This window comes from Ostrinia furnacalis, unplaced genomic scaffold (genome assembly GCF_004193835.3).
Source record: "Ostrinia furnacalis isolate ACB-3 unplaced genomic scaffold, ASM419383v2 OfSCF1533, whole genome shotgun sequence".
Taxonomy (NCBI): domain Eukaryota; kingdom Metazoa; phylum Arthropoda; class Insecta; order Lepidoptera; family Crambidae; genus Ostrinia; species Ostrinia furnacalis.
The window spans coordinates 9086-153264 of record NW_021131772.1 but is presented as its reverse complement, the minus strand read 5'-3'; the positions used below and the strand labels follow the sequence as shown (position 1 = coordinate 153264).

The following is a 144179-nucleotide window of genomic DNA, read 5'->3' as shown; positions in this document are numbered from 1 at the left end:
CAGCTTGAGCGACGGTGACAGAAGGATACGTAACTACGTAAACCGCGTTTCGGAGTAGACCGCTTGGACCCGCTCCTCGTCAGATTCTCTAAGGGGGCGCGAAATAAAGAGAAGGGACGCTGGGAGGGGGCGCCACAATACCAATTTGGAATTTTCGCCCTAGTTACAAAAAAATCGTAAATTCGTGACTGCTCACTGATGCCGAAGTGCTCACACGCACACTAGGCCGCGATCACAGGCTGCCCTTGTGGCATGGAGGATGAGTGGCCTTCTTTTTGACGCTGAGAGGGGGCGCTATAAAACAATTTTGGAATTTTTTTCCTAGAAAAACGTCGTGGATGCTCACTGATGCCGAAGTGCTCGTTCCACATGGCATGCAGCGCAATACTGCTGGTCTGGTAGAGCTGCAGCAGGCTCACACGCACACTAGAACCCTAGACACTAGGGCGCACACTTACTAATGCCGAAGTGCTCGTTCCACATAGCATGCAGCGCAATACTGCTGGTCTGGTAGAGCTGCAGCAGGCTCATACGCACACTAGAACCCTAGACACTAGGGCGCACACTTACTGATGCCGAAGTGCTCGTTCCACATGGCATGCAGCGCAATACTGCTGGTCTGGTAGAGCTGCAGCAGGCTCATACGCACACTAGAACCCTAGACACTAGGGCGCACACTTACTGATGCCGAAGTGCTCGTTCCACATGGCGTGCAGCGCAATACTGCTGGTCTGGTAGAACACGCACACTAGGCCGCGAACACACGCTGCCCTAGTGGCAGGGAGTATTTGAGCCGCCACTCACTGATAGGCACGGACCTAAGGGGGGGCGCCAAATGAAAAGAATGGACGCTGGGAGGAGGCACCACGATACTTTTTTGGATTTTTTGTCTTGGTTACGCCTTGGTTATATCCTGGGATCGCTCAAACCCGGAATGGTGTCACTTACTGATGCCGAAGTGCTCGTTCCACATGGCATGCAGCGCAATACTGCTGGTCTGGTAGAGCTGCAGCAGGCGCGCGTAGGGCGCGTTGATGACGAACTGCACGTTGTCCTCGAGCGCGAGGTGCTTGGCGAGGTCCTTCAGGTTCTGAGGGGTTACTCCGAAAACCGTGATCCGCAATTTCGAAAGCTGCCATCCCTCTCTCAAAGCGAGATGCCAGCGTGAGCGAAGGTGACAGAAGGATACGCAACTACGTAAACCGCGTTTCGGAGTAGACCGCCTGGACCCGCTCCTCGTCAGATTCTCTAAGGGGGCGCGAAATAAAGAGAAGGGACGCTGGGAGGGGGCGCCACAATACCAATTTGGAATTTTCGCCCTAGTTACAAAAAAAAAGTAAATTCGTGACTGCTCACTGATGCCGAAGTGCTCACACGCACACTAGGCCGCGATCACACGCTGCCCTAGTGGCAGGGAGTTTGAGTGGCCTTCTTTTTGACGCTGAGAGGGGGCGCTATAAAACAATTTTGGAATTTTTGTCCTAAAAAAACGTCGTGGATGCTCACTGATGCCGAAGTGCTCGTTCCACATGGCATGCAGCGCAATACTGCTGGTCTGGTAGAGCTGCAGCAGGCGCGCGTAGGGCGCGTTGACGACGAACTGTACGTTGTCCTCGAGCGCGAGGTGCTTGGCGAGGTCCTTCAGGTTCTGCACGCGCTCCTCGTCTTCCGCGTTCCTGCAGCCGCCTACGAGGACCAGTTTGATCTGGAATTGGGCGGATAAATCCGGTTATTGGAAGTTTCTTGGGTATAATAGCAATAATTTGAATTAGGCGGTTATCACACTGCGCCGCGCTCCGCCGCGGAGCGCGTGATTTTCATATAAAAAATCACGCGCGCGGACGCGTTGTCAGTGTGAAGTGCCGCGCGTGTTTTCTATACAAACTGAGGTACTTGCATACAATGATTAAATCTGTCGCCCCGCGCTCCGCGGCGGAGCGCGGCGCAGTGTGATAATCGCCTTAGGCCTGTTTTCACCATCAATCCCTAATTTTTAAGTGACCCCTGTGGTAACAGATAACAGGAATTTTGTTTTCATAAGGGTCACTTAAAAATTAGGGATTGATGGCGAAAACGGGCATTGGTCTGTCATTTAACTTATCAAAAAACTACCCGATATGTTTTTTGCTGTAAGAAATCAAAGAAAACTGACAGACATAAAACGCGCCAAGCTCAAAAGTAGGGTCTTGAACGTCATTACGTTACAAAAAATGTAGCACGGCGTGACGTCACGCGGAACATCAACGCACCATAATTTCATAATTACTTTTTTTTTCAACAAATAAAAATATGTATGTTCAATTTTTTTTTACAATATCTTTGACAGACAATAGGGATGATGACTGGGTAATGAAATCGAAATTCTATTTAGTCCGTCAGACAGATAGGTAATTAGAAAATATTAGACTCATATTTTTTTTTAAAAATTCCATAATCGAATAATTACAGTATTATATCGAGTTGAAATGTCGCGTGATGTAACTTTTGAGTAAAAATTCTACTCAAGCGTGACGTATCGCGCAATTTCAACTCGATGTAGCACTGTTATTATTTAATTATGAAAGAAAATAAAAAATATGAGTCTAATATTTTCTAATTATCTGTCTGACGGACAAATAATTGAAATTTTGTCATCTAGCCTATTTGAAACTATAGATCTAGCACTTAACTCAATCAGTGCCTGAGATATGGGAGTAGTCCGGGAGGGTGTTTTTGGGACGTCAAACAAACGTCAGAGAGACTTCAAATGTGCTTCAGATTTGTATGCTTTGTCACGTAATAATATGTCAATGTTACCCCTCCCGTGCCGCTCCCATACATCAGGCACTGACTGAGTTAGCGCTAGAGCAATAGGTTGCTTGAGTGAATTTTAAACAGGTTTTAACGCGATACGCGGATAGGTAACATTGAAATAATACCTGTATTTGCCTGACGTTTCGACCGAGTTGCACCGGCCGTGGTCACAGGCTGACTCACGTTAAAACCTGTTTAAATTAATTCAATCAGGCAACGCGAAAGTTTCAAATTATTTATAGGTTGCCTGAGGCTTAAAACGAACCACGAAAATAGGAAACAAAATAAATTTAAAAAACCAAAAGGGCTTTGTTTTGTTTGTTTGTTTTGTTAAAAAAAAATTATTAGTAATTGTTATTACACAAAAAACTAATATTCCCGTTAGCCCCTCGTACTAAGCTAAATATGCTTGTATCACGAGTGAGCTCACCACGATAGTCGAGCGGCGGCCTCTAGTAAAGCCTGGTCCGTGAGCACGTAGAATTTTGTCCAATGACCCCAAGCTACCCATCCTTATCGCTCGCGCGTAATTATGTTGCTGTTGCGCTCGCACACTCACTGCGGGCGCCCGTCGCACAGTCGCGACAGCAATATAATTACGCGCGAGCGATAAGGATGGGTAGCTTGGGGTCATTGGACAAAATTCTACGTGCTCCCGGACCAGACTATACCTCCAGCAAGTAAGTACCTTATTCCACAGCATCTCGTTCTTGACCAGCAGATTCCGTAGCTCATACATGGCCTGCAGCATCAGCGGGTGGTCTTTCTCCGGCCGGAACTGGCCCACGGACAGGATTCGGATCGGATCCGAGTCTTTGACGAGCGATCGGAGCTGCTTCAGCTCTGTCACCTGGAGGCAGGATGTATAGGGATGTGAAATAATCGTTCGTTCGTTTCAGCCAAATGACGTCCACTACTAGACAAAGGCATCCCCCAAGGTGCGGGGCACATAGCTCGTAGAGACGATGGCCGTTGGGGCAGAAAAGTTCTCGAGTGGCAACCACGGGCTGGAAGTCGTAGCGTGAGCAGGCATCCTACTAGGTGGACCTACGATCTGGTAAAGGTCGCGTTAGGAACCTGGATGCGGGCAGAGCAACCGTTCATTGTGGAAATAATCGATCGAATCGGATATAATCGATCTTTTCTTCTTAACGTGGAGCGCCTTAGAACCAGGAGGGTCGAAAGGAAATAGGAACAGGTAGAACATAAAATGATACTGCATCTCATCCGATGATTTCGGAGCGTGACGTAAATCAATTAGTGACCTCTCACACTAGTGTCTTTTAAACGTCGTTGNCCACGCCTGGCCGCCATCCGACGCAACGCCATGATCAGCGAGTCCGACGTGAGGGAGGAAACCAGTTCAATATGGACTGCGCGCACCGTGAGGCAGGTAAATAGGACACCATAGCGCTTTTCCCGTCGCCGGCCAATGGAAACCTCCATCGGCCCAAACAGGTCCAGCCCACAGTGTGAAAAAGGTCGCTGGTGATGTGCAACTCGGGCTTCGGGTAACTCACCCATCCGTGGCGCCTGCGGCCTGCTCTTGCGAATCCTGCACAGCATGCACCTGGATACTACGGCCTTGACGGTAGGTCTCAGCCGCAACAGCCAGTAACGCTGTCTTAACTCGTTCACAACAGTCTCCTGATTACCATGAGCCGCCCTCGTGTGGTAGTGACGTACGATAAGTCTGGCTACGGGATGTCGACCATCTAGAATTACCGGTCTCTTCACCTCCATGCTCACGTTCGCCGCGGCGTCGATGCGACCGCCGACTCTGAGCACGCCATGTTCGTCTAGATAGGGAGACAAGGAAAGTAACCTGCTGCTGCGGTGCAATGACCTCTCATTCGTGATCGCAGCCAAGTCATCCGGAAAGCTATCGCTTTGCGATTGTTTTATCAACAACCGCTCAGCACACTCCATTAGGTCCCGGTCGATCTGCCCGGACCGTCCTCTGCAGATATTTATAAATTTTAACACGGTAGCCGTAGTCCGTAACAAACGAAGCCAGGAAGAAAATCGTTCCGGGTCTGGTACGGGCAGATCAACCGAGACGTGTTTCAAGACTGCAACGCACTCTGACGTCACNAAAAGCAGCATCGATCGCTTCAACTCCGTGTCGGCGCCCCTCAGGTTAGTACCGTTATCAGAGTAGAGATGAAGAGGCCAGCCACGCCTGGCCGCCATCCGACGCAACGCCATGATCAGCGAGTCCGACGTGAGGGAGGAAACCAGTTCAATATGGACTGCGCGCACCGTGAGGCAGGTAAATAGGACACCATAGCGCTTTTCCCGTCGCCGGCCAATGGAAACCTCCATCGGCCCAAACAGGTCCAGCCCACAGTGTGAAAAAGGTCGCTGGTGATGTGCAACTCGGGCTTCNGTGTATTATTGGGCATTCTGTCAAACCAGAGTGAGCGCAGCGAACGGTCGGAAGCGAAGCGGACGACTGGGGGACAGAATGCCCAATAATACACTACTAGTACAAAACAATTTCCTTAAACAATTTCAAGGAAATTGTTTTTCTTTTGCCATAACTATCATTCATTGAGGTATTAGATTCCACTATTTTAATAAAAAACCGGCCAAGTGCGAGTCGGGCTCGCACACCGAGGGTTCCGCCGTACAAACGTAGCGGTTTACAATTTATGACGTATTAAATCAAATTACTTACTTGATTCCGTTGCGAGTAGTGGCGAATTTCAAAATATGCGGTATGTTTATTTTTTATTTATTTATTTTTCCTATATTTGCATTATAGGTACCTACCTCAGCGTTTTGAATTTTTGCGTTGATTTAGAATTTCTCACAGTTTAGAGGCAGTTAGATTTAAGAAGTGTTTGATATGAATTTCAACTTTAATATCTCTACGCGTTCATGTGAAAAAGGGTAGGTAGTAAGTTTATATTTTTTTATAATTTTTTATAATTTTCCTATACAATGTATTTTGTTTTTGGAATAAATAAATTGGAATTGGAATTGGAATTATTAAAAAAATATTTTATGTCATGTAAGCAAACATAATATTTTAAATTTTATATAACTTCAAATTTATCATTTTCGCAATTTTTCCTTTATCTGCACTATATAACGTTGCTTCGTCCCGAATTTCAAGATTCTGAGTTCACAGGAAGCACCTTGTAGGTTTTGATTCCCTAGCGTGTGACGGAAATTCGTCTTAGGTGTCGGTATAAACTGCTGTATCTTTTGATCGCGTTAACTTAGAAGTTTGATTTTTTTACTTCTTAAAGGGACAATAGGTCTAGGATCGTTACATTCCCTCTAATATGGTCGAGTGAAGCGATGGCTGGTTCACTCGTCATGTCTGTGAACAGGCGCTGCTTTCGGGGACTGGTCAATCCAAGTTATTCAAATTTATGTATGCGAGTAATTTCTACTAGTACCTTAATATGTTAGTCTAGATATTAGCACGTCACTACCTTGTTTAATAAACCACGCAATCTTGTATACCTACCCATTCTTATGAAACACCATACAAGAATGCATGGTAAATTCAGTGAACTGCTCCTGAATCGAATGTACCTACTACTACTATTTCTATTTATTTATATTAACCGGCAGACAGTGGTGACTGAGTTTGTTGCGGCGCTTCTTCTCAGCACTTGCCAAATGTTGGTCTCGAAGCGCTGGTAGGGTAAAAAGATTATGAGACATGTAGAGGCTCCTTAAGAGCAGAGTTCTCGTACTTTCCTATGACAGGTAAGTTGGAAGACGTACCGAGAAGAAAATGGTTGGGGGTAAGCGACTCAACGTCCCCTGGTTCGACAGACACGTGCATCAGGGGGCGGCTGTTGACAATATTTTCCACCTCAGCCATCAGAGTGCTCAACACTTCCTCCCGTGGTGCACGCTCAGATAATATGACTTTCAGCGATGTCTTCACGCTACGTACGAGCCTCTCCCACGCCCCACCCCAATGGGGACTGGCGGGAGGGATAAAAGTCCACTCCATCCCGTTGTTAATGCCCTCGTTACTTAACTTTTCAGTGTCCAAAAGCAGCATCGATCGCTTCAACTCCGTGTCGGCGCCCCTCAGGTTAGTACCGTTATCAGAGTAGAGATGAAGAGGCCAGCCACGCCTGGCCGCCATCAGACGCAACGCCATGATCAGCGAGTCCGACGTGAGGGAGGAAACCAGTTCAATATGGACTGCGCGCACCGTGAGGCAGGTAAATAGGACACCATAGCGCTTTTCCCGTCGCCGGCCAATGGAAACCTCCATCGGCCCAAACAGGTCCAGCCCACAGTGTGAAAAGGGTCGCTGGTGATGTGCAACTATTGTGGACCGCCGCTCGACTATTGTGGTGAGCTCACTCGTGACACAAGCATATTTAGCTTAGTACGAGGGGCTAACGGGAGTATTAGTAATTTGTGTAATAACAAATTACTAATAATCTTTTAAAAAAAAAAAAAACTCGGGCTTCGGGTAACTCACCCATCCGTGGCGCCTGCGGCCTGCTCTTGCGAATCCTGCACAGCATGCACCTGGATACTACGGCCTTGACGGTAGGTCTCAGGCTCTNCCGCCCCCCCTCGCACGTGGCGCCGCAGGGCGGCGGGTAGCGGAACCAAACGAATTTAAATCTTAGGCGCGAATTAGTTTAAATTTTAGGCGCGTCGCTAACAGTCGTTGTATCGCCACCTTAGACTGCCAAACAAGTAACGCAAAAGCGGAGTGTGGGGATTGCATTACTTTTCCGAAAATAACGTTACGTTGCCGCGCCACAATGCTCGAAAGACGCTATTGTGTGGGGTCCCTATAACAAATTCTTTTTAACGCCATTCGCGCGTCTAAGGCGGCAACGTTTCTTCCTATTTATGCTTTTATCATGTAAAAAGAGAAAACGACGAATTATTTCATAGAACAATAATCGTTCTTTTTTACAAAAAAAAATCGATTATTTGTCGATAAATCTGTTGTACCAAATCGATTATTATTCGGCGGGAAAATCGATATTTGTCGATAAATCTATTTTACACATAGAGATATAGAGAGATGCCAACTAATGAGCTGATTTCGAAACTCAGTGTCGCATTAGAAATTCACACTCACAAAGTAATAAAAATATGTGCTCATTATCCACTGCGGTATCAGTACTCAACGTTCGAATAATATTTAGTACTACACAAGCAATGTAAACTGTTTACATTATGACGTCGCTGCTGTCACGAGCAATGTGTTCTGTTTTTGGGCATATTGCTACAGAATAATAATAATAAGTACTACGTACAGAAGTTTTACTTCGCGAAGTTATTTAAAATAATGTATGCTCAATTTCATTAACAATATTATGGTGTAATTTAGCCTGTCTCAAGAGTCAAGCACCATTTTGTTGACAAACGTCAGTGATCGGCACTGCGCCGAAGCTATAGGGCTGACTTCGGTAAAATGATGTGACGTGAGGTGCCAAACTGCGGAAAATGGCGGAGGAAATACATGATTTAGCATGAATTATCATGAATAATATTAACTACTTATTTTACCTCTCAGTGTCTTGAGGCAACTTAAAAAAGTACATTCTGTGTTTTTATTATTATTTAGGCAGTTAAATACTGCACAGTATTTAGTACACCATTTTCTTTATTTTCTTCCGTCATACACAAGAATACGCGTGCGTGAGTCAATGTTCGCTCGTATGTGAGGCCTTGTCGAATAGTATCCTGTAGGTGGGCCATCGTGCGTGTTTTGTTTTCGATGTTAACTCGCGGAGATGAACAGGCCTGATATTGCTGCGACACCGGCCCCGCCCCTTTTTCACCCTTTAGTTTCTGTGAGCGGACTCACCTCGCACGGCGGATACACCCTGTAGGTGCTGAAGGGAATGTTCCAGAGGTCGTTGACGTGGTCCTCCGTCCACGTGCCGTTGACCATAACCACGTCCGCGCAGCGCCCCATCCAGCCGTATAGCTAAAACAAACACATCATCAGAAATATTTTTATTTTCCCACTAATATTATAAATGCGAAAGTTTGCGTGGATGTATGGATGTTTGTTACTCTTTCACGCAAAAACTACTGAATGAATTTTGTTTGTTGTTCAAACTAAATTTCAATAAATAAATAATACGTGGGTAAAAAGCGCCATCTATCGTCATTGGTTAAAATCTACAGCCAAAAAATTTTGACGTTCGTAAATATTCATGCGGGGGAAACCGTTAAACGCCATCTGTCAACAACATTAGTAATTAAACGAGGTCCACGTATGAAATATACGCGGAAAGGAGCCTTCTTCAGCCTGTCACAAAATGATAAAATCCTATCCCATCATAAGCCACGTCCTGTAACTGCGACAAACAAATGAACTAACGCCCGTATTCACAAACGATGCTTGCTCAAGTGAAGCAGCAAATCGAACGCACAGCGTTGAATAGAGCTCTGTGATTGGTTCGTGTGTGACCCTGTGCGTCCACGCGCAATGTGAGACCTCATAATAACGTTTGTGAATACGGGTGTAAGAGATACAGCCTGTTAGTACTGTGCATCTCTTTTAACTACTTTTAGAAGTACCTATCTATCAGTAAGTGAAGTACCACTATTAATTAATCCATTGCCAAAAGATAGCTTTAAATAAACTTTTTTATGCCTGTTTATAGTATTTTCGTTTTTCTGTATAATTAGATTTTTGGTAGCTTTTAAATTAATACCTAGTTAATTTAATTCACATCAGTGAGTGTAACAGCCCACGGGGCATTGGGCGGGGAATAAGAACTAATAAAGAAGAACAACCGCACTTACCCACTCGAAGACCTTATAATACAGCACCTTCAGCCAAGTAAAAACGGGGTTCCGAGCGATCACGGACGAGTTATTATGCGCCACGATGCGGTGTTTGACACGGCGCGTCTTTGCCGCCGTGTTCGCGGGGTAGTGGGTGTAACAGCCCACGGGGCATTGGGCGGGGAATAAGAACTAATAAAGAAGAACAACCGCACTTACCCACCCGAACAGCTTGTAGTAAAGCACCTTCAGCCAAGTGAACACGGGGTTCCGTGCGATCACGGACGAGTTATTATGCGCCACGATGCGGTGTTTGACACGGCGCGTCATGGCCGCCGTGATGGTGGGGTAGTGTGTGTAACAGCCCACGGGGAATTGGGCGGGGAATAAGAACTAATAAAGAAGAACAACCGCACTTACCCACCCGAACAGCTTGTAGTAAAGCACCTTCAGCCAAGTAAACACGGGGTTCCGAGCGATCACGGACGAGTTTTTGTGCGCCACGATGCGGGGCTCCGTCATGGCCGCCGTGATGGTGGGGTAGTAAGTGTAACAGTCCACGGGGCATTGAGCGGGGAATAAGAACTGATAAAGAACAACCGCACTTACCCACCCGAAGACCTTATAATACAGGACTTTCAGCCAAGTGAACACGGGGTTCCGTGCGATCACGGACGAGTTATTATGCGCCACGATGCGGTGTTTGACACGGCGCGTCATGGCCGCCGTGATGGTGGGGTAGTGAGTGTAACAGCCCACGGGGCATTGGACGGGGAATAAGAACTAATAAAGAACAACCGCACTTACCCACCCGAAGACCTTATAATAAAGCACCTTCAGCCAAGTAAACACGGGGTTCCGAGCGATCACGGACGAGTTATTATGCGCCACGATGCGGTGTTTGACACGGCGCGTCATGGCCGCCGTGATGGTGGGGTAGTGAGTGTAACAACCCACGGGGCATTGGGCGGGGAATACGAACTAATAAAGAAGAACAACCGCACTTACCCACCCGAACAGCTTGTAGTAAAGCACCTTCAGCCAAGTGAACACGGGGTTCCGAGCGATCACGGACGAGTTATTATGCGCCACGATGCGGTGTTTGACACGGCGCGTCATTGCCGCCGTGATGGTGGGGTAGTGGGTGTAACAGCCCACGGGGCATTGCGCCAGGTACCGGAATATGGGGTACGTGAACGCGAAACCGGTGGTGTCTATGTACACGTCTGGAATGAGGAGGAATATGTTTTATCTAAGAGTAAACTTTATATGACGACACTTAAGGGGCTAATGGCCGTTTTCACCATCAATATCTATGTTATAAGTGACCCCATGGTAACACATAACAGGAATATTGTTTTCATAGGGGTCACTTAAAAATTAGGGATTGATGGTGAAAATGAGTATGAGCGTTTTCGGTGTTAAATGAGCGGATAGAAAACAAGGTAAACCAACAGTAAAAAAGTATCGACGTTACGAGTTTGTCGTTAAATCGAGTGATGTTATAAAGCGTTTACACTTTGAAAGTCATTAAAGTAATTTTATGTAATCGATTTATGTATAAAAAGTCGTAAAAGTCAATACAGTCACTTATTTTTTTGGAATTAGGCTTTTTACACGTCCGTCCCATTTATAGCTGAGAATTAGCAGCGAAAGAAAATCAAGTCACTATTGTTTCAGACCCCTTTTCAGAGGTTTACAAAAGTATTTACATTGTGATAGAATTTAAAATCAACCAAAATAACCTAACTTTGGCCAGGTACGAAGCGAGTGGAAAACATACCTAATTACATACATACATACATATATAATTAATTTTACCTTTTGTAGCATAAGATTAGCCTAGAGGTTAAACTGTCAAATAAGTTATACAATAAATAATTTATTATTATTATTATTTATTATTATACCCCATTTCTCTTTTTTTTTCAGCTTTCTCTCTATAGTTAACTACAAATCTTTTACTGGACATTAGTACATAATTCCCCTTATTAATAAAAAGTTACACCTGGATTATCAAAATGACATTTCCATACCAAATGACAACTTAAGCAAGAGTTCAACTAGGGTGTAACTTTCATTAATAAGACCCAATGGGTGTATTTACCTGGATTCAGCTTCATAAATGCTTCCATCCCCAGTATCATTGAGCCCAGGCTCTGCAAGATAAGCGTGAAGTACGGGTAGGACTTCGCTTCGATGACTTTCTTCATGGACAACCGGATGAATGTGATCTTTTCTGGCTCAACTTTCACGTTGAACTGGTTCTGGGCTTTGTCCAATATCGTCTGGGGCTCTGCTGTCTCCACTGTGTATATGAAGATGTTGGTGTCTGGATATCTGGAAGCAGAAGTGTATACAGGGTGTTAGGTAAATGGGTATATGAGCCGACACTAGCCCATGTTGACATGGTCATATAAATGGTATGGTGAAGTCAGAAAATTGATATTTTCATTTTAATTATTTTAATTTTCATACAAATCGGATTTTATAAAATTTATTTTGTATGAAAAAAATGATTATATACCTATAAATCATCATATACTCATATACCCATTTACCTAACACCCTGTATACAGTTTTTAACCAAATCTCATCACTTATAAATCGTTTCATTCACGAAGACGCGCCCCACCACTTTTTGGTCGAGGGAAGCGCGGGATACGGGGAGTTTGATCCGAGCATCATTATTGTAGTGTGTGTGTGATAACAGCGTTGCAATTGGATAATTCGATGAGTGCACACGGATGCTCGGATCAAACGTCCCGCACTCCGCGCTGACCTCGACCAAAAGTGGTGGGGCGCGTATTCTTGATCTATATAAAATATGTTTATCTGCTGTTATTGAATGTAAAATACAAATTGATAACTTATAAGAATATAATTATGTTAAAACTTAGCTACTAACTTACCATAGAAGAAAATTTTGTATTTAAACAACTGTTTAAACAAGTGTGAGTATTGATTTGATAACAATACAATGAAGTTTAGTATACTGTATTGTTACTATAGTGTAATACTGTAGTATTCTAGTTTACAGTATTTATCATGTAGTTATTTAATGTTGAGTCAGAATTATAAGAAATGCTAACCGAATTTAAATATGAATAAAGTATGTATCAATATTAAACATCAATAAAAATATTAATTGCATGAGATAAGTAATCTTTTTTTTATAATGGACTGAGAAATATAATTGGAATTATTACTGATAACACTAACTGCAGTTAAAACCTATCTGTAAGAACTATACTATAACATAATATCAATTGTTTTCATCTACAATATCGGGAATGGGAATAACAGACAGAAAATTGTGGAAATCTCTATAGCAACTAACTTTTTCTATCTTTTTAAGATTTTAAGGATTTCAACTAGGGGATTGGATGGATTTTCTAGATTTTAAGTATAATATTGTTACTAACACAACTCTGTATGGATCATAATGGTCTGAAAATAAACGTATTATTGTTATTATTATTAAGTAATTAACCTATTTGACTGATAAATAACAGTAAAATAATAGTCCAACTGTCCAACTGATAATACCTCCATCACCTAAACTTGATTAAAGTAAATAATGAAACATAACACACATTTAAATAAACCACGATAGCCGAACGGTAAGAGGTCGTACTGGCCGACTCGTGATTCGGGGAAAGGGGAACCGGATTCTGTCCCCGCCGATGCTCGACTATTATGATGAGCTCACTCGTTATACAAGCATATTTATCTTAATACGAGGGGCTAACGGTACTAAGTAATTTGTTACTAAAGCCCGGTCCGTGAGCACGATAGCAATATAATTACGTGCGAGCGATAAGGATGGGTAGCTAGGGGTCATTGGACAAAATTCTACGTGCTCACGGACCAGACTATACACAAATTACTAAAAATATTTTTTCAAAACGTATTTATTTATAACACACCTGGCTAGTAACGCCTTGATGGCCACCCACAGAACTCTCTCTCCGCCTCCGCCAGCGTTAGCGTACGGATGGAAGAAGGCCACATTCGTTCCATCTCGCTTTCTCCGTTGCAGTTTACGCTCCTTGATACGCATGTACCATGATGCAAATATGAATGCACACGGCACGATCACAAAAGCACCGAACAGAATAATCCCTATGAAAAATAGGGGCAGCACGATCATTAACCTGTAAAGAAATTGTTTTATACTAACTTAGTATCTAATATACTACATTTTTTTAATATTATGCCGAATATGTTGGTTTGTTGCTTGAGCAAATACTATTTCATATTAAGATCTTTTTTTTTTATTTTGGCAATGAATGTTGACAATAATCCTAAAATTTGCAACAATGTACCTACTTAAAATCTGTATTATTTCACGCCGTCTTAGTAGGTCTTGGCTTTCTAATAGGTAGGTACACAAGAAAATCTAGACTACATTGGAAATAAAGCAGTGTTTACATGGGCATTTAAACTATTTTCACAATCATAATTACGTTAAATATATATAGAAGTAGGGTGAAATGAACTGCAAATAATGATCGTAGGGAAACAAATATCATAAAAACAGTATTTTAGAAGAAAACACAAGTTATTACAACTTACATGAAACATAGAAAAAACATTATGACTAGGAATAGGATCTACTTTTACTGGTTCACAATACATACACAAACTTAGTTTTGCCTAAATATGCACTTTACAGGCATTTATGAAATTAATTTAAATTTTATTTTAATAAAAATAACCTTTCCAGTCATCTGATGTGTACATCAAGACGGAAAGATTATTTTAACGTTTATCTCAAATGTCATTGAAGTTAAAATGTAATGCAACGACTAAATAATACAATGGAGGCGCTTTGATTGATTTTTAAAAACCGACCAAGTGCGAGTCGGACTCGCACACTGAGGGTTCCGTACAAAACTTTGATTTTGTTACAGCTTACAGGTACTATAAAAACGACGCTGAAAAAGTATAAAACAAGATTTTCAGAATACTGAACTGAACAAACTTGCTAATGTAGTTGCATAGTAATTTTCATGTTTGGAAAGGCGTAGTCACACGTTGTCAAAGTGCTACGGTAGGTAGGTATATGTAACGTGTGACTACGCCTTTCCAAACATGAAAATTACCTACTATGCAACTACATTAGCAAGTTTGTTCAGTTCAGTATTCTGAAAATCTTGTTTTATACTTTTTCAGCGTCGTTTTTTGTCGTAGTTGGGTTTTAGTTTTTTTACTTTCTATTTATTATTTGTACTATTTTGGTGTTAAAGTGTATTTGTGGCGCATAATATTAACAAAAATTAAATTGATGAACTAATAAGTAGTAAAGAAGCTATGAACGAAAAGATGTGAATTATATGCAATCAGCCCTTGAATACAGGTAAAGTCACAAGCAAATGCTAGTAAAATATATATATTCAAAATGTACAAGTAAAGCGCTTTCAAATGATACCAAACACGGCATATTTATCTTAACTTTATTTTTTAACTCTGTATGTTTTGTCCGCTAGAGGGCGCCACATTAGATTTTGTGAAACCCCATCCATATCCATATAGCCTATAACCAGCGGACAATTAAGACGCTTCTAATGATATGTCATTTGTCGAATTCTGGTAGTTTAGAAGTTACGAGGGAACACATGAACATCAGAACATACATACATACATACATAGCCTGTCAAAATCATAACCCTCCTTTGGCTTTGCCGTAGTCGGGTAAAAAATAGACAGACTTGAGTATTTGATATGAATTTCAATTTAATACTTTTACTCGTTCATGAGGAACATGATGGTATTTTTGATATTTTTTCCATCGATATAAATACGTCTAGTTTCACCTACTTTCATTTATGTGCACTTTATCAAGCAAGAGCAAGACTCACTCACGTTCACGTCTCAGTCACACTGCTCACACTGGTCTTTATAATGCGTGCATGTATCAAGCACGTTTATTTTAAAGGTATACCCAGTCCATAGTATACACGTCAATGGCGAGTGAATGAATTTTTGTCCTGTCACTTTCATTCATTTTTTTTTCATTGATTGATTGCATAGAGAAAAGTAATACGATTGATTGAAGTTGAAGAGGCGTCGGTGTTTGTCTGTTTTGTTTTTGTCAAAAATATTTTTTGTGGTGCTTTAACCAGCTTGTCTTGTTGAAATTTTTCTTCAGTACTTAGGTACTATATTTCCACGTTTGATTCTATCCGTTTTATGGATTGATTGATGATTGTCTATCATCATAACCTTACTTTCTCAAAATGTAATTTTGCAAGTGGGCTCTTTTAGTGAAGCATGGTTGGTCTCATATTAATCGTTTTATTAATCTAAGTATTAATTTAAGATCTCATAATGTTCAATTCTGTCTTCCAGCCAGATTGGCTTGGCGATTCTTGATCGACTAGGATTAATTTTATAAATTCTAGATATCGTATGTTGAGCTAACAATTATCTAAGTTGCAAGGTATGTAACATACTTTTCAGGAGTAACTCAAATTTTTGAATATTCTTCACATGTTTTTCTCCGTCTTGGAACAACAAAATCTGTGGTAGTGATACATGAGTGGTTGTAATGTCTCAATGCTCAGAAGTAGCTGCTACTGAATTTATGCCAAGATATTCCTTGTTCTATCACAACATGACCCAGATTCGAATTTAAAAGCATGAAGCTGTTGAATTTTCTGTAATGGAACATTTGTGTTCATCTTGGCTACAAGTAATGCATGGTTACAGCACCAACCATGCATTACTTGTAGCCAAGTCAACCACATGAGTGAACAATCTTTGAGTCCATTTAACTGTTCAACTTATCCCTTTCGCACCTGAGATTTTCGTTCCTTTGTTTTGCAATGAAAACTATATTATTTTGGCAAAGAAGTGGTAATATTAATGTAAAAAATAGTAAAAAAAATCCAGCGTACAACAGGACTTTGGAAAGTCGATATCACGATAGTGAGCTCTGGAGTTGACTTCTACCAACTCACGATCGTGCATTTATAAGTTTTAACGAGATTTTTATGCAATGATAATGTCCGCTTACCAGAAAAATATTTAAAATGAAATAAAATGCATCTGGTTATTAGAAAAGACTTATTTTATAATTGCTAACATTATAGCTTAGGTACAACATTACAGTATTTTGTTTTCATTGGAATGTAAATGTTCTTTCAACATACAAATTATAAATTAAACGAAATTCACATAATTTTATATGAGATCATTTTCATGTTCATTTGCGAGATAAACTCATGTTTCTTAGGAAACAAAAATTTTACACAAAAACAAAGAAATTAACTAAAAGGCCTTTCTGGCTGTGCAACTTTACTATGTGGTTTGCCGTGCCCCCAGTACTGTCCTTGCGTTACAGGTGCGTTGCCGGCCTTTAAGGTAAAGATACGCTCTCTTCTTGAAAGCTTGCATGTCGTATCCGTCCGGAAACACCGCAGACGACAGTCCATTCCACAGTTTGGTTGTACGGGGCAGGAAGTTTCTAGAGAAACGTACTGTTGTGGACTGCCAACCATCTAAGTGGATGGAAGTGCTGTCGGGTAGATCGGTGGCAAAAGTGGCGGCAGGAATAAGTCCGGACAATTCTTCGAAGCACTCCCCGTGATACATGCGATAGAAGATGCACAGTGAGGATACATATCTCTACGCAGCGCCAAGGGGTCAAGCAAATCCAAAATGTCTTGGCAGGTAGGCTTGTCTATTGAACAAGGTGTTAGCTTTGACTTTTTAGAACAAGATGGGTCTGCTTTTCTACCATCCATATTATCAGACGTAGACTTCCTCTTAGATATTCAATTGCCCAGCAGCCACAGATGGGTGAGGCGGAGAGGATAGGATCAACTTCACCTTTTTCATCATTTTTCGGCTGTGGAGGGAAAATCTCTTGGTCGTTATCGACAAAGTCCAACTCGGAACAGTCACCCTCGTCGAGGAAGCCCAAAACGAGGTCGTTGTTCAATGGCAAATATCGAAAAATAACTTAAAAATTAATAAATTCACGATCATGCGTTGGTACAATTGCAACCCAGATATCACGATAGTGAGCTGGTATTTTTTTCATAAATTTAATCGGTAATTGCTTAGAATATAGAAGAAATTTATAGTTATTCAGATGCATCATACACTCAATGATGTAATACAATCAAAATATCAATGAATTCCTACGAAAATTGCAATAAAATAAATATTACTTACGACGTCCAGTGACGGGGTCAAGAAACGCAGCCATTTTTCCGGTGCGCTCTCCTGCCGCACAATTTATAAACGCAGTAAGTACCACTTACTGCATTTATGATTGTTTTGAATATTCTGAATCCTGACATCGCGATCTATAAGAATCAAAGACCCGTTTTTTTCTATCTATCTTAGAACGGAAGATACATATTATCATAAACGCAGTAAAGAGCAGATTGTAGGTTTCTTCACATACTATGTTAGCAGTAAGAGCACATAATAACTTAATATTACGTGAATACTCGCGCTTACTTAATTTGCTACACAGTAATAGTGCAGTATGTGCCAATTACATCATTCTTATTATGTTTCTACAATTTTACTGGTAAAACGTTTTAGGAAGAAATTACTGTAAAAAATGTGAAAAATGTTTACAATGATCCAATGTCGGAAATCACGAAATAAACACTTACGCGTGGAATCTTATGTCACTTCCAGGACAGCACGTACTACCGCAACCACGCACTACAAAATTTTGCACCAATTCTTGTGATAAAACAATGATTATTTCCTGTAAACAATCTCAAACGAAATTAACTGCTTAATAAACAAAATAGTAAACAACCGCCATGATGGGCCGGATTGGGCCGATGTTGCCACATGGTACCGATTACCCAGGAATTGGGATTGTAATTCCCTGATTCGCCAACACATTAAGCCTAAATGGCCGACAATTTTGTGATTTTTTATTTAACTAGGTAATCTTAGTTTCAAATATTAATTATTTATTTGTTTAACTTTTGATTTGGTTAGTGTATTGGCTATTTCGAAGAATTTACAAGGAGATTTAAATCAGAAGATAGCAATACTACAGTTCACACTAAAAAGAGAGGTAGGGCCGCAGAGAGCGAGATAGATATAAGTAGGTATTTGACTCAAGTTTTGTTCCAAACTCTGCCCTCCATTTTTATCTGTAGCTTCATGGAGGTGGCTCACTTCACTAGACCTGTCAAAAATTGCAAGTGTCAAACCACAGAGTATGTAAATGTAATCCTATTCACAGCAATGGAAAATAGTTTTAGCCGTTGTGAAATAAAGAAAATATTTAATCGTACCGAAAGGAAATCATATTAAACTGGTGGTCCAGGGTCTATGGAAACTTTCCAGGTAATTTTCAACTCTACTCGTATTTTATTATTTATTATTAGTTACAATAATTTGTTTAGGTATTTTTTTTATTATTCCTCCTTCGGGTACGTTGTACGGCAGATTGTGGGGCTTGATCCCACTTAAAACTTATTCCCACCACAGAAATATGGTTCCCACTGTTGTTAAATAGTTGCCTAAAAAACAATGCATTTGGTAAATAACAAGAAACAAAATAGGTATAGCCTGACCAGGAACATAAAAACCCTGGCATAGAGGCGCGTCAATTGCATTTGATAGTGCAACACTGAGTACAGTCGCACCTGTGTTAAATTAATAGGAATGTTTCTTGAAACAAATAGTTTTGATATTTACAGTTTATTTACAAATTGTCTATAATATACAATACTGAAAGCTATTACATTACATTTGTTCATAAAAATGATATGTAGCATGCAAAAGATCCCTTTATATTGCAATTAAAGTGCATTCACTCCAAAATCCTAATTGATACTAATATAAGCCCAGAGAGACTAAAAATATAAGCCGAAAATAAATTGAATTAGAAGAATTTAATGCTGTCCTTTTTTATACAAGTCTCAATATTTAGTTTACACAACCGCATCACCAATAGTTATACAGATTCTAGACTACATATCTACTAAAACGGGACTATTCAGTCAATACATTATAAGCGTAGTAAATTTTGCTCCAAAATATCACTTGTTACACTTACATAAAGGTATAATTGAAATTGATGTCATCTGAACAACGCCATCTACCGGTACATTTACTATAAGGCCGTATACAGAAAGAAAGCTACAGCGCTGGTAATCCGCGCAGGAAAGTATATGAACGCGCGCCGATAAGCATTGATCGGCGCCGACAAGTTTCAACACGCGCTGGTCAGCACTGGACGCTGCCATATAAAATGCCATTTAACTTGCTTCCTTTGGGAACATAAGCGCTTATAAGTTTCCAGCTTTCTTTCTGTATACGGTCTTAGGCTGGTTGACCCCAACGCCAACGTCCCTAGTCCAACCCGTTTCTCTATAAAGTTACAGTTAAAAGTCACGATAGCTCATAAAGATAATATTCCTTCAGAATAAAGCAACAACCACGAGCTGACCATTTTTTTTATGACAATGGATGTCATTTGTGTGTCACAGTGTCAGGATTATTTCACTGTTTTGTACAATAAATCAATTATTGAACCAGTCACCACGTAAAATCTGAAAATATATCAGAGTTCATATTTTCAGCATGAAAATAAGTGCTAACGAGCTGTCAAATAGTTGCAAAAACGTTTGTTTGACGTGACGGCGACGGCATCACGCATCTTTTTTTTTACACAGTGCTAGTGTCATCTCGCTCGCTCAGTTCTTTGTTGCTCTATTCCGCTAAAGCCCGGTCTGTGAGCACGTAGAATTTTGTCCAATGACCCCAAGCTACCCATCCTTATCGCTCGCGCGTAATTATATCGCTGTCGCGACTGTGCGACGGTCGCCCGCAGTGAGTGTGCGAGCGCGTCAGCAATATAATTACGCGCGAGCGATAAGGATGGGTAGCTTAGGGTCATTGGACATAACTTTATGGATCTAACGCTGGGGTCAATGCCTGGAACTAGTCTAACCATTATAATCTCCGTTTCACTTGATATGTATCTGGACGTATGTAGACGCCGCGTCGGCTCTTCTCCATTGCAACCACGCTGCCGTTTGTGGGTCGGATCTGTCACCTCGAGCCTCAAGCTGTTGGTAATACGCCTCCCGTATGATTCTGAACGCGTCCACGCTTCTGTACGGCAGTTTGGTGATCGGGTCTATGTAGCGGGCTGGCCTCCTGTAATGAGTAAATTAAAATAATTGAGTACTTAATTAAATAAATACAATAAAGGTATTTATTTAACAAAGTACGCATTTAGTGTTAAAAATTCTTTCTTGTTACAATACTTTACAAAAACTGAAGTAACATCACTGGTGCCATACCCACGTAATGCCGCCATAGGCGTCTAATGCCCGTTTTCACCATCAAGCCGTAATTTTTAAGTGACCCCTATGAAAAATAAATTCCTGTTAAGTGTTAGCATACGTCACTTAAAAATTAAGGATTCATGGTGAAAACTTGCATAACACACATAAATCTGATTAAAATTACATTCACATGTAACTTGTGTGTGCCATCTGGAAATTGACCTAGGACCTCTGGATCAAGAGTCCAAAATACAAATCATAAAATCGAAATACTAAAGGCGAAAAAGATAATAGATATTATGTTAATAGATAGACAGCAGCATAGGTATCCATGCAGCAGTTATAGTAAGTTATCTGTTTATTTACTTTTTCTCTTTGATCTGTGGTTGACTGGTAGAGAATGCCTGCTGGCCATTAGTACATTTTCTTCCAAGGAATAAAGACAAAACAAATATAGATAATAATTTAATACATACTTAGTGACAGCGCACAGCAGTTCCCGCCTCCTCTTGACCGGCCTCTTGGGGAAGCAAGAGCGGAAGGCTCTGTCTTTGATGTCGTTTTCGAAAGATAGCAACGTTCGCTCGTAGTGTTTCACTTGATTGCTCTTAGGTTTGTCCGGCTTTTCTGCTTTACTGAAATATCAGTGATAAATTATTAGCTTTTTAGATCCAAAAACACTTTAGATAGAATAAAAACTACAATTTCGGCATCACATACAAATTGCACTCATTACACAAACAGCAAGCTGAAGTGGCAATGAGCAGGGCACGTAGTACGCAGAACTGACGGCCGATGGGGCAGCAAGATTCTGGACTGGAGGTCACGTACGGAAAAGCGCAACATAAGACGTCCGATCACAAGGTGGACCGACGAACTCAAAAAGGTTACCTAACCTAACCAACCGATCATTATCATGGAAATCATTGGGATCATTGATGAAAAACCTACAAATCGTCAAATACTTAATCAAATCAAATCAAATCATTTATTTAAATAAAAAGTAACTTAACATCTTTTAGACGTTATCAATGTAAAGAATCGTTAATGTATTTAATTACTTACGGCAAAGATTCAACATCCAAGTCATCATCCGGGCCGATAACTTCCACATCAATTTTGGTATCAGTCTTAGCGAATTCGTCTGTCTCAGTTTTCAGATCTGTCATTGACACGTCTGCATTTTCATCTGGCAGAAAGCCTATGAAATAAATAAATATTATTCATTATAGAAAATGTCGGAGTCCGTATTTGCGCCTTCTAGTTGGCGCCGAATAAGGTCTATCAGTTGGCGCCAACTTACGCCACTTTAGAGTAAGGTAATGTCACGTGTTCGTGGCTAAGAAAATCATAACTGTACCTCTAGCATGAACAACTTTCGTCTTCAAATCGTTTGCGTATTCGACAAAACTCGATACTCAACCTTCGAATTAAACGATAACGTGACAATTTTGATGGTCAAAATAAGTTTCGTGCAACCATTTCTCATACCAAGTTCACCTTATGACACTTTCACAAGGGCGCTGTTTTAGTTTTCGTACTAAATCTTTTGATGGCGATTCGAATACGCAAACGATTCGAAGTCGAAAGTTTTTCGTGCTAGAGATACTGGTGATCGCTAAAGCGGTAGGGAGGACTATCGCATTTGCTTGCTCTCGCCAGGATGGCGCTACTGTAGAGTAAGTCACTTGCTATAAAAACGATAGCCTTCATTGGCGCCTTTAGTTTAGTCGCCAGTAGTTTAAATTGCCAATAATGAATGTCTTCAAAGGATATTAAACTTTATAAATTCAATGTAAGTATCAAAATACACTTACCTTCTTCACTTTTGATGATGTCACTTAGCGTGAGATCTGCTATCGGCGTTAAACTTGTCTTTTCATCGTCTGGATTTGAAATCGGTACAGAAAACGAATGATATCTGAAAGATACACACTTATTTTAAGATCACAGACAAAATCAACCAAGTTATAATGTTCATAATCATGGACATTTTATGGAATTATAATTAAGTATGCCTCCTGAAATAAATTCAATCTTCAGTAACTTAAATAAAAAATTAATCTTAAAACAAATTATTCTCACCTTATAACAGGACCAGTAATCGTTTTCTTTGTAGGACGTATCTTCTTTCTCTCCAATTCAATTTGTTCAAACCTCTCTGAAACATAAGGAAACAAGCTGTAGGTAAGTGTTTTTTTATTTTAGACTATTCTTCTGTTATGACTGCTACTTTGAGCTAAGATTTTCACATTAAAACACCCCAAGAAGGTTTAACAACCACAGCTAAAACAGTTGTAGCTCAATGAAGATAAATTTGTTCCCCAGTCGACGAAGCACATGATGTCATGCCCTGCGTGCCCAAACAACTGCAGGAAGATTTAATGAAGGCTACTGACAACGCCACTCTTGTGGCGGAATTTTGGGCTGACACTGTGTAGGTTTGTTGTCGACACAACAAGAAGAAAAATAGAATAATGAGAAAAATAATGCCTCAATGATGTACAAATCTATTTAACTATTTTTTACATTACCTAAGCTCTTCAAATTCTCTTTTTCTGTAACAAGGGCTTCTTCTAGCAATTCTTCTTGTGTGGGCATCTTTTCCTCGATTTTCTTTGGTTTCTTCTTTTTCAGTTCGGACCGGATTTTGATTCTCTGCAGTGTTTCTGCTGACTTTACCGCTGTACTCTGCCTGATTGATTTGCGCCCTGAAATCATAGTGAATACATTTTAATGATAACCAAAGGGAAGATGCACACCTACGTAATGTAATTTTTAGTCATATTGCATGTGTACCTACTGTATTACGCACTGTACAAAGGCAAAAGTCATTTAACAAGTAACTAAACCACTTCTGCATAGATATCAATGAACAATAACCAATTGACCTTATTTATACCTACTGCATTCAAAATCGATTTCTTAATGCTATTTTACTGTTCTACACTTTACTGCACTAGCAAGCTAACTTTGAATTGGTTGGAAAATAATACAAAATCTTACCAAAAGAAATATCAGCATATTTTTCTGATTTATCAGCCTTTTCTTCTTTTGGCTTCAGTTCCTTTGGTTTCTTTACAATGACTTTTTTTGGTTTGTCTACTGCTGCTGATGCTCCTGCTACTTTCTTCTTCCTGTTGGGATCCTACAAGAACAATATTATCCAGTAGATACACAAATCCTTCACTGTCTTAAAGTATTTGTTGTAATTTTTGCTGTTTTTCCTAGATTTACCTTAAAAATGTAACAAAGCCGTTTTTAATGGCATTAAATACTAACGGATCATTAACAATCTTAATTACTAATAGTTAATGATTGCAATAAGAATATGACAATGTCATTCATTGAATAGCTAGTATGAATCGCATAAATACCACAGAAAGTCTGTGGTATTTTACCACAGAAATTTTGTGGTATTTTAGTGATGTATATTTCAGAGCATTAGTTCACTCAAATCCACAATTCTTTAGCATTTTAATATAAATTACCTTATATGCCTTAGTGCCAACTTTTCTTTTCTGCTTTTCATCGGTTTCCTGATCAGACACCGGTTCGTCATTTTCATCAATATCAAAATCGGAGTCCACCACATCCTCCGTTTCTTTTTCTTGACTGAAATGTTAAATATTCAAAATAATAACAATCATTTCTTTATTTAATATAGGTTAATTCTTTCATAGTGTCTGAATTTGTATGATTTTTTCACAAACAGGCAAGTATATTTTACAATATTCCTCTGGGGTCAGAGGGTACAGTTGAAATGTACCTACTACTGTGTGAGCATCATTTTCTATTTCATTTTATAGTCCAAAACAAGCCTAATGAACGAAACCTAATGAGATTTCATACAAAAATACTCCAAAATTTTGAATGAACTTACACATAATCGTTATCCTCAGCTACTTCCTGAAAGCCACCGTACGTGGTTTTGTAGAAATCATCTTCCTCCTCTTCGTCCAACAGCTTTGCCATGCGATTCCCAGCATTGGAGCGACGTTCCCTCTGAGCCATTCTGATCTACAGATCCCACAAGATCACAACAAGGTAAAGGTTATACTTGATATTATTTGCTATGTATATTCTTTTAACTGAATAAACAAGTCAAAAACAATAATTATCGTTCCGAAATAATTTAAAATGCCGTGAAAATAAATAAATTACACTCAAACAATCACCTTCATACAACAAACAACGATGTGACAAATGACGACAATGACGTCACAAAGTCACACTTGACAATAGTGATGCGAAAATATTTCCGATCTTAATCGATGTAAAGAAAGATACCACTTATCCGAATAAACATTTTAATGTACTATCGGCAAAGTTAATTACCCATTGCCTCGTCTCGTTCTATCGCAAAGAATCACCATTTGATGAGAGCCAGAGCAAAAACGGAAATGGATAGTTAACAGTGTGACTTATTCATAAGGAACGAATATCCAAATCAAGATGTTTCCAGTACAATCTAGCTATTAGAATTTCTATTATTGTTGGTATTATGTATTATATTATCTGTGGTATTATGTTATATTTTTAACCGAGAGAAAAAAGGAGGAGTCTATTTATGTTCGGCTGTATGTATTTATTTTCTATGTATGTTCACCGATTAGGTGTACTCCGTCAATTGTGGACCGATTTTCAAAATTATTTTTTTGTTCGATAGGGTACACTTCTAATGTGGTCCCATTGCCACCAAGTCAGGATCTGATGATGGGTCCTAGGGAAATCAAGGGCAAACCTCAAATTTTATTGGCATATAATAATATTAGGTTTTTCATAATATTATGTACATAATTATTATGTTATTCTAAAGTAATTCAAGTATTACAGTCCAGTCATTTGGTACAAAATAATGGCTTTAGCTGGAACGTTTTCCGCGAGTACTGAAAATTGGTATTTCTATAGATTTTGATGTGCTCTTTACAAATTTTATTTCAACTTTGCGACCTCGTATGGTTGCCGCTCGTGCCGCCATATTGGAAAAATGCTGCCTAGTAGCAGGTTTTCTTAAATGTTTCCTTTCGGATTAATTTTATGCCAAAACATGATCAGAGAAACTAAAACTAGAGAAAATTTCCTATTTTTGATGTCTACATAACCTTCTTATGAAATAATTACATTATTTATTTCATCATCATCATCATCATTTCAGCCATAGCCAGACGTCCACTGCTGAACATGTCCTCCCGAAATGCTTTCCAAGTTGATCGATTGGTAGCGGCCTGCGTCCATCGCTTCCCTGCTACCTTTACGATGTCATCAGTGCACCTTGTTGGTGGACGTCTCACGCTGCGTTTTCCGGTACGCGACCTCCATTCCAGAACCTTGCTGCCCCATCGGCCGTCAGTTCTGAGTACTATGTGCCCTGCCCATTGCCACTTCAGCTTGCTAATGATGTCCATGATTGATATTTTTGGAGTCGGTGCTTATAAATTTAGAACACTTCTTGTCGGTGCCAAGCAGGCTGGCGCTGACTCCGAGAATAATTCAATCATGGTATACATTTGTCCTAATAAATAAATCATGTTATTATTTTCTTCTTTTTAGTGCAGGTTTTTGGAGTCGGTTTGAATTTTTTTGTTAAAATTAATTTTATTAAATAAGATACGTAGCATCACTTTTCAAGTTGAGGAAACTTATCTATTCATTGTGTAAAATAATAATTCAATGATAATATAAAAACTAATTAAAATGTGCTTGAGTTTTTAAGTGGTTTTACAAAATGTATGGATATGGAATTTTAGATAGATCTAGTTTATTATGTAACATAATATTGATACTATTTGAAAGAGCTCGTGAAGCACTTTCAGGGTCCAGTTTTTCGATATCTTGTATAGTTTAGAAATAATCGATTGAGATCACACCTATCGTTTCCATCCTGTAATCAATCAATTAATATTATTAAATCGATACATATGAAAATCGGTTATGTAGCTACTTCACTAGACCTGTCAAAAATTGCAAGTGTCAAACCACAGAGTATGTATGATCCTATTCACAGCAATGGAAAATAGTTTTTAGCCATTGTGAAATAAAGACAACATTATCCCACCAAAAACATTCTGTAAAAAACTAGCCAAGTCTCGATGGAGCTGCTTGTTTATCTCTAAAAAGTAATGAAATCTAGACAAAGTCGTGCCAAGTCTATGGTTCCTTACTGCGATTTCTTTATTATTATAGTTAATGTTGTGTGACTTGGCCGTTGAATTTTTTACGATATTAAACACAAATAAACTCAACGACCTTTAAAATGGACAACGAATCAGATTGTTTTTAATTATAACATAACCTAAGCGAACCTTACAGTATAATAAACGAAATCAACGAAATGCAAATTACACAACATTCAACTTAATCGACGACTTTCTCTAGAAAGGAAAAAAATCTGGACACCGCTTGCTAGTGCTAGCGCCATCTAGCGGTGAGCGATACAGGCGAACACCACGGGGCCGGAGTAGTATTGATTATGAATGTGGTTACTCCAGATCTTCGATTTTCCTAGTTTTTATAGTTTTCCCTTTATGTGGCCATTAAACCCTAACTCTGTACCAAATTTCAGCCCTCTGAGTTAATGGGAAGTACTAGTTCTATTTTGATGATCATCAGTGAGTGAGTGTCGTAAATGCGAAACTTTGCTTTCGCTTAACTTGTGAACTAAATGACCTACAGACTTGAAATTTTGGATTTAAAGTATGTGATTATAGCTTACTAGATGACGAAAATTTCTGCGTTCTGGTCTTATCCAGAGGTTCTCAAATAGGGGCCTGAAAATGCGGCGAAATGGTTCCAGTAAAGGATGGTACGGCAGTGTTTGCTTCGCGCTCGACTTGGCGGGGGCACTGATCGTACCGAAAGGAAATTATATTAAACTGGTGGTCCAGGGTCTATGGAAACTTTCCAGGTAGTTTTCAACTCTACTGGTATTTTATTATTAGTTACAATAATTTGTTTAGGTATTTTTTTTATTAATTCTCTTTCGGGTAGGTACGGCATATTGTGTTGTGACCCACTGTTGTTTAATAGTTGCCTCCAAAAATGTTGTGGGATCTTGTGAACGAAATATGAACACTTGATTTTGGAAAATATCGTCTTTTATTGGAAAAACCACACGCTCGTCTTTGGCTTTGCAGTAAAAATCAGAGTCTCGCCATCTTAGATTAAAAACAATGCAAGAAACAAAATAGGTAGGTACAAGCAAAATTCAGACTAACCGGAACTGTACGTTGTTGGATGAAGCGTTTTTGAGACTACATAGTAGACTGCAATAAGTGTAGATGGTTGGGCTTATGGCCAAACTCTAATACATTTCTCTATATCTTAAACTTCCTTTCCTACATTGACTCCAAATATTTCTTTGATTAGCTGGCTGCATAAATTGGTTTCCCGCCGATCTGTTTATCGGCAAGTACTTAACTGGCCAATGTGCGTCACTCCACGCGATAAACTTTAGTAAAAAAATATGCGAAAAAACCGCTGGCCGCTCTCGTTTGTTTGAACGACATGGATTTGTGAATGTGACGGATCGACCCTCGAGCTTGGTCTCCGTTTCCAGATCTGCAGGTTGGTGGTTTCCATTTTCTGCAGCTATTTGTAGTCACCATTCACACCATCACCACACCAGCCCCCCGCATTTTTAGACTCCCGCTTCCTTGGCGACTCTACCCACTACACCGTATCATGCGATGACCGTGCTAGGAACGTGTGAGGCACAAAAAGCAACACGATACGCTCTACTATGCCCACTGAACGGATCGACGGCGTTCTGTGCAACATTAATTTGTTGACGCTCCGTGCATGGCACGCGACGGTTTTGGTCGGTGACGAAACGGTCTACTGGGAACAGTGTCATACTTTTCAATACAAATAACATTTATTTGCCTGACACGTTCCTAGCACGGTCATGGTATGATACGGTGTAGTGGGTAGAGACCTTTATAGGTATGTATCAGTGGTGAATTTAATCAGTAGGCTAAGTAGGTTGGATTTTAAATAACTTTGGAAAACTAAGGTAGGACTAGGAATCGAACCCACGACCTTTTGCTTGCTGGCTCTAAAGGTTGGGCCAAACCAACGCGTGCAGCCTGCGTGCGCGATGGCGATCAGTAGAAATCGGTAGCACAGTAGCATCGCCATCGCTCACGCGGGCTGCACGCGTTGGTTTGGTCGAACCTTAAACCATCTGAGTTACAGTTAGACATTGGGTGAACCCGTCGAAATTAAGTTATTTTTTTTTAAACGCAAGATAATTTTAATAACTAACTAAGAGGTTAATAACTAACTGGAGCATATGGCGGCAGTATCCATAATGTCTGTTCGGACTTCGGAGCATGGCAAGCAAGGTCAAGGAATTCCAAATAGTTTTAATATTATTTTTTTATCAGCTTAACGTCCGAACCATTCTGAGTCTGACCTAGATGTTGTTAGGTGTAAGAATAAATAAATAAAAGACGTTTTTATTATTTTGTGCGATTTATTCAATTTTAACAGTTTTAATAAGATTTTACTTTCAGTCATCTTAGTTGTTTTTTCAATCTAATAATGCTGTCGTTTTTTGTGTTAATTAAGATACGTTCACAATAATTTTGATGTGTCTAATATTGTGCTACATTCAAATATAAGTGTGTGAGTATCCCAACACCTTCCCATTCAAATGTAGAGCAAATAATATAATTTAGATTAAAATTAGTAGGTAGATAGAGTTTTAACTATGGTTTATTATTCGTTTGACTTCATGTGATTTTACATTTAAACTTTTTAATTACATTACAATATTTTCTACCGAATTTTTATTAAATTCACTATGGTTGCATTATTATGAAATAGTTTGAACATAAAACCACAAGAACTAAATCGCACCAGACATCAAAATTTAAACAATAAAACTTAAGTACAATAATAATACAAACAACGAATGGCTTAAATAATAAAAAATATTAACGAAATCACATTATTTGGAACTAATGACTTTACACGTACTGAAAATAATATAACTGAATGAAAACAATTCATAATAATCTAAAAATTTATATAAATAAACAAAAATACTTACAATGGAATGTTACCGATCAGACATTAATGATGTTCATAACATTAAAATTCTCAATTTAATAATAATAAAATTAGTATTATCCTAGTATATAGACTCTCACAAACATCCGTTCCTTATAGGAGCAGCACTAACGTAATTGAAAATTTAAATAATTTTACCTAACTCACATCCACATAATTATACTATTTTTATTTTATTAAGTTTTACTGAGCCATCAGCCCAAAAGAAAGATAATGAAATTGAAATTAAGTATAATAACACAACATAAGTAGGTATGAATTGTTAAACTCAACAAATGAATGTTACACTTAACAAATTGAATTTTACACTTAACAAATTAAGACTTCTTAAACTAAAAGAAATTCAATGGCGATTGGTGATGCCAGTGGTAGTGGCATTTATTTGTTATTCTCGTACCGAAATACGTATAGTCGTATACTTCGCCATAAGTCAGTTTAAATTAAGTATAAAACTCATAAAATAAAGTAATAATTTTAGTAAATCATCAGCACAACGCCAAAATTATCTTTTTAACTTAAAGTAACTAAATATACTTTATTTCCATAAATAAGTATAAAACTGAGAATTAAATTCTCTACTAAATTAAGAGTTATAAGGCAAAAAACATCTCACAATCCGGAATGAATATCGCAATAGAATTTAATAAATAGCAACAAAATTGTATACAATAATATTGCAGGAAAATAATGTGACGTCTTAAATATTTAAAAAGTGACAACATCAATAAAATATTTTCAAAAAAACTTTACTTATCAAATAAATATAGTACAAAGTGCTACTCGTACTCCCCAATATTCACATCGTAACTTTACTACTATTAAATTCAATATGGTTATTTTAATTTGGCTACTCCTCTCAATCTTAGATACTTAAGATAATATTTTTATCTTAATTGTATTAAAAGTAGGTAATGTCATAAGGAATTCTGATTCTGAGTCTGACCTTTGCATGGTGTTCTTTAGCGTCAGAAAGTAATATTCCTTTAAAGTGTATAATGTCAGTCCGAGATATGCTAGCAGATCTCAATGCATAGCAAGAAGTCTTGGCTTTGTCGACCGAGTTAACACATTTATAAATATTTAGCGATTTTTCGAATGTTTATTGCTCTTCAGTCTCTTGCGAGTCGACATAAAGCAGTTAGAATTTGGAGCTGTCCAAAGTAAGAGGACCTTTGGCAGCTCAACATTTTCTAGCAAAAAAATACACTCGTGTAGAGTTGGAGCTGTCAAAGTAAGAGGACCTTTGGCAGCTCAACATTTTCTGGCCAAAAAATACACTCGTGTAGAGTGTTGTTATCGGGATGAATCCCATTTTTCAATACAGGTAGGTAGGTACTCACCACAGCGCCTTACTTAAAATAGACTTAACTTATGGCTGTTATGGCGTTGCTAGCGTCAGCTTAGACTCCCGTATTGATGTGAGAACACTCCAGCATGGGAGTGAAGCTTGGGCCAGTTCCATCGACCCTAACTAGTAATGCCACAACCTTACAACGAGTCCGAAAAGACACATAGTGAAACTATTTATACAAATATGTACAAAAGCCACGATGAGACGGCAATGTTTGAAGATGCTAAACTGGCAATCTCCAAGCATACTAGTAGATGTTTGTATATGGTTTCTGATTTTCATGGCTCATCGTGTGCAGTAGGAAGTAGGTATCACCAGACCCATTTGCCGCTTCCAAGTCAAAGTTGACAAATGTAGTCAACTTAGCCATGCGATAGCGTGCTAATGTCGCCTCCGATTAACTGACTTAGCTAAATTATGTGTTTGATGAAACCCGGGTCTAACCTAGTGCACTCAACGAAATTAAAATCGCAAACAAGTGACAATCACCATTCCATCTCATCGAAGCTGTGACCTTCTCTTTATTGGGGCGAAGTCGTTCCTCCACTCCAGACCACTCCGGCCCATTCACTTCGCAACAAGGGGTTATTCCACTTAATTCACTGGGGTGTAGTACCAATGGGGAAAGTGGACTAACCCGCAACTAGCAGGTACTTGTTTATGTTACGAGAGACCGTGACATTACAGGTTTACTCTACTTAAAAGTGTAAATTGGACGATGGCAGCAGGCGAAGGTGCCGCTTCGTTCGAAAGTAATTTCAAACAAATGGCATGGAAACTAGTAGTTGCCAGCGGTCAAAGTAGTAGTCATCGTCTGCATTGTACTGCCACTTCCAACTCACACTTATAAGTATTTAATAAAAAATAATATAAATAGAATGCCAGAATTAGATCCAACCACAATACAATAGCAGTTTAAAGAGGTGTTGAAAATATGGTAATAAGTTTGAAGCTGACTACACGCAGCAGCAGCAGGCGACATGTTGCCGCAACATTAACCCTGTTACTAATAAACATTAAACACTCGTTGAACAGTGTTTTAAAGTGGCGTTAAGTGGTTGGGAATGTCACTTTAAAACAGTGTTCAAGAAGTGTGTAACTTTTTATTAATTACACGCTTGTTGTATGGTGTTTTAAAGTGACGATGTGAGATGTCACTTTAAAACAGTGTTCAACAAGTGTGTAAGAGGGTAAAGGTTTCTATGTATTTATATGAAATAGCATCCGTTGTTTATATTCATAGAAATACAGGAAACGGTTGATAGCGGCGAGTCGTTGCCTGCTGCTGCTGCATCCAGTCAGCATTTTAGCTTGTACCTACTTAATTGTCTGTTTTTGTCATCTGCCGTTTCCAAGTCACATTTTTAATAAAAAAAATCTAATAAAACCAGCCAAATGGAAGATTTGTGAGGTATTAATTTGAACAATTTTAAGGTTTGATTGCCCAATGGTTGATAAACATGAAAAAAACTTTCAACACGTCCAAGGAGTTATCCAAATAAATAAAAATATGTATAGAATTATCAATGTTGTGTCAGTGTCTCAAAAACACAAAATGATTGTTTATAATAAAATATAAGATATAAAAAATTAAAAACAAACTTCCTGAAAAATCAATGTTGTGTCTCGAGCGAGCGTTTCAAAACACTAATTGATTATTCAAAACTAATAAATAAATATTTTCAATAGGCATTAAGGTATTTACCCGGATGTAATAATGATAAACATAAATTCCATCAAATAGCTACTCTTTTTACATTCCACACTGTATTTTTCCAACACATACAGGTCAGAATAAAAAAGTCATAATTACAAAATTTATACAAAAAAAGTAATAAAAAATACTCGATTAAACTGAAAACTTGTAATTTAATGGATCATCCTGATGGAAGTGCATCGAATAATCTTTCTGTGCCTTAAAACCATCACAAAATAAGACACAGAAAAGTTCTTGATGGACATTATCCACAAACAAAAGTAAAACTTACGGATTAAAATTACTGTGCTATTAAATCTCCCAACCGATATTTCCATAGCTAAGTACCTACTACAACATCCGAACTCACTGACCGTGAACAAGCATAGGCAAATTACACCACCCTCCCACCAAAAACGTACGTGTGCCTATTCACGGTATGCGATTTAGTTAATGTAGTTCGTACTTACCAATATCTACACTGGCTACGGGAATTAATAGCAAATTAATTTTAAAATCATGGTTTTCTGCAGAACTCCTGATACCATAGTGGAGCTAATGAAAACAACAATTGTTACGTAAATAAAAACGTTTCCCCCTTTATAACAAAAAGTTGAACTCTAGTTTAATATGACATTCAATCAATATGTCATTTTAAACCAGTGTTCATACGTGGTTTAACTTTTTTTTTAATAAGGTCCTTTTGATTTGAACACACTGACAATCCAAATCAAAAAATATGCGTCACCTTTTTTATTATTATCTACTTGTCAACATTGATCTTGCCTTTAGGATCAATGGAAACATGTAACGAACATAAGTCAGTTTAACAAAACAATAGGAAATAAATATAATTTAAAAGTTTCGTAAATTCCCGCGTAATTATTATGAAACAGCAAAAAAATTAAACAAAGAAAAAAACATTTTTCGTTTGAACCATCTGTTGCATCTGAACGAAGAAGTGGACAGACACAGTGATAATTTAAACCAAAAAAGATATTTACTAAAACCAATGAAAATAATAAGTAAGCCTTACCAAACTAGTCCTTTCGTATTATTTACTTGTACAATACTGAGCCCAATCGAACAAGTAACTAATATAAATGTCGTAGTTACAAAAATTAAGGAAATAAATATAATTTCAATGTTTAAAATAACAAATCAGCAAAAGAACAATAATGTAACCAAGTAAAAGTTTTTGTTTTGATTCGGTTATTTGCTGTATCTGCACGGGGAGGAACAGTCACAACAATAATCCAAATCAAAAAAGCTATTTACAGGCGATGAATCATGAAAATTATTATAAGTAAGCAAATCAAATAAAAATATATAACTTGCCTTACCAAACTAGTGCTTTCATATTCCATACTAACATTGAGATGAGCCCCAACGCCCCCAACACAATGCAGCGCCGAATATAAATGTCATAGTTAATTAGCAAAACAGTCAATATTTTCTTGAAAAAGTGCGGGAAAACCAACGTAATATTGATTAATAAAAATAACTTACAGCTCACCACTAGCTTATTAATGAAAACTAAAATTACTCTGCTATTAATTATCGCAAACCAATGTTAGTAGAAGTAAGTACCAACTGCACCAACTCAGCTCGATGTCTATGATTAGGCATATGACACCACCCACCCTCCCAAAATGCCAATGCCTTTTCACAGCGTTACGAGTTCGGATAGTGTATTTGGTACTTACAAACACAGACTTTGATAGAGAAAACTAGAGAAAGTAATTTTAGTTTTCATAAGTCATGGATTTATGCAGAATACCTGACTCTATTGATGAATACAACGCATGATAAAAACACCTGACTGCTATCTTGTTTTGCTTATTGAATATCTGTAATGCCACAGCAACACACAAATAATTCAAATTATGCAATAAAAGACAACCATAAGGTGTTTTATCCGGGTAAATTTAAGATGTATTAAATCGTGTGAACGGCAGGACCGTTCAAAGAAATTGACTCCAGACCTTTCTGTGTATTCGCTTCCTGTTCATGTTTATATACCTGGCTACGTTCCTTAAAACATACAGATATTTAAACATGTTAAATGACAAGCACCAGAAAGGCATTTAGTCAAAGTAGGTAATGAACATGAGTCCGAACTCTTAACTAACATTCATTACTCACAAAATGTGTGAAGACAATAAATAAAACGATATAATTAGAAAAATAATGTTGACGTTAAAAATGAATATGTGAATGGTCGTGCAAAGATGACTAATCCAGACTTTTCTGTGTTTATACCCTGTTTATGTTTAACTACCTGCATGCGAGCTACTACAAACAGGTATTTAAACACGTTAGTGCCGGTTTAGACATCGACAACCGCGAGGTTATAAGTTCTTGTAGATTTTACCTCTAAACGTTACCACACGGTTACCGCCCCAGTGCATCGTCAATGAGAACCACCCAGAAACCGCGGTTATCACGCGTGTCTGAACCAGGCCTTAATGTGTTATTTAACCATCTATGATATCTCGACATTATTATAGATCATCAAAAAAGACATTAAGGGATGATGGTAAAAGGAATTCTTAACTCCACTGGGTAAATGCCATTTCATATTAAATACCTGCGTACGAGCTGAGCTCAATGTGTAACAGGTATTTAATTTAACCCTGTCAAAAATATAAGTTTAATAAATATAAACGTTAGAAAAACAATATAATGTTTACCAGAACGGTCGTGCAAAGGTGGTAGGTACTCTGAGCTTTTTCTGTGAATTAACATCTTAAAAAATCACAAAAAAGGCAAAGAGATTCGCATTTAATTTATCAGACCATTGAAAATAATTACAAATAATATGAAAATGAACACAAAAATTAAAATAAATCTTCTGTTAGTTCCTGCATTTCACGTAAGTGTCAACTAAAACAGTCCGTAGTAGGGGATACTTACAAAGGCTGGTGATTACAGGAATTAACAGAAAACTAGTCAACAAAATGTTAATATTTTTGATGGTCGTGCAAAGATGGTACCCTAAGCTTTTTCTGTGAATTAACATCTTAAAAAATCACAAAAAAAGCAAAGAGGCTTGCATTTGATTCGTATCAGACCATTGAAAATAATTACAAATAATATGAAAATTAACACAAAATTAAAATAAATTTTCTGTTAGTTCCTGCATTTCACATAAGTGTCAACTAAAACAGTCCGTAGTAGGTGATACTTACAAAGGCTGATGATTGCAGGAATTAACAGAAAATTAGTCAACAAAATGTTAATATTTTGGATGGTCGTGCAAAGATCATACCCCAAGCTTTTTCTGTGAATTAACATCTTAAAAAATCACAAAAAAGCAAAGAGGTTTGCATTTGACTTTTATCAGACCATTGTAAATAAAATTATACTTACTTAAATAATATGAATATTAATAAAAAAAAATAAACTATTTTGCTGATAACTCCTGCATTATTTTCACAGTAAGTGCCAATTACTATAGCCCGTAGTAGTTGGCACTCGTGAATGCAGTATTGCAGGGATTAATGAGAAAATAGTTAAAAATGTGCAAAATCTTTTCTGATTAAACTATCAGGTCTACGGAGCTCAGATCTGATAATCCTAATCATAAAATATGTTTTCAGCAGGCATTTAACAAGGAATAAAGAATGCCTTTCTGACTGTGGGTAAACACTTATAATGTTAAAACTTTTTCCATTAATTTTGTTTTGCCACAAAAGATGAGTAAGTAACAAAACGGAATTTAATCATCAATTTTGTTATACTCACTAAGTGAAAATTATTTGTATATTATTACGGGCAATCGTGTGTTCGTATCGGTATCGGCACCAATTTAATTGTGAAAACTTTTTTTCTTGTATCATCGATTTTATGTCCCGCGGCGGTTGACATAAAATTGACCTACGCCATTTATGATGGTTGGATCTTACATTCTTGGAAATGCTGAAGTAACAAAACGGAATTCAAACTATGAAACCTAAAGATATAACTGCTAAACGTATAATACGAAAAATAATATTCAGAAATAGACGGGAAACCAAAAACCATAATTTAGATCGGGACTTAATGTCACGGAGCTCGTTCGCAACATCGGGCCAATCTTAAATATCTTAAAGCTAGATTCTGAAAAATAAGGTTTAATTACTATGTGGGGAAGTATTAAAACCCTATTTTTGTGAAAATTAGGAACTTAATTACAGGTTTTTCCAAGATATAAGTAGTAGTTCGTCGTCATTTTGGTTGGCCAAATAATGAAAGATAATATTAAATTATAATAGCCTCAGACCATACATTGCGCTGCACATCGTCTCAATCTGTAATCCATCGTGAAAAAAAAGCTTTAATGTTTTAAATAAAAAATTAAACCCGGAATATATTCCGGTCAGTAATGTGACACTTAGAGGACAATATCACATTACTTGCTAGAACTAAGGTCCGAGTGTGAACGCAAGAGAAACAATCAGTAACAAAAATTCAAAGTCAAATCTAACAAAACGGACACCTCAAATTATAGAAAATTAATTAATTTAATATGGGAAGTCATTGAAGTCGGCAACACCAAAGGTCTTCCAAAACTAAATGTTGCCGGCTCAAAAAACTACCGATTTAAAATAAAAGAATCAAATTAAATAATTTGATGCAAAATCAGATGAATGCAAATTGAGAAGCAATAAACCCAATGTACATTCACATGATCCGCGATTAAATACGCCGTAAAGACTGAGATCAGTGCAGAGCATGCAAGTCCTAATACTTTTTTAAATAAAACAAATGATGGCCAAAATCACCCACGATGTGAGCGTGAAAATCCAAGAACCCACATTTCTCGAACTTTCTTGGCTGTACATCGTAAAAGTAAAATCGAGAAGGTGTACGATGTTAATGAAGTAAATCACTAACATCATACTGACTGCGTTTAGCTCCAAAATGAGCGGCGTATTGATAGTAGTTACTAACATTCTATAAAAACGTCATCAGGGGTCGCACCAGTCGTCTATTAATTTACTTCACAAGTCGGGAGCTGTGCTACATTGAGCATGAATCTGAAACAAATGCTTGAAGGTTTCAAGACAAAATTCCAAAAGAGCATAAATGGCCGCGCGCTCTATTAAAATTTTGTCGAAACGTATCAGCAAATTCTATCAAATTCTTGCTCAAATTAGCTGCTTAAAATTTGCGCAGGAATGAGCCCTCGAACCTCCGCGAATTACCCAACATCGATGATAGACTGTGTGTAATATTAATAGAAGCTGAATAACAGCCCTAGGCGTTGGATAGAAATGTTTTGCTAACTAAACTCGATACTCTCCGCGGATTCCGGCCAAACAGCAGTCTGTCAAGTCCGGGGTTGCTCAGTAAACCCAAGAAACGGGCACCCATTGCGGGTTCGAGCGGAGTCTAGCCAGGGCAGATTCTAGTTGTCCGAGGGTGTCGTCGATGTCGTTGTTCACGATGTTCAGGTCGAAGTAATGGCCGTAAGTCCGCCGGAGTTGCTCCGACTCACGAACCAGCACTTCGAGCGAGCCGTCGTACTGGAAACGAAGATGTTTGTGAGAAAATGAACACATAAATAACAAACAGCGGTCAAATACCTGCCTTGTCATGCAAAAAAAGAGTTCAAAGTAGAGTACTTGAAAAAATGTTTCAAATAAATCTGCATTCAAAACACGCGTGAACTGTACTACATTAGTTTACCCTGTACTAGTTTAGATAGAGGTTTATATTAGGCTAGCACTGTGTCTACTCACGGACATTGCCCGCGGGCGGCGTGACCGGAGGGAGCGGCGAGCGTTCGGCGAACGAACGAGCAATGTTCGGTTCGCGAGCGAACATCGAAGAAGACGATCCTGACGCACTCTCTTCAACGACTTTGCACTAAACGGTCTCAATATCATTGTTAATTTATACCGAATAGACAATTAATTGTATACAGTCCACTCTTTCATTTAATTAACTTCCACTACACTCACTATCGAAGTAACACACTGCTAGCCTGATCTAGAATTAATTATTTTTACTTTTACAAAGATTTTATTCTGACAGAATTATAGGAATCTACTCCAGATCCAGATACGATTCGAACCCACGCCTTGGGGTTTGGTGGGCGACAGCCTTGTACTGAGTTTATAAGTATACCAAGACAGTCAATACCCGGGACTGGACCTCCTTCGCTGGTTTTTAATTGGCTGCCAACCGGTAGATACTAGGACTCCTGTTGTTTTCACGGGTGTTAGGAACTTACCAATAGAAATCTGTTAAAAAATACTCATATCGGCGTCGTTGTTCAACGGTGGTGCAGCGATGAACACGACGTATGGCGCGAACTCGGCTGTGCGCAGGATCTTCTCCCCATCTAAGATGGTGTCTTCATGGAACAATGTGTTATCTGTCTCAGAACTATTTTCTATTTACAATACTCACATCGGCGACGTTGTTCAACGGTGGTGCAGCGATGAATATGACGTATGGCGTGAATTCGGCTTTGCGCAGGAACTTCTCCCAACCTAAGATGGCGTCTTCATGGAACAATTGGTCATCTGTCTCAGAACTATTTTCTATTTACAATACTCACATCGGCGACGTTGTTCAACGGTGGTGCAACGATGAATATGACGTATGGCGCGAATTCGGCTGTGCGCAGGATCTTCAACGCCTGCGCACATCCAAGATGGCGACTCTACGATATGCCTAGCGTCTGCCTCAGTGGTTCGATCTATTTTGTATTGACTATACTAACATCGAAGATCAAATCAGAAATTAGGAGATCCGTGGGAGAACCAGAGTGACTGACATAGCCCGCAGAATCGCTAAAATCAAGTGGCAGTGGGCAGGGCACATAGCTCGAAGAGCTGATGGCCGCTGGGGCAGGAAAGTTCTTGAGTGGCGACCGCGAGCCGGAAGACGTAGCGTGGACAGGCCTTCCACTAGGTGGACCGACGATCTGGTGAAGGTCGCGGGAGGTGCCTGGATGCGAGCGGCGCAGGACCGGTCTTTGTGGAAATCCTTGGAGGAGGCCTGTCCAGCAGTGGACGTCTTTCGGCTGAAACGAATGAACGAACGAACGATACTCACATCGGCGACGTTGTTCAACGGTGGTGCAGCGATGAACACGACGTATGGCGCGAACTCGGCCGTGCGCAGGATCTTCAGTGCTTGGGCTCGACATCCAAGATGGCGACTCTACAGTACCATAGGCCGTCTGCCTCAGTAGATCGATGTGATTTCTATAATACTTACGACTCTGGACACGTAAAGACATGAATCCTAGTGTTTATCAAGTGAATAGCATGTAGTTTATTCGATGTGTTCCTATACTCACATCGGCGACGTTGTTCAACGGTGGTGCAGCGATGAACACGACGTATGGCGCGAACTCTGCTGTGCGCAGGATCTTCTCCCCATCTAAGATGGTGTCTTCATGGAACAATGTGTCATCTGTCTCAGAACTATTTTCTATTTACAATACTCACATCGGCGACGTTGTTCAACGGTGGTGCAGCGATGAACACGATGTATGGCGCGAACTCGGCCGTGCGCAGGATCTTCAGTGCTTGCGGCTCGACATCCAAGATGGCGACTCTACGATATACCTAGCGTCAGCCTCAGTAGATCGATGTGATTCCTATAATACTTACGACTCTGGACACGTAAAGACATGAATCCTAGTGTTTATCAAGTGAATAGCATGTAGTATATTCGATGTGTTCCTATACTCACATCGGCGACGTTGTTCAACGATAAACACGACGTATGGCGCGAACTCGGCTGTGCGCAGGATCTTCTCCCCATCTAAGATGGTGTCTTCATGGAACAATGTGTCATCTGTCTCAGAACTATTTTCTATTTACAATACTCACATCGGCGACGTTGTTCAACGGTGGTGCAGCGATGAACACGACATATGGCGCGAACTCGGCGGTGCGCAGGATCTTCAACGCTTGCGGCTCGACATCCAAGATGGCGATGCGTCGCTCCGAGTGGATACGCCGGATGGTCTCCAGTTTCGTGCCGTACATCGCGTCCTCGTGCGTTCCTGGATAAATCATCAGAATATTTTAGTCTCCACTACAGAAGCATCAATTTCATAACCATTAACATGAAGCCATTTATTATTATGCTATAGGAACAGACCCTCTCATTACCAGGTCATAACGATTACAGTACGATCTTCTTTGATTTCATCATCATCAGGTAATCTAGTCTCCATTGCAGGAGACGGGCGATCCTCTTTAATTTAATCATCATCATCAAGCCTTTTAGTCTCCATCGAAGGAGCACGACCCAATTTAATTTTAGCATTATAATAGCATTATAATATAAACCTTGGGGGAGGCCTTTGTCCAGCAGTGGACGTCATTTGGCTGAGACGAACGAACCAACGAATAGGGATGTTGCCTGGGTAAAAAAGCAAGAGTTTTAATTAGTCCCTCAGATAGCTTATCAAAAACTACTCAACACGTATTTTTCACTATTTAACACTAATGAAAATGTAAAGAGATAAAGCGTGCCAAAGTTCTAAAGAAAAGGCCCGTGACGTCAGTAAGTGCGTAAAAGTGCAGCACTTTGTGACGTCGCGCGGAACTTCAACGCACAATAACTTTGTAATTATTTGTTTGATTGACAATTAAAAATATACGTGTCCAATACTTTTTTATATTAAAAGTGACGGACTAAAAAAAATTTTTTAGGAAACTAGCCTGATCCACTGCAGAATGGTCCTCTCTAATTTTAATCATCATCATCATCAGGTCATAAGGAGCAAGACTCACTTTAGTTTTATCATCATCAGTTTCCAATACAGAAGCACGACTTTTCTACTTACATCAACATGGTTATCAAGTCCTTTGGTCTCCACTCCAGCAATGAGAAGGGGCATGGCCTAGCTAACACTGGCTTCAGTCATCATCTTCATCATTTCAGCCACAAGACGACCATTGCTGAACATAGGCCTCCCCCAATGATTTCCATAATGACAGGTTGGTAGCGGCCGTTATGGGTTGTGGATGGGACGCCCTGCTTTCCAGCTGGCTGAAGTTTTGTTTTAAAATCTTACCATATTCCAAGTATTCGTTTGCAGCAATATCGGTCATCATTTCGTCGTGGGTCACGAAGTAGTAGTGTCTCCCGTTCTCCTCGTCAGGCCTGGGTGGTCTCGTCGTATCTAAAACCATTAATACATAGATTTATAGTATACAATCGTTAATAAATCGCCATTCCTCCTGAGCAAACAATGTAAAGTCAGACATCAGCCGATACCCAGAGAGTCTGGTCGTATTTTTAGGTCCCGGAATCCGATAGAATTAGTATTATACACCACAATGCTTTTAAGACAGTAATACAATCGTATTCGTTCGTTCTTTCATTCGTTCGTATTATGTCAATTGAATCTCACTTAATTTTACACTTATCTTTGCTTAATCACTTATTTATAGTCCGTCCGAATTTACATACGTTAATATAACTACTACATTGCTTTTTATATTATATTATTTTCATTTTGTATTTCAAATGTAATATTTCGCAAAACAAGTAAGTGTGTCCCTCTCTATCCAAACACTTATCTAGTATTGCCACTACGTACTTTGATTACAAAATAATGCTACATTTAAATGGACATTCTATAAAGTTATTTATGTTTGTCTTTGTTTATATTTATAATAGACAATACATTAAACACCCTCCTCAATATATTATTGTAATTCACCGGTTCCGAGCCTTGGCTGTGATATCATCATTCTTAACAATTATGTGAAGCAGCAGCTAAAGAATGTGGTAATCTTGCAAACCATTAAGTTATAGACCAAACATTATGTGGCCGATTGATTAAAGTTAGTTAATTTTCATATTATTAAGATCAATAAAGCGGTGACATTTATCTGTTACTAGCTTTCCGCCCGCGGCTTCGCCCGCGTGGAATTTTGTCTGTCACAGAAAAACAATATCGCGCGCGTATTTGCTCACCGTTTAGAGATAGGTACTTGCCCCACTATACATCTTAATTAGATGGGATTGAGTCCAGCAAATAATATGTCATCTAAATTAATTGAAATAAAAAACAGTTTAGAATTTTAGGTTTGGCAATGAGCTTATTACACAGGCAATATTTCCCAAGTCGTTTTGGACTCTAGGAATCAAACTTTGAGTTTAATAACCTGATGAAGTAGGTAAGCGAGATATAAAATATTTCCTATTTACAAGATTACTAAATTCTTTAGGCACCAGCTCTTAACATTTGCATTCATTGTAAAGTTAAATTTAATTTTGAACTTAATAAACAATGAATATCATACTCTATCGGTAAAAAATACCATAAAGAAGAAGTGGTATAATGTATAATCTGGTCCGTGAGCACGTAGAATTTTGTCCAATGACCCCAAGCTATATTGCTGTCGCGACTGTGCGACGGGCGCGGCGCCCGCAGTGAGTGTGCGAGCGCGACAGCAACATAATTACGCGCAGCGCGCGAGCGATAAGGCTGGGTAGCTTGGGGTCATTGGATAAAATTCACGTGTTCTCGGACCGGGCTTTACTTACGTGGTATAGGATACGCGTACTGGTCCGGGTGACGCGCAATGAGTGTGTTCTTGATGTGACGCCGGCCGACGCCGTGAGCGCCGAGGAGCACTATTGTCTTGCGTTGGAAAGCTGAAACGTAACACAAATTGTCATTAATTTTAATTTTTACAGTCACTTTTAAGGTCTTAGACAGTTTTTACAATTAGGCTAATGATATTCTGGCTTCTACCATGTTTGTTTGTTTTAGCCAAATGACGTCTACTGCTTGAAAAATGCCTTCTCCAAGGATTTCCAAAACAACCGATCCTGCAGGTGCTTCCCGACCTTACATTAATTGCATGTATCTATTTCATGAAATATAGTTATAACATGTATTTTACAGGATTTCATGACTGAATCGAACCCATGAAATGTATTCTGTTGTGTTCCAGTTCCAGCAATATGTATATTGACAAAAATACTTAAAATATCTCCTTTTTTCCCCCAACTACTACGGTACGGAACTATTTCCACCTCCCGTTCCCACCGCTGCAACTGCTGTGTACCTGTGTAGCCAGGATCTATAGCTTGACCGTCAATAAAAATCCAACCAGTGAAGGCCAAGTTTGAATTAGTGAATTGTCCCAGGCAAAAGAAAATAAAATACCCCTTATTATTATGTACAGTCGCGGAATGAACAGGTTCGTCACCTTAGTGTCGGTTTTCGCTTGCACTAGGTACTGTAAGAATCAAACCTGCCAACATAACCATGCAAGAAACAGTGCTGCTAACATTGAAATAAATATTATGACGTTTGCTAACGAATAAGGTTTTGCTTGTTTATTTTTCTATTCCATCAGTGCAATAATGTTACAAAATGTAGTTTTTTTTTATTTAATAGAAATAATAATGGCAGGTTGAACCAACAAGAAAGTTTTAGTTTATCAATCATAATAATCTTCTTGACAAGATAAATCGTCAAACAACTTTGATCTGAATAATTTTGAACTTCACTGACGAACAGTTAAAGATCATTTTCTCTAACTCGAGATTATTCTGTAACATAGTTTCAAAAGGTAATATGTGCTCGCGATTCGTTGAAGGAATCAATTTGAAAACTGACGAACCTTTTCATTCCGTGACTGTACATAAGATACTTACATGGTAGCTTGACAACTTCTTCGTAAGTGACGACGTCCAGTTGGTCGAAGACCGCATTGTGCTTGGCCAAATACTTGTCCTTGGGCTGCTTCTTCTTGCGCCCGAATATGGAACAGTTGACTGGAACAAATTATACTCCAGTTAATAGGTTTCTGATAAGCTTTTGATTTTATTTGATTACACTACAACTTGTTTTTTTTTTGTTTTTGGAAATGTAAAAGTTTTTTCTAAATGTTAAAATGGCGTAAACCATTTGGTTGAAAGAAAAGATTTTTTTTATTTCAATACCTTTGCTTTAGAAAAATCATGGCTTTCAACGTAAATTCAGCTTTGATAATAAGTCAAAAAGAAATTACTGAAATATAATTAGTCTGAAAGAGGTTAGTAAAATCATATCATCACCTGCTTGAGGCAATGGCGGCATAGTAGTCACTTGTTTTCCATTCTGTCCAGTTCTTGATTTGAGCCACTAACATTTGACATTCCCCATTACCAGAGTACTGGGTACCTAATCCTGTTTTTCCAATTGGTAGGTACCCATTGCGTTTAAGAGTTCACCATTTGGCTTTACTATCACAGTAACGCTAGTGGCGCTAACTTTAGAGCTCAAATACGATAGCTTCCATCTGTTTTATTTTATTTGGCTGGTTCAAATCAAAAGCATGACTATAATGAGCTAAACGTTAGTATTTTGGTGTTTTACCTGTGTTTTCACATCCGTCGGTATGGGAGACGCATCCTTCGGCTCCTAGCGGCACAACATTACAACACGATCATGCAAACGCAATGGTATGGTATGGTCACTACTTCAGTGGGGGCACACGCAAAACGGGAGAGGTTTTGGCAAATTTCACAAGTGTGTAACAAGAATTTGAGCGTTTTGAGTTCTTTGGACATAAAGAGTACGGTCCATTTTTAAACGGGATTCACCAACAATCGAAAATTTACGTTTTTCATAAGTAACTTAATCATGTACGTATTATCTTAACAACCATGTATTATTATGGCGGTAACTTTTTAACGGTAATAATCTTGGACCCAATAGAGTACCCTGCGAGACTCCCAAATTTTAGTTCAGAATATCGTTTATAGATTCAAAATTATACAGAACTTTTGACAAAACCTCTCCAAAAATTCCAACATTACTTTATCTGGGGTTACACAAACTCCCTTTCAATACAACTATCGGGTAAATGTTATTCTAATTACTCAACAATTCACTACCGAGAAGAGATAATGGTAGTGTAATTTGGGTAAAGTGCCTACACAGAGGTTTTAGGAGAATACAAGAACTGATCCTTTACATACTTTGGTTTAAGACCATGCAAAGATTACATGTCAAGGGAGACATTATACGAAATACGGGAGCTTGTATTACTCGATGTACATAGAGAAGCATGTTACATACCAACTGCAGGTTCATCCAATGATTATGTTTGAAAGCAAAATTAGGATATTATATTAATGTCAATGATACATTGTTATTATTAAATAATTTAATTGCAACATTAGAGAGATTTGAATAACAAGAACTTAAGACACATCTAGACAGACAAGTGAGAATCAAATCAAAATGAAACAAAATCAAGAAATAAAAGACTAACATCGATCTAGGCACAACAAAAACCACCAAAGACACAGACAGATTCAACTTAAAAAAATAAAAGAAATCGACACAATCCGCCTCAGGACCAATAGAAAACAAGCGTTTACAATATTTCAAAGTGTTTGCATATCCCTTACAACTTTAATAAAATTAAGTAATCCTTGTCTTTTTTTTAAGAATTTGTGCGAAAAAAATATTTATGATTTGAAAGAAAACATGCAAGTTTCCAATGCTGTTGGTTCTGAGGTAAACTATTGTGTAAGACCAAAAAAACTTTTACCAAAAGATTGAGAGAAGTCTAAATAATAGATGAAAACAATCGTAGCGACACACTCAATAAACTAGCGGTGAATAGTATGAAGAAGAAGGAAATAACAACCCTAAGGCTGATAGTCATATACGCAAGCATTCAGGATTGAAAACGACTGAACTTGTTGATACCAAAAGACACAAGACCGAAGTATGTACCGAAACACAAACATACTCAAAACATTTAGAAATTCCCCACAACTTTAAAAACAGACTTGTCTAAATTACGATTGATAAAGATCTAGAAAAATTTCCCAAAAATTCTAAGCGTCATTTTTCCCAAATTTCCTTTCACCTCTAAGTATTTTGTTACTAATATCATTGCGTATCTGACTATCATCAATAACCACCCTCTATCTAATGTTGCACACAGAAAGCTCTTGAGAGCTAAATCCTCACCTTGATCGGTGGTAGATCTTTCGGCGGCAGCGCAAGCCGCGCGCCATTCCTGTAGTTCCGGGCTGGGGATGAGGCCCGCGGAGCCGCCCGATGCGTCTTTCCTCGCTTGCCACCAGTGAGAGTCATCTTTGCTTATGATCTGGAAATTTGAGAAAAAATCCTCTATGAATCTGCTTCCACAAATCTAGCATAATGAACAAATAATGAAGAAATTGATAAATTCAAAGCACACACAAGAATTAAAGAGCTAGTTTTAGAATAGGCAATACAAACCTGGAGGATGTCGCCGGTGTTAAAGGCGATACCAGCTTGGGCACACGGTATCAGCTCATCTTCCAGAGGATCATAATCAAACTGCGCTCTCACAAAGATCTGCAAGGATAAATTTAGATTGAAGTACATGATGATGCAAGAGACAATGCTATCAGCCAGGTCGCATTTGAATTCAAAAGTTCAAGGGAAAAGGTAATGAAGACACAAGAGATACCTTAATTCATTGTGTTCATAGTATTTCGAAGACTTGTAGGGAAGCAAATGCGACACGACTGAATAAAAACAAGCTGGAATGAAGTGGAGTGTAGCGATGTGTTGTGTTGATAAATGAGTATGTGAATGATAATACAAAAATGAATTCGATAACACAAAAATGTAAATGAAGGGGTAATGAAGCGATGGTAAAGAACAACAAGCGCACAGAAACGGAGGAGATCGTGGACCGCAGCCATGCCCGGGTGGACAACAAAACACAACATAAAATGGGTATACAACATATTACGACAGTAGCAACGGGTCTGCTCTCGCTACTTACTAGCACGGGCGAAGGCTTAATCCGGAAAAGCTAGTTAGAACAAAAACAAAATTTTATTTTCACTTTTTTATCACCACCAATCAGTTTATGCTTTATGGACAAGCATTTATGTGCGCTTGTCGACTTTCATTTTATTGTTTTATTTTTATTATTAAGAAGCAAGCGTTTGTTTTTTCTATGTAAGTTAACCACTGTTAGTAAACTAGGGTAAATCTCAAAAATGCTTCACTATTCTAGCAATCTTTTAGTAACAATCTAATCTATTATCTACTGAAAGTCAAAACCACACCACAAACTACAAGGTTTTGGAATGTCTCAAAGAGTTTCTACAGATCAAAGCGTTGTCAAAATGTAATTATTTACCTCACACGGTGGTGGAGCAGACCGGTAGGACGGGACGATCTTGAACGTCACCGAACCTCGAGCCTCACGCTGAAAATTACAGAAAAAAAAAGATTATAATAAGTTACAATAATAAATAAATAAAATAGTTTACTTGGATGACATCATAATTTATTCAGAAGAACCTAAGTACCAGAATACCATTAAAATTATTTAAAAAATGCGTTGTGATTCAAATATAAAACAATGTTCCAAGATGGCGGATGTCGAATGCCAAATTAAAACTCCTAACAATTTCTAATAGAAGCTTCGGCTTCTAAGATGTCTATCTCGATGATTTAATCGGCATTTTTGAATACCAAATAGGCATTAAATTACTTGTTAATATGTCTAAAGCGCAACAAACTTGAATTTATTTGAAAATGGCGGACAAAGCAACAAGTTCCAAAGTGTGCACCTAAAATGGCGGACCTAGAGGCCTCTAACACAGGCTTCTAACCCCCACCTCCCAACATTTCCCACCATTGCGCATGTCCTAGTATCCAGCAAAGGCTTCTAACAGAGGCTTCTAACCCCCACCTCCCAACCGCGCCCAGAATCGCGCATGTGCATTACCTACTGCTTTTAAAATGGCGGCATGTTTACAAACTCATGCTACTAAAATGTCTAGACTTCACATCCACACAACAACGCGCATGTGCAGAAAGTTCCAGATGCAAGAGCTTTCAAAATGGCGGACGAGACGCCATTCCCGCCACAACACAGCGCAACAAGTTGGCGCATGCGTGTTTTGCCTATCTCTAGTCTAGGAATCTAGATGAGGGCTAGTCTTCATCTCTACTGCGCATGTCTTTTGCAAAATGGCGGACGACACATCATTCCCGCCACAACACAGCGCAACAAGTTGGCGCATGCGTGTTTTGCCTATCTCTAGTCTAGGATTCTAGACAAAGGCTAGTCTTCATCTCTAGTGCGCATGTCTTTTGCGATATGGCGGTTAGCTACTTCCGGCACCAACACAGCGCAACAAGTTCGCGCACTTTCACAACAACGCGCATGTGCGATTCACATAGTTTCAGAACCCGGATTCATGTGCTTTTAAAATGGCGGCATCGATGGAATTCACATTTTCAAAATGTTTGAGCTCACTGCTTCAAAAGAGGCGTAACATTGCACTCAACTTTTCACAAAACACTTTTGCTTTTCCCAAAATATTAATGACTGAAAAGAATTTGAATAATTTAAACTAAGGCTTTATTTTAAGGCTAGCCTTATTCTAGACTAAGGAGTACCTAGGACAAATGTTAGAATTAATTCCTTGAGTGCAATACCTATTTCAATATGGCAGTCAACTACATCCGGCAACACCATAGCGCAACAAGTTCGCGCATCTAGCAAAGGCTAAGACCCGGCATCCGGATGCAAGTGCTTTCAAAATGGCTACCCGGCAAAGGCTTTTAACAGAGGCTTCTAACCCCCATCTCCTTACCTCTCCCACAATCGCGCATGTTCATTGCAGAAATGTCTAGATGAAAATGCTTTTAAAATGGCGGAATTGATGCGCAATACTCTATGAACGTGTGAAACTGAAATTATTACGACTTCAGTGCCCTAAGTGGCGAATCACACACTGAAAACACGTTACGTTTCATAAGATACCCAATTCATATACAAAGCTATCACCGTTCCCAGCTAAAAATAACTTTGGATGGTATTGATCGGCAAGCTTTTACGGTAACCTAGACTTCCATCTTCAATACGCATATTGAAAATGGTGGTATCATTACCGATGATAAACAAACTCTTTCTACGAAAATGTCTGACTTTACAGCATCAACTTTCAACTTCCCACAAAATTATTTGCATGTCACACTTTTGTCTTTCACAAATGACTGATAATAATTTAATTTAAACAAACCTTTAAAGTCTTTTTCTAGCCTAAGTTCTAGTCTAGACTTCATTCCTATCTTTTTAATATGGCGGTCTACTACTGCCGACATCAACACAGCGCAACAAGTTCGCGCACTCTCACAACAACGCGCATGTGCAATACAGATGCAAGTTGTGCTTTCAAAATGGCTACCCAAAGGCTTCTAACAGAGGCTTCTAACCCCCACCTCCCTACCCCTCCCACAATTGCGCATGTACAATTATGACCCGGCATCCGGATGCAAGTGTTTCCAAAATGGCGACCCAGCAGAGGCTTCTAACTCCCACCTCCTCGCGCATGTGCAATACAAAAAGTTCTAGATGAATATGCTTTTAAAATGGCGGCGTCAATGCGCAACAGATATTTACAAACTCACGCTACTAATATGACTGACTTTACAGCATGAAAATAGGCGCGACAGTAATCTATAAACCTAACTTCCCATTAAAAAGTAAAATCGCGCATATGCATGAAAGTTCTAGATGAAAATGCTTCCAATATGGCGGCAATATGAAATGCGCAACAGATGATTTAAACATGTGCAAATGAAAATATCTACTTCGAGTTAGGACTAGACTAAGGCGCCCTAAAGACAGATAACGCTCTGAAACATTCGAGAAAATTCCAATTACTACGCCCAATTCCCATACAAAGTTCTCAGTCTCACTGTTCCCAGCTAAAAATAACTTGGAAGGTATTGATCGGCAACCTTCAGGTAACCTAACCTTCACTTGAGTGGAATATCCCACGATCCTAGCTTATTGCGCATGTCTAGAGATAATAAGGGATATATTCGAAGTGGAATGTTGTTCAAAGCAAGAAGAACCATAATTGAAATGATCATGATTCATATGAGATGGTATATATCCACGATAGATGCTTCAGTGAAAAGCATGAGTCAGTGGTAAATTCAGTTGTGCAACAGGCATTTCCAAAATGGCGGCTAGCATGACGCTTCCCCGGTACCGCGCCTCACCCCCTCCCCTCGCCACCTACCTCTCTAAAACTGCGCGTCCAATTTTAATGCATAGATCGCACAAAGAAAAGTTATTAAAATCGCAGAAAAGGCACTAAAAGACATTAGCTCTGTTCAATTCGAGGTGAAATTGGCAAAAATCAATCACGGTAATATTGAAATTATTACAAAATATAAATATTCGATAGGCTTCTATTGCGTAACAGAAATTCACAAAATGGCGGACGGCCACACCCTGCCCCGCACCCCCCACACTCTACCCCTTTAAAAGTACGCGTCCGAAATGATTGATCGATCGCACAAAGACGAGCAAAAAATACAGAAAATAGAGAGAACAAGTAACAAGTAAAAATAAAAAGAAAAACGAAACAAAGAAATTAGCAAAAATAACACAAACTATATAATTTTAACAAAAAAAAAATAAAAGAAAGGAAAAAAAAACGAAAATTTAAAAATAAATACTCACCAGCATACGCTGCAACTGTGCGACCGACTGGTTGGCGACTGGTGTCCCGTTGATCTCCCTGATCTCGTCACCGACGTGGAGCGTGGCTTGCCGGTGTATCATGCCCCCATGCATGATTCGGGCCACGATGCACCGGCCGTCGTCGGCGAGCTTGAGGGTGATGCCCTGTGAAAGACAAAGGAATTAGTCAAATTCTCAAAAAGAAAAAAAGATAAAAGACAAAATTTAAAAGTTCGAAAATGGCGGAAGTTTCAATTGAACTTACATTTCGGCCTGCAGTGTACCCCATTGTCTACGTCTGGACTCGGCAGCACACAAAACCGAGTTCGACGCAACTCCAGGGCTGAGGCAAGATGGTGAACCTCATTGGGAAAGGCTGAAAGCCTGAGAGCAAGGTGATAGTGCTCGAAAAGTGACGGTGTGTTAGCGGCGGCTAGGTGTTACAGCCAAAAGGAATCAGGGATCCAAACTAGGCCGGAGTGTCGGAGACACGTCTGGATCGGACCGTGAGCGCTAACACACTGCGCCCGGAGCCTCCGATATCTAGGGTCCCTAGACAGCTGAAATCAATAAATCACACTGCAATTCGCAGACGCAAGATGCTTCGCTGCGATTCGTTGCATTCTCGACCGACGCATCTGGCTAGGCCAGTCACAGGCCGGGAAATCTAGCTAGATTTAAACTGATATATGGTTTGGGGTGAGGGCTGTATTGAATTTTCCCCGGGCGAGACCTCGAACGTTCTCGATAACTGCGCAATTGAATACATAATTACAGATAGATGTTTATGATGGCGATCTTTGTTTACGATGTTTTTTATGGAAATTAGCCAAAAACTACTTGAAATAAGTACGAGAATGAGCTAATAGTGCTAATATGCAATAGGTATTGCTAAGAAACTTGAAGATTAAGTAGTGCCATTTTCGACAATCCTTTGTTCTCTAAAATCTTTAAAAGTGCAAATATTCATACACCTAAACTTATCTTTACTATTAAACTGGCCATATTAATGATCCTAAGCACATTTAAGTACATAAAAACTACTTACTCATTTCTTACTGTGCTGTACCTACCTACTTATGTACTTTTTATAACAAACCAAAGTAATAATTAAGTTAGGAGGACTTAAATGGACCTTCAAGACAAAGTCTTGTGGTTTTACTGATCTTACTTGGCAGTGGTGATCGCATAGCAACAGGTTACCCATAAGCCGGCTAACCCTGACTTACATAAAAAGGTAGTGTTTAGTTCAAGAGGGGAACTCTACATTACCATATCTTACCCTCATTATTCATATTATTAGGCATAAACCTTTATTGTATACTAAAATTATTATAATAAATACGATTTAACTGTGTGTTAATTTATTGGATAGGATACTTAATACCTATTCGTGTTTTTAAACGCGAGTCGCGTTGGGCGTTAGACTTTCCGTGACAAAAGTAACAGCTGTGGTAAAAGCTAATTTATTCATATTGTAACTAATAGATACACATGTTTTGTATGTAATATGTACAGAATATTTTATTTAAATATTTGTTCCCTTTAGCGTATTATATTTTAACCACTGTCTGCTCTCCAGATTGTCTGGAAAAGTTCGCTTTCTGATAAAATAAAATAGTACTATCGAAATTCTTGTTTCATGTGTTCACACGGATAATAATTTTCCAAACCCTCCTGTAATTAATAATTATTTTTATTTAAATGGACTCTACGTAATAAATATTGAAAAAGGCGCCACCGTACGAAAACAAAGGAACCAACACTACAGCTAAGCAGCGCCATCTACTACTAATTTTGAAAATTACGGCAACGACTCATAGAAGCTCTACCCTACATAGAGGGCGTATTGGGCTCTTGATTCGAAGTTGTATCAAAGCCACACAGATGGCGCTATTTTGGCAAAAATATAATAGCATCTTGCAAGAAAAAAAATGAAAATTATAAGAATTCTTTTAGTTACATACTGTATTTTATAAGAAAATTAGATTTTTATTTTACAATAATAGGCAAAATTCAGCTCAATTAATTGCTTGACGGTGTTCTTAAGAACAACGCCATCTATTGCCAGTTTCATAAACTAACATAGGACGTGCTGGCATTTTAATTCAAAGTTTTATTCATACCACACAGGTGGCGCTTTTTCCTGAGATCGCTAGTTAGTGATATAACGCCAAGTTTTGCAGCTGAGAAACTAGTTAATTTTAATTGAAAGTTTACACTGTTTACATACAGGATCTAAGGAGGAGCGTCAATGTTCCCGCAAAGGAGGTTTATCAGAAGAATATAGAAAAAGACAAAATCGCTTTCTCTTTGATTTTACTTCCAAAGGTATTTTTTAAATTAAATTTTTCCTGTGGTATAAAACATGGCACATGTAAAGCTCGACCTAATTTGACTTCGACGACACTCCGCTCACATCCAGCGCCAAATTGACAATTTTACTCAATTACTGATTTTACTCAATTACCGATTCTGTTTGCTCTCAGCTCAGGAGAAACATGTAGGTAAGATGTATGTAATTTACAACATTATTTATTCATGGTGATCTGTGTGAAAGGTAAACCACTTTTGCCTTAAGATTTGAAATCTTATTAAGTTTTCAAGAGCCATCTTGCGATGTTTATAGACTCAATCAGTTAGGCCCTGTTCTTTGACTCCAATCAATCAGCTTATTATAAGTTTTGAAGTTAACCGTACCTATATGAAATTAGTGAATATGTTGTGTAATTGGAACGGATGTCTGCTATCGAAGCATCCCTTTTTAAACTTTCCAGACACCTAATAATGGAAGCTTTTACCCCAATAAGTTAATGAGAACATTCATAATTAAAATAATAGTCTGAGAATCTTTAAAATGTAGGCTCTTCTCTAAACCTACGTTAAAGGGCAGGGAAAACGCTTCCAACGACAGGAATTACATAGGGGACAGATAGATCAAGGACTTACCATCATCACTGTCCTGGGATTGCAGGTGGCGAAGGAAGAGAACCATCGATCATGGAATGAACCACTCAGGAACAAAAGCTATAAGCTCTTCAGTCATTTTTTGGAACTGTACGAGGCGGAGAAAGAATTCAATCAAAGAGGGGCTAGATAAGGACTTATCACCGGCTCTTCAGTTTCTGCATGAGACGTATTCAGGTCACGATCTCGATCACAGGCTCGGTGTCGTCATAATTTTCTGGATGAGGAGGCTGTGGTGCGTTCGTTGACGGACAGGGGTGACGCTCGCAGCGATGGAAATCAAAGAGGGGATAGATTTAAGACTTACCATTGGACAGTCAGTGTTCTTCTGGCATCCAACGGGGTGAAGAAAGAAACACATTGACTGTGGAATCAAGGACTTACCATCGGTTCGTCAGTGTTCTTCTGGAACTGCACGAGGCGCACCCTGGTCACGTTCTCGAACTCGGGCTCGGTGTCGTCATCATCTTCGGGAGGGGGGGCGGTGGTGCGTCCGTTGACTAGTGGGGGGATGCTCGCAGAAACAAACTCGGGAATTAGAGAGGGGACAGATCCAGGACTTACCATTGGCCATTCAGTGTTCTTCTGGCATCGAACAGGGCGGAGAAAAAAAAACATTGACTGTGGAATCAAGGACTTACCATCGGCTCATCGGTGTTCTTCTGGAACTGCACGAGGCGCACCCTGGTCACGTTCTCGAACTCGGGCTCGGTGTCGTCATCATCTTCGGGAGGGGGGGCGGTGGTGCGTCCGTTGACGGGCGGGGGGGACGCTCGCAGCGACTCCTCGCCGTACACCTCGCGGGCGACCACATCGTGCGCCTGTAGTAGGGCCTGTAACAAAACAATTAGGTTAGGATTTCGTAGAAAGAAAATCAGTGAAGTTTTGGTCAGTTGGGTTTGGGTTTTAGCCCGATACCGATTACACACAGCAGCTTTGTCGCTCGCTGTTTATAGTTTACCCATGCGCGTATTTTTATTGCAAAATGAAATTCATAACATTACAATGGGGAAAGATGGAGGAGCATAAATTTAAGACGGATTAACTTAGAAGTTTGAATTTTTTACTTCTTAAAGGGACAATATCTAGGTATTTGGTATAAATTTCAATTTGATACCTTTATTCGTTCGTGAGAAATAAGGTAGTAAGTTTCATTTTATTAAAATATTTTTATTATATTATATAACTAAAAAAATGAAATTTTTTGCAATTTTTCCTATATTTGCATTAGATGACAATGCTTTATGCCAAATTTCAAGATTCTGAGTTTACGGGAAGTATCCTGTAGGTTTTGATTCCTTTGCGAGTGTCGAAAATTTGTTGAAAATATCGACATAATCGGCTGTATCTTTTGATTGGCTTGGCTTAGAAGTTTGATATTTTCACAGCTTAAAGGAACAATAGACCTGAGTATTTCATGTGAATTTCAGCTTGATACGTTCACGCGTTCTTGAGATAAAGGGTCTTGACAGACGGACGGACGGACAACAAAGTGATCCTATAAGGGTTCCGTTTTTTCCTTTTGAGGTACGGAACCCTAAAAATGAAATTAGCGAGTCAGGTGGCTTTATTTAATTATTTTTATTTCACAGTTCGTACACAGATTTCTTTCAGCAGATATCGCTATAATAGAGACATATTCCAATAACCTCTCAAGGCAATAAAAACAGTATATATTTACTGAGGACTGACTCAAAATCCAATTTGAACTTTGTTTATTATTAGTCCATAACTGCATGCGATTGAAAATCTGGAAGGTCCAGAACGGTCACGGATTATTGGCCGAATATCGAGGTTGCACCGAAGCCAGCCGGCCGAAAAATGAAAGAGGCTCCCGATTAGGGTTGCCAGATCGTCGGGTTTTTTTTGTATGTGCTCACGATTCCCGGGAGCTCTCCATATTAGCGTCTCATGCCGCATTTGGCGTATGCAAGGGCTTTGCGGGATCCAGTAATGCAGGTTCCCGCAAAACTGGACTGTCGTGTGAACCACTTGTGTTTGTAATTCGAATTACAAATTCGAACTGATCGGATTTTTGCAGGACACTACGAACGGGAACTTTATGTAAACATTACTACTAAAACACGTATACTTACTAATCATTTAAACAACAGTTCCTGCCAAAAATAGGATGTCTCCGTGGAAACAAACCCTTACAATAATGGTGATCAAACCAACCAAAGTCCCAAAATCCCGAAAACATACTTTTTTCTCCCGATAATCGGAATCGGAACATTTTATCTGGAAACCCTACTCCCGATACTCCCAAATCAGTGAAGCAAAACATTCACAATGCCTAGACTGAAGTGAATAAATGGAGTTTTCATAGATCTAGGTTGTGATATTACGTATTTTAATGCTGCATCGTACAGTTTGATATTACAGTTGCGGAAATGTTTGATCGTTTAAAATTTAATGGAATCTGTAAACACTAAAGTTTAAGCTTTTTACTGCATTTCAATTTTAGTACGCCCATAAAATACATACTTATGAGCTTATGACTACTTCTTTGTTGCTGTCCCCACACACGGGACACTATCTCCCTATGACTGAACCCATCGCTTCAAAAGGTTGAAGGAATAAATGATGATGGTCGTTAGCAATGACCGAGGCAGTGTCATAATGCGGATGGTCTTTGCCAATATGGAAGTCAACGATAATGTAGCTACTTACAGACCAGTTTTTATCGATAAAATTATCACTTCACGGGATTTATTGCAACAATATCTATTTTAACGGTAAATAATATTTAGTTCAGCAACCGAGCCGAAACGTCGGGAGGGTAAATATTATTTACCGTTAAAATAGATATTGTTGCAATAAATCCCGTGAAGTGATAATTTTATAGTAAAAAAATGCAACATAATAGTTTAAAATATTATACAGTTTTTATCGAGTTAGGCAGTAGTTAAATACATACGCCCGTATTCACAAGCGATGCTTGCTTATGTGAAGCAGCAAATTGAACGTAGGAACAGCGTTGAATAGAGCTCTGTGATTGGTTCGTGTGTCACCCTGTGCGTCCACGCGCACTGTGAGACCTCATAGTAATGTTTGTGAATACGGGCGATAGATATTAGAAACCGCTATTTAAGCTTTAAAATAAGACATCTTTACCAACACCTAAGCGCTGGTAGTGCCTAAACGAGAGTCAAACTTTAGTCAAAATTATCTTTAATTTCATTTAGTTATCAAGTCACGCCCGCCCTTGGCTTTCATAGTACCTAAATCTACATTAGTTTCGTCAAATACTAGCATTAAAAGAACACACTTTTTAAAACGAATTTAGAAGCTGCTAGTCATTTTAATGTTTTATGAAACATAGCAACAGCACAAACAAAAGCGGCGAATTTTATCAGGACCCTTTAATGGACGTCTACTAATAAAACCCGACCTTAAACAATTTCACAGGTCGGGGAGCGAGTCCTTCCATCACATTCCATATCCTCGATTACACATTCAATCCAATGTAAAACGCAGTAAAATTCTTATTAACGAAACAACATTACCGTTAATCGGATTCCGAAAGTCGTAAACATTTTAGGGTAAAAGGGAAAAATAAACGAAACAAACTTCCCCAATTTCGGGGAATCAACATCTAATAGGCGTAATTGGTAGCACTAGCGCTATACCCCGTGCTAAACACGTGGAGGTGCTGGGAGCGAGATAAAACTAGGAAGTACAGTCAGGTTCATAAACAAGGATCAATCGTGCGGAAATCTCACACAAATTAGGTACTTAAGTATAGCGAAATTTTAAGGAAATTTAAGTAGATTTTTTGCTTTCTGATAACATAACCGCCACCAACCGGCTATTGAGGAAATCATTGGGGGAGGCCTATATTCAGCAGTGCACGTCTTATAGTTGAAATGATGATGATGGTGAAGTGACATAATTCGCCAGTTCAAAGAAACACAATTGGTTTAAAATATTTTAAGGGCAGTTTCAGTAACTGTATCCCTTCAAGATGTCTGTATTGCAACTTAAAATCTTTTACCGGCATTGCCTGCATTACAGCTTACGTCTTGTTATCCTCAAATACAATCTCTCCTTGGCAGAGATTTAACAAGAACAAGCGAATTTGTCCCCTAGTTGAACCCCATAAGGCACAAAATAGTCTGTATTATAGCTTTTCTGAAGCGGAAATTATAAACATCTCTTATTCTCGTGGATGAGCGCTGATCTTTCTTGCATGGGTAGAAGATGTTTGTATGAAGTTTGCGTCATAAATTAAGCAAAATCTCCTTAAGGGGCTCCTTTAGATTAGCGGTTTTCGGATAAGCTTGTTTTTGCAAGCGCTCATTTTCAGAAGCATCATACGAGTGTAGGCCGTCTATGCTTTAGATGTGCTGTAGACTCTTTAGTGAAGAAACATTAATAATGTACCTACATACATTGTATTTATTATAACGCGCTGAAAAAAAACTAATTAGGAGCCTTTAGCTAGTTTAAGATTTCACGCTTCGGGCTGTAAATATGTAATCTGAAATACCTGTATTCAGTTAATCTAAAAATAGCCTCATAATATCTAAAGACTAAATATTCCCAAATGTTTTTCTTAATCGACTGTACTGCCCCAGGGCCGGATCCTAGCAAATAAAGCTTAAATAACATCGCTTATTTCTTCCCGGCGCACGTCTGTTTCTAGAAACATGAATTGGAAACCAATTCTGAAGCGAGAAATAGAGTAATGTTTATTTATTTGTTTTACTCAAATGGAATTGTGAGGCAGGAAGGAAGTACAAGACCTAAAACATGGCACAATTTTTCAGAGCCTTCTTCGGTCTTCATTATAAGAAAAACTCTATGCTACAATAATAATCCCAACTAATATTATAAATGCGAAAGTAACTCTGTCTGTCTGTCTGTTACGCTTTCCCGCTTAAACCTCGCAACAGATTTTGATGAAATTTGGCATAGAGATAGTTTGAGTCCCGGGAAAGAACATAGGATAGTTTTTATCCCGGTTTTTGAAACAGGGACGCGCGCGATAAAGTTTTTCTGTGACAGACAAAATTCCACGCGGGCGAAGCCGCGGGCGGAAAGCTAGTTTACATATAATTTACTTACACTTGTACGACCTTTCATCTCAATCAAATTCTAGGGTAGGATTACCTAAAACCTTCTGTCACAAGACAGTGGGATACAACATTTAAAAGAGAGCTGTATAAGAAATGCATATCACCGTACTACATCACTTAATAAACTAGGTAGGTGTCTCTTTATAAACAAAGGTACGGTGACTCATCAATGTGATCCATCGGAGGACAATCTATCATTGTCCTAGAACGTTATCCAATATTGTCAGAAAGAAACAATACCTACCGTCCATTATGTAGCTGAAAGAGTTGTTCCACTTGTATTTGGTACTATAAGTACTAAACAAGTGAAAATAGAATTATTGATGTCTAAATAAGCCTTTCTGTTACCCATCAATCAGTCAGACTTTGCATTGTCATCTTTGAACTTCAGTTGAACCTTTGAATTGGGCTAATTCAATTTGTACTTTTGATTATATCTACAGAGACGTACCTAATAAAAGAGGGTCCAAATAAAATAAGGTAGAAAAAGAAGAAGAGAGATCTTATATGACTTCTTCGCTACTAATGAGTACTATGCAAAGAGTAAATGGGAGATAAATTGTCATAAAACTAACGAAATATGAACAATTTTGCTAACATAAAACATTTTAATCTGTCCACAAGCTTGTAAAATGCAATTCTCTTTAAAGGAAGCGGGTAAAATTAAACGTACTTTTATTTCGCTTAAACCTAAACATACAGCGCTGACCAATTTTAAAGCATTTATTCGCGTGTCTTCAAATGAAAGCATTCCACACGTACAGAGCTTTTCATATGGTAATATTAAAATGAGCACAGCAACATTGCAGCTCGTTAAATAGGTTTTTGGCGTTAATTTACGTCCTATATAAAAAATAAAATCAGGAAATGACTACATTTTTAGGTGTATAACAGCAGGATAAAATACAATTTTGTAAGCAATGATTGATTTTCGATTATGCCTAGTTTCAGGCAGTGCGAGTTGTGATAATTTTTCTACTTGTACAAAGTATAGAGCCTAATATTACTACAGATAATAGACAGTATGTTACTCATGCCGTGTAAAAACATCATACAAATTGATACGAGTACGTGACGTATTTTGCATATAGGCTATGCTAATACTCGTTCGTATAAACCATTGAGTTATAATGTACTACGTAGTAATATTACTTCAATGGTATAAACAGGAATTTTACGACGATGGATGGAGGATGTACTTAGGGTACTCCTTTAATGAAAAACACTGATCAGATTATTAAATTATGAAATCCTCGGATTTAAAGCTGTATTAACTCATTGAATGCCGTTTAATTGACTGTCTCATGGAGTGGAAATCACCTGTTCCATCCATAATGCGATTACGGCAATTATGAAACCGCCAACTGAATGTGATGGAAGAATGAGTATCAATTTTATGGCGATTCCGCTTCTTTTGTTGAAAGGTACAACCTCAGGAATTGAATAATATTTACTCATTGAACGGCTATTGTCAAAATAAGCCGTGAGTAGTATACAACATAGTTGGTGGGCCTCATAAGGTCATCTACACCACTATACTCGTACATAATATAATTTGTTGTTGATATTTATGAGTGGTGCAAGAAACTCATAGTCAAACTGAGGTGGCTTTCCTAAACACGGTCATTGGTTCTTGTCTCTCAAGGGACAAAATTAAAATGTTCTGTAATTACGAGTTGCCCAAATCGTGTTCACAAATCAAGGTTCTTGTTTCAAGGTTCACGTGGAGTAATAAAGAAAAATTAGACAGCCATACAGTACTTATTCTGTGGCCATACTCTATCTTTAGAACAGTTAAGTTAAACAATGACGAAAATACTTATATTTCTCAAAAAATCCTTGTTATTTTCTCTTCTCTCATTAATTATTAACTGTGAGTACTTTTAATACTATCGTTCAGGGTTGATTGGTTTAATTTTTAGTCAAAGTAAAAAAAGGTATCTAACTAAAAAGCTAAATAAATCTTCTAGCATTTACATCAGATAGAAAACGTTCCACCTTCAGTTCTAAGTTGTGTATTCTTCAGGAATAACAATAAAACTGCAGTTTAGTGCACAAAGTGAATAGTTCAAGCGCGGCTGAGAACACTCAACTGAGTTACGAATTTAGTTGTCTGGCCTTTGAAAGTTAAGTCAATGTAGCTCTTCAAGAATAAGAAGTTTAACATTTAGACGATTTCGGCAGTTATCAACAAATATGTACATTATGAACGGAAAAGACGCATTAAGTTAAACGCTGCAGCGTCTTATCAAGTTATGACAGGTGCTTTTTTGTTTAAAAAAATGTACCTACTTAGTCTTAGGGTTGTATCATCATCAGGTCATATTTTAGTGTCCACTGTAAGGAGCACGACCCTCTAACTTCTCAGAGGCAAATGGAGGAGCTCAGTTTTATAGGCAGACACATATTATCTTGCTACACGGGAGGTGTAAGGGTAGGAACAAAAGGTGAAGTTCCTTTTAGACCACAACTAAGAGGTTTTTGTCCAGCAGTGGACGTCATTCGGCTGAAACGGACGAAGCAGTAACTAACGGATTCGGCGGATTCCTAAACAAAAGATGCATCGGAGGATTGGTCCCATTTAGGGTCCCTTTGCCTAATTTGATGGAAGATTTTAGGGTTAAATACCTCCCAATACGCTAAGAAACAATATCCCGAAACCCGTTAACTTGATCCGCAAACTTTGTACAAAACTTCTAGTCGTTTACCGAGTTCTTGATTTACAGCCTCGATTTGTTCATAAATTGCAAAGCGTTCGTAAGTTCGTAGCTTTCAGTTGTTTCGTAATAATGAAATGTATTAGCATACTCGTACACTTGAGAGTCCTTGTTTTTACCTTTGATGGCAAAACTTCATAATGCTGCAGCTGTTACAACTTCATTCATTCATCGTCAGTAGGCATATGGATGGAATGTTATTCAACACACAAGTCATTTAGGTGCAGTCAGTGTCTAATAGTAGTTCGTGATACGCAAAGTAGCCAAAAAGTTCTACCTAATTTAAATACTATGCAATCACCTCATTTTAATTCACCATGCACTCCACGCCGTTTATAGGTAGATACTCCACCACCATCGGTGTATTCTATTAAGAATAAGAATACTTTATTCAGCATAGAAAAATAAAATAAAAATACAGTACATATAACATTAAACTACAAGCTATGCTGAAGAGGCGTCCGCTCAGCTATATTTGCGACATAACAAGCGCCATGTCGAGAAGCTGGTTTTCAGCGGGAACCAACACGATGAAGATTGCGGATTGCGCACCCTCTTGACCGGGACCATATTGAGGCTACCAGTCAAGAAGGCGCGCAACAGGGGGCGTTATGGACGGTGATCACAAAAAAGAGAGAGAAAAAAAAACAAAACAAAAAAAGAAAACAATATTAACACAAAACTAAACAGAATCAAAAACTAAATTAACTAAAAACTAATGTATTAAGAAATGCCACACCCGAGACACTAACAGGGGGACGCCACCGTCAATACCGAATCGCATGTTCCGCTATTCGCCACGTTAAAACTATTTACTTGAACGACGGTGGCGCCCCCCCGCCGTTCCGCCCATTTTACGACTGGTTTGCGATTACAAATTGCGCCTAGCAAATCAAGTTCCAGTTCAAGTTGTAATTAAAGTAAAAATATTATATTTTTACTTTAATCACAACAATAGACCGGGAAGGTTCACAGCTGTTCCAAAAGACAAAACAAAGTAATGAAGAGAGGTAAGCTTTTATGAATGGTTGAACCTTTAGAAACAAACAACAAAATAATATAACGGTAAAAACAATAAAATAACGATACAAGATACATGTCTGTAGCAGTTTGCAGCCGAGTGCGGAGCGAACGGAAGGAAGAAAAAAAAAAAAATAGTCAATTGTCATTTTATTTTCCTTCCGCTCTCCGTTCACCCTCAACCATAATGTTAAATTTTACACGTTTTGCCACGTTAGAAAAGGTGGTGGTGATGTGGCGTAGTGGTAGTAGTCACCCCTACAACAAAGTTGGCCATGAATGCAGCAAGACCCTTGCATAGTTGCGTGTATCATCGAGCTCACATCTCGAGGGGCCGCTGCCACGACAATACAAGGCGGCATGCTGTGAGAGCAATACTGACGAGCACGATGTACATGACGCGCATAAACCCCTGGTGACTGTTGGCAATTGTGCAATTTAAAGTGTATCGATATTATGATTAAATCTATCACCAAGGACCAACTAAGGTTAACGCTGTGTTTGGTTTCAATCATAGGGCGCGCCCAGACGTCGGCCGAAGCGGGGAACATGTTAAAGCGGCCCCAGTATTCAATCAGCGCTCAGTTCGTATGCGATGGGATCGACCCGCCAACCCGATGAGAGCGTCGATGACATTCAGGTAAATGCTATACTGTTGGAAAACTATTAATTTCAACTATTAATGTCTGTTAGCCTTCTGTGACGTGATTAAGTGTTTTTTTAAGTTTTTTCTAAAAGTATCTTTTGTTGGCAGATTGCGCAAAGGGGGTGGCAGGTCGTTCCAGCACCGAGTAGCAGCGAATCTGAAAGAGCCGCGAAACGCCATGGAGCGGTGCCTTGGAGTGGCAAAAATGTGTGTGCAAGCCCTTCTGGTGCGTCCTTCCCTATTCCTAGCCCAGTCTAGCTTTTCATATAGGTACTTAGGCCTCTGCGTAGTAATGATACCAAACATCATTGTTGCGAGATGTAGTCTCCTACGAGCCGCCATTTTCATCATGTTTGCAGCGTTGAGAAATGGGGTGACATGTGCTCGGGGTGGCACCGTAAAGCAGAAACGGGCACAAGCATTCTGCGCCCTCTGCACCAGCTTGTCTGACCTAGCCATGAGACAGGGCCCGTATACAGTGTCACAATAGTTGAGCCTACTGAGGACAAGGGACTCACACAGTGCTATTCGCAGGCCCTCACTTCGGAACATGTTATTAGCGATTAATATTATGGTAACTGAACAACTGAGGTAGAATTGTGTAAAGCAATCGTAATCATTTGACAGTTAAAATCCGTACGTACGATAAAATCCGTTAAACAAAGCGTTTGACAGAATAATCGTATGTTATGAACTGTCAAATGATAACGATTACTTTACACAATTCCACCTCTGATCATGATTAAGGTATTGTCTCAAGATCTCAACAAATCTTTGGAAGTATAGAATAAAAATTACTTTTGTGAAGCCTCAATGTAACCTTGCTGGTGTTCAAATAAATAAATAAAAGTAAGTCTGAAAACGCTTTAATGTTCGTTACGTTTATGATGCTGAATTCTACTTAGCATAAAACACACCCACTTCTATTCTTATCCACCCAAGTGATCTATCCGAGTCATGCATAATACCCGACTACAAAGGCACACAATATTTTCCGCAAAATTACAATCCCAAAAACACTCCAGCGCAAGAGTAATGGTGAACCACGCCGTACATTTCAAAGTTAATCCCGGAAACCGGCGCAATTGCACACAAATTCTTATCAGTTGTTCCTGAAATGCATCCCGAGCGCCTATCCGGGATACGGCATAGGTATGACGTGGATTAGCCAAAATTCCGGATTGGAAATGACTGTGATGGAGCTAATGTGAAATGAAAATGCCTAACGTTCGACAAATGACAATCGAGCCGTTTCATGCCTGAGTGGGTTGAATCTGTTTGAATTTCAGCTTTGTTACAGGAGGTAATAGGCAAAAGTGGCAGCGATAGTTGTAAAAAATGTTTTGAAACTTAGTTTTATTAATATTTCTTAGGTTTTTTAATTTATAAAAACTTATCTTCAAACACATTTACCTACTTTTGTAAGAGCTGTCGCTCGGCTAGGAAAAGGTCCTGAGGTGGAACATGTTTCCACGTGAAAAATCAAGTTTTTACTAACTTCTTTACTATCCGACTAATTTATTTGACCGCTAACATTGTTCTTTTTACCCATGTTTCTATTATAAAACTCCGAGACCCGAGCTAATAGAAAATGTACGCACGGCTAGAACGACGACCGCTGGGTTTTTATTTTCAGTGCCTACGTAGTCCGAAGAAGATTTTCCTACAACTAAAAGGAAAAAATAAATAGAAACGGTCCATTTAAATTCGGATTGAAAGGCAATTGATCGGGACCTGAAAAGAATAAGCCATTATACAATTTGTAAGGGAAATTGTTCCAGTTTAAAGAATGTTTTGAATAGGCAACGAGGCCAAAGAAACGTAATGAATGGAAAATTGTGCCTAAATAGTAAAAGGTTTGTGTTTAAATATTGTTTAGGAAGGCCAATAAATAGAAAGATATCTTTTTTGTTACACACAAACTGACAGTCACATTATACTAAAAGAATGATAGGTAAATGAAAAAGCTGTACTTTTCCAAATAAGGAAAAAAAATTGTGACGGCTCTCCAAGATGCAATTTTAAAAGAAGAAAGGTAAGCGGGATTCCTTGGAGGGTAGTTGAACGGGAAGCATGGTCGATCTGTTTTAATGGTTTCAATTTATTATTTAATGGATATTAGTGTACAAATTTGGTGTTATTTTGTGTTCTAAAGTGCAGTGAAGTGATAAATTATAAAAAACATTGAAATACTTCGAATTGATTGAGCGCGCATCGAGTGTCGAGTGGGTTGTCGTATGAACAACCCGCTTTGGACCCGGTGGCGTCTTGAAACCTGCTTACGGGCATACTTAACTCCACTGAATCCATGAAAAATCAATAGAACTGAAACACCCACGTTCTATTGATAACTATGACAATTTTCACTCGACATTGGCAGAAATAAACTTCCCAGAGAGGTTTAGTTGCCATAAAAAAAAAAGAAAAAGAAAGGTAAGCAAACAAGAAGTACTGAAAATATTAATAATATGAAGCATAATAATATGAGAATTTGTATCATTAAAGGCATTTTTATACAAAAGAAATAGACAAAAAAGGTTTTTTAAGCGCATGTTTCAAGTGTGTTCTGTCTAGAAAATAAAAATGTATTCCAGTCGCGGAACTCCATTATTTATTACCATCTATTGGATTCCGTCCGCGTCTCGTCACTTTATAACGATATCGATGCAAAATCATAAATCGATTACATTCAACCATTCTGTTTTATTCCGATGCTTGCTTCCGAATCGAATGATTTATCATTAAGCGTTACAGAAATACGGAATTGAATTTAAAATATGGAGGAATCAACGATTTGATGCTATAAATAAGATAGGAGTTGCCCATTTATTGGGAATTTTTGCATTGATATTGAGACTTTTATTTATTTTTCAACCGGCAGACGGCTCTGTCAGAGTTTATTGTGATAAACTTTTAAACACTTGCCAAACGTTCTTTTCAAAGCATTGGTAGGGCGAAAATAAGTAACGATCCCATACCTAATTTACACAACAGGAACTAATAATTGTTCCAAATATATAGCGAAAATAGCATAATCCTTTTTATCTCAATAATAGCTACGTACTACATCAAGAATCATAGGCTTGTCATACGAGTAAGTAAAAGGTCAGTTAATCAGTTAATTCAGTTTTGTGTACGGATAAATCTAACTTGCTTACAGCTTCCTTGTGGGTCAAACGAATTAGCCAATTATTGCGGAAGTTGGGCAACATTCGTTTCCAGAAATGATACTTATGTATGTAATTCCCAATAAGTCTTCCGCGAAAACCGTATACGGTCCTAAACTCACGTCATAAAAAATAAAGTCTTCCCAAAATGCCCATCTCTGTATCGCCCATGGAATTCTAATAGAACGTTTACAAGTGCCGTTTTGTAGTTTAGTCACGATGCGATGTAGGAATCGATCGGTATTAACCCACCTTTTATTGGTAGCGATGGAGCTCCGAAATAGGATGGATGCTTTTAATTTGACACGTACTATGGGACTGTAAATTGTGAAGTGGATGAAAATTTAATTATTTTTTGTGGTTTCAAATGTTAATGTTCAAATGCTATATCGTTATAGAGAAATAGAGTCAGTAAAGCTCACTTCAACATTTCAGTCACAAGATGTCCACATGACCTGAACATAGGCCTTCCCCAATGATTATTATCAGATAGGCCGGTTAACCGTTACAAATAGCCCGTATCCAGGGCCTTCCGACCATGAAGTCCTACGCTACATGATTTCCATTCCAGAACCTCGCTGGTCCATTGGCATATTAACATTCCTTAAAGCTCACCAAAGCTCAGTTAGTTTATTGAATTACAAATTAATTTTTTGCATAATATCCTAGTGTTGTTCCTAGCTGTACAATTAGGCACCCCTTCATCATGTGAAAAGCTTTTATAGCCTCTGGTTTAGGTACGAGTATTTTATCTCTGCATTTCTATCCCGGATAGTTCAACGTCAATTCCCGTCCAGTGTAAACCCGGCTTTTAGCAATAAAGGCTTGGGAACTGCGTCAGATCATGCCTCGGCCGAACTACGCCGGTCTGTTTGGCTTATTGCAGTTTGCACAGCGGTCGGCAGGGCAATATTAAAGTTGATGGGCAACCGGCGGGAATAGTCATCGAGAGTGAAATGTACGGATACTCGTAACACCGTTTATTAAGTACTCATGGCTGAATATTTTGCAATTTGGAGTTCGTGATCGTATATCGTAATCCAGAAAAAGGATTTAGTTCCAACGGGACACAATTTCAACGGGACACATTTTCAATCAGACACATTCCCACGTGGACACAGTTGCAAACTGACACAATACAGTCAGTCGAATAAATGAAAGTGAAATGAAAAATATGAACATTAAAATAACTATATTTTATTACAATTAAAACTAAATTGAACAGAAATAAGCATCTTCGCGTACTTTCCTTAAATCAATAAAATAACCTAAATATAACATATCGTACCTAACATGCATTTTTAAGGCATTCAAGAGAACTTTATTTAATCTAAATAAATACAAAAGACGTCTAACTTAGATTCTATTCACAGGGAACTTTAAATGTAAAAAAAAAATACAGAGGATAATATTTATCAAGGTTGAATTACAACATTCATTGATTCTTCATAGCACCAAAAGCACCACACACAGTCGTAGCGTACATTTCTTTCTGGATAAGGGAATGTGTTCTGAAATATTTAATAGATTGGAATAAATTTGGCTGCACCTCGACAGATTTACAAAGGCTTTGCATATCGTACAAACGTAAAAAACACTGACGGATTTATTTGCGAGGATCGGGCTTACGTGAGATGTAAATCTGACTTTAAAAAATTCGCCAAATACACGTCCCAGTCCTAAATCCTATGAAATTATTTGTTTCACACGTAGCACACATCAATATCTGTCAGCGAACATCATAGAGATTAAAATAGAAAATAACATCGTTCATTGCTCAATATTAAATTTAAGCCAGCCCGTAATTACATACTCAAGGTCAAGTACCAATTAAGTCGAATCCCGAAATAGACCCTAATAAATATTCAAAATATTAAAGAACTGTTAGTAATTTGCAAAAGTTTTCTTAAAAAACTTTAACATAAAAGCTTTTCCAATATAATGTCAGACTACAAAAAAATTACCGCTGCTGAAAAGCACGAGGCAAAACTTAAATATGAGGTGACTAAAATTTTATGGAGAAGCTTAAGCTTTTTAACGTCAACGAAGTTACAAATAAAGCCAGACTTTTCAACAATCCAGCTCTCGACAGCTTGACGTGGGGGATTCAGAACAATACTGAGTGAAGTAACACAGTTCAACTAAATCAAACGCCAAAAATAAAAGTATCCCGTTCTAAACCTTACCATCTTGCCTCAAGAGATTATTTGAACGTAGGTTTTATCAATAAAAATGTATGAGCTCCAAATGAATGTGAACTGGAATTGACACAAGAAAGTGATATTTTATCTCAAGGGTTACAATTGAATACGGTGAGTTTATGGGTTGGTTTATGGGTCTACTGAGTTAGTATACTGCTAGTACCTAATATTACAGTAATTTGTGATATTTACTTAGAGATGACAAAATATTAAAGAGCATAAAGCTTTGAATTCGAATGAACTTATCAGATAAAACGATTTGTGGAATAGAGATTATTCCGAGAAATGGTTAGACTCATAATAAATGCTTTTTGAGATTGGTATCTTACAAAAAATATTGGCTTTTTCCAGGACCTTTTTTAACTGACAGCTTTCTCTATTGGGTATACCTAATCAAAATGTAGGCTATCCTGAATGCCACAGATTTCCATTTCAAGTTTATGTTAATGTAATGTGCCCGCAGATAAGCAGAGGCCTTTTTCGATCTGTCACTACAGACAGTTTGGACGGTTCCATACACACATTAGCAGTAAATATCCTCAAACGACCAGAGGTTTTTGGCGATCGTCCCTTTAAAGGGAATGTTTTTGCAGTCAGAACGAGGTTAGTAGATACTCGTTTAACCATCAATCTATCTTATTGATATGAGTATGTGCTCTTGAATGCAAAAGGGGAGGATAAAGTAATGGATACTTTGTAACCTAATAGTGATTTGTGATTAAATTATAATAAGCACAAAGAGACCAATTTTGTTCTTGAATGGCAAAATTGTTATTCATATCAAATAAACAGGGAGTTAGCAATATTGTGGGCAACATCAAAAATTCTTTTGTAAAACAATTGGGAGTCGAATGTTAATAAACGTTGGGAAACCTCTCAGATAGAAGAATTAAAACAAAACAACTCTAGATACCGAGTCGGAAAGGGAACCGACGGAATGTTCCGACTGGTATACTTAAATTGGTTTTCTTATGTCTTTCACAGTAAAGCTCGAATTGCTGAACAGGAAACCGAGAAGCGAAAGATTAAGCTGAAGCTAGAAAAATAGCTGGAATACTATGGCCAAAAGATATAGGTGCCAGAAGACGTTGCTTTAGATTTCACGATATACAGTTGAATTATTTATTTGACAGTATTGATAGCAGAGAAAGAAAAGGGTTGCAAGGACATACCCGAGCTTCAAGTAAGATAAAATTCCGAAGCACATTGAAGAATAGTCTCCTAGAATTCAAAGAAAATACATTTAGAAATGTCTCGTCTTAATTTGTTTTCTGAGGGGTCTTGAGTCTCAGAACTCTGAAGAGTTGATCTATTACTTTAAACTTTTAGTTTCGAATTCAAAGAAATAGCTACCATTTTAAGGTGACAGAAAATGTTGAACAATAAATGCTTGTCTAAAAGTTACAATAGTCTCAAATCAACTTAAATATCAATTGTAGATAACGACACAATTGTGTCCATTGTGCAAAGTTTCAGAGCTAATGACACTTCTTAAAACTCCTTTTAAAATTTTTAATGAATCGTAATTAGGGGACGGTAATAAATTGGACGTTATGGCGAATTTAAGTAAAATGTTAGGAGTTCAGGTGGAACTAAAAGAAGGAATTGCAGAATAAATTTTCCGTGAGGTTGGATTCACGAGTTCAGAGCGACTATCAAATCAAGTCTTCTATTGAAAATTATATTTTTTTTTTAGCAATGGGAGTGGTGTTTTTTATTGACATAATTATTAAGTTTATTCAAACAAAATTGCATAACAAAATGATACCTAGTTAAACTTGACTTCATGTTGATAATGATGATTAAGTTATGAGATAAAAATAATAAAATTTAATAAATATCTTATAAAATCTACTTCCATAATTAAGTTATTGCCAAAACTACATCCGTAGCGATAATATTATGTAACAAGGTTCCGTAAAATACGAATAGTTCACATCATTATGACAAAGCTTATTTTCCCAAAACAACAACACTAAACGATGAAGACAGTACTTTCATAGATGGGAACACAGATAAAAATGAAGATAAACATCTAACTGAGCCTAAAGCATTCGTAAACTGTAATACAAACTTAGCGGGACATACGTTCCTATCACTACCTACAATAATAACAACTAAACATCACGTACGAATAATAAATGAAGTTGTTTTGAACACCGGCTAGGGACGTGACCAATTACTTCATTCGATTACTGAATCGATTTATAAGAACTGGTTACTGAATAGATTCATCATCTGTAGCGGGAATTTTTTCAATAATGTAATGTAATGAACAATAGCTAAAGGTCAAGGTTCACTAATAAATAATTGTTAAATTTTTCTCTGAATTTAAAGGAAGCAATTTTGAAAGTGTTAATTTTATTACAGTTTACTTCTCAAAAAAAGTATTAACTGAATTTGGACTTTTCGATATTGCTCTTTATAATTTCATAAGTCTCTCTTAGGAAGTCTAAGTTAGTCACTTAATGTATGTAACTATGATTTTTCTGTTATTTGAACTAGAGTTCAGTTCAGAACTATGGTTTAACAGAACTATTGTTGTCTAAACTTATAAAAAACCCCCTATCGAGTAGTAATGCCATAAAGCGGTTTCAGCACATCACTATCAGGGTGAGAGACAAAGGGAATGGGTATAAACATCAATGATCCGACTCATTGAACATGTAAACTTGACTATAAAGGACATTGTCAGAAACCGCCTAAAAAACCGCCCAAAAACATTAACCCATCATAATTATTTTCTATTTTTTTTAATACATTAAGCACCCTTTCATTCTAATGGACACTTAAGCATTGAAAAATTAAATAAATAANCATTCTGCACCCTCTGCACCAGCTTGGCTGACCTAGCCATGAGACAGGGCCCGTATACAGTGTCACAATAGTTGAGCCTACTGAGGACAAGGGACTCACACAGTGCTATTCGCAGGCCCTCACTCAGGTATGACCTTAGCTTGTACAGGACTTTGAGGCGGTAAAAGCAGCTTCTTGCGCATTCGGTGACATGGGTTTCAAATCGCAACTGGTTTTCGAAAACAAGTCCCAGATTTCTGACTCTGTCCACTCTTTCAATCTGTATATTTAGAGACCGATCCCCGAGTTTTCCGATGTTCTGAGGGGTTCCCGTGAGTATGAGCTGGGATTTCTTAGGGTTAAGGCTGAGACCATTTGAAATGCACCAAGCAGATATTCTCTTTAGGTCATCATTTACGCTGATCACAGCTCTATCACACTTATCAGGCTCGAATGGAAGGTACATCTGTAGATCGTCCGCATACAAGTGATAGTAACAGTGTCTGATGCCGTGTATGATGTCAGCACTGTATAAGATGTATAGTATTGGCCCTAGAATGGAGCCCTGGGGGACCCCACAAGTCACCAGTTGTGGTTGTGATCGCAGGGAAATGCCATCCCCCCGCTTCAGTTCCACATACTGCTTTCTTCCAGACAAATAACTATGAAACCAATTTACAGAGCTGTTGTCGAGACCATAATAGTGCAATTTGGACAACAAGAGCGAGATGTTGATAGAATCAAAGGCACGTGAAAAGTCGAGCAATAATACAATTGTGACCATGCCCCGATCCTGAGCAGCCAGCAAGTTGTCGACTACATCGGCGAGAGCAGTTGCCGTACCATGCCCTTTACGGAATCCGGACTGGTAGTGTGGAAGAATGTCCCGTTCCTCAAGGTACTGCGTGAGTTGATCACACACTATTCTTTCCAGGATCTTTGACAGGCATGGCAGAATACTGATAGGCCGGAGTTCGTTTACTGTAGATGGCTGACTAGTTTTTGGTAGAGGTCTGACTAAGGCCACCTTCCAGCTCTCAGGAAAGGTGCTCTCAAGAATTGATTTGTTTACCATATTCGTAATCGCTTCCAAAGATTGAGGCAAAGTGAGCATTATCATGTCGAGCGATAGGCCATCGTCCCCGCGCGCGTTTGATTTAAGACCCTTGATAGTCTTTAACACCAGGTCCTCACTAACAGTCTGCAAGGAAAAGGTTGAGGCGTTAGCATGGCTATGACATTCATAATAACTCAGCTGAGATATATCCACCTTGCCCCCACCGGGCATGCTCAAAAAGTGTTTATTAATTACATCAGGGTTATTAAACGATGGTGGGAGTTCGACTGATTTCTTTTTATCTGGCAAGACAGTACTTTTGAGGTTCTTCCAAAGTTTCTTCGAGTTGTGAAGGTTATTGTTGATATTTTTGGTAAAAAAGCATGTCTTTTCACGCTCAATAGCCTCCAAAACCAAGTGTTTCATCGCCTTGTAGGCCGCCCTGTGTTCTGAGGAACCCGATTTTTTGTATTTCTTGTGGTAATCGTCTCTGATTCGGATCATATCCCTTATGGTATCAGTTATCCACGGGTGCGGAGGTCGTTTAAAATTCCGTGTTCTTATAGGGGCATGCAGGTCCATCAGACCCATGACAGAACCCGTGAACGCCACGGCATATTCGCTGACATCTTTGACGTGATTGAGACTCTTCCAGTCAATGGCGTTAAGGTCCTGATTGAATTGGTCTAGGAGTATGTCTTTAAAAGGTCTGTAAGTTACCCGCTGCGGCCTGATTTTTTCCTTCTTGATCTTGAATTCCCCCAGTAGCATGGCATGTCCACCCAGATCAGGGGAGTGCTTCACCACTACTTCAAGAGCTTTCACATCGGCGCAAATAACGTCGATGAGAGTGTCACTATGGTCAGTGTGGTGGGTAGGCTCGGTCACTAACTGGGTGAGATTGAGACTATGAATGCACTGAAGAAACTCTCTGCATCTGCTATTGCCAACGTCTAGGAGGTTTATGTTGAAATCGCCCAACAGTATCAATCCATCTGCGTTGGTGAAGGATGTGATTGTCTCTGTTAAGGCGTCAAGAAATGTCCCTACGTCAAGCCATGGAGGTCTGTAGGCTGTACCAATGATGATGTTCTGGTTAAGGAGGCGTGTAGAGATCCACATCTGTTCCACTGATGAATCCTTGTTGGGGTGAGGACACAACCTCACATTCAAGCCTCTGCGGATGTAAAAACCCACTCCCCCCCCACGTCCCCTCCTGACATGATCCGGCCTAGGAACATGTCTGAGCCGATACCCAACAAGAGTTGGGGCCCTGTCTTCTTCCCCATCTCTCAGCCAAGTCTCATTAATGGCCATTATGTCTGGGTCTAGGTCCTCCATTGCTGCTATGAACTCCTCATGTTTGGTACAAAGAGACCCTGCATTGAAAAGTCCCACTAACAAGTTCCTGTTCAACCCCAGGCCCGTGCTATAATGGGATAATAAAAACTCAGATACATGTTTATATAAATAGTGTTATTGTAAGTAATTATAGTGTGATTATTGTTGTATGTAGCGTTATTAGAGTATGAAAAATCTGTATATGATATTAATATAATTATTTGGAACAACTGAGAAAAGTCTAAATTTGTTTTTAATTTGAGGTTACCCAACACACAGAGATAAAAATTATAAATGCAGTCTATAAGCTGGCATTGCAATGTTGACAAAAATTTCAAATAGGTAAGCAGTCCGGCATTAATTAAAATTATGAATAATAAGTGATTAAAATTAACAAATATAGAAATAAGCTCAAATAAGTATTCGTTTTTACAGGATCCAAAGAGTCATGGCCTTGATTGGCCGAACACTCTTGAGAGGTCGTCGAGTGATCTCAGCGAGAAGGCTTGGGACCCATCACTCCTGCGGACGAATATACGTCCACGTCTCGTCCAGGAGTACCTCCACTGCTGCCTGCGACACTCCTCACGCGCCCGATAAAACAGCTGGCGATTGAAGCGAGTCAGGCGCTCGCTGATGTACACCCGGCCGCCACCCTCGCCCGTAGCGCCGCGACGCACGCGCGCGGCCCGCAGCAGGTCGTCGCGCAGCTGGCGGCGCGCCAGGCGCACCACCACGCGGCGCGGGCGGGCCCCGCCGGTCTCGGCCGGGGGCGCACCCACGCGCTCCGCGAACACGACGTCCCGCTCCTCCAGGGTCACCCCGAGGCGGCCGGCGAGCACGGCGACGCTGTGAAAGACGCTCTCGCCCTTCTCGTCCGGGAGGCCCCCGATCTCCAGGTCCGCGAGGAGCGCGTCCTGGTCGCGGTCGTTGAGCTCCAGCTTCAGCTCGGCGACGGTCCGCTCCAGCGCCGCGACGACTCCCGACCCGGCGCCGGTGCCCGCCTCTGTCTGCACGCGCCCCACCGCCTCCAGCCTCTTTTCGACCTCGTCCAGGCGCTCCGCGTTCGCGTGCCCGACGCCCGTGAGGCAGACCTCGATGGTGTCCATCCGCTTGTCCAGAGCGCTCGTGCGGCTCTCGCAGCGGTCTAATCTGCCGGACAGCGCCGACACCTCATCTTTAAGCGCGCCCATCTGCTCCCTCAACGCCTGGAGCTCGGAAGTGAAGACCTCTCGGAAGTGCCTGATCTCCAGTGTGAGCGCCTGGATGTCCGACACCTCGACGGTCATATTTAGCGCGGTGTCATTTTGGTCGTCGTGCCCCTGCTCCGGCAAGGTGGTGTCCAGCTGCATGGGGCTGAGATCAGAGGCGCCGCGTCGCTGCGTGATGTACTCGGGCGAAGCTCGGACCGGCGTGTTAGTATTGTCGGTCTTGGGCTGCTTGCTCTTGCACGAGACGCACCTCCAGTTAGCCCGGTGGTCCCCGGTCAGCGTATTATAGAAGCGCTGCTCCGAAACTCCAGCGCATACCAGGTCATAAGAGTCCCGGCATAGGCTGCACACTAGGAACCTCCGGTCCTCAATTTTCTTTAGACAGCCACTGCAATTCTTAATGTTCTTCTTTCCCTTGGGCGACATTTTGTACGGAAAGACNCAGCGGTCCAATCTGCCGGAGAGTGCAGACACCTCATCCTTCAGCGCGCCCATCTGCTCCCTCAACGCCTGAAGCTCGGAAGTGAAAACCTCCCTGAAGTGTCTGATCTCGAAAGCGAGCGCCTGGATATCGGACACCTCGATAGTTACATTTAGCGCGGTGTCATTGAGGCCGCCGCGCCCCTGCTCCGGCAGGGTGGTGTCGAGCTGCATGGGGCTGAGCTCAGAGGCGCCGCGCCGCTGCGTGACATGCTCAGGCGAAGCTCGGACCGGCGTGTTTGTGTTGTCCGTCTTTGGCTGACGACTCTTACATGAGACGCACTTCCAACCGGCCCGGTGGTCCCCGGTCAGCGTGTTGTAGAAGCGCTGCTCGGAAACTCCAGCGCATTCTAAATCGTAGGAGTCCCGGCACAAACTGCACACCAGGAACCTGCGGTCCTCAATCTTTTTAAAGCAGCCACTGCAGTTCTTATTGTTTTTCTTCCCTTTCGGCGACATTTTGTTGAATTAAATAGTTGTAGATAAAAACAGGACAAAAATAAAAACAAAAAAAAAAAATCCAAAAAAAAATCTTGAGTGTTGAGATTTGAACCCACAGTTCCCGCGTCAGTCAGTGCTAGCTAATCCCACGATTACCTAACCGCGCCACTGTGTCACTTACGTAGCGAGCGAAATTTGACAACTGTGTATACAGTGGCACGGACGGTCGTTGAACCGATCAGCTGTGAGTTCAATGTACCCGCCACAACACTTATGTATGATAAATGTTTGCACCGATCACTATGTATCCATTCAATGTCTCACAGTCGCAATTTCCCTGCACTTCAAGTGTTGATCCTATGCGTGACACGACCACGACACCTCGGGGAATGCACTGACACACAAACTGGGCGATAATTTGCGCTTGTTTATTTTTAAAAAGCAAAATGCAGCGGAGCTAACGTCAATGCGGCCGTCACGGATACCGCCCCCCGCGCACCCCGCGCATTTCAGGTGCCTTCGACAATGCTTGGTGGCCGATCCTGCTCTTAAAACTGAAAGTTCGTGGATGCTATAGTAATATATATTCACTACTGCACTCGTACTTTTGTAACGGTACAACTAAATTAAAACTCGGCCATCATGCTGAATCAAAGGTGCTCACGCGCGGCTGTCCCCAAGGATCGGTCCTAGGGCCCTACCTTTGGAATTTGGGTTTCGATGATTTTCTAGCATTACCATTACCCGAAGGCTGCTCGTTAACCGGGTACGCTGATGACGGTCTCCTTTTAATAGAGGCTGACACTAGATCAAAGCTTGAAAATCTAGCGGATACATGCTTGAATTTAATATCTCAATGGGGAGACAGAAATCGTTTGCAGTTTGCCCCTCACAAAACTTATCAGCTTCTATTAAAGGGTAATCTTAAAGTTTTGCCTCGCATTAAATTCAATGAAATAACTGTTAAAAAACGGGAATCTGTTTGCTATCTCGGACTAATTTTAGAGAAAAACTTTAGTTTTGTCGAGCACATTAAACAGATCGGTGAAAAAGCTAAAAAGAACTTTTATGCCTTAAGTCACATTTCAACCTCGACGTGGGGTCTAACGTTTAAAATCCTCCGAGTAATATATTCGGCCACTTATTTAAGCTCCATTTGCTATGGTGCACCAGTTTGGGCTGACAGAGCTACTATAGGAGCCGCTCGACGGAAACTACTCCAAAGTCAACGCCTTGCATTGATTTTTCTTTGCAAAGCTTACAGAACTGTGAGCACGGAGGCTCTGCCAGTCCTGGCTGGTGTACTGCCGGTCGACTTAGAGGTACAAAAGCGTGCGGCTATGTACTTCGGCTGACGACTCTTACATGAGACGCACTTCCAACTGGCCCGGTGGTCCCCGGTCAGCGTGTTGTAGAAGCGCTGCTCGGAAACTCCAGCGCATTCTAAATCGTAGGAGTCCCGGCACAAACTGCACACCAGGAACCTGCGGTCCTCAATCTTTTTAAAGCAGCCACTGCAGTTCTTATTGTTTTTCTTCCCTTTCGGCGACATTTTGTTGAATTAAATAGTGGTAGATAAAAACAGGACAAAAATAAAAACAAAAAAAAAATCCAAAAAAATCTTGAGTGTTGAGATTTGAACCCACAGTTCCTGCGTCAGTCAGTGCTAGCTAATCCCACGACCACCTAACCGCGCCGCTGTGTCACTTACGTAGCGAGCGAAATTTGACAACTGTGTATACAGTGGCACGGACGGTCGTTGAACCGATCAGCTGTGAGTTCAATGTACCCGCCACAACACTTATGATAAATGTTTGCACCGATCACTATGTATCCATTCAATGTCTCACAGTCGCAATTTCCCTGCACTTCAAGTGTTGATCCTATGCGTGACACCACCACGACACCTCGGGGAATGCATGACACACAAACTGGGCGATAATTTGCGCTTGTTTATTTTTAAAAAGCAAAATGCAGCGGAGCTAACGTCAATGCGGCCGTCACGGATACCGCCCCCCGCGCAAGTCCTCGATATCGATATCGAGTCACAACAAGTACTTTTTTGTATTGTATGCTCTAAAATGTTCGATGCCTAGTACAATGAGAAGTGGACTACCTGGTAAATATGAAAATCTCTTCGGATGCAGCGACTCGTATAATTACGGTCAAACTTCACTTAAGGTAAGTTTGTTTAACCATAAATTATAGTTTGTTGATATTTAACGAGATTTAATTGAAGAACTGAATGATCCAGATTGTACAGGGTTGCTATGTAATGTTAATTAATACTTTTAGGTTATTGATATATGATATTTAACGAGATTAAATTCAAGAACTGAATGATCTAGATTATACAGGGTTGTTATGTAATGTTAATTAATACTTATGTATTATCGACTTGTTTTTAATATTGATGAATTTACTTTAACGAGAACTGACTAGACAATTACTATGTACTTTGTATCTATCTATTAGAAACCTAACTTAGGTATAAAGTTAAGCTACGAGTAATTAACGTTACTGGCCTTGTTCAGCTGGTTCTGGATTTGGCCGCGCCTCTTCTTTCTCCCCGGCCGCCTCCTGGTCTGGTCCTCGGCTCGGGTCGGCTCCTCTCCAGGGCCGGTCTCGCGCCAGTCCAGGTCTTGTGGGTGGTCGATGGTGTCGACCTCGAGGATTTCGGTCCAGTCTGTGGCCCGGTTTGATGATCTGGGTAGTGGTCTACTCGGGTTTGTAGACACTACGTTCGCTTTCCAGGGTTTGCGTGCGTTGTTAGCTTGACAGGTTTTGCAGTTCTTGACGTACGTTGACGCATCTCTGTACATACCGGGCCAATAATATCTCTGTGATATTTTGTTTAGTGTTTTTGCTGTTCCTAGGTGGCCTGCGGTTGGTGTATCGTGGTTTTCTTTCAGAATCTGGTTTTTTTCATTGTTATTTATGCATAATTTCCAGTCTGATGATGTTTCTCTTCTTGGTCCGTATGCGTGATTTATTATTTTCCTGTATAATTTGCTGTTTGACATTTTATAGTCCTTGTTTCCGGTTTTTTGTATTTCTTGAATTTTCTTTTGGATCCAGTCTTCCTTTGTTTCTTGTTTTAAGCGTGTTACTTGTTTATTTATTACTTCTTGACTTTTAGGGTTCCGTGAATAGTCTTTTTTCTTGATTGGTTTTTCGTGTGTGAGTTTAATCTTGTGTTTTTTCTTACTTGTCGGTGTTTCGGCCATTTCGTATGTAGGTACGATGTTGACTTCTGTAGTTTTTCTTGACGTTGTTCCCACTTGTTCCTCTTGCTTGGTGCTATCTTTGGGCCATTCTATTTTGGCTCCTATTCTATTTAATATGTCCATGCCGATCAGTATACTCTTGATTTGTGGATGATATAACACTTGGTGGTTAATTGTTTTTCCTTTTATATTAATTTGCAAGTCTAGTGCTTCTTTAATTCGAGTTGTGTGCCCATCTGTCATGCTAGCTGTTATGCTTACTGTTTTCGGTTTCAGGTTTCTTTTCACGAATTTACTGTACACTTGGTCGTTGATGTATGATCTTGTGGCGCCGGTGTCTACGAGTGCTTGATGTTTTTCGCCTAGTATCAATACATCTACGAAGGNGGAATAGTCCCGTTCTAAATGTTTTTGAGTTATAATAACCCGACTTTGTTTTGTGCACATTATTTACAGAAAAGATAGAGTAAGAAGAAGATGTACATAAGAAATTAGATGGAAAATTAGGTACAATCAGCGTCGTGGCATTAGGATCATGATATTATTATCATCATTTCAGCCACAGGACGTCCAATGCTGGACATAGGCTTCCCCCAATATTTCTACATCGCCCGGTTGGTAGCGGCCTGCATCCAGCGCCTTCCTGCTACCTTTATAAGGTGGATAGTTACACTTGGAGACCTTTATAAGTCTCACTTTGTAGTATTTCACACTTTGTAGTATATTAAAATAAATTAGAATGAACTTCAATCTATATTTATCTCAGGAAATTGAATGAAATCAGAAACCTTATTTTGCAAAGCCCGCGGCATTCCGGACCTCGCGTTTCACTCTATTAAGAGGTGAAGGTTGAAAACTATACAATCATTGATAGGTACTTCTTGATATTCCTTTAAATAGAGAGGTACTTTGATATCTTCATGTAATTCGTTTTGGTTTTTATTTCACATTAAACGTCTTATATTAACTTTATGTAAGTGCATTCGCCTTATTTAATACTAGCGACTGCGTACGAATTTTGCAAAATCCCGTCTTAGTGAACACCTACGTTCTAAATGGAATCATGCAAAATTTGGGACTCCTCCTAGCACTTGTAGTTTCTGAGATTTCGTGATGAGTGAGTCAGTCAATCAGTGACCTTTCACTTTTGTAGATAAAGATAGATGCTTCGCCTCATTTCTGCTTGACCAGTGTTTAACTGCTAGAGAAGGCCTGCTGGCATTCTTTAGATACAAACTCTCTCTCATTTACTAATAAAAATAAAAAAGCATTTGTTGCCACACATTCATTTTAAATTTCGACCGGTCCGACCGAGGTGGACCGACGACATCGTAAAGGTAGCAGGGAAGCGCTGGATGCAGGCCGCTACCAATCGATCAACGTGGAAAGCATTAGGGGAGGCCTATGTTCAGCAGTGGACGTCCTATGGCTGAAATGATGATGATGATGATTCATTTTAAATTGTGTTTTCTAAGGATTATTTTTGGGCCTACAACAAACGTTAACAATCAACATTATTTTATTTCACTAATCGTTAGATAGGCCACACACAGCTTTATTGGCTCTTAGGAAAGCAAAAAAATTGTTATGGCTCTATTAATTAATTAAATTGTGATTTGATCGCTAATTTAGGTTATTTGGAATTTTTGATTGAACCTATGTAAAAACCATCTATTTTTTCCTCTTTTCCCAAGTATTTTAACAATTCCTAAACGTAAAAGGTTCATCTTGTAAACATAACACAAATATGAATGTATTATGATAAATCAATATTTAAATAATCAAGAACAAGGGATGTATTGAAAAAACACGAATATTACAGCGTCATCTGACGTATGGGAATGTACTTTGTGAATTTTTATGACTTCCTCGATTGGTATGCTAATATTTTTGTATTAGAGCCACCGATCAGGGCGCTTGAGGGTAACTGCCGGGGCCCACGCAAGTCTTTGGGGACCATTTTGGGTCCGAGGTGAATGACCATAAACAAGACGATCCATTTTGTTTGTGAGACAAAAAGATCTATAAATTGTATCAAAGAGACCTAAAACTGATATTTGGCAGTTGTGACAAGCAATAAAACAGTTTGCACGTTCTAGAGGCAACGCACTTTACGCTACGTGCATGCCTTCAAAAACAAAATTAGTTACCTAACTTACTATAAATACACGAAATTACTTGAGCTACGAGATACCCTTAAAGCCTTAAAGGTACGATCATTAAAGCAAGATTGGAGTACTAATACTATAAAATTAAATGTGAAAGTTTGTGAGGATAAGCTTACGTTTGTTACTCTTTCATCCCAAAACTAATGAACGTATTTTCATGAAACTTTCTTGAAATTAGGCTTTCAATCTCCACAATAACATCAAATGATAAAATAATCATAAGCTTTATTAATAATTAGCGGCCGCCCGCGACTACGTACGCGTGGATCCCGTTTTACCCTCTTAGGGGTTGAATTTTGCAAAACCCGGTCTTAGTTAGCACCTACGTTCTAAAAGGAACCCCCATGCAAAATTTGACTCCTAGCACTTGTAGTTTCTGAGATTTCGTGATGAGTGAGTGAGTCAGTCAGTACCCTTTGCTTTTATGATGATACTAGCGGCCGAGCGTGACTTCGTACGCGTGGATCCCGTTTTACCCCCTTAGGGGTGGAGTTTTATAAAATCCTTTCTTAGCAGATGCCTACGTCATAATAACATCTACCTGCATGCCAAATTGGTTTGGGCTGTGCGTTGATAGATCACTATGTCAGTCACCTTTGAGTTATTACAGATTTTTGTGACAATAACGGGCAAAAGCGATTTTTTTTTATCCACAACGAGGAAGCTCTTGTCCTGTATCTCACCTGATGGTAAGTGATGATCAGGCCGAAGGTGGAAGCGAGCTTCACCCGGAACCTTCAACCAAGGAGGAACTGGCTATCTCACCTTTAATTGCCGAATACAGCTTTTCAGGGGCCCTTACCATGTGCCCATGATACGGCCCTGCCCCACCGGTCCCTTAAGTCTCGTGGCGCATATCGAGTTGCCCTTTACCGCCTTGAGGGACCGACAACATCTATGATATCATTATGATAGCTTGCCAAAGACCGGTTTGGGTATGAAGTGTCCCATTTCTGCAAATAGGAATAGAGAAAGCGCTGTCAAAAGAAATTACTTGCACTACTTTTAAATATAATTTTCTTGAAATAACAAGCAATGAAATGTCCTTCGGCCGTAAGCTTTAGTGTTCCCTATTAAATGTAACATTATGGTCTAAAAGCTTAAGACTATCTAAAAAGGCATTAAATGAGCAATTCTTTTGATTGAAGAGATGATTGGTTACCAGCAGTGAGTTACACTTGTAATTTTTATATTTTAACAAAATATACCTTATTTCATTTTATTTTACATCTAGCTGTGCCCTGTAATGACGCAGTAATGACTCCATAGAGCGTCTCGTAGTGCAGGGAAAAGTTGAGGGCACCAGACCACGTGGTAGATCACCAATGAGATGGACGGACCAGATCAAGGCCGCAACTAAGTGCTCGGATAGCGAAAGTACCCGAAAAGCTGCAGTCCGCGAGGAATGGCGCCGTATTACGAGGAACATCACTCTGAATCGTGATTCAAAATGATGACCACGACCACTCTGACAAGAGTGTACCGACTGAGAAGAAGTTCCCGGTAATACCTAGTTTGAATAATATTTCCCGTTTTTGCAACATTTTTCTTTACTGCTCCGCCCCTATTGGTTGTAGGGTGGTGTTAATATAGCCCAAACTAAAGCCTTCCTCGGTAGGTAAATGGGCTATCCAACACAAAAATACTTTTTCAAATTGGACTAGTTGTTCCTGAGATTAGCGCGTTCAAGCAAACAAACAAAATCTTCAGCTTTATACTCGTAATATTCCTAGCGGCTGCCCGCGAATTCGTACGCGTGGATCCCGTTTTACCCTCTTAGGTGTGGATTTTTGTAAAATCCGTTTTTAATGAGCACCTACCCCATGCAAAATTTGAGACTCCTAGCACTTGTTTATAATTGAGTGAGTCAGTCAGTGACCTTTCGTTTTTTATAGATATCGACTAGTTAAGTACCATTGACTCAAGTATCGAATAACCGAGCCTTGTTAAATATATTTCTTAAATTCAGGGAAATAACAAAGAAATTGAATGAACCAAATATCGGGTTTCCAGTGTAAATTACTGCGACGAAAATAAATTGAATCGATTTGAAAATATAGTTCAATGATCTGGTGGGGTCGATTTTAAATTGGTATTCCATTTAAAATGTTTAAGCATGTAAACTCAGATTTCATCTATCTGAATTGAACCGATTAAGATGAAATTTGGTTAAGAGGTAAGTTTAGTTTGAGACCTAGGAACAAACAAAGAATAGTTTTTATTCCAGTTTTTGGGAAGGCGATAAGAATCCGCGGACAAAAGCTAGTACTTAAGTATACTTATAATACGAGTAGTTGGGGTGAGTTGCACCAACTAAATTTAAACGATAACTAATAACTTGAACCGGAGTTTTTCTAAGGAGTTTGACAGACTTTTGACGTTAATTGTCATAGTTAAAGTAAGATGGTGCAGTGCAACCCAAGCTTATAGAAATATAGTACAAAATATCGGTAAGCCTGTAACTAATAGAGTATTAAAATTATGACGTAGGGATAGCTTGATACAACATCCTCCCTAATATAAAAGCTAGCGGGGGTTTCCCTTTATCAAAACCTTTATTATCACCTTCCTTTGATAATATTATTAATGGCACCTACGCACTTGCTTAATTTAAAAGACATTGGTGCGAAGTTTTAGTTGGTTTAACAATTTAATTTGCTACATAAACGCTCTGACACTAAAAGAAAATTATGAAAATATATTCACGGGTAGATTTTCATTAAATATTTCCAACTAGCTTTCCGCCCGCGGCTTCGCCCGCGTGGAATTTTGTCTGTCACAGAAAAACAATATCGCGCGCGTATTTGCTCACCGTTTAGACCTACCCTGGACTATGACAAACATTTTAAAACCAAAATCAGCTCAATTGGCCCAGCCGTTCTCGAATTTTAATCAGACTAACGAACATCAATTCATTTTTATTTATATAGAAGATAGAAGATTACTAAGACTAAGTTGTACCACCAAACTTTGATCTAACTGTAACGATAACCGGTGATTTTTGTGTGGAGTTTGACAGCTTTTTGACGTTTGTTACAGTCAAATTAAGATGGTGTAACCTTTTGATGTTAGTAATGGGCACATCGTCCAAAATCGTATTCTCACTTTCTTTGGCCATATTACACGTGGAGACGTCGCTTCTGTTGAACGTCTTGTCGTGCAGGGGAAGGTTGAGGTCACAAGAGCGCGCGGCAGATCGCCCATGCGCTGGACTGATGGTCAAAACCGCACTCAATGGTCCACTCCACGAGTGCACAAGAAAGGCTGCAGTGCGGGAGGAATGGCGACGGATTGTGAGGCTTGCCACCGGGCCGGGTATGACGACTACGACCACTCTAGCAAGAGTGTCATCATCATCATCATCATCATTTCAGCCATAGGACGTCCACTGCTGAACATAGGCCTCCCCAACGCTTTCCATGTTGATCAATTGCCTGCGTCCAGCGCTTCCCTGCTACCTTTACGATGTCGTCGGTCCACCTTGTAGGTAGACGTCCCACGCTGCGTTTTCCGGTACGCGGCCTCCATTCCAGAATCTTGCTGCCCCATCGGCCGTCAGTTCTGCGTATTATGTGCCCTAGCAAGAGTGTAGCGACGAATAAGAATGTGCAAAAGCAATTTAACTACGTTAACTCGTAATACTTACGAGCATTGTTTATGAACATAATTACTCATACTACGACATCCAATGTTAAACATAATAAGTATTTTCCCTTTTCCGAAGCGAAAGCCGAAATGATGTGACCGTGTATCGGCTTTTCCTGAAATTTTCTTGTTATTATTTTTATTGATGATATCAAAGTACTATCATGCAATACAGTTGTTATCATCGAAATAAATTATTGTAAAGGTCTCCTTAACCCTTAACTGGTATCGTGGGGATTTTCTTTGATTTCTAAGAAGCTACGCATCGTGGACAGCCAAAATTTTTGGTATTCTCATTTCGGCGCTACTCGCGTCTGGTGCAGGCGTTTCAGCACTACATCATTCACCAGGACGAAGATATGTACGTGTTGGGGTCCGCGCGGCCCCCACAATACCAGTTACGTTAGTTTTTTTTTAATGACAATTTTTATTTGTTTTTTGTTTTTTTGAAGTATTGATGGCTTTTAAGTGATAAAATAATAGATTAAACATAGAACGAAGTTTTTGATTCCAAATTAGTGATTAGTAGCATGCCAGAAGTAGAAAAAGTGACAATAAAATTATAGGTCATTGTGAAGACCCAATAACCAATATTCGGTCGATAATGAGGAAATTGATTCTAATTCTGAAGTTTTTTCTTCAGAGAGTGAAAATGAAGATGTTGTAGGACCTAGTCAATCCAGCTACTATGAAAAAATAAATACAAGTGGTCTGAAAATCCACCAGCACCTGCTAATGTTTGTCAACATAATATTTAAGTTTTTATTTATATAAAATACTTATTATTTTTACTAAACATTACATTAAAACGTTATTTATTGTTAAGTTCACATTATTATAGATTAATTAAAATAATAATATCTTTGGTTATAACTTTCTAAACAATAGGTTTCATAGATATTTGTAACATTAAAAAAATATTACGTAAAAAGTGGTTCCTATTATGTAATGTCTTTAAGTATATAAGTAGGAAGATTTAATTTAAAAAAACTAAATGATTACATAGAACGAGCCTGATATTTATCATTTATGAGCATTTATTCAAGTATATAGGTAAAACATGCTTGCTAGAAGCAAAACTAGTATGGGGGCCGCGCGGCCCCCACGATACCAGTTACGTATGTCCAATTTACGATACCAGCTAAGGGTTAAAATAAATAACGTCTGTATTCAAAAACATTAGGTACTATGAGGCAGGCCGCTACCAACCAGGTAACATGGAAAGCATTGGGGGAGGCCTATGTTCAGCAGTGGACGTCCTATGGCTGAGATGATGATGATGAGGTACTATGAGGTCTCACAGTGCGCGTGGTCGCACAGGGTCACACACGAACCAATCACAGAGCTCTATTCAACGTTGTGCGTTCGATTTGCTGCTTCACTTAAGCAAGCATCGTTCGTGAATACGGGCGTAAGACGCTTTGCAAGTATTAAGTCAATAAGTAGGTACTAACGAGTTGTAAGTTGTAACTAAATCTCGTGCAATGTCACTTAAGCCTAGTTGCACCACCTTACGTTAACCGTAGCTTTAACCTTTAAACTTTATTTGTATAGAGAACAATAGCGTCTAGACAAACCTAAAGAGGATTTAGGACGCTATTTGGATCAAATATGTAAAAAATTGCTCAATAATGAATAATAAATAAATAAATAAAATACCTAAATAATAAATAACCATAACCGGAGTTTTTTCAGAATGAATTTTAAATAGACTTTTAATTATGTAAAAAAGTTCATGCACCTTGAAAACATGTACACACTCGTCACACGTTGCTAAATTAAAATATCTACAAAATAATGTTATTCATATCATGAAATTCATTGACATTAGAACGAAAAGAGATGAGCTAATTAAACACGAAATGTTTATCTAAAATATTATGAAAATAATCATTTTTCACCTAAACGACTGCCATCATACATACGCGGTCGTATAAACGATTAATTGAGAAAAACGCAAATTTTCCCTTTTTATGGCTTCAATTAATATTTAAATGATCATTGGAACCATTATTATTTGGATGGAAAATGCTTGTTATTTGAAAGTGTGATTAAAAAGGAACTGACCCGACCGAAGTGGAAACTAGGAACGTTCAAATACTTCTCTTAAATGAAGACAAATTAGCGAGCTGAAGTGGCAATGGGCAGGGCACATAGTACGCAGAACTGACGGCCGATGGGGCAGCAAGGTTCTGGAGAGGAGGCCACGTACCGGAAAACGCAGCGTGGAATATCCACCCACAAGGTGGACCGACGACCTCATAAAGGTAGCAGAAAGGCAGAATGCAGGATGCAGGTCACTACCAACCGGGCGATGTGGAAATCATTGGGGGAGGGCTATAATATGTTCAGGAGTGGACGTCCTATGGCTGAAATGATGATGATGATGATGACAAGTGATAATGAAAAATATAGTAGAAGAGATTGGCAACACTGGCGTTCTTTCTCTTCCCTCTTTACTATTACTTATTTTGTTGTTCTCCAAGACGACAATAAAAAAGGGCGGGTACAAAACAAAAAAAACATTTACACCCTTACATACTATAGTGTAGGTACATGTACGTGTCACAAGTCACAATAATCTACTTATTAAGTACACAAAAGTCACAAATCATTTTGTGTGTTTGTTTCTAGTTTGGTTAGGATTTTGCAGGTTCAAATCAACTTATTTAAAAAAAATACCAGAAAATAAATTCTGGGGGGTCAAACGTCCTATGGCAGGTCATTAAAATTTAAAAACGAAAGTAATGATGGCTATAAATACGTTCAAATTAATTTAAAAAAGACCATAATTTTATAAAGTTCAATACAAAGCAAAGAACCGCGCAATATTGACACAGAGTAGTGGCAGCAAAACCAACGCATCTGAACTTTGTTTGTATCCACGCGAAGTGGTTAATAAGTGCGTACGGACAGCAAATAAAGTATCGTGAAGACCATTTTTTTTGTTCGGATAATTGACTCAATTCGTCAATGACACTCAAGATTACATTATTAGAGCTAAATAGACTTGATATGTCCTCAAATGGGACTCAAAATCTATCGTCAATATTCGATCAGATAGCTTCATGAAAAGAAAAGTTTACTTAAGTGATTAAGGTTGTTGATTGTTTCAATGATAAAAAGGTTGATAATCACAAGTTACGCAGATAATAACGTGGCTGTTATTAATATAAATAACCATGAAATCTGGTCTGGTGAGGTTCTTCAGGGTTACAGCTTAAGTCGACCTATTCCCGTTAAGGGTGTGAAGTTCACATCGTTTCTGACTGATTTGACTATGAAACACCCTACCCTAAATCTTACCGTTTTCGAGTATTTTGAATGTAATAAAAAATAAAATACTTTGAAAATTTTCACTTGTTTTAATAGGTTTTAATCGTCTACAACGACTTATTTATTCATTTTACGTACAATATTGGTTACTGAGGATATTGATTAATCTTGTTTTACACGTACAATATTGGTTACTAAGAATATTGATTAATCTTGTTTTACACGTAAAAATGAAATAATAGTAATAATAAGACTTAAAATTTAAAAATATCTAAGCTGATAGCCAAAAATCGGGAAATTTTCATAAAAAACAATTAAATTCAAAATACTCAAAACCGGTAAGATTTTGGATAGGGTGTTTCATAATCAAATCAGTCAGATACAATGTAAACTATACACCCTTAACGGGAGGTCGACTTAACCTGTAACCCTGTATACCCATTTCGAACATGTACAGTCGCGGAATGAAAAGGTTCGTCACCTTAGTGTCGGTTTTCGCTTGCACTAGGTCACGGTAATACTATCATACAGTATTGTAACTTCATATAAACGAACGGAACGCGAGCTTTCCTTCGAAATTCAAATCTCGGTATGCGCTCGGTATGCAAAAGTCGGGGGTGTCGCGAATGTGCCACAGAAATAAACGGACGATGTATTGTTTTTTAAACAGTTGGTGCTTTTTTATAAAAATAATTACAAGTATACCTATTTATACAGGGTGTTAGGTAAATGGTTTTATAAGCCGACACTCGCCCATGTTAACATATGCATGTAAATGGTATGGTGAAGTCAGTGATATTATCTTNATCAATGAATGTTATGAAGAAAAAAGATCTGAAAATAAAAATTATGTATTTTAAATGGTTCTTGGTAGTAACAGTATTGATAAAAAAATTATGATTACTAACTGTTATGAGCTCCGATGGTAGTAATAAAAATGTATGAATAAAAAAAGTATGAAAAATAAAATTATGAAGAGAGATTATTATGAACACAAATCGGTAGTAAGACAAAGAATAGGATTTAGAATTTTATGTGAGCCAATATAGAACCTATATATACATAATATACTATCTATACTAATATTATAAATGCGAAAGTAACTCTGTCTGTCTGTCTTGCTTTCACGCCTAAACCACTGAACCGATTTTGACGAAATTTGGCATAGAGATAGTTAGAGTCCCGGAAAAGTATATAGGATAGTTTTTATCCCGGTTATTTAAATAGGGACGAGCGTGATAAAGTTTTTCTGTGATAGACAAAATTCCACGCGGGCAAAGCCGCGGGCGGAAATCTAATTACCGATACATAAGATGCTCGATGTGTTGTTGTGTTGCTATAAGTACATACATTATTTTTAAGATTAGTACAGTCATCTTAAAGACCTTGAATATTTAATGAACAGCCACAACAATACTTAAAGTTTCTTGCCTTCGTTGGAACTGGATATCATTTGGATTTATTTTTATCAAACTTCTGGTTTAAAACTTGTTTATTTAAATAAGGTTTAAATATAAATTGCTTTGAATATAAATAACTTGCTTTTATAATAAGACTTCTGTCAAACCCAAATCATTACAACCAAAAACGCTTCAGAACCGAAAATAATCAGTGCACAGCGAAAAAACAAAAAGCTATTAAATCCATTTTCTTTCATTCGTCTATATCAAATGGATTGTAACATAGATGAGTTCCGCTCTGAAAAATACCTACATTCTAGTGTTAGCCCCTTTGATCCTGGCCCTAGGGATTGCATTCGATAAAAGCGGTTAAGGGCGAGTCGAACTCGTGTACCGTGGATTCCATAATTTAGTATATAAGTAAGTAAATATTGAATCCCTACATAGAAAACCAACTGCATATAAGTTTGTATTTTTTGTGATGGAACAACAAACAAAGTAACGATTTTCGGATATTTTCCCTTTCTATTGCTGTGAGACCTTCCTTCTTGCTATTCATACTTCTAGGTCTATGGGAAGTACTATAAGGAGTGTATCTCTCTATGAAACGTTTGAAAATAAGGATAATAATATAATTTCAACTTGATAGAGAAAATGAGTGTTGGTAGACGGACAACAAAGTAATCTTATAGGGGTTCCGTTTATTTTTATGAGGTACGGAACCCTGATAATAAAAAGCGTAGCTTTCAACTCGCACCTTATTTAGAGCAATTTTCTAAATCCCCATTTCTAAGGTATCTTGATGAATGCGGACAACAATTGAGATTTACACCTTGCTTTATTGGATTTGTTTTCTATTGAATGCTACTACGTCACGTGAGTCAATTCATTTGTTTAATTTGAACACATTCTGATTGCTTTCATCTGATCGTGTTTTGTTCTTTATGCAAAATGACTGTAATGAGTAACATAACATAGTACAGTCGCGGAATGAAAAGGTTCGTCACCTTAGTGTCGGTTTTCGCTTGCACTAGGTCACGGTAATACTATCATACAGTATTGTAACTTCATATAAACGGACAATACGCGAGCTTCCTTCGAAATTCGAATCTCGGTATGCGCTCGACATGCAAAAGTCGGGGGTGTCGCGAATGTGTCACAGTAATAAACGGACGATGTGTTGTTTTTAAACAGTAAGCGCTCTATTTTTATAAAAAATAATTACAAGTACCTATTTATACAGGGTGTTAGGTAAATAGGTTTATAAGCCGACAGTAGACCATTATTGTTAACATACCTATGCATATAAATGGTAGATATGGTGAAGTCAGTTATATCATCATTTTTTTTAATTTTCATACAAATCAACTTTTATAAAATCAGATTTATTAAAATGATAATATCAATTTTCTGACTTCACCATACCATTTCTATACCATGGGCTAGTGTCAGCTTATAAACCCTCAAATTAACCTAACACCCTGTATAATAATCAAGCATTTTGTACGCTCGAGACGCATACATTTTACGGTCGTAAATTTATAAGATTTGTTACTAAATCTGTTTAATTTACTAATTCACTATAAACTCAATGCCAATAATATCTATGATAAAAAAAAAAAGTCTATCTTGTCTGTGGTAGTAAATAAATATGGAGTATTTTTGCCGGTCAACATTGTTTTTATTAAATCCAATTAAATCTCGAACATTTTGGTCCAAACGAGCTGGATTTATATACAACCAAATACATTAATAGTGCAAAGTAACAAGTACAGTAAAATCAGTGTAAATTTTGTGCGAATTCCTGTAAAATATCTACAACAACAGTGAGTTATACCGACCGCCATGGAATTTGATAAATTGGTAAAGTCACAGGTAAGCGTTTACGACAACATATCGAAGCTACTCCTAAACTACAAGAAAACGGGAAAAGAACGGCTAACTAAAGGGTTTGTTGAGGCACGGATGGAGATGGCAGACAAATATTGGGACAAATTCGAGCAACAACATAACACGTTGTTGTCGGCGGAACCAGAGTACCAACAAAAGTCGGAATATTTCACTAAAGACATCTATGAGCAGTGTTTTGATAATTATCTCGATCTAAAAACGCGTATGAAGGAAAAACTAAACTCATTTGAATGTACACAACCATCTAGTGTCGCAGCAAATAATTCCACAACAGAACAATCACTTTGTCCAAACATGAAACTTCCACCAATACAGTTGAGTACATTTTCTGGTGACTATAGAGATTGGCTGTCTTTTCGAGATGTGTTCAAATCATTGGTTCACGACAATACCTCTCTTAGCAATGTCAACAAGTGTCAATATTTGAAATCAAGCACGGTAATACTATCATACAGTATTGTAACTTCATATAAACGAACGGAACGCGAGCTTTCCTTCGAAATTCAAATCTCGGTATGCGCTCGGTATGCAAAAGTCGGGGGTGTCGCGAATGTGCCACAGAAATAAACGGACGATGTATTGTTTTTTAAACAGTTGGTGCTTTTTTATAAAAATAATTACAAGTATACCTATTTATACAGGGTGTTAGGTAAATGGTTTTATAAGCCGACACTCGCCCATGTTAACATATGCATGTAAATGGTATGGTGAAGTCAGTGATATTATCTTTTTTTTAAATTTTCTATATAAAATCAGATTTGTATGAAAATTAAATTATTAAAATGATGGACTTCACCATACCATTTATATGCACATGACGTTAACATGGCCTAGTGTCCGATTATAAACCCATTTACATCCCATTACATCTTAACACAAATATTTTTTCTATTAAATCTACTAATCACAAAACAATTATGCATTTTATCCTATTTTATTCACAAAGTAGGTATTTTGTTTGTCAAAATAAAATAAAAATACAATCACAAAATAGGTACATTCACAAAACTAGATAGAAATTCTAAGTTGGCAGATGTAATGAAAAAAGGGTCTGCAGGTGGGCAGCCCTATAGCATGTTGTCATACAGTGACGTACCGCGCGTCTGTTGACATTTATTTCAAAAATATGGCCGAGTTGGAATACTGTATAGATATAGATGACCCACGCTGAACTGTCCCACCAAACTCAATGACAGGGGGGCGCTACCATCGTTCAACTATATGGTTTCCAACATGGCAAAAATCGGAACCAGCGATTCGGTATTGACGGTGGCGCCCCGCTGTCAATGTCATCGACAGGACAGTCCAGTATTTTGGAACTATAGTATTACCGTGACTAGGTACTGTAAGAGTCAAACCTGCCAACATAACAGTGCAAGAAACAGTGCTGCTAACATTTAAATAAATATGACGTTTGCTAACGAATAAGGTTTTGCTTGTTTCATTTTCTATCCCATGCAATGTTACAAAATATAGTTTTTTATTTATTTAATAGAAATAATAATGGCAGGTTGAACCAACAAGGAGGTTTTAGTTTATCAATCATAATAATCTTGACAAGATAAATCGTCAAACAAATTAGATCAGAATAATTTTGAACTTTACTGACGAACAGTTAAAGATTATTTTCTCTAACTCGAGATTATTCTGTAACATAGTTTCAAAAGGTAATATGTGCTCGCGATTCGTTGAAGGAATCAATTTAAAAACTGACGAACCTTTTCATTCCGTGACTGTACTAGGCACTATTGATCACACTTCCAGCTATCCATTTCCGGCCATAATAATATTATTTATTTACCTATTCCAGTAACATGGCATGACTTATGTCGTCTTGTTCTATCGCAAAGAATCGCCATTTGATGAGAGCGAGAGAAAAAACGGAAATGGGTAGCTGGAATTGTGGCCCATTGTCCATCTATTGTGATAAGAATCGTTTTGTAATATTTGGAATTTCATGCACACTTTATTAAAAAGTATTATAACTTGATAGTGCTCAAGAATGCAATACCAGCATGTAAAACCCAGATCAATAAACTGCAAACTAACCCAACAGAACTACCGCATGTAAAACCGATACCGGTATTTTGTTCGCTTCAAAAGCGCTCGGCTTATTCAAAAATAACTTTGCAACACTCGTTTTGTTGCAGACCGTCCGCAATACATACTTGCTACGTCCACTGGACAAACGCTGTTATTGTTTTGCTCATCCTACACACTGCTTGGAAGGAATGTCAACAATGAAATTCTTAAGGTATTTTGGCTGAGTTGGTGAAAAGGGCTTAATTTAATGTTATCTTATGCCATTTCAGCGGGCAGCGCAGGACCGTTCATTGTGGAAAACCTTGGGGGAGGCCTTTGACCAGCAGTGGACGTCATTTGGCTGAAACGAATGCCATTTCAAGACCCGACTAATGTCAATTTGATAAGTAGCACTTATTTTTGTCTGCATTGTCTAGGTTACAGGTATTTAAGCTGTAAACGTAGGTTTTAAGTAGTTACATTGTTCTGTTCTTTAGCATACCTACTATGCTCAGATATTCCCTACGTGTTTGAATCAAAAATGAGGAGATCCTTAAGAGAACCAAAGTAATCGACATACTGAGCTTGCAGAATTGACAAACTTAATATAGCCGTGGGTGGAGCACAATCATACTCGTAAACTGATGGCCGTTCGGTCAAACCCTGATAAAGTTATGCACCGATCAAGTTACAACATTCCAAAATTAATCAGAAGAACTTGATCGGTGCCCAACTTTATCAGGATGCCTTTTCGTAATTCGTGCAGGTGCTTTTGGGCGGGAGCTCAAAGTGGAATACGTCTTCCTAAAGCCCGTAACCCGTATGTCACTCACCATCCGCATTCCACAGAATTCCAGAATTCTTCTACTCGTAGAATAATCACGAAACAATGACGCCATCCGTGATGTTGGTCATCCCAGAGCCAGTGTGTCACTCGCAAGCCACATCGAGTACGTCATTACTGCTCGCGACTGCCGCCAAATCTCACCTAATGACATGACATGTCAAACGGGGCCATCTTTCTGGTAAACACGCTTTTGTTTTACAGTTTTATCGCAAACAACTCGAAAAATGGCGATTCTTTTCTATTAATCGTAGCTTCTTCATTCTTTTGTTTCTGTTTAGTTTTTGATTGTTTCTGGAAGTGCATTTATATGAACTATATAAGTATCTGTTCATGAATTGTGGATTGACTATATTTAACTTTCACTTACAAAAACTGAAGCATTCTTGTTGTCAAGGGTAGCTTAATATGTCCCATAACAAGATCCAATAAGAAAAATAATTATGCTTTATCACAATTCATTTAATGGACAACGATTTACTTAAGTTTTCTTTCGCACTTGCAATTATAAATCATTAGGAATGAAACTCAATTTTCAGGACTCTATAAAGTTTACTAAAGAGAAAGGTTTCATACAAGGTTTTGTAAAAACCATCTTCATATAAGCGTTTTTATAGAGGTTACCCTCAAATCTAATAATATAACAATAAGAAGACACGATGCGGAAAGGTCAGTCGAGTCGAGCCCTTATGATTTCTGAAGGGTTCCCTTAAAGTCTTTTTTACGCGACTGCAGAAAGAAATGAAATTGGTTGTGCATTGGGTTATGTTGTCGGTTAGTAAGAAATCGATGTTGAACATTTTAATATTATTGTCACCATCTATACTCTATACTAATATTATAAATGGGAAAGTAACTCTGTCTGTCTGTCTGTCTGTCTTGTTTTCACGCCTAAACCACTGAAGCGATTTTGATGAAAGGCATAGAGATAGTTTGAGTCCCAAGAAAGGACATAGGATAGTTTTTATCCCGGTTTTTGAAACAGAGACGCGCGCGATAAAAATATTCGGTGTCAGACAAAATTCCACGCGGGCGAAGCCGCGGGCGGAAAGCTAGTAAGATGTCATTTCTAAGTTTTGGGATCATCATTAAGGAATAGCGACATACAAGAGCGGCACAAACTTTTGATTAAATGTAGTTGCGGACATATTAAGTTGTTAATATAATGAATACTTTTGATTTGAATTTTAATTACTTATCAATAGGTATCGCCATTTTAGTAATTAGCATTCCGCAATTATTAGAAGCGCCACAAAGCAATCTCTCGCTTTTTTCATGCGAATTATTTTCATATGTAGGAAGTAGGTACTTCCTACGTTTAACGGCTTTTTGAACTGGGATCATCTTTCACTAATTTGATAGAATTTTTGTTATAAAGAGAATGAAAAATCTTTGCGGAGAGCAATAGCCCTACCTTATCTTCTCTGTAACGTCATAAGTGCCACTTGTGGTCTAAACTGAATAAATATTTTTGATTTTGATTTGATTTTATTCATGAGACTTGCAATGAAAATGTAAGCCACTATAGCCGAACGGTGAAGGGGTCGGACTGGCCGACTCGTGATCCAGGGAACGCGGGTTCGGTCCACGCCGCCGCTCGACTATTGTGGTGAGCTCACTCGTTATACAAGCATATTTAGCTTAGTACGAGGGGCTAACGGGACTATTAGTAATTAATTTGTGTAATAACAAATTACTAATAATCTTTTAAAAAAATCTGAATCTATATTTTGTCGCAATAAAATAAAAACACACACTGATGATGGGAGTGCAAAAAAGGTCAAGATAAAAATGACATAACGAGTACGTAAGTAAGTAAATAGAGATCGATACACTTGCGTGGTCGTTGTAATTTCCAGTCAGCCATTTTAGCTCTAAATCCTAATGGGTCAAAGCTACAATTGTCCATCTTAACAATAGTTCGTAGTCAGGGTTGTCAAATTCAGCTAAGGAGTTTTTACTTTGTAACTTTTTATAAAATAAGAGCAGTTAGCAAATGTGAATGCAATTCTCTACTTATTTATTTGTCAATCAGTTAATAGTAATACTCGTTCGTTCGTTTCAGCCGAAAGACGTCGACTGCTGGACAAAGGCCTCCCCCAAGGATTTCCACAAAGACCGGTCCTGCGCCGCTCGCATCCAGGTACCTCCCGCGCCCTTCACCAGATCGTCGGTCCACCTAGTGGGAGGCCTGCCCACGCTAGGTACGTCTTCCGGCTCGTGGTCGCCACTCAAGAACTTTTCTGCCCCAGCGGCCATCAGCTCTTCGAGCTATGTGCCCCGCCCACTGCCACTTATATTAGCGATTCTGCGGGCTATGTCAGTCACTCTGGTTCCCCTACGGATCTTCTCGATAATACTCGTATTGAGCTGCTTTTTCTCAGCAGTGACCCATGTAGGTATTGTCCCGAAGCAGTGTTTTAAAGTAATACTGGTGCGTTTTTAAAAGCCTATTTGCAAAAATTAGTGACTGAAAGTGAAGAGAAAAGTGAAAATTTTTATTGCCCGATCAAGTACTAGTACAAAATAAGCGACAGACTTCCACACAAGGCATTGCCTGTCCTGTGGAGGAAGAATTTATTAAGACCTAATTATAACTTTTCATTATAAAATAACAAACTGCAAAGAGGTAAGCAAGTCGAACCGTAATTTTGTAAGCTCTAAAACGTATGTAAGTAGTTATATTTTAAAAAATAGCAGATATAATTGCATACTTATTTGAGTACAAAGCATTTTTATTATCGTATCCAGTCATTTGACTCTACTTTGTACCTATTAAATATCTCTATTCTTATATGGTAACAAAGTGACCCAGTGTTTTCCTGGCAACCCTGCCACGGTCCTTCTTAGTACTCGCAGAGAGTCACGCGTGTCCAATGCGATTGTCCTTACAAATATGTTTAGCTCTCATTTTGTGGAGGAGTGACCTTTCGTGAGTGTAGCGTAGGACGTAGGACTTCTGTTGGAGGTCTAAGGAATATTTTTTTTTAATTATATTTATTATTAGAAATGACTATGGCCACCTCTTCCTTAAGTATTGGAAATTACTTTGCCTATTTAATTACTTCTTTCTTTTAAATTTCGTTCGTTCGTTTCAGCCAAATGACGTCCACTGCTGGACAAAGGCCTCCCCCAAGGTTTTCCATAATGAACGGTCCTGCGCTGCCTGCATCCAGGCTCTTCCCGCGACCTTTACCAGATCGTCGGTCCACTTAGTAGGAGGCCTGCCTACGCTACGTCTTCCAGCCCGTGGTCGCCACTCGAGAACTTTTCTGCCCCAACGGCCATCGTCTCTACGAGCTATGTGCCCGCCCACTGCCACTTGATTCTGCGAGCTATGTCTATATCTATGCTTTTAAACTTAGTTTAGGTTTAGTTTTCGTTTTTATACTCCGTGAAATTTAACTTACAAACTTGATAAGATGCTCTATGTACGAGTAGCTCAATACCTACTCAATGCCTAATACCTTTATTGCATCCATCTTAAGCACACTTCTTAACAGACTGTTACTTTAATTCGTAATGAAAATGGAGTGAAATCTCTCACATAGCTGAGGATGTATTTAAAGGACAAAAACGTAGAGACGACCTGTTTATCACCAAAATCTGCCTTCTAAATAAAGCTATTTGTCTAAAAGACAACGCAAATGTTATTCTTGAAATAATCTGTTTTGACTCGATTTGGGAACAGATTTTGTAAACGAATTACCGCTGCATTAGCTATGTTTTACTGCTGTAGAGAGCCGCAATCCATCCATTGCAATGCTCATAAATAATTCTCTATGATTCATTCGCGGGTACAGACAAACATGTGCCATAGACACAGCTCTATGACGTGTCTGATGATAGGGACAGGGTCAACCAATTCGTCGCCGACGCCGAAAAGGGGCGAACCTTTTTTTATAAAACCATACTTCTTCTTTTTCCTCGGTCCCTCACTGATGAGGATCGTGACCACATACATTATAGTATTCCTCTACAGACAGCGGTCATAAGTCGTGTGGACTGCATAAAATTATACAGTAGAGCAAAAAACGACTTAGTGCCTGGATAATGGAGCATTTCTCTATACAACCAAATTTTTTTACAGTTTGTATGATACGCCCTTTACGGCGTAGGCGACGAATTAAATGGCCCTTTCTTGCCAAATGGAGAGTCACTCTTAGTTCAGTTTACGAGTTTTTCAAATTATACATAGCTATTATTATAAGAATGCCCAATCATTATCAAACACCTACATAAAATATGTAAGTTCACAAGATTATTTGGGCAGGCCTGCCACTAGGTGGACCGACGATCTGGTGAAGGTCGCTGGAGGCGCCTGGATGCCAGCGGCGCAGGACCGGTCTTTGAGGAAATCCTTGGGGGAGGCCTTTGTCCAGCAGTGGACGTCTTTCGGCTGAAACGAACGAACAAGATTATTTATAATATGTGTCAAAAGATGTAATTGTCTTACCAGTTAAAATGAGAAAATATATTCGAGAAAACATCAAGTGCAAACTAGTTAAATACGAGTAAAAATTCTTTTACACAGAGACACTGTAGAAATGGAACGTAATATAATAAATATCTGAATAGATGTTTTCTTACTCCGAGCTTTGTCAGATGCCAAGGCCTTACAGTTCATTACGTCTGACACTGAGGCTATAAAACTCAGCCTACAACTCACAAAATACAACTTAATATTTATTAAATTTATTTATATCAAACCCCTAATGCGACCACTACGCCTCCCTTGTCTATGTTCCCACAAAATTAGCATCCGCAAAATGCTGGGCAATTAAAATATTAGCATTCAAAGATAATATCATTAGCATTTATTTATTTACCGACATTGTATGTAGACCGTCTGCTTTAATAAATTATTACAACAACCGCAGGATCGCTGTTTGGTCCGTTTTAGTAATTCATTGGAACTTCATGTTGTGATTTACGGTGAACGAGACTGGTAATACAAAGCTTAAAGTAAATGAAATAGAGAGTATTTTATAAAAGGACTAATTCTTAGCATGGTTCTAGCCTTCTAGGTCTGTGTTTTCCACCTGTCGTTTCCACTACTGCAACTCTTGTATACGGGAGTATTCCCACCTCTCGTTCCCACCGCTGCAACTCCTGTGTAGCCAGGATCTACAGCTTGACCGCCATAAAAACCCAACAAGTGAAGGTCAAGTTTGTCCCGGGGGAAAGTTAAACTGTCATAGGACCCGCAACGAAATTAATCAGAAGAACATAGGAGAAGTTCGAAGTTAAGGTTCGACTTCCCTCCATTGCAAAGCGGATGACAGGTGACAAACAAAGGTTTAGTAACCTTTATGAAAAGATATGCACCACGCACAACTCTTGTTTAATCAGGATGTACAACTTCGTTCGTTCGTTTCAGCCAAATGACGTCCACTGCTGGACAAAGGCCTCCCCTAAGGATTTCCACAAACGGTCCTGCGCTGCTCGCATCCAGGTGCTTCCCGCGACCTTCACCAGATACAATGACAATGCTATACTACCTTCTGTCTTCCAATGACAGTTCAACTTTCCCCCGGGACAAAGTTGACCTTCACTGGTTGGGTTTTTTTGGCGGTCAAGCTGTAGATCCTGGCTACATAGGAGTTGCAGCGGTGGGAACGAGAGGTGGGATTAGTCCCGTAAGTAATATTCCCACGAAGGTATATTATGTACTTACAGGTCAATAAGCTGACTGCCCACGTAATTTATGCAATTCATCCCCTTGTAAAATACTGCCTAAAATAAAAGCCGCTCTTAATTACATAACTAAATTAATGACTCGTCAGTCAATTATTGAATTTCCATAATCAGGTTAATGGACAGGTTAAAATGTTATTTGGTTGTATGAAATTAATTTTGGAAACCGCGTTAATAATATTTTTTTTTTATCAGTAAAAGGTGACAATAATTCTAAAATACAGGGTGTTACTTTGCATTCTTGCCATATTTACAGAGGTTACTATATTACTGATACTGAACACAAATCCGTAAAAAAATAATGCCCGAAAAATTTTTTTTTTAATCTTGAGTATTTTATTTTATCGACAATCTGTTAAACACACCACTAATTATCGTAACGCATGCACATCACTTGTTGGCGATGGCGATGGAGACTTTTTTACTTTTTATTGTATTTTTAAATATCTATTGCAATCTAATGTCTTTAAAATGTCTTTTTGACACTTGGAAAAAACTGAGAAATCCATCAAACACAAATCACGTAATAAATAATACAAAAATGACTGAAGTGTATTCAAACAACGAATAATTTAATCAAAATGGTGCTGGGAGTGTCTGCAAGACGTCTTAGACGAAATGCTTGATGACGTACCCTTAGCGTTACACCAAATGCTCTACTACCAGCAGGATGGTGCTCCCCCACAATAAGGACGTCAAGTGCGCGAATAATACGTTTGGTGAACAGTGGATTGGACGAGGGGTCCAGTAGCTTGGCCACCACGATCCTCGGACCTGACACCAATGGATTTTTGGAGTGACTTGAAACGACTGGTATGCGCAGAAGAGATAAACAGTGTAAACGCGTTACATGAAAGGATTATTTTAGTGAAACTTTGAGACAAAACGTTTATGTGTTGCGAAAACTAAAGCGAAAAACCTACGCTTCGCCGTGCTAGACTGTGCCTTCATCAGAACGGAGGACACTTTGAACACTTGCTTCGCAGTACGTAAACTTTGTAAGTAGGAACTTATGAATAAATAATTAATTGTGAATAAGGTGATTTCATTTCATACTTAATTTATTAATTTGTAAAAATAGGGTACAATGTTGTAAATTAATTGAAACCCTATTAATTATTACGTATTTTTGACGGTCCTAAGCCCGTAAAGTAGAAAGAAAAATCCGAAATCAACTGAAGAATATTTTAAAATTTTATTATGACTGGATAAAAAGTCTGGTACCCAAAGCCATAAAATTAAGAACTAGGCCACGCCCACTAGGTTTATTCCACTTGCACCTGTAGAACGTGCGAGACAAAATTGGTTTATTCCAATTTGTACTGAAAAACCAAATTTACTAAAATCTTAGTGTACTTTCTTTATGGGAGTCTCTTGTTTATATTAAATAATAGGTATTGTTACCTACTTTTATCTCTGTGAATATGGCAAGAATGCAAAGTAACACGGTGTATAGTAAAGTATTCTCTTTCTCCATAAGGATTTCGGTTTTCGAGAAAAAGTGGTTGAGATCAGGCTTATGAAACGGGTAAAAAGGCTTGGCCAGTAAAATCTTCATATGATAACCTCCTCCTTTTTTGAAGTCGGTTAAAAATGGTAATAATTATATGCATACTTGGGTCGGGCTGCTAATAAGAATGGACATGTATGAAAGTGCGCACATTACACCGATTTGGTATTAATTGGTATCGGCCGATTCTTCATACAAATTAAAGTTGAGCCCAATAATGGGCCGACTAAAAGTTCGTGGTCTACGCCTAGGCACGGCCTAGGCTTAGGTATTATACAGTGGACACTGGACACACTATTAATACCTATTTTCGAAGTTATGTAACAGTCTCAAAGTGCATTAGAACGGATCTTTATTATTGCGAATGTAGTTTCTGAATCATTCCTCATATCTGCCATGTTGTTCGTATCTATTTTGATTTTATCTTCAATGCTCTCGTTTTCCAGGAAAACCAGGCTTCCCATCTCATATTCCCTTGATTATTTCTCATTTATATGGAACGTGGCAGTCTGTAGGGTAGTTGTAGAATTGCAGCAAACAAACCCAAGACATCGAAATGAAACAAGTTGTTTACTTCTCGGAACAAGTTATGGGACCAGATACGACATAATGTACTTGACTAGGGATGGGACAATGTTGTGGGACATCCCATGACTTACTTGACTTAAGATCCTATGTCCCCTAGATGGGGCAGAGGGCGTCCACAACAGTCCTCCATCGCGTTCGGTCTTGAGCTTCGGGACGTCCCATGCAGATGCTTAATAAAGTTGTTACTACTTATCTACGAAGGTATCGTACATTTTGAAAAAGAGTCGGGTACATTTTACAATGCTTGCGAGCTGTGTTAAGGTAATAATTTTAGTATTTTATTATTATGTATTTTTCCTATAAGGTTAAAGGCCAGCAACGCACCTGTAACTCCCCCGGGGCTGCGAGTTTCTATACGGCGGTAATCGCCTATCATCAGGTGATATATTTATTCGATTGATAGTAAGTAGTAGATAATTTATGCAGCGTCCACTTTTTTACAAGAATTAAATTAACCCTTTTCTTGGCATTGTGCATTTAAAGATACGTTGACCAAAACAAAAATATGGGCGAGAAACCAAAAACAATTTTCAATTGTTTTTTTAATATAACATTAGCCCAAATACTACAGATTGTGTTACACAGTATAGAATCGCTACAGGCTGCACAGATTTATCAGTAATATACAAAATGTCAGACCATTGACAGGCGTCTACGCACCGGCTAATAATTTTAATTATTTTCGGTGTTTTTTTTAAAGAATATTGGTGATTATTTGTAGTAATATGGATAGTAAATAAAGGTTTCTTGATGAGAGTGCTGTTTTTTCATCACAAAACTTGTATAATTATTCTTGTACGATGCGGATTGTCAGAATGTATCTCTAAATGCACACTGTCAGATACGTAATAGTTTACTTTCAATTTTGAATGTATCTTTAAAGACACATTGCCAGGTTCTCGTTGACTTTATTTTATGATTTTTTCATAGATTTTATCGCATAAAAAAGGGATCATGTTATTAGTTAGTAATATTTAAAGCTGTAAATTATATGCCGATGTGAGTTTTAATTCATGTAATAAAGAATGTTGTTTTTTGGACAACTTTGTGCTGCAGCAACAAAATCAGGCGCGCAAAATGCTGGTTCTGGTTCCAAAATCTGGAACCAGGTCGAAAGTTAGTGGCGGTGACACTTCAGCTGATGAATTAGAAGCCGCACTTAGCCTCCTGATTCTCTTGGGTGGTTATCTTCCTACTCCAAACAACCCAGATCACCCCCAAAAAGCGAGCAGCCTGTGCAGGCTGCTGCATGCTTCTGGTTATAAAGCTGGTGATTGAAGAATTTCAGCCAGTTCGACTGCTGCATAGTTTCCCAGAGAGTTCCAGAGATCCATTTCCGCTATCTTGCGTTTCCACTGTAAGTTGGGTATCAAATTATCTTCAATCGAAGACGTGAACACAGTGCGGTACCAGTTGGCATCAATACCCCTCGTATTTTTTAATGCTCTTGCAGGATTCCTATGTGTCCTATCTGCATTTGCTTCTCCTGGATGGTAAGAAGGGTGTGAGGTTCAGGAGGTACTCCAACGACGCTTATGGAGTGGTTCTCATACATCCAAATGCAGCTATACTTGCAAGGCGTTACAGACTTTGAAGTGGGTTTTTTACTTTGTTTTCAGTTTTTTGTAAAATATACTTATTTTTTATTTCTCAAATAAGAAATAGCTTAAGGTTTTGTAGTAATTTTCATTTAAATAACTAATTTTTACTAACAATTAAACCATTTTTTAGTTTACTACAAAGCTGGCAATGTGCACTTAAAGATACATACTATATTTCCAAAACTACATACCTAAGATTTTTTTTCGTATTTTTTACATGATTTTTACTCGTCCTAAATCCAATATTTATAGTGTAGATCACAAATATTAACCAAAACCGTCTTTGCCAAGTATAGGGTTAACTTACTTACTGTAATGTGTTGGTGTTTGAGGGTCGTGTAAGAGGTTCAATTAGAACATAGTTTACTCTTTGAAGTCCATTTATTGAATGCCAAAAACTTACATTATAATATAAAACCACTTAATGCTATTTTGCATACTTGCACATTGCGATTGACGTAAACTGCAACATGACCTTATTACACTTCCGTAGGTACATACTACATTACACTAAACTTAAAACCTAAAAATTTACTTTATCATCAAGTAAGGTGCAATGCAGGCCAGGAGCTTACTTGTTTTTTAAATATTGAAGAAATTACTATTGTTTTAATACTGAAGAAATTTTGTATTCCTTCCTTGTGACCACGGCTGCAGCATCGCAGCCGAAACGTCAAGCCGTGAGTACATAATGTAACTCACCCACTTGTTACTAGCGTTCTTTTAAAAGAACGCTAGTTTTTACATAAATATTTTTACTAATGTGGGTAGTGTAAACAATTTTTATGTGCAACATTTGAAAGATAAGGTGTGTCGCAGTACTGTCCAAGTCTTATAAGTTCACTGACGTAAATAACTATAAAGTTTTGGAGCGATTGTTTTGAGATAAATTTATCATGACTGATTTAAGGTAAGTGATAGAAAAAGTGAATTCCGTAACAAGTGGGTTAATAAACGTCGCGTTAAGATCCGTGTCTTACTATTTTAAATTTCTATTCCTTCATGTTCTAGAGAACCCATTGTTAGGTTAAATTTTATTACGGGACAGTCTATTTGTCCCAAAACTGCACAAGTCAGGCTCGTCACTAGTATGTTATAAGCGGTGGGAGTAACAATTCCAAAGTTTGAAGTTATGATGTCCGACCACCCTTATTTAATTTCCACTATGTAGGTCTATTTCCAGATAATGCTGACTGAAATAGAAGAAATATTAAGTTGTACGATTAAGGAAGAAATATTACTGAAGATAAGAGTTTTATGAAGTACTAGCTGACCCGGCGAACTTTGTTCCGCCCTAATGGCAATAAATAAGCAGACTTTTTTTTATTTCGAACGGGATAAAAAGTATCCTATGTCCTTCTCCTGGCTATAAACTACATCCCTGTCAATTTTCAGCTAAATCGGTTCAGCCGTTCTTGAGTTATAAGCGAAGTAACTAACACGACTTTCTTTTATATATATAGATTTTTCAAAATATACCACTTATCAAAAATGACTCTACTTTAACCGAGAATGTTAGATCCGTATTAACATACCTACTGATAACAACTTTTCTATCGAGTGGGTTGTGAAAAATTTGGTCACAGACTCGTGGTATCAGACTTCATGAGTCTTAAAGAAAGAAAAATACCTATTTGGTACGAAACCCACCCACTACATTTCGATATTTAACTAATGTAACTTCTAACTTCTATGTTCTTCTGATTAATTTCGTTGCGGGTCCAATGACAGCTTAACTTCCCCCGGGACTAACTTGACCTTCACTGGTTGGGTTGTTATTGACAATCAAGCTGTAGATCCTGGCTACACAGAGTTGTAGCGGTGGGAACGAGAGGTGGGAATAGTCCCGTTTAATGTAAGCATCTGACATTGCTCAATTGGACAGACGGTTGCTCTCCGAAACCCGGAATATATTTTCTTCTTGGTCAGCGTTCAAAAGCCTCCATTTATTAAATAGGTAAGAAAGATATTTTTGTGTGTCCCAGCTTTGAAAGAAAAGGTATTTATTTGATTCAAGTAAAATCCTTACACAATAGAATTGGAGGTCGACCCCTGGATGTCGCATGCCGTGACGTCACGCCACCTATTCAAGTTTCAACTATTAGAGTTACCACCGCCCACCGCTGGCGCGTTGTGGAGAATGACACTGTATGTCAATGTTTTTTTCTTCTTCTTGTATATGGCCAGTGTGCCTACCATGAGTTTACGTTAGGTGTGCTCGCTAGCGACTGCGTAAAAAATGACTTTAATTGTATTACATATTGTGCAGCGCCCCTAGCGGCTACTTTCAAGAAACAAAATCTTCATAGAGATTTTTGACGTACTCGCTAGCGAGCACACCTAACGTAAACTCATGGTACTACCATGATGGTAGGTACAAGGAAAAAAAGGTTACACAATTTTACTAAGGAAGAATCTAGAGTGACCCTGGCTGAAAAATTGAAAACTACTAGATTTTTTAAAAATTGGATCTGTCAACAACACTGGACCAGGGGAGATTCACCGTTTGTAGACCGAAAGAGTGGCGTGAAGTCACCGTTCAAATGGTGCGAAATATTTGTTATGCGCATCTTTAGGGCTCTGTAACTTGTTTATTTATTGTAGAGATATTTTCATGATTCTTTCACAAATATTATTGGTTTTACTTGAAAGAAAGAAATAAACATTTATTACGATGAACATCACTTAGTTAAGGACAGAGAAAGTGTACAGAAAAAAAGACAGAAATAGCACATAAATATTACAATGAAATAAAAAGTGAACTGAGCAGTGCTATCCCGTCGCAACAGCGATGCCCATCGCAATGGGACTCCACTCAGCATATGCCGTGGCCACGACGGTGGTTTTCAGTGGGTCCCAATATTTATACTTTCAAGTTTTATGAATAGAAAAAAAAATAGAACCTTCACAATTTGCAACCGGTTTCTAAGATCCGTAATAACACCGCGGGATATTCCCCATACTCTTTAATCTCGATCCACAAAAAATACATGACACCAATTAATTTTAACTGTGGAAACTTTGCTGATTTCTGTCCTATTTTTTGTGTGATTATTTGTCTGTATATCAAAATTGTTTGTTTCCCTAATATAAATAAATAAATAAATAAATAAATAAAGTTTTCTCATACAGACGTATTTGGTTACAGTAATGCAAATATAGGGGAGTGTTTTGTCATGTTGTGCCCAAATTCTCCATGTTGATAAGAGTCATATTACAATAACAGTTGTTGAAGGAAAATAAAAGCCTTTCGAAGCTTGTGGGTGTTTTATGATTTATTTAGACAAGGGCGGATGGGTTATCGGCATAGCATGGTTTGGGAGGATTTTTCGTTACAGTATTGAGGGGTTACGGTGAGTTATTTATGGTTCGATAATAATGGTAAGTAAATCTATAACTTGGTACAGAAAGATGAGGTATACCTAGGTAGTTCCTCTGTGGTTTGAGAATTTCCGGGTGAAGCTCGCTTCCACCTTCGGCCTGATCATCACTTACCATCGGGTGAGATACAGGCCAAGAGTTTCCTCGTTGTGAATAAAAAACAAAGTGCTTAAAACTGGTCGGATTGGTTTTTGCTCCAAATTGCGCAGAGCTCGTGCCTAATACTTTGGTGTACCTATTGTACATACCTGTTATATCTATTAAAACTATTGCTCGTATTCACAAACATTACTATGAGGTCTCACGTTGCGCGTTGACGCACAGTGTGACACACGAACCAATCACAGAGCTCTATTCAGCGCTGTGCGTTCGATTTTCTGCTTCACTTAAGCAAGCATCGTTTGTGAATACGGGCGTAAGACTCTACTTGTCGAAACACTCACATTCATCATGATAATGTGCATCTATCGGGATTTGAACCTGCAACCACAGCGTTGTACGAGTAGTCCGGCTAACCACCAAGCAATACCACAGTCAGGAAAATGCAAATGACTTAAAAACTTTCGTAATTTTTCACTAAAATACGTTTTATTTATTCCATTTGTCGCGTGATACAGATTGACAAATGATTGGTATTGTTCAAAACTTTTTGAATCTCGTAATAAGTTTAAAATGACGCAGATTAATACGTATTTAATGCTTACTGAAATTAGTTCAAGTTTAGGCAACTTTTCAGGCCATAAAGTGGGATTACCTACTGTTTAGTAATAATTTCATTTTAACGTAACAATTATCAGATGAAAATCTTTGAAGACTACACAAATTAAGTTTTAATTTTACGTCATAGAGTATGAGCCTGATGCATGTAGAGATAAAAAAAATATTATTTAGTGAAAATGACTTTGACGAAAAGAAGAAATTATTCAACGAGTAACGTAGAGACTGCTTTGATCAGTGTTAAATTATTATTTTTAATAACTACTATCGGCCGCCCGCGACTTCGTACGCGTGGATCCCGTTTTACCCCCTTAAGGGTGGAGTTTCGTAAAATCCTTTCTTAGCGGATGCCTACGTCATAACATCTACCTGCGTGAAAAATTTCAGCCCGATCCGTCCAGTGGTTTGAGCTGTGCGTTGATAGATCACTATGTCAGTCAGTCACCTTTGAGTTATACAGGGTGAAAGCATTAAGTGATCTCACTCGATTATTTCTTAACTATACAAGATATCGAAAAACTGATTACTGATTCTGAAAGTGCTTCACTAGCTCTTTCAAACGGTACCAATAATAGGTTATAGAATAAACTGGATCTTTGACACACTGGTTTGTGTGTGACCTTGGGTACGTCCACGCGCACTGTGAGACCTCATAGTAATGTTTGTGAATACGGGCGTTAATTTGACAACAGAAATTTCGTATTTAACAAGTTTTAATCACTATTAATTAACCTAGTCTACAAACAATTAAATTTCTTCAAACTCGCAAATAATGATCTTAGCCAATTCCTACGTAAAATAAACTGGAACAAACAAATATTGTTGTTTAAAACATTATAACAGGAAATTTGATAATCCCTTAAGTTCTTTGATAAAACGAAATTTAAATTAAAGTGTGGATAATTTTAATCAGAAATACTTCATTAACTATTCTCTCACAACTTTAAGGCCTAAGAAGACTTTAGTAATGAAACAATAATAAATTGATGTTTATTCCAAAATTCTAGGTAATACGACAGCCACATTTCGTATTTTTTCTTTCGTTCTTGTTTATTTTAGTTATGGGTACTTATCTTGTTTTATCTTCAAGCTATTTATCATACCTGATCAAGGGTTTAAGTCGCATTAAACCAGCTTTTTCAAATTCAAATTCAAATATTTTTATTGCAATATCTAGGAATTAATGCCCGTTTTCACCATCAATCCCTAATGTTTAAGGGACCCCTACGGTAATTAACACATAACAGGAATTTTGTTTACATAGGGGTCACTTAAAAATTAAAGATTGATGCGTATCCCTGCGTAAAAAAGCAATCGTGTGAATTAGCCAGTCAGTTTTATCAAAAAATACACGACATGTATTTTTCGCATTATCAAAACAATGAAAATTACAAGGTAAAGCGCGAGAAAGCTCAAAAGTAGGGGTTCGTGACGTCATTATGTCATTATTCTCATTCTTACCTAAAATCCCAATATACGCTCCTCAGTTCGACTCACTCTCGTCAACTACGTTCCTCTAATACGCTTCTTCTTTCCACTCCTTCTCATCGTACTGGTTTTCTTTCCAACTCTTTTCTTCTACATTCCATTCGTCTTTGGAACGGTCTCCCTGAAAACGTCGGGCAGGCTCCCAGCAAGTCCACCTTTAAATTTCATGTGCGCAAACATTTTCCCGCTAGTGTTTCATTTCATCTTCATGATTTCTGTTCAACCTCCTTTTTTTCCTTTTTTTTTCTTCTCTTTTTTTTTCTCCCTTTGTCATCCGTCCTATTATTATATATGTATGTGTCTATGTATGTATTCATATGTTATTTATGTAATTATTTTTTTTCTAAATTCGTAATAATTCTATACCGCCTACTTTATTCTCAGTTTGGCCCTAAGGTTGACTGGAAGAAAATGCCGAAAGGCATTAAGTCCGCCTTATGTACACCGTTCTATGTGCATATAAGTTTTAAATAAAAAAATAAATAAATTATGTTGCAAAAAGTTTAGCACGGCGTGACGTTTGTAATTACGTATTAGACTGACAAATAAAAACATACGTGTCCAATTTTGCCAAAATAGCATGCAACATGACATTTTCATTGAGTATCCTGCTGGGAATCGAACCGACAAACTGTAATAATTTTCTTCTTCATTCCACTCGTAGTTTCTTAGAATTTGATTCCAATATCAAACAATATCCTTACTAATTAGTGGCATTTCAAATTACGGCGACTTCTGTGCGCGTACGAACTTTATGAACACAAGATTGAGGTCTCCGATATACAGGGTGTCTCAAAAATGAAAATTGTTTCATAAACATCATAGTCGACTTAACTTCAATCTCCTCATAATGTTCTTCTGATTAATTTTGTTGCGGGTCCAATGACAGTTTTACTTTCCCCTGGGACAAACTTAACCTTCACTGGTTGGGTTTTTATTGGCGGTCAAGCTGTAAATCCTGGCCACACAGGAGTTGCAGCGGTGGGAACGAGAGGTGGGATATAGTCCCGTTATAAACATTAAAGTAATTAAATTATTAAAGGTTTTCATACCAAAAATATATTTCCAAAATAATTTTAGTAACCTACTTATTTGACACTTCTTCAAATACCTTATTACTACTACTAGTTTTTTAAATATTATTAAGTGACTACCTAATTTGAAATGCAGATATCTGAAATTCTCTTTTACCCCTCTAGTTACAGTATTCAGCAAAACAGTCCAGTGGTATCGGACTAGTGGTATAACAATAGTAACTATCGTACTTTGTGCATGAATTAGGACGTTATACTTTTTTGTGCAGAATAAGCCAGGTATTTGACCGCAATCGCACCAGATGTTAAGTGAGATGCTAGGATGACGCAACGTTCATTTTACATTATGTAACACCCTGTATATGAAATTATACAAGGAAGGTACAGAAGTGTGGTTTCAAATTGATTTCTCGGGCGGCTGACTTGTGAACTACGCAAAGTAATTGCTCCGATTTTGGCAAGCCTCTCTAATTTGATTACGTATATGAGCTCCCATTTTATTGTCCACTTCCTTTCGAAATGGACTGTTTACTTACTAAATGTCATTTGATAGATTTTAGTTTAAATACGAGTACACTTTGAAGGACTAGGCAATTTGGTCGTAAAAATTTAAAAATTTGCCACACTGAATGCGGTCTGCGGTAAGGTCAAAATGATCGAGGCCGTATCATGTAGGAACATCACTATACGTTTTGTATTAATGCGGTCTGAGTGCTTAGTGTGCACTAGTGTGTGAGTTTAAATCAAACGTCGTCACTAGCGAGCGCGGTAAAAACTACATGAAGATTTTAGTTCTTGAGTCTCCGCTAGGGGCGCTGTACATTTAATGTCACTTTTTTACGCAGTTGACATTGAATGTGTTTGACGTAAACTCACACTACGCCCCCGGACCGTGCGGGCACGAGCAAAGAACGTAAACCGGATTGCTGACAGATTGTCATTCCCGGACAATGAGGGTTTTCGCGATTGATAAATCCGCCAGATGGCAATACGTAGACGCGAGGTCCAAATGCTGCATGATTGGTGGATTTTGACATATCTGTCAATCATTATCATCATCATCATTTCAGCCATAGGACGTCCACTGCTGAACATAGGCCTCCCCCAATGCTTTCCATGTTGATCGATTGGTAGCGGCCTGCGTCCAGCGCTTCCCATGTCAAAAATAATCAATCATGCAGCATTTGGACCTCGCGTCTTCGTATTGCCATCTGGCGGATTTTTCAATCGCGAAAACCCTCATTGACCGATTGCACTGACTGGAAATGTTGTTCATATGGTTGTCCAACACTGAACCCTCCCAGCTATGACTTTGATACGAGGGCAGTACTATCAATACTAGGTTCATTCGCTTCAGCCGAAAGACGTCCACTGCTGGACAAAGGCCTTCCCCAAGGATTTCCACAAAGACCGGTCCTGCACTACTCGCATCCATTCACCTCCCGCGACCTTCACCAGATCGTCAGTCCACTAAGTGGGACGCCTGCACACGCTACGTTTGTACGTGGTCGCCACTCGAGAACTTTTCTGCCCCAACGACCATCGTCTCTACGATTCCGATTTTGGCCACGTTCGAAAACACTGCAATGTCATATAGGTACAGGAGGACGCTACTATCAATACAGGGTTATAGTTCAGATTTTTGCCACTTGACGTTTCAGAATCGTTCATCTATCTATACACATAATGCGGGCTGCGTTCACTTTGACCTGACCGCAGACCGCATCTAGTGTGGCAAAACCTTTATAGGATGGATAAAGAAGTTTGTTCAATCATTTCTGAACTGGAATCAGATAAGTTTTTTAATTTGGAAATGATTTTGCACCTTCTCATACTTTCAATCATTCTCGACAGTATTTTGGAGTGATTTTGATTCATATATTGGTAGGTATATTCGTTATTTCATAGGCATAATATTGATATTGGCATCACGAAATAAACATCATATTATCAGTCAAGTTGCATTACCTTGTAGTTTCCACTTCAGGAACACACCCTTACGACAAGTGTATTATCATCATCATTTCAGCCATAGGACGTCCACTGCTGAACATAGGCCTCCCCCAATGATTTCTTTAATGCTTGGTTGTCATCAGCTACCTTCATGGGGTCGTCTGATCGAAAGATCTCTTTACTCGTTCTAAAGTATAAAGAAAAATAAACTTTTATTAATTTAAAAACATCGGAAATCTTGTCCATCGCACAAAGATGTGCAATAGAGCGTGACTCGATGGACTGATCGCTAAACTAATTTAGTGATTTGTATTGCACGTTGTGGCAAGTGCGGCGAACATTGATTTAGGCGCTTGTGCAATTTTTGTATTTGAACTAAATCAAATCAAATGTGTAGGTGTATTTTTCAGTGTAATTCGTCTGGATAGAGTGGGGGAGTTACCCCAAATCTTCCATTTGAGGTAAATTGGAGAGGAGGAAAACGAGGCTGACAATAGTGACTGAGTTTCTTGCGCTGCTTCTTCTCAGCACTGGCCCATTTATTGTCCCGAAGCAGTGGTAGGGTTACTGGGACGTGTAAAAGTGCTTTTTAAAAGCCTATTTGTAAAAATAAATGAGTTTTATGAGTAAGAGGTTTGTGCTCCTGCGGTGGAGACCAAATGACCTTATGATGATCATTATTTTACTTTGTCTAATTATTTGCATAAGAAATCGTATTTGTGTAGTTATACAACATATTTAGAGGTCTCCAATTCAATACCGAAACTGATAAAATCTAAAAACGGCTGATGTTGTTTTGATTGTTTAATTTTCACAGTCCATTTATTCAAATTACATTTGTAACTTTACAATTGGCAATTTCCAAATACTAGATCTGTCTCGAAAACTACAAAAAGTTACTGCTTTTGTTATAATGAGCTGGCTAAATAAGCAAATAGATACTTATAGATTTTGTAGAGTATGGATAAAATTCTAGATAAAGTTTTTGTTTGACATAATTTGGGTAATTGTATGATAAGTTGAGATTGATAATTGGAGATCCGTAAACGAAGTAAAGTCGCTGACATAGCCCGACAGATTGGCAAGCTGAGGTGGCAATGGGCAGGGCACATAGTGCGCAGAACTGACGGCCGATGGGGCAGCAAGGTTCTGGAGTGAACTTTTCCAGAACGAGGTGGACCGGCGACATCATAAAGGTAGCAGGAAGGCGCTGGACACAGGCCGGGCAACCGGTAACATGGTAAGCATTGGGGGAGGCCTATGTTCAGCAGTGGACGTCCTATGGCTGAGATGATGATGATGAGTATCTTAGATGACAGCAGCACATCAAACGTTGCGGGAATTTACGTACTTAGTTGTTGTCATTCTACAGGGTGGAAACGTTAAGTGATCTCACTTGATTATTTCTAAACTATACAAGATATCGAAAAACTGATTACTGATTCTGAAAGTGCTTCACAAGCTCTTTCAAACGGTACAAATAATAGGTTACATAATAAACTGGATCTATCCGAAAATTAAATGTTTTCAGCCTCCATACTAAATGTATGCCAGTCAAACAAAATTAGAAGTATTAATTTTTTTTATTAAACAATAAACACTTAAAATGAACTCGTAATTTGCATTCTTATTTAAAATTATTCATGGAAAACATTGGTTTTAGGCTTTACTTGCTATAATATTATCAAGACATGAGTGCCATGACTGTGGCTGTACTAAATGTATGGAAGCTGGAAACATTGAATTTTAGGATGGATCCAGTTAATTTTGTAACTTATTATTAGTATCGTTGGATAGAGCTTGTGAAGCACTTTCAGGATCAGTAACCAGTTTTTTAATATCTTGTATAGTTTTTAATATTATGTGGTTTTACTAAATGTATGGAAGCTGAAAACAATTAATTTTCGGATAGATCCAGTTAATTCTGTAACCTATTATTGGTACCGTTGGATAGAGCTCGTAAAGCACTTTCAGGATCAGTAACCAGTTTTTCGATATCTTGTATAGTTTAGAAATAATCGAATGAGATCACTTATCGTTTCCACCCTGTATATGCTGTCGGATGTATCCACCTTTCTATGTCACAGTTGCATTTATACCGTACATATTCTAGCCAGGCTATTCTCAGTGACAATGAAGGAAAATCGTGTGACATTTTATTTAGTTGTAATTGGATTTTATAACAAAAATTTAGATTAAGTCACATTGTATTTTTTCTAAGGGCAATAATGGTCATTTAAAATGTCGGAACCATTAAATTTAGACGTTATTCGATATTTTCAGCTTTTCGCCGATGCAAGGGCCAAAGGCTTGCCTTATTTTAATTGGGTTTCCGATCAAAATCTCAAGTTACAATAGGTATTTGTCAAATTTCTTATTCAAGATCGAACAATCATTTAATGGTTTTCTAAAGGAAAAAAGGAAACATTGTATCCTCGATGTATAACCGCGATTAAAGTGTTATTGACTCTGAATATTTATTTTCTCTAATCGTATGAACATTGAACAAGTTTTATGATAAACTAGCGGCCGCCCGCGACTTCGTACGCGTGGATCTCGTTATAACCCCTTAGGGGTGGAGTTTCGTAAAATCCTTTCTTAGCGGATGCCACGTCATAAAATGTACCTGCATGCCAAATTTCTGCCTGATTCGTCCAGTGATTTGGGCTGTGCGTTGATAGATCACTATGTCAGTCAGTCAGTCACCTTTGAGTTATGTATATATTTAGATTAATATGAGTCGATACGGCAAGACCTTAAATGACGATTTGTAAGAACTATTTATTAGTCTAAACAGATAAAGAAATTTTGACTTCGACTTTGACTTTGCTAAATAGGATTTATTTTTTAAAACGTTGCAAGACCGCCGCAGATGTAGGTGACTTTATCTATTCGATAACGAACGTCACATTGTCTAGAGTCGCAAGATACTGTGCTGTTTCCTTTTAAATCTAACAATACTTCAATGTTGACAACAGAAGTGGCCATAATGGTTGTATTCTGCAAATAATGTAGAGCTGTTAAGCTAATTGCCTCCTCGGGGGATTGTATTTTAGAGTTTACAGTCGTTAATTAAAGTAGGTTGACGTTTGTTTAGAAAAAAACCTTTTATTGTCTGGTACTGTAGTCTACGGCGATTTCAATAAAGATAATTTGGTCTGGTGCTTATGCGAAAGCAAAATCGATATTATCATGTGTAACTAATACGTGACATTAAAATGAATTTTAGAATCAGACTTAAATCACATAAATAAATCTGTTCATCCATATACAGTGTGTTTGGGAAAGGGCGAGCGATATTTTAAGGCGATGTTGTGATGTCAATTTTATCGACAAAAATGCCCCTATATGTGGGCCCATCCCCCTCCTCTTGGAATGTGGGGTTTATTTTTTTATGTGAGTCTACATAAAAATTGATTGTATTTCTTAGGGGCCGTCCATAAATTACGTCATCGATTTTTTCAGATTTTAGACCCCCCCCCCCCCTACAATCATGCTATCGTCATTTCTTAATGACCCCCCCCCCCTCCCAAAATTGACGTCATTACCAGTTTGACAAATCGCCAAATTTGTCTCACGTAATTAATGGACGCCCCCTTACTGTAATTGTGTACATCGATGTTGCATTATGTATGTTTATTATGAGTTATTTTAGTATTGTACGCGCCTTAGCCGCCTCTCACATTTGCAGTCTCACACTTACTAGGTGTGCTGGAAGAAATTTCTTTTTAGAAATAATCTTTTTTTAGGTACCGTCATCCGCAGACCAACCCCCCCCCCCCCACGGGCACGTTTTTGGGGGCATTTTTGTCGAAAAAATTGACAAAATAACATCGCCTTAAATTATCGCTAGCCCTATCCCAAACACACTGTATTGTAGTTAATTTAAATGAAATTCCATCATCCTCACATCTATGATTGATTACTAATATTATAAACCTGAAAAAGAAGTTTGTTTGAAGGTGCTAATCTTAGGAATTACTGGTTCGATTAGAAAAAATGTTTTTGTGTTGGTTAGCTAATTCTCTAATAGGAGAAGAGCGTCAATGAAAAATGTTGCGAAAGCTTAAAAATATATTCAAACTATTTCACCCTACTTACGAAGTCACGGGCACAGCTAGTTGGACCATAATTTAATCTGATTGGACACAGCATCCAATAATAATAAGTCTTTGTCGTTAAATATTGAAATTAACTCAACAATATCACTCAACATGACAATAATCGATTCGTTGATCTTATTTTCCAGCGTTCAGTTAAGATTATTGCGAATGAGTTGCAAAAGCACACAAGGCCGTGCAGAATCGATACTTTAGGCAAATAAAGGCACGGTCGTCGGTCAGTCCGCAGGAGACGAATTTTTTTTACAGTGACATCGCGAAAATGACAAACGAGCTGACTTTTTATATATAAAAAAAACCTGTTAGCCTAGGCGCAGACCACCGACTTTTAAGCCTTGATCACACGTACCGAGTAAACGGGCGAGACAGTAAAATAATAATAATAAATAATAATAAATAAATATCCTTAGACATTTTACACTGCGCTTCTAGTCCCAAACTAAGTTACTTAAGTTAAGTAAATGTTTACTCGGTCGAGACAGTTGGGCGAGCGAGTCACATACTCGAGCGTAATGTTCATACACACCGAGTACTCGGCCGAGAGCACTGTCTCGCCCGTTTGCTCGTTACGTGTGATCAAGGCTTTAGTTGGCCGATAGTTGGGCCCGATTTTAATTTGTATGAAAAATCGGTCGATACCAAATCGGTGTAATGCGCGCACTTTCATACATGGCCCATACTGATTAACAGCCCGCTGCCCGACCCAACTATCGGCCAACTAAAGGTGTCTGCGCCTAGGCTTAGGCTTAACTAATACTTAGCTAAGTATTATTTCTTCCAAACCAAATAATGCCAATGCTGCAAAAAGGACTCTTCCAAGAATTTCCGTGCTTCTCGCATCCAGGTGCTTTCCACGGCCTTCACTAGATCATCGGTTCACTGAGTGGTAGGGACGCCTGCCTACATTACAGTTTCCGGTCGGTGGTCGACAATCTTGAGCTAAGTGATGCATAAACGAATGCAATAGGCAGAGATAATTTTTATTTGCATATGCTCGCTTAGCTTAGGTCTCATGTTGATAGAAAGTTGAGAAATCAGTCTCAATAGAAGTGTTGACACCACCAATCAATTGACGTACTTTTTAAAACTTGTCAAAACGAAACTCTCCCATAGATTTTGTATGGCACTACAAGCAAGTGACGTCACTATTTTGTCAGCTCAAATAAACTACTTTTTAAAATTACAATGCGACCAAAAATCGTAATTTACAGGTAATTTAAAATTAATTAAGTTTTTAAGACAAGAATGAAGTGTCTTTTTAGAAAAGTTGTGATTTCGAATTATTATAGGGAATGGTGTCAAATTGTCTATTTGCAGTTACAGCAAAACAGCTAATCCAATTTTAAGGGATTACTTTTAGGTTGATTGAAATTTTGGGTGTCATAACCACATGTATTAGATGACCTAAAAGTTAGTTCGTTAATATGTAATTTCAATAAAATTATAGTTCCTTTATAATTCATCCGTGGAATAATAATATACTTATGCATGATGATAGCGTACCATCCCTACATTGTCGACATATCACCAGCTCGCTTGAAAACAAGTTGTTTGTTAAAGGCTACTGAAGTAAACGACTAACACCCGTATTCACAAACGATGCTTGCTTAAGTGAAGCAGCAAATAGAACGCATAGCGTTGAATAGAGCTCTGTGACTGGTGCTTGTGTAACCCTGTGCGTCCAAGCGCACTGTGAGACCTCATAGTAATGTTTTTGAATACGGGCTTAAGTATTATCTGTGGTATTATCAACAAAGCAATCAGCAATAGAAAACTACTCACTAGCAAAATTGATTTCCAAATTAATTTTCCATTTGTAAAAATTATCGTTACTACGAATATAAACGATTTAGACGGATTATTACTACAACGAAGGTCAAAAGATCGGTAATTTGCGTCGGGTCTGCGTAAACGCAACTCCATTCAATTTAAGATTTCGACGAAGCTGATCAATTGCTTATAATAATTGGAAATCTTAAAAGTAGTGGATTAACAAGAGGGTATAGCCTCGAAACAAAATAAACCTTAAATAATATAGACTTTTCTATTAGACTAGCAGCCGCCCGTGACTTCGTACGCATGGATCCCGTTTTACCCCCTTAGGAGTTGAATTTTGCAAAATCCCGTCTTAGTGAGCACCCACGTTCTAAAAGGAACCCCCATGCAAAATTTGAGACTCCTAGCACTTGTAGTTTCTGAGATTTCGTGATGAGTGAGTCAGTCAGTGACTTTTCGCTTTTACAGAGTACAATAGGAACTATTAAAAGAGCTACACTTAAAAAAAAATATTTCAAAAGTTAAGGTAGTGTAATCTTCATAAGTGCCTAAATTACAGATAATTTGGTTTGCATTTTTTAACATTGAATGGTAACATTTAGAATGTCATAGAGAAAAATAAAATTTCACTAACGATAATGCTTAGGAAGTGTTTAAAGAGTTTATAGCTTTACTTAATTAAATTGAAAAACCAGTCTACGCGGGCAACTACCATTTTTATTTAAACAAAAACACGAAGGAGTCCGTTCTTAAAGTCCAGTACAAACCCAAAGTTACGACCTCGGTTGTTAAATGCTCCATGATCTATGGAAGACCTCAAAAAATCTTGTATAATTTTATAAAAGCGAAAGGAGTCACTCACTCATCACGAAATCTCAGAAACTACAAGTGCTACGAGTCTCAAATTTTGCATGGGGGTTCCTTTTAGAACGTAGGTGCTTACTAAGAACGGATTTTTACGAAACTCCACCCCTAAGGAGGTAAAACGGGATCCACGCGTACAAAGTCGCGGGCGGCCGCTAGTCGTGCACCTGACCTGAATAATACATTACAGTCGATAATATCATAAGACTTTATTTTATTGCAAATAATACAGTCCTGGCTGGTGTACTGCCGGTCGACTTCTAAAGGTACAAAAGCGTGCGGCTATGTACTTCGCATCAAGGGAAAATACAGGGTGTTTGGCGCATCGTGTGCCAAAATGATTTGGCGGATAGAATGGGTCATTTCCTATATTTTCACCCCCCATAACACGTTCCATGTCAGGCGGCTACTTTCATATTAAGTTTTTTAGTAATTTCACCAAAATACCCAAATCGCATCATTTAATTTCGATTTAAAAAAAAACTACTAAGCGTAGCCTCAAAGTAAATATTTTGTTTTGACGTGCATCGATATAGGGTTGCATCAAATCTAAATTTACTGGCAAATATCATCTAGTTTTTTTTTAATTCAGCTTTGAACTTTTCCGAAAAGTTAAAAATGGACTGAACATTTAAGTTTACATGGCTATAAAATATAACCTCCGATTTCTTAAATAGCCGCGATCGTTCTAAAATAAGTCAATTATTTGATTCCCGAGAAGTCGTTGAAGAAGAATTACTCAGTCAAAGGACGTCACTTATATAAATTCTTCCCGAATGTACGCGAACGTCTAACTAGGCGATGGTTAGAAATCGACCATTGCCTGTCGCAGTTCCTCACGGGACATGGCAACTTTAAACATAAACTTCACGAATTCAAACTAGTTCCGTCTCCTTTTTGCGAGTGTTCCACTGATGATGTCAGTCATGAGCAGTCTGCCCATCATATTTTGTGGGAGTGTGATCTTTGGAAACATGAACGTGATATAATGCTTAATTCAATACAACATACATCTGTTTCCGCAATTTATTACACCGATCTTGTTTTCGTGCTTTTAAGCGATTTTGTGAAAAATATTATTGGCAGGTAGTTGCTAATTGCTCATAAGATAGGCCCCCTTAATTTAATTTATTGTCCGTGGTGCCTAAGCTTTTCTTAAAGGTTTTATTTAAACCTTTGTTTGTCACCTGTCATCCGCTTTGCAATGGAGGGAAGTCGAACCTTAATTTCGAACTCCTCCTATGTTCTTCTGATTAATTTCGTTGCGGGTCCAATGACAGTTTAACTTTCCCCAGGGACAAACTTGAGCTTCATTGGTTGGGTTTTTGTGGCGGTCAAGCTGTAGATCCTGGCTACACAGGAGTTGCAGCGGTGGAAATAAGAGGTGGGAATAGTCCCATTATACCTACATAAATACTTCTCTCAGTTTTGTCACCTGTCATCTGCCTTGCACTGGAGGGAAGTTGAACCTTAATTTCGAACTCCTCCTATGTTCTTCTGATTAATTTCGTTGCGGGTCCAATGACAGTTTAACTTTCCCCAGGGACAAACTTGACCTTCATTGGTTGGGTTTTTGTGGCGGTCAAGCTGTAGATCCTGGCTACACAGGAGTTGCAATAGTGGTTGCGGAGCGGTGGGAATAGTCCAGTTATACTTCGGTACTTCTTTCAGTTAGGTAGAGTCTACCAGACCGCTACAGTTCATCAAAGAAAACATGGAAAGGTCATTGCCTCCGCGGACTGAAGCAACGACTGTTGCCCTAACACACGGCCGTTTGGGCAATCTGGCTGGTGCCACAGAGATGCGGTTGGAACGCCGAGGTTGGACTTGACTTGCCTACCTACTTGACTTAGGCTGAATTGCACCACAAACTTTAACGGTAACTATAACGATAACTGGTGTTTTTTGTAAGGAGTTTGACATATTTTTGACGTTTGTCAAAGGTAAAGTAAGATCTGCATCATCTTAGGCTGAGTTGCACCATCTTGCTTTGACTTTAACAAACGTCAAAAATTGTGTCAAACTTCATACAAAAAACACCGGTTGTCGTTAAAGTTACTGTCAAAGTTAGGTGGTGCTACTCAGCCTTAATGTCCTAAGATGTCCCCTATATGAGGCAGAGGGCGTCCACAACAGTCCTCCGTCGCGTTATGTCTTGAGCTTCGCTTTTGATCTCGCTCCAAATCATTCTGATTTTAACCGCGGTTGGGATGGCATGTTTTTAACCGACTACAAAAAGTAAGAGGTTCTCAATTCGGCTGGTATTTTTTTGTAAACGATGTAACATTAGATAAGGAAATCGTTGTCGCTTTGCTTGGGCCTACTGTTACGTAAAAAGTGATGGATTGATAATAAATGTGATTTCATAGAATTAAATGTATAAAAAATTGTTTAGAGAATCTGTATGAAGATGTACGAGTATTAATGGTATTCGATCTTTATTACAATCATATTAGGATAATTAATTGGACTGCTCTACAAATGATTTTATCTGGCAGCTTTATTTTTTTTAATGTTTTTTTTTTACAAGTTTAAATGCTGAAAATGATTCACGTTACTTTTTAACCCTAAAAGAATCAAATACATAACTTTGCCAGTTAAAATAAAATGTAAACCTATTACTTTTATTGTTAGTTCAAAATAAGTTTCAAACGCGACTCTATCGTCCACCTTCGCTGAAACTTGATGATTTTCCGGCGCTGTCTCCTCGCTTTGATTTGGTGATGAATTAGTATGGATAAGACTTTAATAGACAAAAATTAAAGGTAATTTAATAGACAAACGACAAGTCTTTGTAATAATAATGAAGAAAGGAAACGTTTATAGATTTTGTGGTCGATCCTCATCGATTAACAAATATTTCAGTTTATTTACATTCTACCATTTTCTCACTGCCAGGTCAGCAATCAAGGCGTGAAATGCAATAAATATACAAACAGCTAAATCTTTCTCAAATTCAAAGATCATCGCAAATCGGTAAAAAATAATGAATATTTTTCACGACTTCCAAGTCACGTCCATACAAATCCAACAGTCCACGGACCACCGCGGCGTAGAGAATCATTTTACAAACAATATAAATAATAGTGATTGTCCGTCCGCGATCAGTCTGCCGTGCGCCGGCGCATAGTAACAACACACCAATGCTGCCATGAGGCCTCCAACTATGCACCTGTACTTCACAGTACTTATAGCAGTAGTTCACGCGTTAAGTATAGAAAAAGTGAGTGATAAAAATAATGTGACCAAACGTGCGGCTAATGGAGACTTCTTCCCAGACTGGGTGCCGTTCAAAAATAAACACGGCGATGAGTTGGGAGAGTTTCAGCAAGTGACCAAAGCGAAACCTAAGAAACGGCTCGCTCCGCCCGTTAACTTCATCCTCAGAGCAGTAGCCGAGCCTGAAGGTGATGATTATTATGATAAAGGTCAAGGAGAGGGCGGCGATGGTGACGAATACTTCGAGAAAAAAGATTGGTCGGATCTCAACAGACCTGCCGAACCTGTTGATGGCGTCAAAGTAGTGAACCACACGGACATTTCTGATATTGATGGAGTCGTCGATATAATTACCAAAGGCAAGCCAAGTGTCATTTTGAACGCATTACAGTTGCATAATAATTCGAAAAAACAAAGTCAAGAAGTCCGTGCGCCTGTGAAACCAGTCCAACCTGAAAGTGATGTCAAAGAAGAAAAAGAGGAAGAAAAGGAGGAAAGAGAAGAAGAAACCACGAGCAAGGAAGAAACTAAGAAAAAAGCTGACAGCAAAGAGGAAAAGCCAATTGAACCAAGAAAACCTAAGAAGATTAAAAGATACGAAGATGATATTGATTACGAAGAAAGCGATTCAGAAAAACAAAAACCTGAAGTAGTTGAAGATGACCAGAGTGAGAATGATGCCAAGAAAGCCAGTATCCTTGACAGTGTAGACGAGCTAAAAGAACGGCATGCGGAAGAACAAAGGGCCATTTCTGAAAAAGTGAAAGAGGAGGAAATATACACAGAAGAGCACGAGAGAAATAAAATTGGAGTTCGTGAAAAACCTGATAAGTATGATACTCGCGGGCGTAAAAAAGACTCGGACTATGACGAATACGACGAAAAAGAGGTGTCAGTTCATGAAAAATACAGGATGCATTCTTCCAAAGTAACAACGACAACACGACGACCTAAAACTACAAGGCATAAAGGCAAAAAGAACGAAGAGGTAGGAAAACTGTCGGTGTTCAAAAACCCTCAGTTGTACATGGTTTATGATGACGACAGCGAAGATACGACCACGACTAAGAAACCGACGACTCGATCACGAGCCCATTCGAGGTACTCCTCAAAATTTACGACAGCTACCCCTGAGACTGAGGAGAATGTCCGCATCTCCCTTGTTCCCCAAGATTCCGAAGCCAAAGAAGGAGAACCTACACTGTTCTTTCCGAAGACAAGAAAGAACAAAAAGAAGCGTAAGAACAGGACCACGACTCCTGAGCCTGATTCGTTCGTGGCTGAGACGGTGGCAGGGTCTTCTGCGAAGGACTTGACCACTGCTGTAGACTTCACCAGCCCATCAGGTGCTGATACCACTGGCTCAGGGACTGGTATAACGAGCTCAGGGACTGACACTACAGCTTCGAGTCCTGACACGACGGCGTCAGGCTCAGCAGTGTCGGCTTCTGATGCACTAGCAGCGACCAATGGTGCGACTGATGCTGTACCAGCGTCTACCGACCACAAAGATGAGAAGAAAGAGGAGGACTACCATAAAGAGAAGGGTGAGTGCTTGTAATCTACTTTAGGTTTAGCTTTAATAGGGGTATTCTCTTTATTTTGAGAATAGAATAATTTTGTTTGCATAAAAACGGTACAATCAAAGGTAAAATTATTTTAAAGCTCAATTTTTGTCTTGCGACAATAAGTATGAGTGCGTGTGATTTTTTATTCAGGATTTTACATTGGGTTTTTTCTTACAATTCAGTAATTAAAGATTATGAGGTCATTTTTATACACATGAGTATCGTTTATGTAAGACTGCAGCACTCAGCAAAATATTAATAATTATTTAAAATGGAGCACTTGGCCTTTGTCCAGCAGTGGAAGTCACTTGGCTGAAATGAACAAAAAAAAATAAACTAGACAAAAACTTTCTAGCATGACTCTTAACGGTCTTCATGACGATCATAAAAGTAGCTGTTGTTTTAGTAGAATGTTGTTCCAGCATTTTATGAGCAAAAAGTCTAGATATCCTTATCAGGAATAGCGTAGACATAATCCTATCACCCAAAGGACTGTGATAAAGGACAGTCACACAACGATAAAAAATAGAGCGGGATTTTTTTCGTCCTTAGCGCGCTAAGTTTATTATTTGATTGGCTTGAAATTCGTTTCTAAAACTCTAGCTAGAGTGATATTTAGTTCTTAATTAAATGTTAGACGCCTATATAACCACTTGCGGCTTGTACAAAATGAACATGATATTATCTTCAGACCCTACCGTAAAGTGTATCGCCTGTACAATCTCTCTTTTCCCTTATTTCCCTAAAAATGCTACCCCAAAAGAGCCCCTTTCCCAAATTATGGAATGAAAATATATCGTAGAAAGGTCGCGTCAAAACCCACATTTTAGGGAAAATATTATTGTTCGACCCATTGCTAAGATACATGGCTTTTGTTTATATTACAAGTAGTGTTTCTTTAATACTTTTCTTTATTTGTTGCTCTAAAATGTAAATACAACCATTTTCTTAAATCTATATGTATAAAAGAGAAAAGCCACTGATTGACTGACTCACTCATCACGAAATCTCAGAAACTACAAGTGCTAGGAGTCTCAAATTTAGCATGGGGGTTCCTTTTAGAACGTAGGTGCTCACTAAGAACGGATTTAACGATACTCCACCCCTAAGGGGGTAAAACGGGATCCACGCGTACGAAGTCACGGGCGGCCGCTAGTTACGAATATACAGTATTCCGTTCCTTTATGAGGCCTTATATTAAATTGCCTCTTATTAACTCATCGTATAGTTTTCGTCATATGACCTATTTCTAAGACACTGATATATTTTTCATTACAATAGCAAATATGTAATAAATTATGCCTATATCTTGTCATATTTCATACGTTGTATTTCTATTAATAAGGGGCTTATTACCGATGCTCAGTTTTTTAGAAGAATATTAGAGTAATTTATTTCTAACTAGCTCCTGCCTGGGGCAGGCATTTTTCTACCGAATAGTTCAGTATTTATTTATTTGTTTATGAAGAGCAAGGTTTACATTATTATATTAGGTAAATAAGGAAATAATAGTAAAGCATCAAGGGACTACTCGAGAAATTTATCATTTCACCGTCTCCAATTTGAGTCTTCCAGTGACTTGGCCCACTTTTAGCTTGGTCCATGGGCCAGGTCACTGGATTGAATTTTTAATTATTTTTCTTCCATTAACTGAGCATAAATTGAATATTTTAGTAATAAATTATCCTGCTTTCGCCTCCGAGATTTATTTTACCATGTAGTACCCCTGTACGACAACCCAATCCGCACACAATATTCAGCGTAGTAGTATTAAAAAACAAAAGAGCGGGCAACCCCACCCCTACCACGCTGTGGGCTCGGTGTCCGAGCGGTCTCATTCCTTTGTGCGCACGCGCAACGACCGCACGCAGTATAAGAAAAATGCTTAAGTGACGTCACCAGGACGTTTTTACCGACAAAAAACGTAATTATTTTAAGTTGTGCAGTGTAGTGACGAGAATTAGACCCAACAAAAGGTATTATTACTGCGCATTTAAAGTTTTGATAAATTATTTTGATTCACACTCCCACTCATAAATGCAGTAAGTTGTAACGATACGGCGCACATATTACGTTGTAAGAACTAAAGTTTTGATCAATCATTTAACACATGTACCGTAAGTAACGAAAACTACTGATAAACGCAGTAAGGAACAATCTTACTGCATTCATGGGTAATAAGTATCGAACGAAAACTTAGTTAATCCTTAACATAAACAGTTTTTTAATAATTTTAAATACAAAATATTAATTAAAATACAAAAACCTCATATCAAAATAAACTTTGAGTTTAGCTCTATAAGCCTATATATTTTTTTTTACAAATATTTGCGTAACTAATTGTAGACACCCCAAAATAAAATTTCAACTTTGATCGCGTTTTTCTCGAAACTGTTCACGTGTTACTTACTGCGTTTATAAATTGTGCGGCAGTCTCGGCTACTGATGTATTTAGCCGCCAAAACTGTTTTTTATTGGTTAGATCGATAAGCGCACGATAATGTGAGGTCGGTTTGGCGCGGAGAAACGAATTTGGCGCGAACTTATAATTTTTCAAAGAAGAAACTCACGATCGTTTCATTCAGGTGCGAAAGGGTTATCTGAATGGACAAACATGGACATATTTCAGTTGTAGGATTTTACTATTTCAGAATGACTAATGCCCATTTTCATCATCAATCCCTAATTTTTAAGTGACCCCTATGGTAAACAGCAAGAATGTTGTTTTAATAGGGTTCACTTAAAAATAGGGATTGATGGTGAAAACGGGCATAACTGTCCTGATTGCACACTTGGCCGAGTATTAATTAGTAAAAAACTGCATTATTGTATGCTTATGCTCATACAAAAATAAAACTCACAGATATTGAGCAATTCTGAGAAACATTCAATGTAGCACTTTAGAGTAGATTGTCCGCTGCCTGTGTAACTTTGTATCTTAATAGTAGGTATGCTTTGTCACTGATTTTGATAAAAGTTGATCATAATGTCTTCAGGTTACAGAGTTGATCATGTGTATTATTAACCTCATCAATCTCTACACCTCTTAAGAACTCAAAGCTTGAAACTAAATCATCATATTTTAGGTTTTCGTTCTCTCAAGAATTTCTCCCATCCACTCAAAACATTTCACTTCATCTGTACTACTTTGAGGATTCAAAAAAGGAGTCACTAAATAATTTATTTATTAAATTCTTACTAAAGTAGCCACTATCTCCTAATAAATGGCTTATATTTTCCTCTTTCAAAATCTGCACACAAATGGGAATTGTTCAAAATTGTAGAATCATGTACAGATCTGGGCCATGTAACAAATTAAATCTCTTATTTTTAGAGAGGCATCACAATTCATCACATACAGCTTGTATGTTAATGGAAAAATGCCCATTTCTGCAACAATATAGTTCAATGTCAATGACCCTCCTCGGGTCCTAGTAATTGTAATAATTCTGATAATGAATCTTGGGTGTCTGCACCCGTGGAAATCCAGCAATCTCATAAAAGCTTTCTGCAACTCTTCTCAACTGGCATTTAAATATAATCTGAGCTTAGATCTGCAAGCTAGCGCGTCACTTTCTGTAACACTAAGAGTAGGCGCACACCGTTGATTTTTAATTGGCCGATAGTTGTGCCCGATTTTAAATTGTATGAAGAATCGGCCAAATCGAATCGGCGTAGACATGCCCATACTGATCAACTGCCCGACTAAACTATCGGCCGACGAAAAATCAACGGTGTGCGCCTACTCTAACAGCGTGTCTATTTAATGTAATAGTACGTCGGAAACTGAATCTTTTATCGACTGGGCCCATTCTTCTTTAGCGCTATGTAGATAATCAGGGTACCACCATGCATAAATTACACTTAAAGGATGTCCAAAAATTAACGCAACTTTTAAATTTGCCACCATTTATGCAATAAAGTGTTGACAATCCTAAATATAAAACAAATCGACAGCTGTTTAGGGTTACTAAAAATGTAGCGTTACACGATAGAATAACCTATCTTCGTCCGCAGTTCGAAAATTTCATACAAAATATGGTCGAAATAGTGTTTTAACTTCGTGAATTGTGAAGAGATGAATCGAGAAATTCCGGGAGACAGGATCTGTTGGAGACTCCAAACATGTCTTCTTTTTCCTCCTCGTTTCTTCCAAAAACAAGTCGTTAAAATGTCAATATCGAAGCAGTCTTAGATTAATAATTAACTGCCTCTGTGGTCTAGTGGTAAGACCACCTGCTTCAGACGCAAAGGTCCCGGGTTCAATTCCCAGTGGGGGCAGATTTTTCTGTTCGGTTTGGTTGGTGGTAGGGCTTATTCTAAGTCCGCCTGGCTAGCTACCACCATCTTACCTAAGTCTGTCGCCATAACAACAATGTTAACAGCATTGTTGTGTTCCGGCAGTTAGAGGTAAGATAGCCAGTTCCTCCGTGGTTGAGGATTCCGGGTGAAGCTCGCTTCCACCTTCGGCCTGATCATCACTTAGCATCAGGTGAGATACAGGCTAAGAGCTTCCTCGTTGTGGATAAAAAAAAGCTTTATAAATGCACCAGTTTGGGCTGACTAAGCTACTATAGGAGCCGCTAGACGTAAACTACTCCAAAGTCAACGCCTTTGACTGACTTTGCAAAGCTTATAGAACTGTGAGCACGGAAGACACTTGCATCTGTGAATCAGCTTCTACTTCTACTATCTACTTCTTTTTCGGGGTTAGCCGCCAGCTGCTCATCATCAGGCAATGGGCCTCGTGGTCTGGCCAAAACTGTATTTTTGGCTAAGACTCAGTTTATAACACTTTGTACGCAACTCGTAATGTCGTTCATCATAATCTTGAGGGGATTGGTCTTACAAAACATTGTCACACATTGTTTAGGCCGTGTCTCTTTAAAACCGCGCTAAACTTCGTTCACTCTTATACTCGTACGTTTTTATGCATGCCTGACTTATAGCTGATTTTTCAATCGTCGGATAACTTAACTGAAGAATAAGTTTGGCACATGACAGTTTTTCTTCAGTTAAAAAAAGATATCTGACAATTGAAAAATCAGCCCTTAATGAAATATTTGCTGGTAAAGAATCAAAATGTTTTTTATCTCAGATGTTTTGTTGTTAAAAATATCCGTTGGTGATCACTAATCAGTGAAGAACTTTAACCAGTGAAGTGATTGGAATCAACGAACAGACCGAACTTGTCATCTTTAAACTGCCATCATTCGTGGTAAAAATTAAAAGTTGCAACAATATGGATAAAATTAAAAGTCGTTTCCGTTCCGAAAATTGGACTCGAGAAGAAAAGGTACACGTAAAACATTGCTCCTGTACCCGTTTTCTTTCACCATCAATCCCTAATTTTTAAGTGAACCCTTTGTAAACAAAATTCCTATTATTTCTTGCCATAGGGGTCACTTAAAAATTAGGGATTGATGGTGAAAACGGGCACTAGTCTCATAAAATTACCGGCATGGCTACAGAATGTCTCAAAATGTTGTTTCATCTTATAGGACTTACTCCTGGAATTAATGCGGGACTCATCCCATATTGTCGATAATAAGCAAACCGACACAGATACTAACAGACGCAAACACTTGGAATGGCTGAAGATACAAAACAGGTGAATAGGTTTTTTATACAGGTAAAACTTGGTGTAACTAGGGTTGCCAGGCGTCCGGATAAAGCCGGACATAGTTAGGCTTTTTGATTGCGTCTCCGGCCAAAATAACAGATGACCGGCCTGTCCGGCTTTTGTTAGGCTTTTTATTTGGCTGCGAAAGTCCGCGCCAGGCGAAAGTAGAACCACAGAATAAGGCACGCACGCATCAGGACGTTAGGCAACCGATGATGATANGATAGTACTCATTCGTGAGCTCACTAATTGCCCCCCCCCCCCGTCGCATGTCCGGCTTTTAGGGTAAAATGTCCGGCCAAATGAAGCACATAGTCCGGCTTTTGTGTTTTTGGAACTGGCAACCCTAGGTGTAACTAATGTACAAGTACAGTCGCGGAATGAAAAGGTTCGTCAGTTTTCAAATTGATTCCTTCAACGAATCGCGAGCACATATTACCTTTTGAAACTATGTTACTGAATAATCTCGAGTTAGAGGAAATAATCTTTAACTGTTCGTCAGTAAAGTTCAAATTATTCAGATCAAAGTTGTTTGACGATTCATCTTGTCAAGAAGATTGTTATGATTGATAAACTAAAACCTTCTTGTTGGTTCAACCTGCCATTATTATTTCTTTTAAATAAAAAAAACTATTGTCAATTGGTCAATGTCATCATTGCATTGCACTGATGGTATAGAAAAATAAACAAGCAAAACCTTATTCATTAGCAAACGTCATATTTATTTAAATGTAAGCAGCACTGTTTCTTGTACTGTTATGTTGGCAGGCTTGACTCTTACAGTACCTAGTGCAAGCGAAAACCGACACTAAGGTGACGAACCTTTTCATTCCCCGACTGTACATTAACAGATTTTTGTGATATGTATTTCAGTTTAGCTGAAATGACTGGAAAGATACGAGATGTTCCTCAACTAAAGGGACGTTGGAGGAGAATGAAAATGGATGCAAAGAATAATATTTTGCAAAATGAAAAATCTGAAAGGCTGACTAATGAAGGAAACAGCTCACAATCGTCTTCAGAAGATGATTTTTTATGCACGTCGCGAATGGTATTTTTTATGTGATTACTTCATTCGTATCTACAAAACTCGTACAAGCTACAATATTTTATTTAGTACCTATTTATTCAAATTGTTGTGAATGTTATGAAATAATTATTTCAAATTTTCAGGATCATGCATTGAAGTAATATTACTACGTATAGAACAGACATCGCGAACAAAATATGTACAGTGCGGGGTGCGGGGCGGGAATTTGACGGACAGCTGTCAGTCAAATTCATGACTATCAAGTTTCATAATTTATGGCGATAAAATCTGCACCAGAAAATGTCGTACTTCATTGATAGGATTGCACGAATAGTGACGTTCCTGCGGTCGCCTCATCATAGACATTGTGAAACGATTGTGAAAATAAACAAATCGGCTAAATTGTGTTAAATTTTCATGGTGCTCAATAGCAAAAAGGTTCAGCTACTTACATTATTTTCTTTTATTATATTGTGCGTTTCCTGTAATGTAATCTAAGCTCCCCTCCCTTAGACTAAAATTAGCCCTCCTAGACAAGTGACAAAACGTAGCAGTTGAAACATTCGAAATCACTTCGCTCTGCCGTTTTTTGGTGTTAGTTACTTCACTCTGTGATGCGATTTTAAAATTACAACTGGCGATTCCGAATTCACAACTGAGGGGACTGAGGCTAATCGTGTTACTTGTGCTACAAGTGCGTATGGGCTTCATACTGATGCTTAAGCCATTAATTATTTTTCTTCCCGATTAAAATCTAATGTAATCGATAATCGCCTTGAGAATCGTTAACTGGTATTTTCTAATTCGATAAAAAAATTACCCATCTCTAGTTTAAAACTGTCATCCAACAGCGCACGAAATATTATGAGTTATAGATAATGATACCATTACAGAGGCGACACTTCGTTTACGTTTAGTTTCTGCCTATTGAATTGGATACTGTAAGGAAACATCGTCATCATCATTTTAGCTACTGGACGTCCACTGCTGAACAAAGGCCTCCTCTAATGATTTCCACATCGCCCAGTTGATAGTGGCCTGCACCCAGCGTCTTCCTGCTATCTTCAGTCAGTCCATCTTGAGATTTTAGAAAAATTCCCACTCGTCACGGTAGGAACAAAGCTAGGGATGACCCACGCCTTCACTCCAGAACCAATAAAATAACTGAAAGTCAGAAACTTTCAGTTATTTTATTGTCTCTATTGTTAACTATCTCAGTGGTTGAGTACACGTATAATAGCTGTGAGGTAGAAGTTACGGGACTATTCCCACCTCTCCTTTTCACCGCTGCATCTCCTGTGTAGCTAGCACCTAGACTAGTTGATTTAAAGCCAAGGTATATCAGTTTTTAGGTAATGACTTAGTGCATCTAAAAATGTAAAACTTTCTAGTTTTTTGTAACATTGAAAAATCTAAAAAGAAGCATCATTTTTTTTACCAAGTGTTTCTAAGAAATTTAAATGGAAGCTTTTGATGACAACGTATTGCTTACTTTTTCAGCTGTCGAACGAATCACTTTTATACTCATAGGTCCTGTACATCGGTAGATTTGGTAAATAAATGAATCCATCCGGACTCAGAAACTAAAAAAATTAAAATAGCTGTAATTTTTTAATACTGGATTTGTCGATTAAATTGATCATATTACTGCGCCCTAACGGGTCGGACACTGGTGACCAGACACACTGTACAATTATTATAATTTTAGCCTATCTCGTGAGCTAGGTGTCAATAATTAGGGTGATTTACTAACTAACCAGTCGCATACGAACAACAGCAGTGAGATTCAAACAAGTTTGATCCATGATGCCGCACGACTATTGTGTGAGCCCACCCGTAACCCAAGCTTATTTAGCTTAACACAAGGGGCTGGACGGGACTATTAGTAATTTGTGCAATACAAAGTGCTTATAATCTTTAAAAAAATCTTTTTATTGCTGTATTTAACCTTCCTTTCGTATACTAATTTATGCGTCAGTGTCAAGTCTGCGATTTTTATTCTTTGAAATTTTCGTAAAATGGCTGCCGCCGCGGTGCGCCTTGTAATTAACAAATTAAAATTAAATTAGTGTTTTAAAGTGCATAAATGTACAACTTAATGGTAAAAAGTCATTCCTTGATTTTTACTTAATATGTATCTGGAGTTATTTGAACAGTATTTTCGTCTATAGGATGGCATATTTCAAAAAACAAAACTGCACTCAAGCGTGTTGTCACAGCAACCGCTGAGCACATACTAATTGAATTTCGGTCCGTGGACCTATTTAGGTGCCAGAAACAGTCTAGTTGACATGTCTTCTCTAGTACGTAGTACATTATAACTCAATGGGATCATGTTGAAAACGAACAAAATATAGAGGAAAATCAAGGGAATGATCATTTAACGAAAATTCATGACTTCAAGCGTCGTAAGACTGAGTGAGTATTCTTATACCTACGAGTCATTTAACATAAATGAATTTAAGAAATCAATTACAGAACAGAGTACAACATTTATTATTAGAAGTTCATAAAGAAAGGTGTGCAAGTAAATGTTTACACGGATTAAAGCAATATTTAATTTTGTTTTCAGAACCAGTCATAGAAGCATGGTTTTGGCGGGTAACATTGACTTAAAAAACTATACAAAAACACTTATGAAGGAAGAGCATGAGCTGAAGATGGAATATCATAAGTTAGAATTAAGCCACCAACAGGCGCGCCATAAATTGGAAATTGATGTTTTATTATTAGAGAAGGAGAAAAAAGAGTTGGAAGTAAAATTATTAAAAGACAGATTAAAAGATTAAAAATCTTGATAAATAAAATTTCTTCTTATTACTATCCCCATAATGTATTATATCACTTTGATTTAGTTGTTGTGGTGGTCTTCGATGTCGGACATATTGTGTAGTACAGCTAAGGCTACAATAGTTGCTTCGGCAGTGCTCAGCTTCGTATGTAGGTACACCTCATAATTGACGTCTGAGCTTTTGTTTTAACAGACCTCTATTGTATCCCTGGTCTTAATATGTGCTTTATTATAAGCTTCCTCTTTTCCATTTGTTGGGTGTAGCAGTAGTGTGAATTAGAGTGCAAGCATAAATCCACTATCTCCAAAAAGTCTTCCATGGAATTCTCCATTCTCAAATCTTTCCTACAAACCACCCGTTAAAAAGTTGTGAGTCGTGGACAGTTCCTGTTAAGAATTTTAAAAAAGTCCTTTGACTTAAGGATTAGTCTATTCTTGAAAGTTTTACATTCATGATAGGTTGAAGAGCAAAAAGTCGAAAAAGTGAGCTGCGCGCTCGAGTGTTGGATGCAAGATGGCCGGCGACGCCGATGGAGGCATTAGTTTTAGTACCTAACGTCCGGCGAGGGGTGAAAACTGTGGAATGCGCACTGCGCGAACACTTCCTCTTCATCTTTTTACTAATTCTAATTTTCTTTTGAACAAATATCGTCAGTGTTGAAACAGATTGATTCAAGTGTTGTCTGAGTATCTCGAAAATTGTTCATATAATACAAATTCTTTCATACATTCTATTCTTTCATATTCATAGGAATCAATGGCATCTATTTTGTGCCGAAAGCCGCATATTTCACGGACAATAACTTACTCTTTTCAGTTAAGTTTCGGGGCATATAAATAAAAAACTTAGCTATTTTCGCCAAGGCTAGCGCTACACGACGACATAAATGGTTGTAATTGACTGCTGACTCAAGCCGTGTAGGTCGGCAGCATCGTCTTGTACTTCTTGGAGTGCCCATGTCCGCAGAGCTGTTAACACTTGCAGCTCAGGAGATATTCCACATCCTCTGCGGTCTTGTAGGATGTCACTTCGAATGACATTTACTATTTTTAGGACATAATCTTTGCTGAACCTGTATTTGTATTTGAATTCCGCATCAGATCAAATGTCAATTTGATTAAGGTAGTGCATGTAGTTCAATTCCTTTTACAGTAGCGTCGTTATTATTGCCACCCGCCGTGTTTTGATCCAGGAAAACTTCATTTTTTTCTACAGTAACTGTAGAAAAATTCGCGACATTTCTCTATGAGAATACGAACATTCAAAATTTGTTCGCGAGTGCCCTTTCCTGCAACAAATCCGGATTGCTCACTCGGTATATGGTGATCTACAAATGATGATAGTCTCGTGTTAATAATGCGAAGCATAATCTTGCTTGCATGCGACATAAGAGACAGCGTTCTGTAGTTTTCGCGTTTTCGCGTGGAACCTTTTTTGTGCAGAGGAACAACAGCAGATTGAGTCCAGTCATCTGGCCTTAATATCACAATATTATTATTATCGAAATGCACATATTGCAGATTTTAAATTTGTGCTAGTTTCTCAATGCAATGCTCCAGTGAAATTTATTGGTCGGCCAATTCACGTATAATTTTTTCAATCTTTATTTGGCTTCTTCACTCCTTTTTGTGATATAACTATTTTTTTATCAAATGGTGAAAATAATAATAGTTGGTGTCTTTTTGCACTACAAAAATTCAAAAACACTGCGATATTTGGCTTTGCTTTAATTTTTTTATTCAATCTCGAATTCCATGATTCTGTGACGTTAGTTATTACTTGGCATCGTAAAAACACCATTTATGAGACAGGGAAGATTTAGAGCTCAGCCAAGTGTTAAAATAATTATTGAAATTTAAGACTTTTGTGTTTTTACTAACCATTTCACCGAGAATGTATAGCCAGCCATCTGCTACAAATTGGGTGGGTAAATAAGAAAGCGCCATGCATTGTCGGACATGACACTTCCACAATTTTGATCTATTAATGTCATTTTTTTTGCATTTCTCAAAACAGCTTGTTTAAAATGAAACAGGCACCCTTGAGATTTTGTATTCGGCAAGACATTCTTCACTGCATTCATTGCACTGATTTCAGTCAGTTGTAACTTTTTCAGGTTCAAGTTCCGGTACTTGACTTTTACAAAGTCTAAATAATGTTTCGTAGGTACTTTGTTTTTTATCTGGTAGGAGAGCGTAAACTGTAGGTATGATATTCATATCATTTTCATTAGTACTTCCCAAGTCTACTACACGTAGAAATTTGATTAAAAAGAGGAACAGCGCACTTGAACGTTCCATCGCAATATATTTCTTTAGCATGCCGCAATACCTCTCTGCCTTCTTTGCTACAAAACACTAGTATTCTAGTATTTTTTTCGTAATCGTAATAGTCAGCAAATAACAAGTCCTTGAATTTTCCGGGAATACACACGTCTTTCAATTTATAAAACCGTATTTTTTTTGTTTCCAGCGATTTATTTCGATGTTTATAAAGAGTTTTTTTAATATTTTAATGTTTTTCTCTACTGACTTATCGTCTTCTCTGTTTTAAACCAGCAAGCAGATTCAGGGTGGTAGCGAATTCCTTTATTTAATTAACTTTTCACAAGTCTTGCATGCTCTTTTATCTTCATTTCTACTATTGTTGTTGTTTACTCTTGGGTCTCCATACTTTCTGTAGTTCAAATTATTTCTCTTATTTACCAGATATTCCAACTTTCTCACTTCATTATAAAGATCAACTGTATCTTTCAATGTCTCTCTTTCAATCCTGTTAAGTACGTGTTCTGGTAAACCAGCTGCAATGAGATCTATCAAGGTACCTGTATCAATTAGGGCTATCGTTTTAGCGCTCACCAGTTAGCGAGTTCAAAATACGTAGAAAACTTGACTGAATTGATGTATCAAAAGAAATGGTCGTACTACAATATATCCTACTTACAATGAAACTTTAACCTAAAAATGTCCTATGTAAACAATGCCTGTTTTGGTCACCAAATCGCAAAATGCAGTAAATTTGTTACTTTAGGTAGATTATAAACAAGCAGTAACACGATTACGTACCCGTCAAAGATGCTGTTCGCCCTTAAACATCATCCAAATCCCACAAAATTTGACCATTGCTGGAAAACTTTAAAAATCACTTTCCGCGTGGCACTCCAATTTACTTTACTCATTGTTTATACTTTTCTTCGTAGCTGAGTAATAATTTACTGGAGATTAGTCAAACAATAAAAACCACAAACTTGTTCTCGATGACAGCTGATGTACATATGTTTGGTGAACTTTGGTGTTGCCAGACACATGAATAATGTTAGTTCCTCAAACATTCATGTCACGACTTTATAGACAGACTGTACCTGGAGGTGCACCGTGCATCATCAAATTCTTGAAGTTTTTTCATGGAAAAATTATAGCAGGGAGCAGGGCGTGGCCTGTAGCACTAACCAAACAGCATGTGGTGACAAGAGTGCCCTTTTCTCCACTTGTCACTACCCACTTTGGATCCTGTTGGAGCTACAACTTTTTGAGGCTTCTGGACGGTGGTTGTGCCGGTTTCGTCAAGGTTGAAAATACGAGTTCCATCCGTAAATATGAGTTCCCGTTTGAGTATTTCCTCTAAATTATTAAAAAATGTTTTTACTGCTTCACGGTTAAATGAAGTGGCTCGAGCGAGACTTACAGCTTCTGGTTTCTTTACTGAAATATCGGGATGTCTGTTTCTGAAGGATCGAAACCATTCTAATCCTGCCAATCTATCTCTTTCCCACGAACTTGCCACTTACTTTAATGTCATTCACTTTTGCCATTTTATACGCCACCTCCCTACATTCTTTAACGGTCAAACCATAGAACATTTGTGCACAGTCCTTGTAGTATTTTAATAGTAACTGTTCATATTCTTCAGTGAACACTTTGTTGACATCATACCTAGGCACAAGTGATATATTATCACCACGTTCACGTTTGTTTTGCACGTAACGTCGTAATGTAGGGTACGGGATTTTGCAATTTTTTGCTGCCTTCCTAATAGAGGTGCCATCATCTACCATCTTTAAGGCTGCTTGCATCTCTTCTCTTTTATGTTTCCCTATTTTACGTTCCTTATGCTTTTGCATTCTAAAACAAATTGAAAAAAAAACAATTTTTAACATTAAACTATCAAGGAACAAGGAACATTTTGGTCTGCATAGTATACAGTGAACCGGTTCACTGTGTACTTTGAAAACCTGGTACACTGTTCAAAACATACACTATTCAACTTATGAGTCCACAAACAATAAGAAGTAGGTACGCGGAATGGTCATCACGGAATGTGCTCATTAAACAGATAAAACTACAATAATTTTGATACCAAATAGATTTCGTACTTAATATAAATAGCAAAATATACAAAAATCGTATTCGGTATTGCTCCATTCGGCCCAGGGTATCACGTGAATTCACGTGGTTACACATTGGCGATGACCACCAGGTCTCGCAACTTTGACTGCCTCGTGGTACTTTGGATTGTTATTGTAACCGCCATGTCTTCTTATTGATCCAAAAAATAATTCCAAGTAGTCTTGGCTTATCCGTTACATAGATAGGTATGTAACTAAACATCTCCTTTTCCTTAACTATGTAGTTGTATATTATGGCACCAATGAATCTTCAATAAGTTTTGTACATAATGGACATTTCAGGTTAACGAGTGTCCTTCTTATGTGTAATTTACTGATAACACTTTTTCTTTCGAGAAGATTTTGCAATACTGTTATCATTTCTAAAGCGGTTTTAGTGTTTTACAGTTTCTAGATACCTGTCGCTTCGATGTTGTACTATTAGGGGTCGCAATACCGAATCATTTCAGCAAAACCGGTATTTTCGGTATTGGCTCCAGACGAATACCGATAATCCGGTATTTTCGATATTTCCGAGATTAAGCTTAATTTAGCAAATTTAGTATAATAAAGTTAGTTTGCGGAGGTATAGTAAGTAGGTACCTAACCTAAATTAATTTATCTTCTAAATAAAACAAAATTCAGTCCAAATCAAATTGAGTTATAAAGAGGTAATCTAAATATTATTAAATCTAAATTTAATTTTTAGGCCTTGTAATGAGATCGTAGAAACAGTAAAGTATCTAAACTTTTATCACTCTTGACTTACTTGACTTAAGGTCCTATGTCCCCTAGATGGGGCAGAGGGCGTCCACAACAGTCCTCCGTTGCGTTCGGTCTTGAGCTTCGCGTTTGATCTCACTCCAAGTCTTGCCGATCTTCTCCGCCTCGTCTGCCACAGTGCGCCGCCAAGTTTGCTTGGGGCGACCGCGTTTGCGTTTTCCTTGGGGGTTCCAATTAGGGCATGTAATATCGGAAGGTTTTCAATTCCGATATTGAATTCCGATATTANCAATCCGTAATGGTGTGCAATTCCTCACTCCAGATCGCATCTCTTGGGTCTTCCGGCAGTTAATTTTGAGCCCCGTGATGCCCGCCTCTCGATGTAGGTCATCAATTTTGGATTGCATATCGTGATGCGTGTGGCTCAGCAAACAGAGGTCATCAGCATAATCTAAGTCTTCTAAGACTCCGATTATACCGCACTCTATTCCACGCCGTTGGTTTTGATATGCACGACACATGATTCTTCCACCCAAGACAACCAGAAAGAGAAGCGGCGAAAGTAGGCAGACTTGCCGGACGCCCGCATGCACCTCGATGTCTTCGGAGATGAGGCTGTCGTGAGTGACAGTACATGAATATTTCTTGAAGATGGCCTTCATTAAGTAGATGGATATTTTTCGGCGGGACACCAATGTCAGCGAGTCTCGACCATAATAATATGCTTGCTCACTTTAGCGTATCAAAGGCTTTTTCAAAGTCCCTTTGCCATTCTGATGCTTGCTCCAAGATGATACGCAAAGTATTGATCTGGTCGGTGCACGAGCGGTTCGGGCGGAAGCCAGCCTGTTCCCTACGCAAAAGAGGTTCAACGGCTCCCGATAACCTATCCAAGATAATCTTGCAGAAAACCTTTGACGGTATCGAGAGCAAAGTGATACCTTTCCAATTGCTACACTGGCTTATGTACCCTTTTCTTGGCACAGTAATTAAAAGCCCCTTATTCCAGTCGTCTGGTAGTTCCTCTTCCATCCAGATGTTTTCGATGAGAGGTGTCAGGACGTTGGCGGCGGAGTTTACGTCGACTATCACTCAATCAACTCAATACGAACTCATGTCATGCTCAGAATCATTGGGGCCAAGGGCATTGGATCATTTTTTTTTTAATACTTGACTTAGCGAACAGATTTTTGAAATTCTCCACTAATTCGCCATTATCGTCTTCACAATTTATTTTATTTTTTACAATATTTTTTAAATTGGTGATAATGCCTTGCTTCAAGCCGGCTTGTGAAACGAGCGACTGTGTGATTGTAATTTAATCCAGAGTCGGCTCTAATGCACCCAAAACAATTTTCTAGTGGGTCTTGGTTTATTCGCCTTGTGGCGATGCTTTTTATAGGAATTCTTTCAATTGTTCCCAGTTGGTAGAGCATGCGATTTCTGCTTTACCCTGAATTTGGCATAATATAGCCTCGGAGCATATAGTTGTTTTGTCCCAACACTAGTGGTAAGTCTTCATCGACTTCATTGTTTATTTCTATTAAGTAAGTGCCTGTTTGCTTGACATGCTCGCCATTACTGTTTGTTTGATCTGGTAAGTACCCAGAGCAAATCTTTTTAACTCTTATTGATAGTCTTGGAAATGTGTCCAGGTGAGGATTGTTTCCAACAATTGTTTGAAAAAGTGCACTCCTTCTATTCATGTTTTCCCTTTTTACAAAATCAGATAAATGATTTGGCAGTAAATACCTGGCCTTTGCAATCTAAATATATAAAAGGAGAAACTGACTGACTGACTGACAGATCAACGCACAGCCTAAACGGCTAAACGTAGGCACTTGAAATTTGGAAGGGACGTAGCTTAGGTACCGTAGAGGTGCACTAAGAAAGGAATTCCCGAAATTCCCACGGGAACAGAAAAACGAGATTCACGCGTACGAAGTCGCGGGCGGCCGCTAGTGCTAACATAAAGTGCAGCTTCTGGTGGGTCTTCAATCAACTTGTGGTGAGTAATAAATTCACCGAAATATTGATATAAAGATTAATATCTTATACGAGGACTGAAAAATGATCGCATGCTGCCCGTACAAATTATTTATAGGCTGCTCTGAATTGCAAAATACCTACTTTGGTTTGGACGTCCATAACGGGTATTGCTCCATTCGGCCCAGGGTGTCACGTGAATTCACGTGGCCACACATTGGCGATGACCACCAGGTCTCCAACTTTGACTGCCTCGTGGTACTTTAAATTGTTATTGTAACCGCCATGTCTTCTTATTGATCCAAAAAATAATTCCAAGTGGTCTTGGCTTATCCGTTACATAGATAGGTATGTAACTAAACATCTCCTTTTCCTTAACTATGTAGTTGTATAGTGACTAAAGCTATACAATACATATTATGGCACCAATGAATCTTCAATAAGTTTTGTGCATGATGGACATTTCAGGTTAACGAGTGTCCTTCTTATGTGTAATTTACTGAGAACACTTTTTCTTTCCAGAAGATTTTGTAATACTGTTATCATTTCTAAAGCGGTTTTAGTTTTTTACAGTTTCTAGATACCTGTCGCTTCGATGTTGTACTATAGTGCATTTGGCCCTCGTGTCTTTCTGAGCAAAATCTTTGTCATCCTCCTCACGATATTTTAGATTTATCGTATATTATGTGTCTCTCTCTTTGAGCATCATTCACTTGCCCTTTCCCCAGCTCCATCGATTATACACAGCTGTGTTTCCGCTAAGCTTTCTATTTCTTCATCAGACACACAAATGTCATGCTCAGAATCATTGGGGCCAAGGGCATTGGATCATTTTTTTTTATACTTGACTTAGCGAACAGATATTTGAAATTCTCCACTAATTCGCCATTATCGTCTTCACAATTTCTTTTATTTTTTACAATATTTCTTAAATTTGTGATAATGCCTGTCTTCAAGCCGGCAATGAAATGAGCGACTGTGGGATTGTCATTTGATCCAGAGTTCGCTCTAATGCACCCAAAACAATTTTCTAGTGGGTCTTGGTTTATTCGCCTTGTGGCGATGCTTTTTATTTGGTGCTTTTTATGAAGGGTATTGCCAGGTTGGATTTTTACATGGCGGCTTGGTGACCGGGGTTGAACCGCCGCCGGTGCAAACGGACAAGGTGGTAAATTGTCTGCACGCTATAAGAGGTTGTCCAGGCTTGCAGAAATTTATAAATTACCGTTCCTTGATGTATTGAAATAAAATAATTAAATAAAACAGTTCCCTCTTAATTGAAACAATTTATTATATTTTCACAGTTGTTGTTGCGTAAGAAGGTAAATAATATTAATTAAGTTATTAGCTATGTATGTATACATCTTATTTACGATGCAACTGATAATGAAATCATTAGTCCCAACCTCAAGGGATTCAGAGTCGTTAATTAGGTTCGGTTTGGTGAATATTATTGCCACTACAAATTTTTTAAAACTCAGCCTGAATATTAAAATACTCTACTGATTAAAATAACTGCGCGATGTCAGGTCGGAGACTCCTACTCCTACTTTTATGATAAAAAGTGGGTACCTTGGAAGCCATGCGATTATAAGGCCGTTACCCTGAACGTTCGTCTCTTCTTCTGGGGTTCAACGGGTTTCGCACACTCTTAGGCCTCAGCCTCGAACTTAGCGGGCAGCGGGGCGGGAGCGGCGGCGGCGCTGGAGCGGGGCGGGCAACGCAGACCCGTTCTCGAAACAAGCGGGCAGCTCACGCGGCGCTTTAGCGGCGAAGGGTTGTGTTGTCGAGATATTTGTTTTTATTCGCAAACGAAATGTCTGAACAACGGCGACAATTTTATTTCGATTCAAATTTATTCCTAACGCTCGATTTATTGTGGGCAAAAGAAGGAGTGCGCTGCCCGCTCGTTGCCCGCTCCCTCGCCGCTGCCCGCTCGTTGCCCGCTGCCGCGCCGCTGTTTTCGAGAACCGGTCTATTTGATTTTACGCATAAGATCCTGCCGCTCCCGCGCCGCCGCCGCCGCCGCCTCGCTGCCCGCTAAGTTCGAGGCTGAGGCCTTAGGGTTCTTACACACGAGCAGCATTTTGCTGTCGACGCATGTAACTGCAGTCGACGTCAGAAGGCGACGGCTAGCTGTCGACATGCTGCCGACGTGCTGTCGACGCGTTCGCGGCTGCCGCCGGCAGGTGGCGACAGCTAGCCGCCTCCGCCATTTTGAAGGTCAACTGTCAGTAGTCCAGGAGCTTACACGCACACCTAATGAGTTCCGAACAAATTGATTCGGAATTGCTAAAAAATTAGTGCTGTCAAAAACAATGAAATAATATGGAACTCGAATTTAGAAGGCTACCATAATAAAACATTAAAAAATAGAGCATGGGCGTCGGTGTGTGTAGTCTCGTTCTCTATTCAATAACATTTCTTAAACCCACAATGACCGGTTCTTTCTCTTTCGTCGACGACGACGGAGTAAATGCAACAACAGTGTTTCTTCAATGAAATCCATTTTCAACTGGCTGGCTCCTGTACAAAGACGTACGCCGACACGGTCGTCGACGGCAGACGTCGACGTGTCGACAGCTTGCTGCGGGCACGTCGACGGCTAGCTGCCGACAAGTGACGGCGACTGCGGTCGCCTTTGCTGTCGTCAATGTGCTGCTCGTGTGTAAGAGCTCTTAGGCTACAAGCAGCGTCCTCCACGGCCTCAAGCGTGCAGTGCCAGATGAAGCTCGTGCATCTCCTCGGTAGGAAAGCGTTCAAACTCTCAGAGGTTTTAGAACAAGGAGGAAATGCGAAGAGATGATAGCACGAAAGATGGTGTAATTAACCAAACATTAAAGTTTTTATAAAAAAAAGATAAGATTTAAAAACCCGCATCTGAAACGAAAAAATAGGAATGTCAGCATGATCAGCATCACAGTGGAACGTGGCATTAGGTTATGGAAAAACCACCTATGGGAACCAATTACTTACGAAGACTGCTCGCTGGTTACATTTCATTTGCAGTCTTCAGCATCCCACCCTCAGCCAAAACAATGATCAGGGAATTCCTGAAAGAAACGATCGATAATGTTAAGAGATGGGTCAAGATA

The 144179-nt window shown here is 38.7% G+C and overlaps 8 protein-coding genes and 1 pseudogene across 20 annotated transcripts in view; 3 read left to right on the top strand and 6 right to left on the bottom strand.

Annotated features, from left to right (window-relative positions):
- The window catches only part of Alg11 (ALG11 alpha-1,2-mannosyltransferase), a 16789-nt gene extending 2498 nt beyond the window's left edge, over nucleotides 1-14291 (bottom strand). Inside the window, exons 1-7 of the mRNA XM_028304778.1 lie at nucleotides 14116-14291; nucleotides 13467-13694; nucleotides 11645-11877; nucleotides 10546-10763; nucleotides 8606-8728; nucleotides 3482-3643; nucleotides 1507-1705 (exon numbers count right to left, since the gene is read on the bottom strand). Coding sequence (XP_028160579.1) covers nucleotides 1507-1705; nucleotides 3482-3643; nucleotides 8606-8728; nucleotides 10546-10763; nucleotides 11645-11877; nucleotides 13467-13694; nucleotides 14116-14135 — 1183 coding nt within the window. The 5' untranslated portion in view covers nucleotides 14136-14291. The remainder of the gene's footprint in view (nucleotides 1-1506; nucleotides 1706-3481; nucleotides 3644-8605; nucleotides 8729-10545; nucleotides 10764-11644; nucleotides 11878-13466; nucleotides 13695-14115) is intronic.
- Nucleotides 14292-20424: 6133 nt separating this feature from the next.
- On the bottom strand, nucleotides 20425-24992 carry LOC114352998 (Vacuolar protein sorting-associated protein YL-1). 2 transcript variants are annotated; one of them, XM_028304781.1, is made up of 9 exons: nucleotides 24703-24989; nucleotides 24311-24434; nucleotides 23826-23967; nucleotides 23354-23530; nucleotides 22905-22980; nucleotides 22637-22740; nucleotides 21885-22020; nucleotides 21296-21454; nucleotides 20425-20688 (listed from the first exon to the last, which is right to left on the bottom strand). In XM_028304781.1, the coding sequence occupies exons 1-9, from the start codon at nucleotides 24831-24833 to the stop codon at nucleotides 20496-20498; spliced, it is 1242 nt and encodes a 413-aa protein (XP_028160582.1). In that variant the 5' UTR covers nucleotides 24834-24989; the 3' UTR covers nucleotides 20425-20495. The 2 variants fall into 2 exon arrangements, with proteins under 2 accessions (XP_028160582.1, XP_028160583.1); XM_028304782.1 differs by lacking the exon at nucleotides 21296-21454 and having other exon boundaries at nucleotides 24703-24992.
- Nucleotides 24993-29338: 4346 nt separating this feature from the next.
- LOC114352992 (peripheral plasma membrane protein CASK) lies at nucleotides 29339-52030 on the bottom strand. Of its 4 annotated transcripts, XR_003655904.1 has the most exons (14): nucleotides 51677-52030; nucleotides 51412-51576; nucleotides 48061-48129; nucleotides 47698-47727; nucleotides 47163-47261; nucleotides 46890-47028; nucleotides 45984-45986; nucleotides 45279-45323; nucleotides 44576-44695; nucleotides 43454-43564; nucleotides 41973-42080; nucleotides 40777-40952; nucleotides 31136-38451; nucleotides 29339-31064 (listed from the first exon to the last, which is right to left on the bottom strand). XR_003655904.1 is itself a non-coding variant. In XM_028304773.1 (13 exons), the coding sequence occupies exons 1-13, from the start codon at nucleotides 51698-51700 to the stop codon at nucleotides 38272-38274; spliced, it is 1269 nt and encodes a 422-aa protein (XP_028160574.1). In that variant the 5' UTR covers nucleotides 51701-52030; the 3' UTR covers nucleotides 29339-38271. The 4 variants fall into 4 exon arrangements, 3 of the variants coding, with proteins under 3 accessions (XP_028160574.1, XP_028160575.1, XP_028160576.1); XM_028304773.1 differs by having other exon boundaries at nucleotides 29339-38451; XM_028304774.1 differs by lacking the exon at nucleotides 47698-47727 and having other exon boundaries at nucleotides 29339-38451; nucleotides 51677-52027.
- A 10629-nt stretch (nucleotides 52031-62659) lies between these two features.
- LOC114353001 (uncharacterized) lies at nucleotides 62660-75377 on the top strand. 8 transcript variants are annotated; one of them, XR_003655907.1, is made up of 5 exons: nucleotides 62660-63611; nucleotides 63714-63836; nucleotides 63951-64068; nucleotides 72688-72904; nucleotides 74840-75377. XR_003655907.1 is itself a non-coding variant. In XM_028304789.1 (4 exons), exons 1-4 carry the CDS (start codon nucleotides 63472-63474, stop codon nucleotides 72739-72741), a joined length of 435 nt encoding a protein of 144 aa, XP_028160590.1. In that variant the 5' UTR covers nucleotides 62660-63471; the 3' UTR covers nucleotides 72742-72976. The 8 variants fall into 8 exon arrangements, 5 of the variants coding, with proteins under 5 accessions (XP_028160590.1, XP_028160587.1, XP_028160591.1 ...); XR_003655905.1 differs by having other exon boundaries at nucleotides 63951-64261; nucleotides 72028-72904; nucleotides 74840-75112; XR_003655906.1 differs by lacking the exon at nucleotides 74840-75377 and adding an exon at nucleotides 72028-72154 and having other exon boundaries at nucleotides 63951-64261; nucleotides 72688-72769.
- Nucleotides 74842-77030, bottom strand: LOC114353000 (uncharacterized). Its single transcript, XM_028304785.1, has 2 exons — nucleotides 76058-77030; nucleotides 74842-75544 (listed from the first exon to the last, which is right to left on the bottom strand). Exons 1-2 carry the CDS (start codon nucleotides 76552-76554, stop codon nucleotides 74851-74853), a joined length of 1191 nt encoding a protein of 396 aa, XP_028160586.1. The 5' UTR covers nucleotides 76555-77030; the 3' UTR covers nucleotides 74842-74850.
- Nucleotides 77031-78921: 1891 nt separating this feature from the next.
- On the bottom strand, nucleotides 78922-80112 carry LOC114352997 (uncharacterized). The gene is made up of 2 exons (XM_028304780.1): nucleotides 79016-80112; nucleotides 78922-78980 (listed from the first exon to the last, which is right to left on the bottom strand). Exon 1 carries the CDS (start codon nucleotides 80004-80006, stop codon nucleotides 79038-79040), a length of 969 nt encoding a protein of 322 aa, XP_028160581.1. The 5' UTR covers nucleotides 80007-80112; the 3' UTR covers nucleotides 78922-78980; nucleotides 79016-79037.
- A 42798-nt stretch (nucleotides 80113-122910) lies between these two features.
- LOC114352995 (nucleolin 1) lies at nucleotides 122911-124539 on the top strand. Its single transcript, XM_028304777.1, has 3 exons — nucleotides 122911-123394; nucleotides 123464-124324; nucleotides 124382-124539. Exons 1-3 carry the CDS (start codon nucleotides 122911-122913, stop codon nucleotides 124537-124539), a joined length of 1503 nt encoding a protein of 500 aa, XP_028160578.1.
- Nucleotides 124540-129068: 4529 nt separating this feature from the next.
- Nucleotides 129069-134003, top strand: LOC114352999 (uncharacterized). 2 transcript variants are annotated; one of them, XM_028304783.1, is made up of 5 exons: nucleotides 129070-129842; nucleotides 130048-130157; nucleotides 131043-131220; nucleotides 133529-133617; nucleotides 133772-134003. In XM_028304783.1, the coding sequence occupies exons 1-5, from the start codon at nucleotides 129789-129791 to the stop codon at nucleotides 133986-133988; spliced, it is 648 nt and encodes a 215-aa protein (XP_028160584.1). In that variant the 5' UTR covers nucleotides 129070-129788; the 3' UTR covers nucleotides 133989-134003. The 2 variants fall into 2 exon arrangements, with proteins under 2 accessions (XP_028160585.1, XP_028160584.1); XM_028304784.1 differs by lacking the exons at nucleotides 133529-133617; nucleotides 133772-134003 and adding an exon at nucleotides 131343-131379 and having other exon boundaries at nucleotides 129069-129842.
- Nucleotides 134004-135675: 1672 nt separating this feature from the next.
- Nucleotides 135676-136499, bottom strand: LOC114352994 (uncharacterized; annotated as a pseudogene).
- Between the last annotated feature and the right edge of the window lie 7680 nt (nucleotides 136500-144179).

Bases quoted from the DNA above. Each gene is read 5' to 3' on its own strand.
- LOC114352998 (XM_028304781.1), bottom strand. From the start codon at position 24,833: ATGGCTCAGAGGGAACGTCGCTCCAATGCTGGGAATCGCATGGCAAAG. The intron at 22,021-22,636 runs GTAAGTGTATTT...TTTATTTCATAG, and splicing joins CATCATCAAAAGTGAAGAAG to GCTTTCTGCCAGATGAAAAT. The intron at 21,455-21,884 runs GTAAGTAATTAA...CTGATATTTCAG, and splicing joins TTGGATGTTGAATCTTTGCC to TAAAGCAGAAAAGCCGGACA.
- LOC114352992 (XM_028304773.1), bottom strand. From the start codon at position 51,700: ATGGGGTACACTGCAGGCCGAAAT. The intron at 44,696-45,278 runs GTAAAACACCAA...AATTTGTTCCAG, and splicing joins CGACGGATGTGAAAACACAG to TCAACTGTTCCATATTCGGG. The intron at 42,081-43,453 runs GTAAGTAAAGCC...TAATGGTTTTAG, and splicing joins GTACGCGTATCCTATACCAC to ATACGACGAGACCACCCAGG.
- LOC114353001 (XM_028304786.1), top strand. From the start codon at position 63,472: ATGAATGCAGCAAGACCCTTGCATAGTTGCGTGTATCATCGAGCTCAC. The intron at 63,612-63,713 runs GTGACTGTTGGC...TTTCAATCATAG, and splicing joins ATGACGCGCATAAACCCCTG to GGCGCGCCCAGACGTCGGCC. The intron at 63,837-63,950 runs GTAAATGCTATA...TTTTGTTGGCAG, and splicing joins AGAGCGTCGATGACATTCAG to ATTGCGCAAAGGGGGTGGCA.
- LOC114353000 (XM_028304785.1), bottom strand. From the start codon at position 76,554: ATGTCGCCGAAAGGGAAGAAAAACAATAAGAACTGCAGTGGCTGCTTT.
- LOC114352997 (XM_028304780.1), bottom strand. From the start codon at position 80,006: ATGACAGATGGGCACACAACTCGAATTAAAGAAGCACTAGACTTGCAA.
- LOC114352995 (XM_028304777.1), top strand. From the start codon at position 122,911: ATGAGGCCTCCAACTATGCACCTGTACTTCACAGTACTTATAGCAGTA. The intron at 123,395-123,463 runs GTCAAGAAGTCC...AAAAAGAGGAAG, and splicing joins TAATAATTCGAAAAAACAAA to AAAAGGAGGAAAGAGAAGAA. The intron at 124,325-124,381 runs GTGCTGATACCA...CTGACACTACAG, and splicing joins AGACTTCACCAGCCCATCAG to CTTCGAGTCCTGACACGACG.
- LOC114352999 (XM_028304783.1), top strand. From the start codon at position 129,789: ATGGATAAAATTAAAAGTCGTTTCCGTTCCGAAAATTGGACTCGAGAA. The intron at 130,158-131,042 runs GTGAATAGGTTT...TATGTATTTCAG, and splicing joins TGGCTGAAGATACAAAACAG to TTTAGCTGAAATGACTGGAA. The intron at 133,618-133,771 runs GTGAGTATTCTT...TTTTGTTTTCAG, and splicing joins TTCAAGCGTCGTAAGACTGA to AACCAGTCATAGAAGCATGG.